General features: G+C 41.1%; 2 protein-coding genes across 2 annotated transcripts; both read left to right on the top strand.

Moving 5' to 3' along the window:
* The first annotated feature begins 37,616 nt into the window (after nt 1-37,616).
* On the top strand, nt 37,617-123,835 carry sdk2a (sidekick cell adhesion molecule 2a). The gene is made up of 46 exons (XM_062438241.1): nt 37,617-37,773; nt 39,480-39,482; nt 87,702-87,861; nt 89,447-89,553; nt 89,781-89,928; nt 92,314-92,447; nt 96,183-96,294; nt 96,726-96,916; nt 97,168-97,251; nt 97,379-97,573; nt 98,015-98,131; nt 98,410-98,577; nt 98,974-99,076; nt 99,920-100,096; nt 100,370-100,506; nt 101,216-101,363; nt 102,655-102,795; nt 103,163-103,344; nt 106,291-106,406; nt 106,668-106,863; nt 106,957-107,055; nt 107,155-107,346; nt 107,597-107,718; nt 107,880-107,989; nt 108,291-108,441; nt 110,328-110,565; nt 110,658-110,773; nt 110,988-111,177; nt 111,573-111,671; nt 111,865-112,059; nt 112,200-112,401; nt 112,510-112,613; nt 113,180-113,250; nt 113,370-113,505; nt 113,736-113,792; nt 114,238-114,339; nt 114,471-114,586; nt 114,726-114,912; nt 116,362-116,499; nt 117,135-117,317; nt 117,423-117,548; nt 117,659-117,823; nt 117,921-118,061; nt 119,280-119,424; nt 121,914-122,043; nt 123,425-123,835. Exons 1-46 carry the CDS (start codon nt 37,617-37,619, stop codon nt 123,833-123,835), a joined length of 6,702 nt encoding a protein of 2,233 aa, XP_062294225.1.
* A 5,087-nt stretch (nt 123,836-128,922) lies between these two features.
* cdc42ep4a (CDC42 effector protein (Rho GTPase binding) 4a) lies at nt 128,923-142,487 on the top strand. Its single transcript, XM_062439520.1, has 2 exons — nt 128,923-129,248; nt 139,322-142,487. Exon 2 carries the CDS (start codon nt 139,472-139,474, stop codon nt 140,525-140,527), a length of 1,056 nt encoding a protein of 351 aa, XP_062295504.1. The 5' UTR covers nt 128,923-129,248; nt 139,322-139,471; the 3' UTR covers nt 140,528-142,487.
* Nucleotides 142,488-144,179: the final 1,692 nt, after the last annotated feature.

The raw sequence follows: 144,179 nt of genomic DNA, 5'->3' as shown, positions 1-144,179 counted from the left end.
TGAATTTGTTTAATAAATGGTTTCTATCTTTGTTTAACCATATTGAGATTCAAAATTGTATTTACAACAGAGACCTGGCCAAGACAGCAGATTCAGCATCTAATTACAGAGAGACCACCACAATATGTAATGTTATCATTCAGTGATGTAAACAGCAAGCCTTATGAAATCAACAGAATAAAATTAAAGTCAATCGGCATAAAGGACTCCACTAGCAGATTAAACAAAATATGAAAATATGTCATATGCATTTTGCCCTGAGGAAGTTTTGTTTTATCTATGTGGAGTGCAGAGTGGTTTGCTTGCAAGCTAAACCATCGTGATATTATATGGCTACAGCTGGAATTATTTAGATGCTTTGATGCACCTCCACGGCCAGATAACCTAGAGTGTGTGCTCTGAGTCTGAATACTCTGAGTAAGTGACACTTGAAATACACTGTATGAATATGAATTCTGACTGTGCTCTGCATTTACAATTACATTTACAATTTGGTGCCAGAAAACTCTCCGGTGATTGCAGTGCCAATCATTCTCTGTGTTTGAACCGAGGGACCGATGTGAAAAAGGAGTAGCATGAATAAAAGCACCTGTCTGTATGCCTTTAATTTAGACATGTATCATGCCTCCCTGCCTGCTGTCAATTTATTCTTTTTATCTCAGTGCAGACCAAACATGTCATGCCAACAAATCACATTAATGCCAGTTTGAGCTTGCACCTTGAGAATGTACGGAGTTTATCCACAAAGCTCTCTTAATGCCTATTTTAGTTCACGTTCTGAGTCTTCTTAATCAAACTCAGCTATGAGTGTAATTTAGTAAAATATGTGTCTAAAATACTGTACCAACACTACTGGGGTTTAGCTCCAGCCGAGGATTCATTATGAATGTATGCAACTGTGGCAGCTTAAAGTGCTACAAAAGCAACCACAGAATGTAAATGGTCAAATGGTCATTGAACGCTTCCATGCACAGACAATGAAGTTAAACCATTAGGTGGCAGCCCAGCACTTTTATGAACAACTGAGAACCTCAGTTTCTACATTTTATAGTGGTGTCCTCTGGTTGTGCATCTGTGAAGAAGAAAATCTCAACCCATCCTTTGTGCATAACACCATCCATAAAGTAATGAACTGTGTCTTATTGATCAGATCCACTGCTATCTTGGGACTATCATTGAAAGTAGTCTTTGACAAACAAGAAGATCATTAAAAATAGAAGGTAAAAAATAGGCACCTAATAAAATAGGTATGAATAAATGAAAATGTTATACATAATAGTTGGTGAATGTTAAGATCACTGGCCAATATGGGCACTGATGTTACATGATATCAAAGATGACTTTGAAGTCAAGTAACTTAGACTGCACATTGAAACTAACAGTGGGTAGTGAAGGAATAAAGTCATATACACCTTATTGTAATGTTGTACAGAACACCAGAAACCAGCTGAATTTCAAATTGTGGATCAAATATTCCTTACGGAGGAGGTGATACTCCAACCTTGACTTCTGTGAGCAGCCATGTTTAACCTGGAGCTGACTGGCACTGCCTTGAGAATAATGTCACACCCCTCAGTTGAATTACAGAAAAGTAAAAATCGACTTTCCAATAAACCTGCTTTTTTCATAAAACCTTTCAAGATGCCTAGTGTGTAGTGTAAGAAATGTATGAGATACCTTGACACTTCCTGTGCGCAGTGGGTTACAGAGGCTATTTCTATGTAAAAAAAAAAAACCAACCACTACAGAGTCCTTGTAGTTATATAGTTGTTTCTTCTTTCTCATCATGTGCCCGAGTGTACTCAACAAGCGCTGAATTTACCTCCTGATTGACTGTCTCCATAACAATCACAAGGATGATTGGTTCATTTAAAAGTGTTTTGAAGAGACTCGTGTCCTATCTTCTGCTTCTTTTACGGCTACTTCCAAGCCATAACAGTTACTGCTCAGTGGAATGTGGATATGTGTTGTATTGGACTTTTCCTCCTTCATGGTTATTGCTTTTTTGGATTTGTGACTCAAATCCGCTTGCTCTATTTTGAGTGATTTATACATATGAATGAAGATTTATGCCTGAGAGCTCAATGTGCCGGTATTATCCAATCAAACTGGGTTGCTCAGTGGCTCCTGAGATTGCATTAAAGTGTAATATCAATGCAGCAATCCTTGGGATATTGCCACTTTGAAATGTACCCAGGGTCCCCCTGATGCTATAGCCGCATGCCATGATCAAGGAGATTTGTCTATTTTTAGGTAATGTTTCATGTAGGAGATTGCTTTGTTAAATTAATGAAAAGTTGCCCACAATGTTTAATTTATTTTATGAGTGATTGGATAGAGACAAGAATGAAATGTCACAGCAATGCAGGTGACCTAGAAATAAATAAATAAAAGAATGGGGAATAACTACAATCTGTCTCTGTCTGTACTGTAAATTAAATAGAGCAGAGTTTCTAGACATCATTCCGTAGGAGTCTCTACATTGCAAAACCAAAATTTAAACTAAGGTTCCAATGGCTTGCAAAATTGCAGTTATTATTTGTGGACATGGACAGCTATTTCCAAATTGTAACAAAATGAAAATAGTTTAGCAAGCAGTCCATGTAGGGAATCTGTGCTGACGCTGAGTTTGAACACTTATGAGCCATCTGCCTTCAGAGTATTAGAAGGCAAAACTAAACTTTCAGGAAGAGAAGAGGTAAATGCTTCAGGAGTATTACAGCACACCAAAGTGCTCTTCCTTTAGCAAAATGTCATGTGCTGATGAAAGCCAAACTGTGGTCAAATCATATCTAGACGTTTCTCTATATTGTTTTATTCAGATAAACTCATAGCAAACATTGCTTCTGTGAAATTGCCATGAGTAATCATATAACTATTTATGATTAAAAATGACAGTGCTTTGGTAATAACAATACTGATTCAATGCACTTAATATCCTCACAATTTCAAATTATGCCAAGCAAACTGATAATTGCTTAAAAAATTATAGAGGACAAACCACAAGGTGAAAGCAGGATGTATAATAAAGATATAGATATATAGATATAAGATATAATGTCTCTTCAGGAACTACATGACAAACAGATTTGAACAGTCAATTCACACAAGGCACAGACAAACAAAAATATAATTAAAAACAGAAAAACAAATAGATGAAAATGAATCAAAAGTTTTTACATTATGAGGATCTTTGGTGAATATTAAGATCACCAGCCAATATTGCCCATAAAGGTTCTACAAATGACACTGACTTTTAAAAAAATAACATCTCGACTCTTCCAAGTGTACATTGTTTAGTTCCTTAAGCCACATTTCAACAGTGGGCACAGCCTCCTCTTTCCATAACTGAAGCATGAGTTTTTTTTGCTAATGCCATAGTAAAACTGCCTGGCCTTATTCAACATGGCACCTGAAATGGATCTGGCTCTGGTCTCTGACAAAAATTCAAATATTTTCTTACGAAATGGCTGAATTTTTGGGCATTACCATAGGAAATGGAACAAAGGGCCCTAATATATATTACATTTATTATAGGTAGGACGGACCTCAGGGGCATACTTTGCGTAATCATAATGTTGTATGAATGACCTTGAATTGGATATGTCTAACACTTGTAGAGCATATATTAATATTTCCAAGACACTACTCCTAGACTTCCTCTGCTATTCCATCAGACAATATCCTTTCCCATTCCTGTATGAGCTCTTTCATGCTTACATTGTCTGTCTTTGCCATTGCAGTATAATAAAATGAGATCACTCCTTGATCCATTGAGTTGTGTTGGTTAATTCGTTAACTGGATGAGTGAATACTGATGTTCTCAAAAATGTTGAGGTGCGTCATTATGAAACCTAGATACTAGAAGAAATTCCAAGAGGTATTTCTGTTTAGTTTGGGTAAATGACCCAGAAATGTTGTCAATTTATAAATCTATTTGGTAAATAGACCTCTCTGTTTCTAGTGAATGAAAAGTGTGTATTGTTGACCAGGGATGAATGTAGGCTATTAAATAAACTACAATTTGATATTTTACAATATAAGTGTATCCAGTTTGCTTCTGTTTGCTATTCCTTAAATTGTTTATTGAAGAGTCTCAAGTTAGATTGTATGTGTCTGCTTGGCAAGAATTCAGTTTGATCCTTGTGTGTTATTGATTGCTTACTGTTTACTGAAATCTTACTCACTATTTTGCTTTTCAATTTCTTTTGGACAAGGAGACTACCTTGAACCTCTCCTACCAAGATAAAATGATTGTTCAGTGTGCAAATGCTGAGGGCCCAAATGAAATCTTTAGTGTGCAAAGCATTCAGCGTAGTCCCCTGGAGAGCTTTCCCTTCACTGACTTACCCATGTTGTCTATTCTATTCTCTTGGTTTTTCAACTCTGTGTGTGGTTAGGCATTTAAAATGAGAAACTTAGATGTTGGTTGTGTGTGAGTATAAGACAGCACCTTTTATGTTATGATTATACTCTTATTTTATACAGCTGCCCAGTGCTATAAGGGCTATTTCATGCAGTAATGATTTTTTTGAGGAGAAAAACTAAACATTGGCACATTTGTCCTTTCTTTATTCCCCTGCAGGAAAATAGCTTTCTTAGCCTGCAATTTATCCAATTACGGATTTACAGCAGTGCAAAGTCGACCATATGATACAGCCTAAGTCTATTTTTCAGCTTTTGGAGCAAATCCAATCATTCCAAATGGTTGCTGATGGTAATAATTGCAACAGCATTGTATTGATCTAGTGGGTCCATGGAGTGGAAACAAACAAAGCACACAAAAGAAAAGGAAAGGGTGCTCCTTCTGTGCAGTAATATCTGGTTTGTTTATCTGGTCTTTGTGAAGATGTAATAGTGATGCATTAAGATAAAGTATCCTACAGGATTTTAGTTTTATTGGCTGCAAGTGAAGAAAATGTCCCCACTGATGCCCCCAATTCCTTTATTCAGTCTTTGAATGTTGTAAAGGTAAAATATTATTGTACTTTCTAAAATCAAACAGGGATGCAAGAGTGATAGAAAATTTTACAGATGGCCCCAGTATAGCAGATATTTACTATCCCATAAAGTAAGTGCAACACTCTGATATCACAGAAAGTTCACTGCTTTTGTAAGCCCTGCCTATGCATCATTCACACCGCAATTATTTGCTCAACCCTGTACACTATAAGATTATGGCAATACAACAATACAAAAAGACTTGGTTTACACAATCCTGAGTAGCTGATCAATACGCAAGTAAGCATTAACAGCAAAACCGAAAATAATGGAACAAGCAGAGCTACACTCACACATGACATACTCTATTTACATGTAAATAGGCTATCTAATACACTCTTATTTTAACATTGTTTAATTCTATTAAATTATTTCATTAATTATTCATGTATGTATTATATAGCTATGTGTTATGCCAAACTGGATTCTAACATTTTTTCAGTGGCTAATTTTGCTCTAACACTGACTAATAACTTTGCTGCTCCTACTAGTAGCTTTGCATGAGCAAAGCTCACCTGTCAACAGGCTGATTATGTCACATCAAGACAGCTTTGCAGAGAAATAGGTATGTTGCACCATGCTCCCTGCTGCTGTGCTGCATCAGCTAGATCAGCCATCATATCAGCAGTTGGTCTTTCACACACTTTAAACACAAAGTGGACATAGTGTTCCTGTACTTGGCAATATCAAAACTATATGAGCTAGACTACCAAGACTTTTGGCTGTTTTATTTCTTTCCAGCAGATCTGCTTGTTGCAATGCCTTGGATTCTGCTGGTTGCTGATTTCTGCTCTTGTTTACTAGATGTATTAATTGTGAATTACTTCCTCATATTAGCTCATTTTATATTTATTTTGGTTGTTGTGCATTCATTGTTACATATGTGTGTTTTTGCCAGTTTTGGGGGGGATTGCTACAGTGTTGTTTGCAAAATTACATCTCTGTCAGAGAGTATAATATATATTATTGGCTTTAACAATTTGTCCTCTTGCACACAGCCCATTTAAATAATGATCCCTTCTAATATTTACTTCACAGTCACTATGGCTTTTGTCACTATTGGATAGGTAGTCGTGTTCACCTCTTCTCTCCACACTTAATTTCACACTCAGTTAAAGCATTAAAGAAATATTTCAATTTATGTTAGCTTGCTTTACTCCTCTTCATATCATAAATACATCTTAACCGCTGAGCTTATATTTTACGCTCAACAACACTCAATGCAAACCTTAAGCTCATAACCATGAACTGATGGTCATCTGCTACTTATCTATAACAATTCATAGGCAGAGATTATCCAAGCTCCAAGCAATGAAATCTTGTGAGTTTTAATATGCTTAAGGTAATAATAATCTGCAGCCTAGCTGATGTGTCTTAGCCTGATGCTGCATATCAAGTGGATTGCAGGGTGTAGATTTATCAATTAGAATTCATTACACATCCTATAGTTGTTAGGTAACTACTCAGGAGTTTGTGTCCCAAAATGACTTAATGCAGGAATGCTATCCTTCTTGTACCAAGACTTTAATGTGTGTGTGCGTGTTTGTGTGTGTGTGGTTCATTTTAAGAGGGTTCTGAGAAACACTTTCTGAGAGCAGCTTGTTGAGGTGTGTCGAGCACAGTGGTGTGCTAATAGAATAAAGAGTAAAATTGCCACTCAAATGAATGAAGTACAGTGAGAATGCTGGTAGGAGCTGTCCTTGTTGATGCTGACGACAAGTCTTCCTTCTAGAAGGATCAGTCAACTTCACGCAACGCTAACTTGAGACGGATGTTGCAGATAATGATATTCTCTTTTCATCAATGACACCTCGCAGCCTCAGTCATTTCATACTAATATCTTCTAAGAATAGGCAAGATCATAGAGATCCATTTGGTTGGCAACTTTTCCAATATTCACTATTGAATAACCAAGAGTGCTCATGTGTACACTTGAATACAGAACTAGACAAGGGTACAAATGAGAGCATTTCAGTGACGAATGGCTAATGCATTCCAAACAGCTGACAACCATTACACATAATGGCCCTGCTAAGGACAAGGTCTCAGATTCATTCTCATGTTAAGTGCCTTGTCTGAGTGACAGATAAGGGCACATTAAAGACTAGGCTGTGACACATGTGACAAACAATACTGGGGACCCAGTATAGAGAATGCATTGGGGAAGTGAAGGTGTGCAGGCATGAATGAGGGCTGATGCAAGATCAATGTAATGAATGGGGGGAGTGGTGGTAGTGGTGGTGATGTATCAGCACCACAAGTTGGGGGTGTGGATCTTAAGTATTCCATAGCAGATATGTACTCTCCAAACTGCTGATATACTTCATTGAGTTTAATCACTGAATTTTAAGTAGTTTTGTCAGTGTTTAAAATGCAACGTATTGTATAATTTGAATAGCTAAGAATGCAAATCAATGAAGTGTAAAGTCAGTGGGTAATTAGACAGATAGGATTCCTGGTGGAATAATGTTCAATTGTTTCTAGGATGTGGAGGGAATTTATGAGGCCGGTGAAAATTGAACAATGTATGTGGACAAGAAAGGCTACCTTATTCTTAGACAATAAACAAAAAGCTGTCATTTTAATATCCCTGCACATTCAGAAATCTGGTCAAGATATTGTCTTGATATGGGGCTTTTCTAGGCAAATCCATTAGCCTTGAACATGAAAATGTAAAGTTTACAACCTTCAAGCGCTAGGTTGTAGAATGCAGACAGGGGTGTCCAACACTGCATATTTTACATTCTGGTGCTTTTCAGTTCGCTGCAAACGGTTGTACTTTTTATTTGGCAGTGAAGGAGCTGGGGAGTGCAAGAGATTGATTTAGTATGCTTCAGCTACATGGGCTGCTTTTGTGTCTGGTGTTGCAATTTAGATTTAGAAGACAGAGGGCCTGCAATCAGGAAGAGGTGGCAATCAATTTTTCTTGTTTATGTGTGTGTGTGTGTGTGTGTGTGTGTGTGTGTGTGTGTGTGTGTGTGTGTGTGTGTGTGTGTGTGTGTGTGTGTGTGTGTGTGTGTGTGTGTGTGTGTGTGTGTGTGTGTGTGTGTGTGCCATGCTTGTGCCATGCTTGTGCCCACAGCTGCAGAGAACAGATCCACGACCAGTGGCTTGAGAGGAGCTTGAAATGATAACCATTCTGCTTTCCTTTCTGACACACAGACACTATCCACACTCCTAACCATATGGCCTCACTTTTATTACATGCTGTGAAGTTTTGCCTAAAATTGTTCTGATCAATCATATAATTTTTTTAGCTACCATAGTCATAGATCTATGCTACATAGATAAACCAATTCAGAAAAATGATAAGCCCCCATGTTCCAGGAAGACAATTTAAAATTTGCTCTAAAATCTAACTAAAAAAGACAAAACAACCTATTAACTGTTGCTGTCTAATGGATTCCCTTTGTCACAGAATAACGAGGGGTTTGTGCTGTTTGTTAGCCTGAACATTTGCCCTCACACAGCACAGATGAGGCTTATCATAAAGTTTCACTAAGTACTTTATTATAGCTTGAGGACAGCTGAGCCAGCTGGGTCTTCATTAGTTTTAAACAACACAACTAATTTTTGGCTGCCACTGTTAGCGCGGAACATGTTTTCACTGGGCGCCATGATCCTGTGAATAAGAGAAAGAAGATAGATGAGCATACAGTAAAGAGTTAGTTTTCACCTTGAACACACCATCACTCTTCTTGACTTATTCTCAGGATGGAGAAGCACATGGTATGTCTGACATACAACTTTAAAAAAATAAATCCGTAAATTATATTTTACTGTCCCACAAAGCATTAAACAGAGCATCAAGGAGAACTGTGCATTCTTGGAAGGGATTTTCATTGTGTCTGTGGCAAAATTAAAATACAAAAAAGATAATTGGAGTATTAATAGGTACTAGGAACAATTGAATAAGATGTTGACCGGGTAATGACTGCTTGCTGTGCTTCATGACTGCACAGAGGCATGTCCATCCGGCACAGGTTGGATGGACATGCCTCATGGAAGTTTCTGGAAGATGTCCTGTGAGGGTGACAGCTTCGTCCTAGGGTGCTGGCAGCCGTGCAGTACCTGTCTCTGCACTAAGGGAAGAGAGAGGTGGCAGTGTGAGCCCCCGGTCTGCGATTAATTCATGCAACTGTCTGGATGATGAGCTGTACTGTGAGTGCGAGCACAGTTCTTCCATCTTTACAGTTGTGTTTAAAACAGATGGACTGAGAGCACAGCTGGGGGATGAATACTTATTATGAAACACAGTGTACGAACACTACGTATGTATGATCTGTTTCCATAGCACTGCTACATCAGCACAATATATTTCTTTCAATCAATCTTCAATCAATCTTTATTTGTATAGCGCCAAATCACAACAAAGTTATCTCAAGGCACTTTACACATAGAGCAGGTTCTAAACCGTACTCTTCAAGTTTTAATTTATAAAGAGACCCAACATTCCCACATGAGCAAGCATTTAGCGACAATGGCAAGAAAAAACTCCCTTTTAACAGGAAGAAACCTCAGACAGAACCAGGCTCAAAGTGGGCGGCCATCTGCCTCGACCGGTTGGGGTAGAGGGGGGAGAGAGAGGAAGGATAGGAGAGAGAGAGAGAGAGTAGCACATAGAAAATAAACATTGAAGCTAGAAGGTCCGGGACTGGAATCTGTCATCCGGACGTCTACAGGCCCAGATTACCTGTGAGATGAGAAAGCACAGACAACTCCGGGGAAGAAGTGTAGGTTACTGAATGCATTAATAGTACATGAATGTTATTGGATATAGATGGATGGATAGAGAGAGAGAGAGAGGAGGAGAGAGGAGCTCAGTGCATCATGGGGGTAGGAGTCCCCCGGCAGTCTAAGCCTATAGCAGCATAAACTAGGAGCTTGCTAACTATAAGCTCTATCAAAAAGGAAAGTTTTAAGCCTACTCTTAAAAGTAGAGAGGGTGTCTGCCCTCCGGACCGAATCTGGAAGATGGTTCCACAGGAGAGGAGCCTGATAACTGAAGGCTCTGCCTCCCATTCTACTTTTAGAGATACTAGGTACCACAAGTAGGCCTGCGTTCTGGGAGCGCAGTGTTCTGGTAGGTACATAAGGTACTATGAGCTCTTTAAGGTATGATGGAGCCTGACCAGTAAGAGCTTTAAAAGTGAGGAGAAGGATTTTAAATTCTATTCTTGATTTTACAGGAAGCCAATGCAGTGAAGCTAAAATAGGAGTAATGTGATCTCTCTTTCTAGTTTTTGTCAGAACGCGTGCAGCTGCATTCTGGACCATCTTTCAGTGTTCAAAATGGTGCACATTACTGCTCATTTACACTGTAGGTCTCAGTCACCCTGCTGATGTCCAATCTAATGTGATGGGCAAAGCTAATACAGACATAAACCACTATAGGCTATATAATGCAAGGACAATAATGGGGGCTCCCGCGTGAGTCCCTGAAACCAAGGCTCCCTCTCATGCCTCTTATAGCAGATGTGTGGTATACACAGAGATAGGATAGCAAAAAAGTGACACACATTGCACATAAACTGGACCATGAAATAGGCGAGGTGCCCGCAGATTGACTAGGAACAGTAGAGCTAGTTTACTGTGTGTGAGGAGGATGAGATTGAAGGAACTGATTTTCATTTAATGACCAGCTGTGTGATGTGGACTTATACAGACCCATCTAAAAACATTGGCTTGGACACACTGCAATGGGGGAAAAGGTTCAGGACCAGTATCCCCACCTTCTGCTAGGAAGGGTAATAAGATCTGGCACTGAGGATTGGTGGGAGCTGCCTTTGAGGTGAAGAAATGATCTCACATCACTGATAGAGGTTTGAACGTTTTTGTATATTGCATAAATGAAATCCTGCAAAGCCATGGTGCACTGATAAGATATGAATATGCTTGAGTACAAAGAGTCCCTGAAATGCTGCTTCTCATATCAATCGTCAATACAAGTCGACAAACAGCCTCCGAGTCAACAGTGCAAATTGATCCCCAATGGATGTGTAGTCAAATGAATAATGAACAAAACACATGGAATTTCAATGACAACTCACATATACCATGAACTTATTATGAGCAAATGACAGTCATGGGTCAATATCTGAAGACAATTTTAGACATATTCATGGTCCACTGATAATATCTAACAACTAATTGAGGTATTTTCTACAGGAAATTGTCACCATGCATACAGGATTGCAACAATAACAATCGACCTAAAGAAACAAGTTTGAATGACTGGTTTGGCATTAAAATGTTATAAAGTGGAATAATGGTCCCATTGCATCTTTAAACCATACAGAATGTATCTTTAAACCATACAAAATAAAAATTGATATAGTTAAAACATGTGTTGTTTTCTAGCATTCAAAGCCTGTATGCTGATGAAAGCAGAGCAGACATACTGTGTATGTAAACATACACATCAAAGCTTGATGATGCATCTCTGCGTATCATTGCCTTCTTGCACAAATCGCAGCAGTAAAGTACCAGCAAACCCTCTGAAACAGATGAGACTGTAACCTTGATTGTGATTTGCTATCAATCTAACTGAAAGAGCAGAATCATCCCTTAACAAGATTACTTTACCTAATGGATCTTGAGACAAAGAGATCTGGCTGCATCCGTTCCTTTGTTTATCCCGTTGTATGCAAACATTTGGGCATATAAAAAAGAGTATTATTTAAAACTTAAAAATATGTAAACACAGTCTCTCTTGGATATTGGGCATACAAACATTTATGTCTTAAATTCAACAAAAATTAAAAAATAAATTATTTTTTAAGGTCTCAGACTTTAATCTGCTCATAAGGCCCGAGGCACGTCAACAACACGTCATTAGGAAATGTCTGCTGGTGCCAGTTTCAAACCCAACTGACACTCTGACTCTTAAATCCTTGTGCAAACATTCAGCAACCACGGGTTCCTCAAAGCAGCTGTGAGCCCACAATGCAGGTGAAGGCTACAAGAAGGTGGCAAACTGTTGTCAGCTTGCAGTTTCCAAAGTGCAGGATAATGATCCTAAGCATACCTCGAAATCCACCATGGACTACCTCAACAGACGCAAGCTGAAGGTTTTGGGATGGCCCTCACAGTTGCCTGATTTACACATAATTGAAAATCTGTGGGTGTATCTTAAAAGAGCGGTGCAGAACTAGAAGCCTTTTGCAAGGAATAATGGGAGAAAATCCCAAATACAAGAATGGAAAGACTTTTAGCTGACTACAAAAAGTGTTTGCAAGCTGTGATATCTGGCAGAGGAGGTGTTGCTAAGTACCGACTATGTAACTACCAAACTTTTGCATATGCCACAATGAACTTTTCATTTTATTTATTTTTTAAATTTTTGTTCAATTTACATAACAATAAATGAATAAATGAATAAATATACATTAAACCTGCAGTGTGGGAACTACATATAAATGAAAATGTCTGTTACCTTGAGTTTTTAAGTCTGGTTTCTCGGGTGTCATTCCCGTGCTGACCAGATGAATGTATAAAGTGCATACTATATGGGCAGTGATTCACACAAGAGACTTCTGCTTAAATAAATTCAGCTATTCTAGACTTTCCAAATGTTATCAGATCAAATTCTGATAGTGAAACAAGTCATTTCACAAGTGTTGTGTCACGCTCAAAACGGGTTATCCACCATCTTACAGCTGTAGCATTGGTGACTGAATAGGCTACAGGGGAGCCTGTGATGTATACATGTGTCCCTTACTCCAGCTTTAATTTAAAAAAAAAAGTTTTCTTTTCCATATCCTAGAGAGACTGTGTTTACTCTTCAATTAAAAAAATCTACAAAATATGTGTTTTGTCAAGAGGTACCCAGACCTTTGCATAGAAGCAAACATGAACACTTTGTCACCACCCACAAACCGTCATACCAACCTATGCATTAGTGCAAGAATCAATCGCCTTTACTCTTACTGTATTTCCTCAATTCTGTCTTGTCAGTCCAATCTGTTTTTTCTCTCTCATATACTGCTCTCTCCCTCCTCTCTCTCAGGCATGCCAACAAAGTCTGTGTGACAATCCCATAGGTGTATAGTGCAGATTGCTTCAATTTTGGGTTTAGAGGCAATTCCATTTGGCAGTCACTAAATGGAGAGCCCTCCCCTCTTCTTCCTGTGTCTGCTCTGTTCAGCAGGTTAGATTGCAGACTGTCAGGTGGAGGTACTGACTGTCATCGCGGAATGACAGTGTCCTGACCAGCTAAATTTCTTTGAAGCCGATGCCTCCGGGTCTGCCCCGGGGTTGTTGAAGCATGCTGGAGTCTGCCATAGGTGGAGGAGTCGTGCAGTACCTCAGCTCATTTTGATTAATGGACCTCTCTCAGCCCCTGAGTGAGCAATTATCAGAGGGTAGGCAAAGTCGTTCATCACTGTAACTGAACAGCAGGTCTCTTCCACTGTCGAAAGTCATACCTGCAGGGCTAAGGGTGTACGTCCACATCCTCTGCAGGGTTAAGGGTGTACGTTCACCTCTTCCTCCCCCCTCAACAAGGCTTCTGCCACGTGTTTGGGTCTGTCTACAGAAGGTCAGAGAGGTGGCAAACCATGGTACGGAGTGCAAACCATGCTGCACATGAGTAGTTTTAGATATCTCCATGGGAATTGATTAGCTGTTGCCTGGGCTCACTTGCCTTGATCAAATTCAAACCTGCATGTTGTGGGATCAAGTGCTAATCAGTCCTGTGGCACAAAGCCTAGAATTCACTTAGTCTGAACAACATGACTGGCACATGTTGTGAGTAACCATTGTCCCTAGCTGTTGGTGGATGTGTTCAGCATACCAACTTTCTTACTGAAAGAAAGCTACAATATCTCCACTAAATCAGTCTATGTGAAAGCAATACTGTACCTTTAGTTTACCATAACTCTTCATCCACTGACACGTTTGTTTCGATGTGTAGTGGCAGTCATTTTGATTTCTCTTCTTGTTAATCCTAAGGAAGGATTCAGCAGAAAAGGTGCTTAAACAACTGCACCCACAAAGAGGATTTGTTTAAAACCCACACCACTAAACCACATGTCTATATCAACAGATTAATAGACTCAGTCAGTAAATAATTAGCAAGAAGCATCTTGACCACCTCATGGTCAAGCATGTTTATCACTTCACACTTAATAGGCTGACACGACTGTGAAATGTGCAACAACAAGCCTCCCCCTCTCTCTCTCTCTCTCTCTCTCTCTCTCTCTCTCTCTCTCTCTCTCTCTCTCTCTCTCTCTCTCTCTCTCTCTCTCTCTCTCTCTCTCTCTCTCTCTCTCTCTCTCTCTCTCTCACACACACACACACATACACACACACGAACACAGAAAACACAAAACATATCTACAAAAGCAATGACCTTACTACTGTTAGTGTCCATTAGTTTGACTGTTAGCTCTTGAGATGTTGTTAGTGTCCAGTGGATTTCAGTGTATGTCTTGCTGAACAAACTCCCACCCTTCATTCATGCAGAACCCATAACCATTATTTCTAAAATTATTTACAAACTCTCTGCATTTTTATTCACAACATATTCCATGCTCTCAGGATACACTATAATGATTGTGCATTACTCTGGTGTTTGCATTTGTGTATGGAAAATGTGTTTACAGAACTGGAAGCCATACACCTGTCTGATTGCTGGGTCCATTGTGGCACTGCCATTGCTATTATACACCTGTAATCCAAAACCCCCTCACCTACTGTTAAAAATGCAATTAACAAAATTGTTGTTCCTCCCAGGGACTAACAATTTGTCTGCAATTTACCTGGATCTATTGGTCAATTAACAGTTTGTCTTCAGGCAGACCCCACCAGCTAATGGCTTTGGAGGAAGGCCAGAATCTGATTTCCTTTTAACGCTGTCTAATGGGCTGTCCACCTATACATTATGAATGCAAACCAACTGGACACAACCCGTCCCACCGTGCTATTAGAGCCTTTTACTATTTATTGATTTCTCTCTTTACTTTTAGCTAATGATTTTCCCTTTCTTTTTATGCATGGTGGTGAATTCCATTGTAGACTCCAAAAAAAGAAGACCTGGAATGCATTTGAAGTAGAGAGATTTTGTTTGACTGCCTTGTTATCAAATTACTGCGTGTAATGCATCACAAATAAGCAATGCCTCTGTCACTATTTATATTATTTGTATGAGTTTCTCTGTCTGTCCACCTGAAAGGAGAATGGGGTTGGCAGGCTTTGTTTAATTTCGCCCATGATTTCAATACTAATTAGCCAAAGAAATATCAGATGCCTGATTTTTCAAGTTATACTGTATTTCTATTTAATTTATTATAATTTTTCTTATTGTTGTCTCTGAACTGCCGGTTTGCAATGTATTCGTTTTCAGTCGTTTATATTTTCATTCAAGAAGGAAACAGTTGATAGTAAAAAATGTACTGGAGTGTGATAGCTACATAGTTTGTTTCTCCACATGAGTAAAAGCTATCACAAGAAATCTGGTCAAGACATTTGCTGCTGTGCACTGGAAATGCTGAAATCTGTGTGCTGCCACCTTGTCTGCCCTCCAACTCACTCTCTTGCCCATATCTCGCCGTCAGCATCTTTTGCCATTCCCTTGCCCTCCTTTTACCATCTCTGTCTGTCTTCTCCATCTCTAGCTCACATCTCTGTATCACTCCAATTTTCGCAAGGTGAGATGGAAATTGAGTGGGAGGACTGGGTTGCAGGATAAGATGGAGGTCTCAGAGTGGACAAAAATAAAATCCAATTTCAACCCAAAAAAAAAAAAAAACTTCATTGCCCCCCATCTCCTCACTTCATTGCCCCCCCATCTCCCCAAACTGCAGCCCTCCTTGCTGTCCCTGCTCATCTTCAGCAGGACTCACCTGCACATCTCCAGAATCTCAAAAACTGACACACAGCAGGAGGGCAAAAATAAAAAAAATAAAAAAATAGAGGGACCATGCACAAGCCCACTGTACCTCTTTCTCAACTTAGATTGGACACACACCATTGCCCTTTTTTTACTTTACTTTACTTGCTGCAACTTGCTTCATATCATAATAGATAGAGTCTACAGGTGAAGCTGTGCTACAAAGAATTTATAATGCTCAAAGTTGCAAGTTCAGACTTTTAAAAGATCTAAACAATTGTAGGACTGAAAAAGAGGAATGCACTTTGAGGGGCGTCATGCTGTCTTTTTAAAAATAACTTTGTAATGACAAGTTTAATTTGACTCTGTTGGATAGATGAGTAGCAATAAGCTATTTGTAGATCGCTTTCCATGAATTAAGCATTGTGTGGCCACAGTGCTAATGATGGAGCAAATCTCCTCACAGCCGTAATAGGTGTCTCTGAGCCATGGGAGGGCTCTTGTTGTTTCTCTTCAGGGGAAAACATTGTACACTTCACATGGCCACGTCTAACTTAGCTGACAGCTTACTGGAAGCGTTGACAGGTAAACAGAGAACTGACACATAAGATGAAGAAGGGATTCAAGATTTGAAAAACACGTCTGTTTGATTAACTTCTGCTTTTTAGATCAGATGATCTTTGCATCTACAGGGTTATAAAGCGTACAATGATTCATTGATAACAGCTTTGTTGCATCAAATTCAGATTTAGTCTAACATTCCTGTTTCTCATATTGAGTTTTTTGTACTGCAACCTCTCAAAATAGGAAAAGAAAGACATCTTCAGATATATCTGGCCGGCGAAGTTAGGAGTCATCTACTTATTTTTGGAGGGTGAGCAATAAGGATCCTCTGGAGCTGTAATCTACTTGACTGACAGCAGCACACAATGCTTTTCTCTCCACCTAACCAGAAGACATTCAGTAAAAGCAATGCAATTCATGAAAAGAGAACACAGACACGAAGCGAGGTGAGAGAAATGCACTCAGCCGCAAAGAGATAAGAAAGAGGGAAGAAGATGAAAGACAGCAAAGGTGGGAAAAAATCCTCACAAGATCTCAAATTTTGTTCTTCCAGCTACATATTTTTGAGGCAGATCCTCAGTCATTTGGGGCCTCATCCTGACTTTCTATTACTGTTACCATGGTGTAGAATTTTTTTTCCCCAGTGTTAACAAAATAGAATAAATACAGCGTGATACATTGACAAAAGACTCTATTGAGCAAGAATATTACTGGTTTTCTGCAGCACCCAATCTTTATTAATCTCAGTGTATCATTTATGAACAATATTTGAATTTACATCAGAACTCATATTGGACTTTTGATATCAGATTAAGACTTCACACTTCCAATCCCTAGATATTTCAAGCAAATAGGCAGAAAATATATATATTATCAAAGAACACACAAGAGAAAATCTCTCAAACAAGGTCAGTGAAGTATAAACAAATGGTTTTGGATTCACATGATTTACTGCAGATATAACTATGATAAATACACACCAACTGTAAGAAAGATAAGGTCAGCTTGATGACATAAGTAGGCCATACAGTCTCTACTGAGCTCTAAGTTTGAGAAGGGTACAAATTTGAGTTGGACTGAATGAACTGAGTCCAGAGGGACTGGAAGGAGGAGAAAACAGGAGCGAGATGGGTACAGTCGGGGACACAACACAGCCCAGCGTTCACTCTGTGTTAGACCTTTTTTCTAAGCTTCTTTTGATGCTGGGACATGGCTCTCTCAATCATTAACATTTCCATAAATTGGCAATTTTGTGGAGGATAATAAAAAGCTCTAATTCAGTGGAAGCAAATAGCACCTTGTGTCCTCAGGCGCCCTTATCTTGCAAAGAGATATTAGATTGTACGTGTGTGTGCACCCAAATTTATTTTTGTTTGCCTCAAAGTGCAAAACAATCTTGCAGACATATAACAAGTTCTCTGAAGTGCTTCTTGTATGCAAGGATGAGGCCATTTGTACACTTCAGTTTAATCTTTACCGATGTGAAAAATGCAGCACTTCCACTGGGTTGTTGTTAGGGAATCATATTTGTCTCTTTAAGAGTCCTGTGCTGAAAAAAGGATGAAGTAGATGAAGTCTTTTTTTCTAACATCCGGATGCATAAGAAATAAATCCATCCACATGAAATGAGGTGAAGTATACTAGTAATGCAGTGACACAACTCTTAAGGGGGGTTGATCTCTGCCATCACATGAGTGTGACCTGGGAGAAGGAAAGCCTGTTATTGTTTCAGAGAGCTTTTGTTCGGCCTCGATGGCAGTGATAAGAGCTGATTGTAACGCCCATTGTCTTGAAAATAGAAAAAAATACAATTACTACTCATAATATATCTGGCAGTCAATCAGAATATTCGGTTTGTGCATTATTTATGACCTAATTAAAAGTTCATCTATTTTACAATAAGTGGTTATAAATTATTTGTCTTCAAACACAAAAGATCTTTAACTTTAACCATGTGTGTATGTACACTCACACACAGCCACTCTGGTGTGCAGACAGCTCTCCTTTCACCAGTTGTCAAAGTCTCTGTGCTTCTCTTCTCCGTCCTAATCAGACAGCAGACTGTGGCCTGGCTCCACAGTGGCTCTGAAAGGAAGCAATGAGACTCTCTTCAATATATAGGGTCCACTTGTCAATCAATCTGATGTAAAGGAGAGATATCAACATTTCACCGACCATGCTTTTGTCTGTAGGTTATTGTTGTGGGTCAAACTAAGTCTCTGGCATTTCAGACCTCATTGTAAACTGACAATTGCCTTCATTCATGGTGTTTTTGCCAATAGAAAACATCCATTATTTTGCTTATAAAAACACAATGTGAATATTGAGAAGAAATACAGAATAAAGAATCCTTACTAAACCTTCTGCAACAAAGGAGCATAAATTGATAAACCATTCAACAGAATATTAAATTCATGACACCAGCATTTTTTATACTGAGTTACCAAATTATTAGGTACATTGTACACTTTATTGGAACCCAGTACCACAGACCTGCAAATCGTATCTTTTGTGAATGACTTTCAAACACTCTATGATCATCTTGAGGGTAAGTGTTGATGTTGGATATCTGTAGATTGCAAAATTGTTCAAAGCAAACTGGGGAGCCAGTAAAAGCATGGACAGTGGACACTACAGTCCTAGGCCTCTAGGGGGCACATTGGGTCGAACATACAGGTGGGATGGGGATGGGCTGATGGAATTTTGTTTAGCAATCTAAAACCCAGCATGCTCAAATAAATAACATATAGAATTTTTTTTAATCAAATGAATTACATTATAGTATAGATTTTTTTACTTGACATATGGGCGGCTGTGGCTCAGGAGGTAGAGCGGTCGTCCACCAATTGGAAGATTGGTGGTTCGATTCCCGGCTCCTCCAGTCCACATGTCGATGTGTCCTTGGGCAAGACACTTACACGTTGCTGTGCCAACGGTGTATGAATGTGTATGAATGATTAGCTTCCCCTGATGTGCAGGTTGGCACCCTGCGTGGTAGCTCCTGCCATCAGTGTATGAATGTGTGTGAATGGGGTGAATGAAATGTATTGTAAAGCGCTTTGAGTGGTCGAAAAGACTAGAAAGGCGCTATATAAGTACAGGCCATTTACCATTTACCATATGGGGGGCTGAGGTTTGATTCATGTCCAATGCCTTTTTGATCTCAATTATATTGACCTGCACCACCTTTCATTCTTCTAAATCTCTGCTTGTTGAATTGCCTCCAATCCATACATTCTGAACTTAATCAATCTGCCATCATTTTAAACTATGCTCATCATTTCTCAGTGACCCGTCTATGCTCAATCCAATCTGTCTGTGTAGTATTTTGCTCCTGCTTTTGTAAATATATGTGCTGTCTGCTGTGGTCATTTTTACACTAGTTCAGTTTGATTTATGTATTGTTTCACATGTATGACTTGCTGCATTACATGATTCTTTATTTCATGTTTAAATGTATAGTTACTAATGCTGCTTAATGTTGTCCTGTCTAGAATGTGTTGCTTATACAGTATAACATTGTTTTACATTAGTTTGAATCTCATTTAAACCATTGTTACGTTTTTTTTATATTGACATTGATGTCTATCATCACACATTTACCAGTTATATTTTTTTTTATTGTATGATGCATTTTAGTCTTGACAGAAAATGCTTTCACTTGTTATAAAGTCAAGCACTGGGCAAGATGTTCAGAGCAAGCAATCAAACAAACAAAGTCTCCAAAAGCTTCAATGTGCACTTTGATTATTTCTTAGACCTTAGAACACCTCTCTCTGCTTGACTGCTGAACTACATTAACAGCACTAGATTGGACTTTTTTTTTTTTTTTTTCTTCTAAGGCCTGTGTCTTCATAGGATGTCACCTCAGTCTACCTGCATTCTGTGTTACACAGATGATTCTGTGTAACCAAGAACAAGTTAAAACATAATCAGTCCCTACCACTGTCTCACAGCACCATTCCTTTTCACTTGGAAAATTGTTCTCAATTAAAGTGAACACTCCCCAGATCATTACTATTAGAAATCTGACAGACATCCATTCTGCTTCTCTAATAATTCTGGTCAAGACCGTAACCTCGGCTGAGCCCTAATTCTCCACCCTCCACACCGGCAGCTCAATTTCACAACAAACACACTTACTGCTCCCATAACACAGGCTGCTTTCTTCTCTCATGATGTTCTTTGTACATCTCTAAACTCTCTCCCTCTCCCACATTTGGTAACTCTAAGCCATTTTCCCCTAACCTGCCTACTGCCCCTGCCAATTGCTAAGCCTTCCCTTGTTTCCTAGTACCTTCACCCAACTAATCAAATGTTCACTTTCTGTATGAATGTCCTTCTGCCTCTTATAGGTTCTCTATCCAGTCCTGCAGCACAATAGCAAGCACAATGGCTCTATGTTCAAAGTGTAGGGGTTTATATGCATGTGATAAACTTGTATCATAGCCCATGAAAAAAAATGTGGGTTACATCACAGCCTCAATGTCACATGCTCAAAACACATCTAGCAAGCAGAAAATGTTTCTTTATCTTGCACTGTGGTACCATGGTAATGTATTTATCTTCCTTCAACTCCAATAATATCTCCTGCTGTTATTCAAAGTGAAACAACAATCATCCCTCTAAGACTTTCCTCATTTCATGATAAAAAAAACAACAACATACATCTTAGGTCCCACAGGGCTTTTTTTGCCACTTGTTCATATTGTATGCTGCCCAGGGTTGACCACGTCATATCACAATGTCTTCTTGAACCAAAAGCAGCATTCATTGAATAATACCAATTACAGGACATGCATATAAAATGACAAAAATTTAGTTTGCTGAAACTTACAGATTAACCACTAACAGGTCAACACAAGATAACTTAACAGGCCTGTTTTGACCCTGGCTAGAGGGTGATTATTGTTTCCAGTTAAATACATTGGGTGACTTGTGCTGTTGTCAACATGTCTTGGGATCAAAGAGCTCTTTACCACTGAAATGCACTTATACTATCACTGAAATACACTTGGAAGTGAACAATACAGATTGCTGGATGTATTCCATAGTTTGCTTGGCAAGAATTTTGGAGGTCAGTGTGGATTAAATAGCTCAAATGAAAAGTTACAGTGCAGCTAAAATAGGCATCCATCTCGTCTTTGATGAAACAAAGGACCCAGTTCCTGGAGCATGTCAAGAGTCTGCAGAAAACAACAAATGCTGTGTAACTAAATTTAACTTATCTTTTGTGGGTTCTAAAATGAAATCATTTTTTGTCAGTCAAATTCTGAGGATGCATGCTATGCTGGGAAAACAGAAACATTTTAACAACTGAAGTAAATGCACAAGTCATATGTGTAGTAGTTGCACTATGGATAATACACTCACTGTGCCTCTGATGTTTCAGTTTGCAGGGTGGTAAAAAGTGAGACACAGTTCTGTGCCAGGCTGAGGCAGAGAGTACAGAAGGTGTAGCTGCAGTCTCCTGAACACAAGCCAGAGCACACATCCACACACATCTGGCAGCAGATGTCACAGCAGTGGTCAGAGCAATACGTCCAGTTGTAGCACAAACAGGAGCAGCAGCCACCAGCCGGACTACAATCCACTTTCATTTGTGGGCAGGAGTTGCAAGGCTTGCAAGAGGGTATCCCCATGGGTCTGCCTGTTAAAAACACACAGACACTCAGAGATGAGATATTGAAGAAAATCACTGTCTGTAAAAATGATCTCCTTCGTAAGTCCAGAATTGGTATTGAGGATGTATACAAAAGGAACTCTGTGCTGAAAAAAATACTGATAATTGGCTGTCAGGCTGTCTTAAAAATGTAACAAGTTTCCTCTCATCTCAAGTCAAGTCTGAAGTTTTCACACTTGCAGTACTTGCTGATGTTCTCTGCAAACAGTTTGACCAACTTTTAGATAAAATGCTTGATGTCATCCTTTGCCCCCTGAGGCCTTACTCGAGCCAGCTCCATCGTCTCACACATTCTTTAGACAAGAAATGTGGTCAGCCTGAGCAACAATTCAGAGAAGAGCTCTGCCCTTCAAAAAAGTATGACATCAAACGTCTCGATCAACAGAGTTATTCTCTGTAAACACAAACCCAAATGCTCTAAACACCAAAAAGCATGAAATGTTCTGAGCATGAAATTAAACATAGAGGCTCTTTCTTTGGCCTACTTGTCACGGGGCCTTCAGGATAGAGATGATGGTAAGCAAGGATAATAAGCAATGTAGCAAGAGCGAGAAGACACTTTTAATTACAATACTAACCATTTAAGTTTTTGGAAAAAAAGGATAATAATGGTATACCGTATGTCTGAATCAATTTCCAGAAATGGCTTTATTTTAACTCAAAAACAAGTTTAAAATAGAAAACAATGCGCAAATGTACTGTAATTTGCGTAATTATACACATTAATAAACATTTAAAAACTAGGGGGCTGTTGTGGTGGGTAAGACCTGCATAAAAAAAGAAAGAAGGAGAGAGCACTTACTTCACAGACTGACAGTTTGTGACAAATCAGAGCTTTACCAGAGCATGCAAAGCAGATACCTGTTTGTCTCATTGACAACACCTGATCATCATTATAACAATCAGTCAGAAGCATTAACGTCCAAACACACAACCAACCAAAAAGTTTGTGTTGATAATCATATGATACAGGCCAATGTGCCACACAAACACAGAAAATACAATTAGAAAGGAAATGTAAATGTAAAAAAATATGAAAATAAGAAATGGTGCCATACAGCATGAAAAACTTTAAACCTACAAGTCGTTTGCCAGACAATTTTTATTGATTATCTTCATCATGTACAAAATCATAAAACATCTGAACACATAATTAATAATCTCCCTCTCTTTTAAAGAAACAGCCATCATTTCTTGGGATACTTGCATATTTGAACGTATTAGTCTCAATAGCCTTGTTCTGTTTGTTGCCTGCCACACCATTGTTGTCTTCATGGTTAACCAATCCTTGTGTTTTCCTCCTTTTCCAGTGCCTGCCCTAATCCAGCTGTGTCTTGTTCTGTGATTAGTTCCTTTTGTATTTATACCTGTCTGTTCTTTGTGTCCTTTGTCAATTTGTGGTCAATGTATCCCGATGGTTACAACTGTTATTTTTTGCTCCTCGTTCTACAGAACAGCCAGTTCTTTTTTTGTCTTCCAGTAACCAGAATCTAGTAAATAAATTATTATTATTTTCTTCAATTCCTGTTGCCTGCTTGTCTCTGCATTTGGATTCACTTGCCTGCATAACTGTGAAGGTTGTAATGTTGAACACACATTGATCATTTTTCATCAAATTGTTTTACCCTAATTATTATTCCTCAGCTTGAAACGTCATATTTCACTCTTCATATTGCTCATGTACTGTATATGACAAATACTTTATAATGACACCTTTGAATCCTTGAAACATATAGAACACATCCATATTACATATTATATATTACATACTGTAGTTGAATGCAAAATGTATACAGGACAGAAAGTTGACTGATAAAAGTTGCAACACAACAGGTGCAACATTTTATTTTCTTCTTTGTCTTCATCTGTCATTGAAACTGATCCCTACTCTCCCAATGATCTTGTGATTTAAATTCTCCCAAGGAAACAGATTGCCTTTATATTTTTACTTACATATTGCATTCTCATAGGAGCTATACTCATCACGGTTAATCAAGGACAGAGAACAGACTACATCTGCTCTCCTGACATTTTATTATTTCCCCTTCCTTCTCCTCTCTGTCATTCTGTCTCTTTCTCTCTTTCACCTTCTGCCTCTTTTTTAGACACACACATTCCTTCCTGCTCCCTATAACACAAATGTCAGCAGGCTGAGTGTGACAGGTGAATGACAGTGAAGCGGATTTGACCTTGGTGGCTCTGAGAGTGAAGTGACAGTAATAAAAGGCTGTAGTGAGCTATTGTTGGCCCTGGGGCATCCATTAATGAATGACATGAAACAGCCGTGAGATTCGGGGACAGGCAGGGGAGGAGGAATGATGGAGGACAGATGACAGCAGCCCGCACATGGCCCTCACCGGTGATGAGGTAAGCCAGCACCTCGCTAAGGTTCCCCCCTAAACATATATTTGCTGACATGTACATGGCTGCATCCAGACGCTGATGTTCACAAGCAAACAAGCAGCGTTTTGAGGTGTCAGAACACACAATCATCTATAAACACTCGCCATCTGAAGAAATTCCGTGAAAAGTGTGTTTACTGTAGAATAAATCACCAGCAATTTCATTACATTATTCATGTGCTAAGTAGACCCCTCTGCACCCGAGGGTGACTTACATTTTTTCACCTCCCACTCACTCTTACTCTCATACCCGGATCATGCACTGATACAAACCCCAATGACAATTCTGCTTAATCCCCTGCTTCCTCTGCTGCAGTGCATCCTGTTAGCGAATTGTTGGGAGTGTGCAAAATGAGGATATTTCGGGGATTTGAGCATCTTACAGTATTTTCAAAGCACTGAAATTATGGCACAGTTTGGGGTTCTTACAATTTAGTATAATTTGTTGGTCTTTTCAACTGATATCAGGATAATTATGGATAATGAATTGATAGAGGTGATAAGTGTCAGGCTACTAATGGAATGCGGTACTTAACCTCCTTAATCCCTCTGTGCTCTTCACTTAGTGTCAGGATAATTAGATTACTGATCTGATACCATCTTTACCCACAGACACCAATTTACACATACTGAACACACACACACACACACACACACACACACACACACACACACACACACACACACACACACACACACACACACACACACACACACAAGCATACACTGTGCCTATAAAGTGGACTGACATAATGCAGTATACTTGTACATACACATGGATGCAAGTGGACACATTCTGTTTACGTATTTGCAAATAAAAACCAAAATGGTTTCACCAGTAAACGTGTCAAAATCGGAGAGTGACTAAAAACGTTTGGTATGCCTTTATTTGGCAATTATTATCAAAATTACTGCAGAAGAATGTGAAGTGTCCTTGGTAAGTATGACTTATCATTCACTCCATTACTATGAGAATTTCATAGTGACCAAAGAGACATATCCTTTCAGAAAGACCTTCTAAATGGGTGCTGAATAGATATGACCTGAATCACAATTTCTGCACTGCAAAAGCTCTATTTCTAAAATGAGATAATCTAGTGAGCTAAACTAGATCTAAAATCTAGTCTGACTTGGTTTGAGTGATTAGCACTTTAGCTAGGTACATGTCTGTTACAGGATCTCCAATATGATTAACACTCATTTTAAGCTATGCAGTGTCAAGACAAAGACATCTTATTTCAAATTTTAGTATTTTGACTGGCATTATGGTATGTTTCTGACTTTATATTGGGGCAGAATACATAATTTTAAGGTTAAGATTTTTGTTTGCTGTGTTTTTTTGTTTTGTTTTTTTACCTGTCACATTCCATTGATAACAATAGTCAATGTTAGCATGGTTAACACACTATCATTTGTTAATAAGCACATAACACAAAGTATAGCAAATGCTGATAGAAATACCATTATTTTTGTAGGTCTTTGGTCATAAACCAAAGTATTGACATTTGAAACTGATGATGGTGCTAGGTGAGCAGACAGAGGATCACTAAAGTAATTCAGATTCATCATCTGGGAAACATGCATGTTTCTACCAAATGCTGTCCCAATCCATTCAGTAGATGCTGAGATATTTCACCAGATAAGTAAAAATTTGGCCAGCTGGTGGTGCTGTGGATAAAGTCAGGAGTTCACCAAAGCTATTGGCATTCATCCTTTGGGTGTCATAAATGTGTACCAAATTAAAATGTGTCCCAATCCATACAGTAGATTCAATTTATAAGTCAAAGTTTGTGAAAGTGGCGCTAGAGGAAAGGAGCTGGGGCAAATATCTAAAGCCTTGGCAGCATGACAGCAACAAGATAATTGGTTAATAAACCTTAAAACTGCTTCATATTAGTCAAAATCAGATCCTTCATCATCCGAATCTGTGTATTCTGAGGTATAAGAAGTATTCCTGAAATACATGCTGGACTTGTGTTTAAAGTTCCATCACTTCAGTACATGAGCCTAACAGTGCCTGGTATGACAACTACAATGTTCTTCCACAACCTGCCTTTGGAGGATGACTCTAGATAACCAATGAGTAACAGTTTAGACTGTAAAAATGGTGAGAGATTTACTGAACCTGTCTGAGAAGATATGGCCATGCTGGGTGATATATGGCAGCAAGGAGGGCACACTGTGTAACAGGTGACTCCAGCATTTCATCGCGTTTGTCAAGACTCATATTTTACCCAAGCCACCTCCCTAGGGCTCTGCTCCAGCCACCCCACATCTCTACATCACTCCTATCGACTGTGAGGGACGCAATATCTAATTGGCAGGTGTCACATTCAGGGGTGATAGAGAAAAGAAAAAGAGAGGAAGAGTGGAAAAAGATGTCACCAGGTAGGGACTTTGGTGGGTTTTAATGAAAGAACTTGTGTTTTCAAAGTGGGACACTGTAATGAAGTAAATGTTATGATAAATTAACAGGTGACTGACAACCTGCAGCTTCATGTCTTTTGCCTTATTTTTAGCCAATTGTAGCCTAGTCTAGTAGTGTGGCTGCAGACTCCAGGTAAGATGTCAGTGTCTTGTTAAATGGCATCTTGTAGAAGTAGTTGTTGGGAAAAGGAAGAGTATTCATTCACTTTCCCATCCAGACCTCCACCCTCTCTAGAGATTCAAAGCCTTTTTCAGAGGCTTGCTTCTTTAACTTTTTTGCTACAGCCACTCAAGGACAGACAGGCCATCTGGAGCTGTGGGAGATCTGTGACCCAGTGGTGACTCAAGCAGCACTGATATGAAGAACTTAAAAATAAACGGCCTATTCTGTTGGCTATCCTGATTTTCGACTGACAGACTGGGCCCACAGAGATGTGTGTGTGTGTGTGTGTGTGTGCAGAGGTCATCAATTTATACCATCTCAGGAGTCACATCTTTCCTTGCCATGACCTTTACTTGTTGTTCATCTAAAAATTCCCAGGTAACACTTACAGACCATGTTGACGATATAATTTAAAGCGAAATATCACATAGCATGTAAAATATGTCTAAGAAGGCTGTCAAAATGCCAGACATTCCTGCAACATACATCAGCGCTTTAGGTCTTTCTTAAAACCCATCTCCCCTTGCAGCTGTTGATAAATTAATGTTTTCAGTTCAAATGTTTAAGACAGTGATGTATCATTTTAGGTATACACATGTTAATGTCTCATTTATCAGTTCAGCACAGACAACAACTGCTCTCCTCTTTTGCCAGCTGGAGACTGACTATAGCATTTCCATCATCACCTGCACAGTATCAGGTGGAATTGATACTGAGAGCTGCAATGGAGAGGTGCCATGACAGGCTTTTCATAATGACTGATGTCATCTGTCGTACTTTCATATACTGTTCAAAGTGATGGACATATGCCCAGAGTGTGCCGAGGGACCGTGTCATCAAGATGTCTTTTTGAAAGAGTGTTTCTGGCACTTGACAAGCTGGCGGGGTGTTTCTGTCTCTTTCTTGCCCACGGTGATGCAAAGAGATCGATTATGATTGGTTTCTCTGCAAGTAGTCAAGCTGCAAGATTGACCTGTTAATGTGTGTTGACATGGAGATCAACTGAGCCTACTCAAGCAGCTGGTATTAATGAAGCACAAAATAACAACTGTTTGTTAGCTAGTGGCTGCGCAAATCCTCATTCCCTCTCATTAAGCACAACACCCACTCATGGCTGTGCATAAGTGGCACCAAACTAGACCCTGACTCATGTGTTGTTATGGCAATTAGCAGACCCAGTGTCATATTTAGTTAAGCTTCAGCCTTTACTCATATAGTCTGCCAATGACATTGAATACCACCCTCAAAATATTATCAAGGAATCTAATATCCAAAACATGACCATATTTTCTCCTTTTAGTAAAATTACTTGAAATTGTTGGCTTTTTCCTTATTATGTAATATGTTAATCTAGTTGATTTTTTCCTCCAAGCATTTATTAATACAGGTTTTAGAGGCTGCAATTATACCTGAACTGGCCTTCATCAAATGAAAACAAATCCCCACCATATTATTACTAAACAAAACAAAAAACTTTTACAATGCATTCCAGTGTCAACAGGGTGAATGTTGTTTTCTACATAAAAGGTATTAAGAAGCACCAAACAAATGGGAAGACAGATGCTGCTGCTTGCTTTAACACTGTTGAATCTTCACCCTCTGTGTTTGTGCGAGGACGATGCGCTCTACTGGAGCTTGGTTGGCAACCATTCCTTTCTCTAGCTCATTCATCAAAAGGACCAGTGCTCTTGTGAGTGAGAAGATTTACACACCATGGAATAGAGGTGGAGAATTAGCCCAGATTTATGAGCACAGACTGCAATGGCAAGGCACTGGTACTTGACATTTGAACAGAGAATGTGAAAGAAAATTGGAGACAGGGGAAACAGGAAATTGGAACAACAGAGAGGTGGAGAAGAACCGAGGAATGAATGAGACATGAGCTGGTCTGGGATAAATGGTTTTTGATGTGGAAGCTAATTTATGGGTAATAAGGCAAAAGAGAGAAAAAGGTTCAAATCAATAAACTACCTCATCAACATGATTCCCTTTCTTTCTCTCTTTTTTGTTTAATGATGACTATGTTAACCAGATTATTTGGATTTTGATCTGCCTAAATAGAGTTATTACAGGTGAATGGAAAATATATGTCAGGTAATATTTTTGACATAAAAATTACATCTGAGTAAGTAGGTGGGCTAAAGTGCTAGTTTTGAAGAGTCATATTGTGGTTGATAATACACTCCTATTCCTTCAGTTGTTGCACAGGGACTCCTGGCACACTACACATCAGCGTTCACAGCGTTTTTAATTCACATATAAATAAGTTAACAAAATTTTAACCGAACTAACCATGCTTAAAACGTCTAACAAAGTCCTCTTAATTTATATATTTTTTTAATTTTTTGCTCGGAGCTACATAGCGTGGATTGATGTCCTTAAATATAGAGTGGACATACATGATGAGTTTTAACAGACAAGAATGCTGCAATCTTGTCTTTCCCTGCAGGTAACAGAGGAGCCAGTGGCTAATATCCACCTTTTCTTCAGACTTTACATGATAAGAGAAAATGGCTGACCAAAGAATATTACTCACCTCTTCTGCTACAGAAATAGAAAAACGAATGCTGAGCCAACAGGGCTGCTACTGAGTCAACTCATCTTTGTTCATATACTGTAACTTCTAAAAGAGATTTTGTCATTTTGCCATTTGTCATTTTGCCTCGTGGCAGGGAACAGTGGATAGAACATGAATATCCTGGATGGTCTACACCACAATGGGAGACTGCCCTGCTCACCTGGGTTTAAAAGGCATCCTGAAATAGCTGGAAGATCTGACAGAGGTGACGAAAAGCATAGAGAAAGCTATTTAGCCATGGCATGTATGCGGTCACATCTACTCTTGGTGAAACGTGGTGAGGTGACACATTAAACCACAGAGGACAGTGGGTGATTGGCCTCGAGGTACACATCCACATCCAAATTGAGTCCAAATCTGACTCACAACGTTGGTGTTCAGCTTTCATTAGTCCTCCGGTGGCCTGCATTTTACCTACTGACTTCATCATGATTCCCCCACATCCTGTGAGAACCAACATGTAGGAGGCTACTCTCAGCTTGCCACGTACAGTCATGCTTTCCTTGGCTAGATGGAAAGAGCTCCAGGAGCATTTTAGCTGGCGACAGTCCACTGTTCATCACCACCTGAGAGTCTTTGCAGCCAGGACAGGTTGCTGGGGATGATAGGGCCGGAGTTGAAGCAGGCTGAGAGCCAGTAACGAGCCTTTATCTTTGTAGATCAGCTCCTCCTATCTGATGCTCTCCTATGCCAGATGAACAGAAGGAAAGATTAGACCAGCCTTTTTGGCCATGGTGCAGTATGTGTGAAAATATGTCCAGGGTGAATTGTTGTGATTCGACAGGAGAAACCAACACAGACAGGGTTTGGTCACAGGGCACACAGACTCACTTATGACCTACTGAATAGAGGCCAACTCTCGAGGACTTAAAATACAGAACTGTGTTCCGCCAAAAAATGCTCATATGAGTTGACAAGAGGTTCTCTGGCTGTTCTCAGTACCCTTTGTGCAGATTTAGATTAATAACATTCGTGAATTCAAATAAAATATTCAATCTTAAAGATGAAGGACTGAAAATATGTTAAATGGGTGGAGAGCTCAGTCAAACTGAAATCTCATGAGGCAGCCAGCATTGAATCAGGAACAACAGAGTTAAGTCAATAAAGACCTGAGGGCAGTATGGCTGGTCAGGATCAGAATTTATCCAGCAAAAATCCATCAGAATACATAAATCCTACAGATCACGCTATACACTCTCTTATGTTTTGCACAAAGCCCTAAATTAGCTAATAGTCAATCATTACTTGCTTTTAGCATAATTACATGTGGATGGTACTTGTGGATTGCAGAGTGAGGTACACCAGTCTCTCTTAAATCTAATTAATATTACTTCTGCATAAGTTGTTGTGTACTCTGTGTAATATATATATGTCAGTATTGTTAGAAAATGACAAATGTTTGTGTATGTCAGTGTGAGAAGACCTGTTTCTGATGTGTTGGACTTTACAGTAGTAAATCCGTAGCTGAAACATAAAGGCTTTTCGTTTGGGAATAGATAAGGGCTCGATTGTAGACTAATGACGTTGCTGAAGCCCCCAGGCATTCTTCCTGGAGGTTTGGAGCCTGACTGTATAGACTGATGGAGACTGTTGCATCAACAGGAGATAATATCTGACTCCCCTCTCTACCTGCCTGAGGGGGAAAATATATGTGAACAAGGAATGTGACCGGTCTATTCATTCCAAGACTGTCGTCAAAGAGACAACCGCAAGCCTGCTCAGTGGTTAATGTTTAATGGACTTAAAGGACATGATTGCCCGTTGGCACTGTATCAAATTTATGGAGCAGCCATATTCCATGCCAGGATAAAAGATTTGGCTCCATACGCCTAATGACAAAAATGACCTCTGCCGTAAGTGTATGTCTGCTTAAGTTACTGCAGCTGTCCAATTTCAAACGCAATGTCTTGACGTCACGAGGACACTAATTATGTTTTTGACATAATCACTTCACGAGAGCTCTCAATGATCAGCTCAAGTGGCTGCTCTAATGAAAATTATGTCTTGCTTTGTTAACCTTGTGTGGTTTAAACACTCAGGTGTTAAATAGTGGAGGACTTGGGCTGCATACTGAAAATAGGAAATTACATCAAGAATATAAACCTGTAGGCTGAACAGCTCCATCAAACCTCATCAATTGTGATGCTCTTATAACTGGGTTATGTACTTTACAGCCGACTTTATTGTTTCTTTATGAAAATCAATATGTCATTTTATGGCAAATCTTACAAATACTGTCAATAAACTGTTAACGGGTCGTCCAATCTCCTGTGGCCAATTACATTAGAAGGGAGGAAAGGAGCAGTTTTTCAAGCCTCATTTACAGGACAGAATTGTGTGGCTAATGTTTTAATCTCACTCTACTGGGAATAATTTCCTAATGACAGTCAGCAAATGCTCTTGCAAGACATCTGTGAGAATCATCTACGCCATTACTCAGTCTAGCCACTCATTGGTATGTCAAAGCTTTATGCTACATTATTTCTTTGTTGATGTCTAGATCGTGATTTATGTCAGTCACTATTAGTGTAAATTTCTCTAACAGACACTTAATGACATATGTTCTAATTTGCCTGCTGTCTGAAAAGGATGAGTCATTCCTTATTTTATAGTCATCTCATTTAGGCTGTGATTTTGTTGACAATAAAAGGGAGAGAGTGAGAATGTTTGGACTGAATCCTGATTTTTGTACTTTCTAGACAGCCCCAAACAATGCCTGACCCACATGGGAGCACTCCAGCTCTATCACATTCATTTCCATTACATCTACAGCCCAAACTCCTAAAAACTACATAAATCACTCTGTCACTGCTAAGCTACTTGGGCAATTCAATTGGCTTAAGTTTAGCGAGCTAATATGGTATAATGGCATCCGTACAGTGCAATAATTCAAACCCATTGATCTGATTACAAGCATTCTGCCCCATAATTCACTGTGCTGGAAATGCAGCTTAAGTATGCAGACAATAGTTTTATATCTGCTGTGGGATCAACACGACTGGGTCAAACATGTGTTTATGTGTTTAGGATTCTGCCCATGCATGCTGTGAATATATAAGTGTTGATTTTGGTAATCATTAGGTTTCAAAATCTTCACACTCTGTTAAGCTCAAGGGGCTGTTGTCAACCTGCCTCCTGTATTGCTTAAGGACAAACTGCAGCGGCGCAAGCCTGTAATGAACACCTGACAACAGGCACTGACTCCACAGAGAACCCGTAACATAATATTATTAAATCCTGGATATGGATTATTCCAAGGTTTTTGGTTGAATACGTATGCTGCAACAGCATCTTACATGCTGGAGATTTAGGGCAGGGTGACAACTACAGGGAAGAATTTCACGTGTTAAAAACCAGTGTGAAATCGTAAGAAACCTCTGGCTTCTATATCTCTATTCATCCCACCTAATCTTTAGTGTGCCCAGGGTATTTTATAATGCCATGATATACCATGGCGGGGTTTATAGGCTCAAGGATTTAGCAGTGCGATATGATCAGCCAAAAGGCAGACTCAAGAACTAGTAGGGAAATTATTTTCTCTGCATGTAAATAGCTGCTTTAATTACCTTCCAACAGCTGAATATGAAGATGACAAAGATGACCTTTATCAGGCAGTGATCTAAAATTATCAGGGTTACGCTCTCTAATGCTTCTCCTTTTCACATATTTTAGCTCATTTTTGTTTACAGTCATCCTACTGTCTTATGAAATCCTCATATGCAAGGGAAAGCAAGCAGTAATTATTGATTAGTTAATTCAAAATGTTTAGTAAGAAAGCTCATAACTCTGCAGCACTCTGGTTAACATTGATTATTTCAGATATGTACCACTGCGACTCAATTTCCTCACTCTCTCTGCTTCTCAAAATGACCATGTGTAATGAAAGTTCCTTATATGCTGTTGAGGGCTATTGCTGTCACACTATCAGCTGCTCAAATGGAGCCTACTAAGAGAGGAGAGAACAGAAACAAACAAATAACAAAAAAACAATTTCGACCATCAGTGCTTTCTCTTGCAAGCTATTCATTCTAAAAAAAGGACTTTGGTGAGGAAACAGAACAATAAATTGCCAAATCAGTGTGGTGAAGGTCACAGGGAGTGACACAGCAAGGATGAATAGTTATGAACATAAAATAGGACACAACAATCACTAAACAAATGTCAAAATGTCAAGTAGCACAGTGAAAAGAATTGTTTTGTAAGCAAACTGTCTGAAGCAGTGGTTTACAGCTGTATGTAGAAACAACTTTCTGACTCTGTATTTTTCCATCAAATTAAATGTGTATGCATGTGTATGTATACAATTTCATACATGCATTTCTATGAGTGTATAGCAGACAGAAATAGCCTCTGGTGAAGCACAGAACCAATCCCAATAACATTGCATCTTGCAGTTAGTGACGTCTCTCTGACAACGTGAATGAAACGTATGCTCCACATCTCTAGTTTAAGTTGTTTCTTGAGGCAGAATTTGTGTTTGTTTGGAAATTTGCTAATGTTATTTACATCAAAGTGAGACCGGAGGAGACCAATTATGCCAGTGATTCAAGGCAATATTCCTAAGTGAATTGTCCCTTGGGAAATAACACCATAATATTTTGAGATTATATTAATATTCTGACACCTACCCAGTATTGTTTTTTTTAAATAAACACAGAAACTTAGATAACATATTGATATGCTATATATATTGTTTCAAATAAATGATTTTTAATTTTGAATTGTTATGGTGAAATCCTAAAAGTATTTCAGTTTCTAAGTCCAAAGAGGAATCAAATCTTAAAGAGTCACATAGAAATTGATGCTATCCACTGACATATCTGCTGAGGAGCAGTTATGCATCTTATAGCAGCTGTTTGTTTGTATTTTTCATGTTTCAATTTGCAGTTGAAGTTTACAACTGTCTCAAGGAAAGCGCTGTGAGATGATCTGTTACTGTGGAGAAATCAGATTTTCTCTGTGAGGCGCTGTAGATGAGGTGTCAAGACTGATGCAGCCACATTGTGTAGTGTGCGTACTGTATGTGTGTACGCTGTTACTTATGAGGGAACACATTTTCTTTGTGAGGAAAGCTCATCCATATTGGAAAATCAACAATAGCAACATGTGTGTCAGATGGCAGAATCATCTAAAGAAGATCACAGAGAATGAATAACAAAGCTGAAGGGGGTGGCTGAGTTGTTTTTCTGTTGGAAAACAGATAGAACAAGGTAACTTTACTCTACTGTTTGTATCCACGAATGTGACAGGCAGGGATTGGTATTTCATGGCCATGTTGCTTCCCTTTTACAATATCATCCCTGCATAAATAAGTGAGGCAGCACAAGGCCAATCTCAAATGAAGCTCATTTCAATCAAGCTATTTCAAATCAGGAGAGCTGATGCACAGAGAACAGATTCCGAAGGGCCATAGTGCATTCCCCATCTGTGGCAGAAAGAAGATGAGGGAAAAAAAGATCAGCATAGCTCTTTACTTCCTATAAGTGAGACCTTCATGAGTATTTATTTTGTCATGATGCTACATTGAACAAAATCATATTCAACATTTTGAAAGCTTGTCAATGTCACTCAATTAAAGAAGATGTGGTCTGTGGAATGTCTAATCGTGCAGTCCATTAATGACTCCTATGATATTGCCTTGAAATGCATTAGCTTGATTTTTGTTGTTTTTGTCAATATGTGATACAATGTTATGATCTCAACACTTTCAGTTGTTATTTACTTCCCTTGACATGTAGCTTTGACTAACCCACATTATAAAACATTTCTACTGGAAAGATCTCTGTCTTTACCATCAATGGAGCAGTTGTGATGTTCATATGAGCAAATTAGTTTGATTTCTATATTTTGTGCAACGCCATAATGCACTTGGTCACATTTGTGAAGTAAAAGCAGGTAAGTAAGTGTATGTACTGTATAAATGTCAGCTACACAATACCCTACTGTTTGACACCAGCCCAGTGGTGCCCCCCTCTCTCCACCAGTGTGGCTTGTAACATCAGGCAACCTCTGTTTCCTCTGCTGCAGAACAGTTATAGAGACGGAGACAGAGCACCTGCCCTAAAGCCTGAGCACCGTTCCCGGCAGCTTGCTAATGTCAACCTGCCTGATATGCACAGCGGGGTGGGGGCTCCAAGACAGCAGCAATTTTCCACTGCATGCGAATGAGACTGGAGAGCAATCTGCTGGCCTAAGAGCCTCATAATCAGCACATCATTATCAGGAGGGGGGTTGGTGCATGGGGTGGCAGTGGGGTGAGGAGAGAGGAAATAAACGGAGGAAGCAAGATGACACCAAATGAGCCCCTGGTAACAATGAGAAGATGTAAGACATATGGGAAAAAGGCAGATGGTATTTGTAGAGTAAAGGACGGGTGAACAGATTCACAAAAAGCACAGCATAAAGTGACTGAGGTGAGGCAACATCCCTGAGGCAGATTACCACCCCTGTTTACATTTCAACCAGGCTTTTTTGAAAAGCAGCGTCAGGATGTACCTAGCTCATAGCAGCTTGCATGTTCCCTGTTATTCAATATTACTGTCTTCAAAAGTCAGAAATTCTAATGGCACACATACAGCTCTTTGAAGCTTACCTTGCCCTGCATGTATTTTTCAGTGGGTTCAAAAGGAGTAAGGACAACAAAGCTGATATCTCAACCCATATGTATCCTCTATTTTCAGAAGTCCCCACCATGTCTGTGCACTCATACTTGTGTTTTATCCTTTGTCTGGTGAAAGAGGAAACATGATGATTACCATCTGTTCACAGATGGTAATGGTACTGTATGCTCTCTGATTTGATCTCAAACTAATTTTCTGAATCATATTAAAATATTAAGGTGTAAGCTATTCCTATGTTTTTTTTAGTTTTTTTAATCTGTGTAACAGTTTGGCTGTTTTAACCCTGCCACAGAGCCGGGGTTTACTGGGACCATTGCAGAATAGTAAACCAAGTACTTTTAGTCTTTGACCCAGTAATTGCTATACCTAAGAAGTAAAACACATTTAAAAATTGCTTTTTGGAAAGACTTAGTTGTCATCAGGTAGTTTTGAAATCCCTTCTTGTGGGTTTAATGTGTCAGCAATCAATCATAGTTAGTCCAAATAGACATTTTGTTACCACTTTCTGCCGCATGGTGGCAATAGCGTACAGAGCACTTGGTCTGGCATTGCTTGTCTCAGATTGTGCGCACTGTTAGTGAGTGTGTGATGGTCAATTCATAAAAAATAAAAATATAACGATTTTAAAAACTGCTTGAATGTAGCTACGGTCAGCGGCCAGCCATATTCAGTACATTTCAGTATATTCAGGCCAGAGTACAAAATGGGTGTTTTTTATGCAAAGGGAAGTTTTTCTAACCTCAATAAAAGGTGAATTGAACCTATTTACACTTTCACACAGTACACACACTTACGACCTTACCCCTGGTCACTGGGTAATGAAAGGAGGCACCTGCACCTGGTCTTGCTGAGGAGCCCTGCTCAAGTAGAGTTTTTGAGGGAAGGTAGGCTATTTAAAACAAAACCAACAAACAAACAATAAATAAATGCACTGATCATTTTTCTTTAATCAGTGGATACATATATAACATGAACATTTGGTTTGGCGCAAAAGCTGCCGTCACCCTCTGAACTTGGAGACTGTACAGTCACCGTCCCGTTTTTTATTCGTCTTTCTGATACATTCCGTGGCACCTCGGATCCGTAAGTAGATGATGTCAATATTTCGTCTCGCACACTTGACAGCCGAGCAAATTCAATTGGACTGACTCCGCCTTGCTCATGCGGGACTTGTCCACAGGCTTTTCATACTACCGCGTGCCTGTCTGCATGCCTGGTGCTCTCTGACGGAGTGAGCTCTCCTCACACTCCCCAGTCACTCACCCTCATCACCAGTGAGGAGCAGTCTGACGCACAGGACCAGCAGCAGCCAGGACTCTTCCCGGGAGTGTGTGGCCGCCGAGCAACATGTTCCCAGCGTGGAGACGGGGAAGACGCACCGGGGGCTCAACGGTGCCGCCGGGGACCATGGTTACAGCTGGACAGACTGGACAGGTCGGACAGGTGTGGGTCTCCTGTTGGATTCTGCTTTCAGCGACGTGTATCCTCAGCGCTCAGGCTCAAGGTAAGATTTTTTTTTGTTCGCATAGTGTTGCTACTATTGTTGTTGGTTGGTGAGGGGAGCGCGCAAGAAAGTCTGTGGTCGGGATAGTAGCTATTAAATGAAATATATGGCAAAAATATAAGGCAAAACTGCTATAAACGTGTGATTTAATAGCTATGGTAATACAGCCAAACTTAGATCAGTTATAGTAAAATGTCTGTCGCACACTGAATGAAATTGTTAAATTATTTCCCATAAATAACAAGGTGTGAAAACTGTGGCTTCAACCTCTCCCATGTCCCCTGATGTAACCATAAGGCCACTTGCATGCTCCAAACGCTTTGGGAGCACAGCCTTTTGCAAATCTGAGCTCTAATATTGTACAACTTGCTGCCAAATGCGGGTTGCAATAAATGAGCCCACAATGTCACTGTGAGCAATTTCTAATTCATTAAAAAGTCGGCAATTCAGCATTTTGCTCTAAAGAGTTATGTGTCTCAATATGTGACTTTGACGAATCACATATTCATATTCATACTACTTCATTAACAATTTTACAGTATGTTTCATTTTTAAAAGGTGGATGATTAACAAGTATTGTTACATGGTCATCCTGACATAAAATAAGTGAATTATGTCAAAAGACCAGTGGTCCTTACTGAGAGACCCCAAAACAAATTGTGTCTCTGCCTGTAGACTGAGCCGCCCCTGCTGCCTATATGCCACCTGAATAGCTTAGCAGAAGCAGTCATTAACTTGTATGAATCTGACTATGAGACAATCAAGCAGGGTCTTTATTTGAAGGCTGTATTACATTTGCTTAATGTCCACTTTTACACTCTCACTTACAGGCTGTGTGAAAGCAATGTGCATGGTGCAGAATGAATAAATCACATGTAGTTTCACTCACGTCCAGCACAATCTGATATGTGGATATAGGCATGAACATGAACTACACTAATCACACAATTACTGTGAAATTGCTATGACTTGTCACTTGTCATCTGTCAGTGGATAACCTGTGCCTCTTGACTAGTGGGAAGGTAATGAAATATACAGTAGATGGTAGATAAAGACACAAAGCCAGTGAAAGACAATCATTCCTGTTCCCATATTTTATCATTGGAAAAACATAACTGCCAGTTTTCACAAGAAGTGAAGGTAAGTTGATAATGGACAGAGTACATCATGTGGGCTTACTGGGCTATGAATTTTAACAGCAGTTTTGATGTAAATTCACATTAAATGGCATTTAACCGTATGCTTAAGAATTCAACCACAGGGTTGTGATTTTATCACAGAGGGGCATGCAGAACTGCAACAGAAAATGCCCATTTGGCATACAAATCTTTGAGGCATTTAATTCAATAGGTCCCAAAGGGAAAAAAAATCTCATATTAGAAGTTGATTCATATGGGAAGTGGCTTTTCTATGCACTCCCCATCTTATAATCACAATGCTCAGTGCATCAAAGTGCTAAAAGCAGCATAATCCCTTTGCTTGTTTGTCTTTGAACAGGTCGCATTGCTCTAAAGTGCTCCCAACCTTATCTGAAAAGAGTCTCAGGCGTCTCTTGTTATGCAGGGCACAGTTCCTCTAGCTGTTATTACCATCCTTTTCCCGGGGTAACATGCCTGGAGTGTATGAGGATCTGTTGAGTGCTTCTAGGTTACTTCACAGGGTTTTACCTTACCTCCCCAAAACAGACCTCTTTCTCATCAATGCAGTTGGTATTCAAAGCCCCATGAATATTTCCGGCTGCGCATTAGCATTGGTGAGAGATTCACTTCTCTGTCTGCCTGCTCTTTCAATTGAGAAGGACCTCCTCTATGGCGCACAATTGCTGCTTTAGGTTTTTTAGCGAAGACGCAGTTGCAGTCTTTGCAGGCGGTCCTCTCAGCCGCCAGAGAGGTCTTGTTCTCCTAAAGTAGGAGGCAGATCTCATCCTCATGGGGCATCTGTGTTTGCAAATGACTGGCAGAGTGGCTGTGCCTTTGCATAAAGTTAGAGAAGGTGTAGTCACTCCCTGAGAGCAGAGGACCTCTGAGGATGTCATAAATTAGGCGACACACAGGCACATCAGGCCCCCAGGGAACCCAAGGTGGCATGTACTTGTTTTTCAGCAGGTTCCCACTGAAGATCCTGCTGTGTTTAATACTGCTGGCTGTTCCAGTGCTCAAGAGGATACCTGATAGAGTCCCCGGGGGAACCTTTCTCCTGCCACAGGCTACTCTCAGCAGGCCTTTTTAAGACTCATTTAGACCCCCTCATCGAAATACCAAGTAAATAGATGTGAGGTTTTTGTATTTATTCACCTCATAGCGCTTTCTGTATCTCCTCACCCCTCCTCAGAGTCTGTGCTGCTGAAATCCATCCCTGTGTTTCGTGTGAGTGACTGTCTTTCTATGCGCATCTTGTTGTGTGCATCTATCAAAAGTGTGTGTGTGTGTGTGTGTGTGTGTGTGTGTGTGTGTGTGTGCGCTTGGTGGCGCTTATGTTCCTGGCTATTGAGCTTTAATCTAGATAGCAGCATTGACATTCTGCCAACCGGCAGCTGCTATAATTTTCTGGACGTACGTTATTATGCAGCTTGACAGCTGTCAGCCATTTCCAAATCTTTAAATCTTATGATAATCCACCATGCTTACAAAAAAGCATTTGTTTAAAACACTCTGAATCCTTGTGTGATTAAAACTCCCTGCTCTAATGCAGGCATCAGATCATAATTCATCTACATCAGTGACACACTAACACACATGGTCGTGCAAACACATCCACGGTAAGATAGAAAAATCAATGCGTACATGATTACAACTCCATCAAGAGAAATATAATACAGTTTTAATGGAATCAAAGGCATCTCCCAGTTCCAGCAAAGACAAACCCTATTGGCTGCGCCCACACATACAGCACTCTATAACAAATAATAGAAAGCTTATCTGTTTTGCATGTAGCTCCACAAAAGTAGATCTACATACGCACATTGATGCCAGATTTGCCCCAGGCATCTGATTTTAGACATGATAATAAATCCTAAGCCCTATAGGTGATGAAATTATTGCATTTTCCTAAACTTAAAGGAGTTTAATCTCGTCACAAGTCCCACATGGGGCACAGTGACGTGAGACTGGGAGTGCTGTAACTTCTCAGTTACCATGCCATAATTACACACAGTACATATTTATAACATATGTATCTCCCTGTTTGGTGAAATGTAGTTAATTAAACATGTTTACTGCTCCAGAGAGATAACAGATGTCTGCTGAAATTTGGACTAAATACTTGTTTTCTTCACAACATGGCCTGTGCCGAGAAAGACCAGCTAGTAGCTTGCACAGCCTCAGGTGAAATGCAGTGGCAGCCTGACTTCCAAATCAGACTCCTCGTGTGTCTTCAGCGCCTGACTCCTATGTCTGGTTGGTTGGCTGCTTTTTGTCTGCCAAATGCTGTCAACACATGTTTATTCATGTTGCCACAGGATACTTTATTCACCAAGATGGAACATATCACCGCTGAATTATATATATAAGGAAATAAATGTGCTCACTGGCAGCAACATTTGAAATAAATAAATGAAAAAGCCTGATACAATTTCTTTTTTTAATGGTAATCTATCAGAAAAGAAAAAAAATGTAAGTGATTCAAACCTGTTTAAGGGTGAAAAATGATTACAATCTACTCTATTGTTGAAGAACAATAGGGCTGCCATGCTGTCAACGTTTCTTAGCTTCAGGAGGCCTTTAATTGGCTCAGTCGAGCAGCAAAACTGTGTTTATAGTTCATAATGGAAATGTAATCAAATTAACTAGTACCGCAGGGTTTTGGCATTCGCCCCTTGCCCAGTAATTGCCATTTGCCCAAAGGGCTATGGTAATGGCTATTTGCATGGAGCAAAGAGTCCTATCTCCCACCATGTTTCTGTCATGCTGCCATATTAGGGTAGCTGGCTGAAATGATGACTTACTATGCAGGAGTTTGGTTGTGCCATGCTGTGTTAAGCACTTATTACTATTATATGAATTTGTGTTAAGACTGTTATTGGGCTGAGTGGGCAAAACCTGGATTGTTTTCTTTAAATTATAAGTTTGAGAAAAGAAGGTATGATGCAACTAGTGAGGTAAGGCAAAATGTTCAGCCCAATCCTTAGCTACAGACAGCTCTTCTTTGTCTTACTGGGTGAAATATACATTTTCGGAAAGGTAAAGGCTACTCAAATTAGAATTTTTCAATAATAGCAGCATTGGCTGAGGAATCAAGCCCTTCTTTTGGGGCCAGTTTTAATCACATAGCTGAGAGTGCTTTTGTTTCCATGTCTCCTTGTTTACTGATGAGACTGAGGGGAGAAGCGCTGCAGGGGAAAACAGACAAATTCTTCTCATATTAATTCTCCTGGCTAAAAGTCTAATCAATGTGACACAGGACTGGGAGGCACCTGTTCTACTATCAAGAGCAAAACAAATAATTGTCTCAAAGAACAAGCTCTGAGCTGGTGAGCTGGGACAAAAATTGAAAGAGGGAATGACCTTGGAAAGGGAGGAGGATGCAAAGTGGCAATATATGTTTGATTTGTGTAATATCATTTTGACAAAGGAGCAAGAAGATGTTGTGCATTCTGCTTCATCAAAGCATCATTCTAAGGAGACATTTGAGAGCCCTCAAAATGGTGTCAATACTTTAATCAAGGGAAAAAAAGGGAATGTACTGATGCAGTATTCTTGGACCATACATCTGTCTTCAAGCCCCCAAGCTGTTCCATGTAAACATTTAAACAACACAAAGGCAACTCAAGGAAAACTGTGGTGAGAAACAATGCTTTTTACAGAATTATGTGAGCACTGAATCTCTGCTCTCATTCAGCTTGCCCCTCCTGGGGACTGGTGAGTGTATTCTTGTGTTGTGAATAAAATGGCAAAAGAGACAGAGAAATGGAGGAGAAACTGTGGTGGGGGTGGTGGGCCTGTGTTTTCTGTCTTTTCCGAGTAAAAACAACTGGTCGTAACAATCCATTTTCTTTGTAAGTTCACATGAATGAACTCATATCTTGACATTCTGCTCCATTCTTCTGCTGACCTCAAACCAAACCAATCACAACCCTTTGGTTATGATGCCTAACCACCACCATCAAGTTTCCCTGCAATAAGTGAGAATGTGGATATATGCCAATAATACTGTCTCACTCAATACAAATGCATGGGAAAGGAAATTTAACAGAGTCAACTGAACAACTAGCCTCACAACATATGGAAGTGAAGAGGACAGAGAATATGAGAACATGCTTGTTTTTTGCTTCCAGGGTGCTATGTCACTGCCTGCCCATTTGCTCATACTGACAACTTTTAATTTAGGTGTTTAAAGAGGTTATTTTTTGTATAAGCACCATACATGGAAGTGAGGTCAGGGTTCAGCTGGTTTGCACGACTGGGTGGATGGATGAACTATTTCAGATTGTAGCATACTTCCTGTCAACGGGCAGGGTCTTGCCTGGAAAGAAGGAGCCTCTATGCTCTCCGTCTGTAGGGCTGAGTTTACTGCTCTACTCAGGCTGTGCTTGGCAGCAGGCCTACCATTCCCGCTAGGGGGCCTGGTGAAATGTCTCTAGCTGCATCTCTATGCCTTGTGCTCAATATTGATTAGGACCAGTGCTGACTCTCATTCCCCGTGGCTCTGTTTTTGGATACATGGGTTTCTGTATCATGTTTGACATCACTTTTGTTTCCCAACACCTGCCTTCTCCCTATTCCTCAGACAGACAAAGCTCCACATTAGACTAACCTTCCCCACTGTCACATTTTGACAGTACTCTGCCTTAACTGTAAACAAATGGAAATGAAATAAATCTAATGAAATCCCTACCTACAATCTCATCTGCCAGTGCTTTTGTGTTTGATGATAAGGAATTCCTGCCCAGTGCACAACACAGAGTAGAGCTGGTTGTCGTTGTAGCATGGCATCACTTTAATGTACACATATCTTTGATCACTGTCCTTGCCTCTAACATCAGCAGAGTGTCAACTAAGAGGTGTGATGCTGATGGGAGCTGACAGTGGCACTGCAGGCCTCTGCTCTATGGTTCTTGTCACATCTGGATTCCCTCTCCTTAGCCCCTCAGCTCAAGCCATGGAAGCGCTTCAGGTGTGAGACTGAAACCATATGGAGGGATTCAACCTCAGTGTTTGTCCAACACTGTATAAAAGGCAGCATTTCTCTCTTAAGAAAAATGGTATGTAACAAGATAAACAAAACAAAGACAAACTTCCACCTGATGATTTTTGTGATAAAGGTTTATTTTTTATTGGGTGACAACATTTAACCATAATAAAGAATTGACTGGTAATATTTAACTTGAGTACTTAATCGAAACATATACAGTGAACAAAGGCTCCAGAAAAATAGGGGTGTTCGGAGAACTTGACTTCTTGAATGATACAAATTATGTAAGTGTGCAGCGCATATGAAAATCAATACAGCCTTCTATATGCTAACAGAATTAATAGCTGTGAGGCCATTGAGAGTCAGTGTTTGACAATGAAGCATGAATCCACCAATACGCAAATCGAGTCTGCCGTGTGTTTCTGCCTGGAATGATTTAGGATCAGTTTGGGAGAGCTCCTCTGAGGATAAGCAGGAAGTCTGTGGTGCATTGCACCTCTGAAAGCAACCAATACTGACAAGGATAAAAGATATCCTGTGCAGATAAATTTGCCTATTTATTTTAATTTCAAAGGCAGCTTGAAAGAGGAATCCAATAAAAGTGCCTTTATTGCTTTAATGCATGTTAGCAGATGCACAAACATGCACAGAGTAAAAGTGTGCTGAATATAATACGCAGACACATTTTCTCCCTCTAACACATGCATCTACACACACGCACAGATTGTTTCATTATCGCTAAATGGAGCTTTCTCAAAAGACCAAACCAGTATTTGAAAGCTGTTTTCAGCACAACTAATGAAAGTGGGGCACAGCCACGGTCTCTCATGTGAATAGACAAAATCAGAATCAGCTTTTTCAGTGTGAAGCGTCATGTTCTGATGGTCCTCTGTGCAAAATACTTTCCAATTGAACCTGTCTCCCTGCCATATAACATTTGCTGCCAACTGCAGTGAGGTAGCTGAGAAAAGGGGGAACAGAATGAGAAATGAATATTGCTATGGATGGTTGTGAGAAGGCATATATGGATGGAGGGGCGAAGGGGGGCAGTTGGGGGACTGGGTGGGGTATTGATGGGGGAAAGAAAAGAGAGCGCTGCATCAGTGGTGTAGAGATTGCTGTGGTGTACAGTAGCACAAATCCTAAATTCTGTGCAGATCCGACGGTAGCTAGGAAACAGCTGACAGTAAAATGGGGGGATCAAAGGGATTAGTGTGCCCAGTTTGAGCCCAAACAGTAACCCTTCCACTTCACCCACTGCCAGCCTTTTTATACATTCACCCCTGTATTTCAGTATTGTGCTTGGCCATCTGTGGTTATCGTCCCCTGAGTCTAATTGTTTAATTTGGAATCACCCTTTTACACACTATTTAGTTCTGACATCCTCTCACAGACAGGCAATATGTAGAAAAAGGTCACTGTTTCAATTGAAGGGGAAAAGGAGGCTGAGTGGAATGAGGCACCACTCCAACACACAGGCTACACAAAAATACATATGCATATACGCAAGCAATCCGGACGAAACAAAGATATTGCATTTTAGGGAAGAGGATGCACATGTCAGACACAATCAGTGCTGCCTTTTGTGATCTGAGTGAAATTTCCTGTCACTGGGGCTTGAGAAGCAGTCTGTTTAATTCTGCAGGGGACTGCCATGTCCCAAATGCCTCGGTCACTGTCTGCTCTTGTCTTAGAGCCAGAGAGACGTACCTAAACAATCGAGCCCAAGCTTCCCCTGTTGGGGACATGCACCAGGAGGACTTCTGACAATGTTGGCCCCCTGTTTTCCCATCGGAGAAGCAGCAGACATGTGAACACACTCTAGGCTGACACAGAGCTTTACCTAAGAGAGTAAAGCCAAATCGGATCTACATCACATGTGACATACATATGATGGTTCAAAACTGATTTGTGATGCCTGACTTAGACGGGAGCATTACAGCAGCAACAAAGGCAGGGATGGCGCTTGTTGTTGTCTCTTTGTGAGCAGATACTCCATGTGGACACATGATGGCTGCAGCTGCTCTGACTTGTGTTGCTGTTGCAGAGGCCTGAGGATAAATTTCAATGTCATTGTCCTCAAAGCGTGCACAAATTGCTGGTCAAGCTATTTTAATTTGGGAGTGGGGGGCTCACAAAGAATAATTTCCATGTTCTGTGAAAGGGAATGTTTGAGCACGTATCTTATTGTAGCTACGCTGGACATTCTGTGCCTGTGGGTAGAGCAGAAATGGGAGAGTCAGTAGGATTATATCAGTTTAATGAAGTTGCTCTGGCCGATGTTTAATTTCATGAAATTCAATTAAAAAGCTTTATTTCCATTTCTGTAATCATTCAAGGGGTCATGGTCATTAGAATATAGAGAAGGAGTGAGGAGAAATAGAAAAAAATATATAAAATGTGTTCTTTGAGTGCTTGTTATGCAGATCCACTTGTGTCTTTCAAAATCTTCACAGTGAGTATTGTGGAAAAAAAACTGTCATGGAAAACTGAATTGTAGGTAGGTAAAAGAAATGACTGGGTTTGTATGGTATACAAAGCTATAAAGAAGTATTCTGTTAGACCTGGACAATAGACGCAATCACTTTAGCAGAGCAACTACCTGCCTCCTTTTAGCTTTCTCTGTGGGCCCTGTTCCTGATGCTCTGATTTTATTGTTGAGGCGCCTGTTATTGCTATATATGTTAAAGTAGACCAAGCACTTCTCTTGCACTCGCTGCATTAGTGAGTATAGTGAAGAAGAGAAAAAGAGACACTGTAAATGACAGACAGAACATGCAACCCACCAGCCTTCTTACAAACACAGACTGCAGAGCTGACATATGCAAACTCAAGGGGTGGCTGTGTTTAAAAGCTTTAATCACACCACTGCTCAGAGCCCCAATGTGGCATTGCACTCTGCATCATTGAAAGCTTGTTTTATTAATGTTGTCCAGAGTGAAGTATGGTGGGATAGTGGGGTTGGGGGGGAATGCATTGTTCTGTTGATTTAAAGTGGGGTGGAGCAGAAACAATGGCCATGAAAAAAACATGGCAAGGCTGTGAGAAGCAGCCAACATCCATTACTTTAGAAGGCACGGTGCCCAAAACGGTGCATGAGAAAGTGGATGTATAGTAAAGAGAAAAAACATTTTCACATGATTGGTCTTGGTGATTCTAGTGAAAGCTATATTTATACGTCAAAGTGTACAGTCATGCCACTCTTATTTTAAGAGTTGATTTTTCCCAGATGCCAGTAATAAAGAAAGACTTGACTCCTGTGCTCCGGTTGACTCTGTAGAAATAGTTCATCATGTGGTTTATGTGACACATACAAGACAATCAAGGCAAAGTGTGCTGTTTTTGAGTGAGTGGATGAAGTTAAATCTTGCGTGAGTGCCTAATTACTCTCATTAGCAGCCAACATTCACACCAGTTATTCTGCACAATTAACTGGCTGCCACCAAGATGTTATGAGGCAGAATATTGCGGTGGGTCAATGGAGAAAAAAAAGGTTGCAATTAATTCTCACTTAAATTAATGATTTCATATTTCAAAGGCTGGTACAAGGCTGGCATTTTTGCTGAGATTCCCCAAGGGGGACCACTGATGAGTGTTTTTGTGTGTGTGTTTGTGTGTGTGTGTGTGTGTGTGTGTGTGTGTGTGTGTGTGTGTGTGTGTTTTTGTGTGTGTGTGTGTGTGTGTGTGTGTGTGTGTGTGTGTGTGTGTGTGTGTGTGTCATGAGGAAATGAGGAAGAGCGCACAGTTGATGGAAATCAGAAGGCATTGTTGTTTGACAGTAGGCACCTTTGCAGTGATTGCCTGTGTTATTAATTTGTGAGATGAGGCAGGCTCCTCCAGCCTCTGATGGTTACGCGCTGCATTAAAGAACTACTGCTATGAATGACACTAAGGACTAATGAATATGAATACATTTATAAAAATAGGCACAGGCTCCCCTCTCAGTGCAGATTGGGAGTGACAGTCACATTGGCTGGGCATGGTTGATGAGAGAGGGAACCGCTGCCCCTGGAGATGGAGAATGTTGCAGGGATCAGACAAACAATCCACACACACATAGACAGGCACACACACTCAAACACAGATGACTACCCCAGCATGACATTCAGAATGACAATCTTGTCACCTCGTGATAGTACGTACTTACTGGACACAAATGATCTCATATATGAAAGCCTTGGTCTACAGTTCTGTTATGTCCCTGAAATAATAATTATCCCAATATTCATCATCATTCATCTAAGGGCAATGATGGCCTAAAGGTTAGAAAAGCAAACTTGTGATCAGAGGGTCACCGGTTCAATCCCTCAGACCAGCAGGATGAATCTCAGTGGGGAAAAGTGAAGAAGCAGCACTTGTCCCTCCCTCACTACCAGCACTGAGGTGCCCTTGAGCAAGGCCCTTAACCCCACCTACTTCAGTGGAGCTGCTCAGTGGCCAACAGATAAGACTGTGTTTGTACTGCATTTCTAGGTGTGAATGTGAAAAGGAAAAGAGAGCATGGATCTCAGTGAATTTCCCCTGAATAAATATAGGTTAAAAATGATGATGTTCGCATCATTCTAGGCACATTAGAGTGATAGAGGGGTAAAAAAACATTCTTGTTTAACATATATTTTAAAATATTGAAAAAATTCTGAGCCAAAACTTTATTTCAATGCTGATATATTTATTTGTTTAATTTATTTAAACTTTTTTTTTAATGTAAACACCAACGGGGAAAAAGTATTTTGCATGCATATAGGCTATATTAGCAGCAGCGACATATAGGCTAATAACATTAGAAAAAGAAAAATGAGGGTGAAGAAAGATAACAGAGGGAGGATTTACACGTATTTCTCTCTGGCCCTGAAATTTCAAAGACATCAAGCCACATCAGTTACCCTGCAAGACCTTCCGCACCCACATACTTGCAACAGATGCAGTCGATTTTAGCCCCAACGTTACATTAGCAGTAGAGCAGCAGTGAGTTGTAACTTTGTCATATACCGAGGATGAATATCACACAGTGTTAGCAATTGATAATGGACTAATGACCTCTCTGGCTTTAGACATCATCGAGGACTTCACTTGATGGAAAGTCAGGGGAAAGCATCTGTAAATGTACTTTTTTTCCATTTACATACCTAAATCTGAAAAAATAAAGGCACATATTAAAATCTGACGTAAAATACATTTAATAAAATGTAAAATATAGGGCTATACTTTCCAATATAAATATATCATTAAAAATGTGTTTAAATGCCAGTAAGTATAAATAGATAAGCTAAAATATATAGTTAACTAATTAATGACTATAGTAATCATGTGGCAGTTAAAAGTCATTTTGTTTGTTTACAACATTTCAAAATGTGCAAGTTGGAGCCCATTTCATCTGGCTCTCTCCATCAAAGCTAATTTCTCCATTTATGCATGATGTCACTGTGACTAGATCATGTATTAATATGTGCAAAATAGCAGGCAGGTGTGTGGCTTGAAAGAGGATTTCTGTTACTTTTGAATATCCACAGGTGTCATATTGTTAGCAAGTGATTTATGCCACACAAACAGTGCATTTACATTCCCTGTCAACCAATTTATTAGACTGTTTCCTGAGGAAACAAAGTGGATTAATTTATTGTCATTAAGGCACAATTAATTACTTTCCAACTGACTTTGGGGACATGAAGATATGTCAATGTATCCTTCTGTGGTTGTAGTTTGGCATTTAAGCACAGTCATTACCTTACAAGGCCAAAATAATGAACACTAATGTTAACTGAAAGGCAGTTGTTCATATTGCATCCAATATACAAGGAGGAAAGCTTTTAGTGCTACACTTTTTTTTCGTTTCTTTTTTTTTTTGCTGCTGCTGTTGCTGTTTGAAACTAGTATCAGAAATATGCAGTATGGAACCTTTTTTTCCCGTCTTCTCAAAGAACCATTTTCAGTAAGTCATCTATCACATATGCTGACCATCTCACACAGGCTTGTTTTTCTAACGATGTATTTCATTTTTCTATTTGTCGACATCAAAAGCTGCGACCTAAAAAAACCCCCCAAAAAAGTCCACAGTCATTCCACCACACATCACCACAGAAACTTTACTGGGTGTGTTCTTTCTTTAACACAGATGAGAGATGTGGAAAACAAGAATATGCAAATGTGTTCATCTGTTTCCCTTTGTAGGTGACAATTTTAATTGATTAATTGAAGATTGAAGATTTGATTGGTTGCAGCTTCATAATCCAAGATGTTATTTGTCAAGCTGTGCAGTTGAGGTGCGATAGTGTGACTGTTTTCCAGCGCATATTTCCCCTGAAAGTTAATGTGCTTATTTTTTGCAAATTTGAAGCACAAGCAGGACCAATCCTTCAAAGATTTGTGAAGGACTTTGATTGAGATAAGTGATATACTCATTGGCTCTGACAGACGTAACCTTGGTGAGTATTAGCTGGCAGCCACTTGAGGAGCATGGCAGACTGTGAGAGCTGGACATTGGGTATGACTGACACTATGGTGCTAACCTTGAGCCAGGTTCCTGTAGAGCAGCGGTTCAGTATTTAAGGCCCAGAGAAAACTCATTGAGCATCTGACTTAACTGGGTTAGACTGCACCCATGGATGCAAGCCATCAAACTGAACTAATTAACAACTGAAACAACCTTGAAAGCTGCAGACAACAGTGTGTTCGTAGCGTTTGCCCCACCACCACTCTCATCCCCCCACCATTTCTGGTGTGCTATGTGCTATGCTACTCAATTCATTTGTTTTGCACTTGAACAACAGTTACTTTATAATCTTTTCTCACCAGCTGAAATTAGGTTAGAAGTACCTTTCCATCAAACCATTCTGTTGAAAATTGGAGAGGCATAAAAGACAGATAAAAGCGCTGCATGTTGCCCCTGAAAGAACATATTGGTTTGTGGGTTCTGAGGCAGAGAGAGAAAGAGAGAGAGAGAGGGAGAGAGAGCAGATGTATGCGCAATCTCAGAAAAATGCTTATCACTTTCTAGGACGCTTAATGGAATGAATCATTAAATTTACTTGTTATTTGTATGTTGGCATGTCTGTGTCTGTGTTGTTGCCCTAGAAAGTGAATGCCTGTGAACATAATACAGGTTCAGGAGGCATGCTTTTGACTTATTCTCGCATGAATCGAAAGCAGCAGAAAGATTTACTCAAAGGGGAAACTCATCAAATTCTGTCAGATTTGAACTCTCTTACCACGGAGCCCCAGGGAGTCTGTTTGATTTCCGTCTGATTCAGCAACGCTGCCATTTTCTTCTGAGGGTAGTTTGGCATGAGCTGCTGCTGGAGGTCAGGGGCCAATTCAACGTTATTGAATAATAAATAAATAGAAATGTGTTCTGGCTGTAGCTGATCCCTGTTGTTTCTTCTCCTCTCACTTCCCTGTGCAGACAGACAGCAGCTGGGGCCTTGTATTCGCTGTAATGGCCTGTATATATGCACGGTTTCATATTTCAATCACTGCCACGGCAGCAGAAATTGGTGGTTTAAGATGAAGTTGAAATTGGAAAGTGGCTATCGTGCCTGCATGAGGAAACACATTTGAATCCCAGTGGAGAAGGTGCTTGGCAGGTGCATGTGGAACGTAGACTGACAAGTCTTTAGGAGTAGAGTTAAAGTTGGAGCCACAAGTGCTTTCAAGCCATAGCCAAATGATTTTCCAGCGGAGGTCGCATCAGGGACATGAGATTTGAGGAAGTATTTCATAATAGCCCCATAATCAATGATTCATCACTGGAAATATTAATGAACCATAAATGATGTATTGGACTCTGATGAGGTAGATCTACAATCATAGCGTTAAATGTCACAGGGCTGTTCATTCATGGTAATTAGGTATTTGTAATAATTAATGTTTCGTGTTATTTGGCTATAAATTCTGTGCAGAAAATGATATGCCAGTGCATAATCATTTGGTTTTGTAGTTGTGTAGTAAGGCTATTGAAAATGAGTTTAAGAGTTTTACCTTTTATTTCTTGCTGTCACTTATTTCTGTTACTCACGCAGTCTCTCCTCTCTGCTACATTAACGGAATATTCATTATGTGGCTAATAGTAGTGCCTTTGAAGAGGAATGATCATATTTAATTTTCTCGCCTGAGAAGGAACAAGTCAGTGTGAAGAGTGTGTAGGAGAGGAGTGTATGGGAAAGATAAAGGGGAGGGAGTGAGAGAATTAGATCAATGATGAATAGAGCGGCGGAGGGGCATGGAGTTTATGGACAGGCAGGGGTGAAGGGATGGTGGGTGGAGGGGTTGAGATGAGTCTCCAGATTACAATATGATTATATCAGGCAATCTGCTTGATAACATTGATTGACCTGCACCTGTGTCTCCACAACTCCTCCATCTCTCAGTGCCAGTACAGTGTATGAGGGTGCATTGTTCTCTTCCCCACATTGTGCCTCCCCTGCTTGGAGTCTTTTTTTCCTTTACTCTTGGCAAGAGAGGATCAGATTATAAGGGAGGGAAAAAACCAGTAGCCACAGCGGTATTTCTTCGCTCCGGCAGCTGCAGTCCCTGGCTGCGTTTATCGCTTTATCGATTACCATCACAAGGCAGTAATTTGCCGGGACTTACAGGGACATGATTAAAGATCCGCAAGCGATGCATGGTGGCTCAAGTTGGTGCCAGGGTATCATGTTGATGAACACGCACTGACATACGTACACACACAGACATTAACACACTAACCCTGGTGAGCAGGGTGTGCTGAAGGGAGGGGGGGCAATGGGTGCATTCCTGTCATAGACATCAATGGCTTTAAATCTCCTGAGCTAACCTTTTAATGCTCTCAGATCCTTATGGCTGGCTGGATAATTGATTGTGTTTGGTCTAATGGGATTAAGAGGCAGTAGTGGCCTTGGGCTGGACACAGTGGCGGGGATGGCAGCAGTGGTAGTGGATTGGAAGATTGAAAGGCGGATAGAAGTGTAGAGTGAATGGTGCGTGGATTGAGTTGGGACAGAGGTGTGTGAGTGAGAAAGACGGAAAGAGTGAGACAAACAGAGACAGACAGGCAGGGCAGAGTCAGAGAAAAGCAGCAGATCTGAAAAAGACTGAGAGGATAAAAACAGGGTGGATAGATAGCTGCAGGTCTGCATCTCAGTCCATCCCTAATTAGCTGTATGAGAAAACCAGGGAGTTGATGGTATCCCCAAGTGAAAAGCTTGTTAGCGTAAGAGATGCTATCTGCCGGCTATTGGTTTTGGCTGTGTTTTGCTCACTGGGTGAGTCATTGGGTCTGCGGTGTGCAGTGAGATGAAAGCAGCGGGAAAATGAGAGCCAAGGTGGTGAGGCCCATCCCCCACGTATCACCCGGGATAAAGCCTGTCCCATCCTTACTTATCAACAGCCGCTGTGCTTTAGCTTCATCCCTTATACCAGAGCTTGTTTGAATGTGTCAGTCTGCTAGCCCCCCTTTCTTCTCTGAATTATTTTTAACTTCCCTCCACACTTGGGATGAGATAAAAGGAGAGGTTTGTGTGGGAGAGTAGGGAAGGATGAGGCTGCGGTTTGTAAATTTTTCCTGGAGTTTTCACAGACTGCGTGTTGCCCTGTATATCGCAGCCCTGTGACTGGACTCCCTAGTCTCTTTACACAGCACATGGTTCTATCATGAGTGCACACACAGCACAGAGCTGTCATCATCAGTGCCAGTTTTCTTTTTAGTTTTTAGCATCGGGCGAGTGCCCGAGGGCACCAGCCAATTTGCCGTGCTGGGGGGCTCCAACGTGAAAAAAATGAAAAATGTTCATATTTTTTGTGGTCAGAAACAGCACATGCAACATTTATAAAGCATTTATTCTTATTAATAAGAATATGACCAATAAGAATAAGAAAATAGTAGCTGCTGCTGTACATCTTTCAGCACTACAGAAGCGTGGAGAGCGGTAAGAAGAGAGAGAGAGAGGGATAGAAAAATACATTTAAAGTGCATTTTACTAATCCATCCCTTTGTAAGAAATAACTAAATGGCAAATGTACTGCATTTGTACAGCATCTATCTAGTCCTCTGACCACTCAAAGCGATTTTACACAAGAAGCCACATTCACCCATTCACACACATTCATATGTTGATGGCAGGCTGCCATTCAAGGTGACTTCTCATTAGGAGCATCTAATGCATTCACAGACAAGGCACAGCCTTCAGGGGCAATTTGGGGTTCAGTATCTTACCCAAAGTACACTTCAACATGCGGACTGGTGCAACCGGGAATTGAACCGCAGATCCTCCAATTAGTGGACAACCTGCTCTATCTAAGCACACCTCCTCACTGCTATTTTTTATTTTCATTTTTTTAAATTTTGAGATGAAAATGAAATGATCATCCCTTAACAAAAAAGGAGGTCTACAACACCACTTATCCTCCCCTTTAATGCTTCCATCTCTTCCCAGGAGATTTAACAACCATTCACATTTGGCCTTGTGTGACAACTCCAACGACTGTCATTTACACTTGGCCTCAGGTGACTCCAACGGTCTTATCGACCGTCATTACAACAGCCAGGAGCATTAACGGACCAAGTGATATCAATGACCTTGATAACAACCCCACTGAGGTTAAATACCTGGGACTCCCATCAGTCAGAACATCCAGTCACCCTCGATCCAACCTTACTTGGATAACCATGATCTGAATGACTGAGAATCTTTGCAGATGAAAATCAAATCACTATTCTGTTTTCAATTCTTTATTTCCTGTTTCTCTAAACAATAGGAAAACAAAAACAACCATAATTTCTAATAGCCAACACATTTCAATACATTTTTTCGATGTGCTACTCATGTTACATTCACATCATGTCACCTGGCTCTCTCATCCACTTTTTGAATCGGTTGCTTACAACAGTTGTTATTGCGTTACTGGCTTTGTTTTTTTGGTATACAGTATGTGTTGAATATATATTTTGTAGACGTACTCTGTAATGCTTTTGCATGTAGTCCTCATAGAGGCCATTTATGATGTAAATAATGATATTTAGCATGACGTGTTGCATTGAAATATAAGTTGCATTAATGCAGTGCATTTGTGCCCATGAGTATCTATGGTGTCAGTTTTTTGGTTGTGTCTTATATTTTTCTGTAGTAAGTGTGTCGAGCCTGTACTTCAGCAATAAGTTCATGTAAATCAATGGTCTTTATACCCATAGTAAATGTTTTTACATGTAAAGTGGGACAAAGGTGGTCACCCTAGGGTTTCCACACTGTGTTAATCTGGGCCTGCCTGACTCTCCATCTATGTTGTATACAGCCAGACAGAACCTCATATTATAGGGTTAACAGGGTCTGTCACTGCCGGATTGTTGGCTCTATTCACACGTCCAGTCAGCCAGATCATGTCACAGATCCAGGTTTTGTCTCTAGTGAATAGAGAGGCTGCTGCAACCCACCGGCCTTTTATGATGGGCCACATTTTCACTTGGGCTCAGAATATGCCAGGTCAGGATAACTGTTGCCATTTTGGTGGGCGGTGGAAGGCATTTTGCCAGCCAACTGTGGTGAGAGTAGGGTAGTGAAGCTAAATGTGTTATTGTGCGTATGTGTGTGCGTCAGTGACAGTGTGAGTGTTGCTGAATGAGAAACAAGAAGAGAGAGTGCAGCAGGAACAAATGAGGGAGGGTATGAGAAACAGTTGATAAACCCAGTGTTTATTGAGTAGGCAATGTGTGCCTGCATATGCTCTGGTGGGAATATGAGAGAGTATGGGGGACTGTGCAGCACATGAAAAATCATCCTGTTTGTTTGCGAGTTAGAGAAAATGTGTCACTCTGACCTGGCTCTCTGCCTATTCTTGTCGAGGAGACGACAGGTGAGGGGTTGCTATGGTTACCTGGAGTAGGGGTAGGGTTGGAATGAGTGGTTTTGTATAGTGGCCTCACAATTTCACTCTTCAAACTTTTTTTTACGCCTCACATCTTCTACTTTTGTTTAGGTAATGGGTGATATTGTAGCGCCATATGGGTGCAGCAGGTGTTACTAGTAGCTGAGTGCCAGTCTGTGCACATAGTGGGTGTTAGAAAGAGCTATCAGTCAGCCCCTTTCTCGCTCCATAGAGACTTCCCAGAGAGCTGTGTTGTCCCTACATGGGCCAGATGCTGCCTTGGTTTGCTCTGCTGCCCTCTTTCCTCTCTTCCCTCGTTCCCAGGCCCACATCAAACACGCGCAGCCCATTTCCCCCCACAGCTCTAAATCTCTTTAATTCCATCATCTGTTGCCCATTGAGGGCAGCAATTTAGTCTTTACGCAGCATTTTAGTGTGCCATTAAAAATTCTGTGAGGTTGGTGGCCAGGCCCTGTAGCTGAGAGGTGGCCAGTCTTCAAACTGTGTCTCTGTGTCTAACCTCTGCATTGCCATCCCTCGGGACACATCCAACTATAAAGATAGTGTTTGAACAGCTCGGCCTGAACACATAGAGAATACATTACGAATCCCCCACATGCCAAGCTCAGCCACTCCATCATGATGTCTCTACAACATTCACATATTGTGATAACGACTGGGGCCACACTATGTACGGGGCTGTTTGAGTAGTAATCAAGTAGTTAGTTTTTTTCTCTCTCTAGAAGTTAACCACTGTTCAATATCTGGCAACCATATCAGATCTGACCTTAACTAACATTTGGAAAGGAAAGTTATATGTGCTACTGGATGAATTTTATAGACACTAGTTTTATGTACTTTCCAGCAATTTTACCATTACTTTTACAGTGATTGGAAACTGGCTGTGCTCACTTAATGACTTCCCTATCTCCCAGATGGAGAGCAACACCCACACTCAAAACAATGACTGAACAATGACTTGCAAAATAATTCTGTCACACAGAATTATACCAGTATGAATTGTTTACATCATTACAGCCACAGCACTCTAGACTAACCTGAAACTGATCAAGTTTAATAAGCAGGCAGTTTTGCCCTGAATTGAGTTTGGGGCCCCTGAGGTCAGGTTTCACAGGTTCACTCCTCTCAGCCACTCTTCTCCTCTAAGGTGAAAAAGAGGCTGTGTCCTTAGCAGACCTGACATTGACACTAAGAGTTATTGGCCTGTCTTAATCAGAGGAGTGCCTTGAGACAGCAGGGAGTCCCTATGCTCGGTGTAGATCTGACCTGTCCTACTGCCCTGCTGCCCAGCTCTCCTACTGATTGCTACTAAGTTAGAGAGGAGGGCATTTGCAATTTTTTTTTCTTACCAAGGTCTTCTAGATAAACATTAAATAAATAAATAAATAGAACATTTTTTTGTTTAAGACTTTATACAACTACAGTGATCTGCACCCTAAAGTATTCTCTTCTGCTGACATCAATTTAGAAACTGTAAATCCCTCTGGTGATCTGAAAAATGAAACTATAGTATCCAGACATGGACATGCTTTTAACCAGGGTCACAATGACTAGATTAGAGATGGGTGTTAAGTGTCCCCTGAAGGAACAACACAACCCAGGAATACTCTGTGAATGAATCATAGCATATATACAGGCACCATCATCAAATAAAAAATGAATCCTTTTTTTATCTGCAGTACTATAAGAATCATTCCCTCCTGGCCTACTGAATGTATATGTTTAAGTAACTATTTTTTGTGCTCTTATCACACTGCATTTAACAGGATGGATGCAAAATGTGTTATATTACATATTATTCATACCACTCTAACACAACAGAGAAGATGTTTATTGTTGGGGAAAGAGAACCTCCATTCATCTGTTTGATGAGATTATTATCAGTAAATATTTCCTGTCTCCCTATTTGCTCTGGTATCTCATTGGCAGTGGCATGTTCCCATCTGGGAGTGTTTTTCAACCGGTATCTCACGGACAAAGATAAACACTGGTGTTGTTTGCTGGTGAGCCGATGTCAACACCAGTGATGTCACTGATACCCATTGTAACAAACAAAACCAAAAACAATGATATGGGATTAGCTGCCCGCTGGTCAGGGACAGCCCAAGGGTAGCAGTGAGATACAGGCCTGTATAGCCTTTTGGTTCAGCACATCTTGCTGACAGCTGTCTGTCCACATGTCAGCCAGTAAAACCAAACTAATCCAAGGCTGCATGACACCTCCAACATACAGAAACAGTGACAGTAAGGAGAGCAACAACATGTGCCCCCTCCCTCTCACTCTGCAAATGCTAGGTGCTGGATTATTTGTGGTGTGGCAGATCATCCGCAGCCCTCTCACCCACCCAGTCAGCCTCAGAGGTGGATTAAACTCCTGGTAATCTGAATGTGTGTGGTGACACATGTCAACCATGGGATGTCTAGAGAGAGGAGTCTGGGTGAATTAGAAATGGCTGGGTAATCCAGGCTATACAGCCCTAGAGTCTTTCAATTCAGTCTCACACTAACCTCCAATCACCTCAGAGACACACACACACACAAAGACACACACACACACACACACACACACACACACACACACACATACACACACACACACACACACACACACACACACACACACACACACACACACACACACACACACACACACACACACACACACACACACACACACTCACACATATGTAGGCACATATTACACACATACGCAGACATTCATGTACATGGGCCCGTGGGGTTCCTTGACATTACCTCCCTGACATTACCTCCACAGCACAGGCCCAGCCTGGGATTCCTGTCACATCCTTCCATGGGCAAGACTCACATTTTCATTATGGTGGAGCCAGTGGCATTGCACAACCTTTTTCTCCTCTCTTCCGCTCCTCGTTTCGTCTTCATCACCGTGTCAATCATCACAATGCTGTCACTCTGGATCTGTCTCTGAACTAAGCTGTCTCTGAGCTAAGATCCAGACACACTTGAGAGACTGAGGCAGACTCCTCACCCAGATGCTTCTTACTTTAAGTTGTACTAGTGTTTCATTCCTTTCTGCCTCTCAACACTTCCCTGCATTTTTTTTTCCTTTTCCCAGATTTTATTTTATTTTTTATTTTTTTACTGATCTAATTTAGAATATTTCCACATATTAGATGAAGCCTGTACATGCGGAACAGAGTACACATGGCCAGGGAATTGAGAAGTGCAAATAATTCCCTCATGTGGAAAGGCTGCAATTAACTGGGGATGTCAGCCTTTGTAAAATATAATTGAGTTCAGGACGAAATGAACGTCTCTAATCCGGCCGACAGAGCACTGTCAATCAGCGTTCCTCGCATCCCCAAAACCAACTGTCATGCTTGTTTATGTCTGTCTCTCTACTGAAATTTTGAACACTAATGCTCTAGCAGCTGCTTCTTTTTAATGCGTGGGTGACTGGGTGACTTTGTGCATGTCCAATGGGATCGGGATGTTGCACTATGGAAGACACTGGACATCTGTTTTCTCTGGTCAGGCTGGAGATAACATTGTGCACTCAGGCATGGTGTCAAACACCTGTGTGACTGAAGAAACATTTTCTCCATTACTGAGCATAAATCGCCTCTTGTGACGTGCAAATGATATCAACAGGGAATGTAGCTATTAGCATAGCATGGCTTCACCTCAATTCTAAGGGGTCAAATAACAGTCAGCCATTCAGCTGTCTTTCCAGTCAATAGGTGTCTTCCTCTCCCGTAGCTACTGTATATGAATTACCTTTCTCATCATTGCACTGCTGTGCAAGTCATCTTCAAGACATTCTCATGGAAATGTCAACCATTTTCAATCCTCAAATATTGCCTGTCACAGAAAAAGGATGAGTGTTGACCTTAAAGTGTCTGGATAAATGAGTCCACTTAGAGAACAATCATTTTTTTGTCCTCTTTAATTTCTTCCTACCTGTCTCTCCTGCAGCGACAGCTGCTTCAGGCTCTGATCTGTGGCCTTTCTCTAATCGACCCTCTTACTGAGAGGTTGAAAAGGTTTGGGATTACATCAGATACTACAGTGTCACTCAAAACAGGCCTCTGTGACTCTGTCAAGTGTGTGTCACACAGTTCAGCTTTTGTGTGTGTAATGGTTACTTTTCAAGGGCCTCCTCAATGATCCCCACAGACTCACAACAGGCTCCTATGGAAATAGATTAATTACAGGGCGGCCTACAAATACCTGCCCACAGCTGTGACAGCTTTGTAAACGCTCTTGTCTAATCAGCTGGAGACAGAGAATGGTCACTCAGCACGACCTCATCCCCAGCCTGTGGCTGAAGGCCCTCTAGTCAGAGATTAATTACGTTGAACTCTCAATGCTGTTCACTGCTAACGGATGCTGTCATCTCAGTGCTGTCAACAAAAAGCAGTGGTTCTTCACCTCAGACACCTGTGGACCAGTTTTGATTGAGAAAAATCTCTCTGGTCCTCTTCAAACCCTTTATCTCTTAAGATCTTTGATCTTTTACTGGACTAGATTTACAATTGATTGTCTGCTCCCTGTGCTTGTTTCACTATGAATGTATGTTGTTATGTGCACTGTGTTTTGCTTTCTCTTGTCTTGGGGGTTGCTGAGCAGGTCAATGTAGGGTTTGTTGTTTTTTTTTGTGAGTCATCAAGATAAAAATAAAGTAGATGTTGTTCTTAATTCAGCCTTCTGAAGCCTTGCACCAAATATATACTCTGTCCCCCTTTACAATAGATACTGAATTGTGAGTTATTACAAACAACAGATGCACAAATATCCAATATGATTTCACTAAAATACCTAATAACCATAATTATTTGTGTTCATTCCTGAAACTCAATCTGAAGTACTTTGCAGTCTCTAACCTGTTTTCCCAGGCTCTTACATACCATATGTTTGTTTTGAAACAAATTTCGTATCTGGTGCTTCAAAATTAGATACTCAAGTCTGAATATTCATTTAATATATTTAGTCTGCATTTTCTGAAATACGGAGAAATGCCTGCAGCATTGTTTATGAATCTGAATAACCCTAAAATTACAGAATACAGCAGGAATACAGCGTAATACCCTGGTGTACCTCTAGGAACACCTTTGTAATTATGCATGTGTGTGTGTATGTTGTACCTGCTACATTTTGTTTACATATTACATTTTGTTTACATATTGTTTGTTTGCAATGTATTTCAATTAGAAATTATACAGTGTATCTCGAAGCAAAAAGACACACTGAGACACAGACAATAGATTACACTACTGAAAGACGAGATAGTGTTACAGAAAGCTCAGATGAGACAACATGACCTTAGAGACTGAACAGGCTCCCAATCAGACTAACCTACGACTTGCTTGGGAGCCTGACATCAGTTGCAGTTAGTACACATAGTGCTACCTTAGTTAAGGTCAATGACAAGAACGATTGTTTATCCCTATCTCCTACTATAAGAGATACAAAATCCTTTTTACAAGTGGATAGGTTAAAAGGAATGTGTGTGACATCTATTTATAATAACCTGTTAAATGAAGATAATATGTTTTATGTTGTTATGTATGTCATGAGCACATGACCATTTTGGTGGGGTTTGGGGAGTCTGGGGGGTGTAATACCCTGCAACATTTCGTTTACATATTACACTTTCTTTACATATTGTTTCTTAGAGGGGTGAGGCTAGAAAGGGCAAGGAACAGTCTGAGTTGAGAGTTGGGTGAAAAAACAGAGAGACACTAAGCACCTAGTGTAAATTCAGGACAATCTGTAAATGACTGTTGCTCATCAAAGTTAAGAGCCAGGGTTTTTTCTCTTATAGTCCTAAAGCCACTGAAGTGTGTTTCAGGGGTGCATCTCATGACTTCACACTGTGTCATGTTACAATGTAACATAGAGACAAAGGTTTTGATGCAAAAAAATAAATCCTGCTTAGTGAGGTTTCTCTTGAAGTTACTGATGAGACTACTTAGAAAGTACTGAAGTGGTTAAAATATTTGGTCATTGTTAAATTAGAGGACTGTATTTAGAACACACTGATAAGAGCCAGTTAGTTTTAGTTGTAACCACGAATAACATGAGTAAGGCTAACATACCTGAACTAGTAAGTGGAGAAGTCGTTGAATCTTGTGTAATTAATGTTAATGAAACCCTAAATTGCCACGTATCTCGTGACAAAGGAGGTTTCCAGTCCAAGTTACTGTCATTAATAGCAAATAAATGGAAGACTTTAGCTGATATCACAGGCTTGCTTAGCCCTACTCCTGTGCCACCCACCGCTCCAGATTTGAAGGCAGAGCTTGTGAATGCCATCTCCTCTCTAGTTAAAAAATGACAAGCCACACCTGCGGACAGAACTTCACTTGTTCTCAGGAAGTATGAAACCAACTCCACACGGAGAAGAGGAATATGATGCCTGGATGGAACAGACCACCCACATGCTGGATTAGTGGAAGTGCTCTGATATCATCAAGAAACAGAGAATAGCTGAGAGTTCCTGTACCACTGCCAATGAGTATCTCACGGCTCTGGAAACAGCTTTTGGAGCCCCAGACAGTGCAGCTGATCTCATGGTGAGGTTCCATAACTCACTACAGTACGAAGGTGAGGAACTGTCAGCTAGACAAGCTATTGCATACAGTTAATCATAAAGGTGGAATTGAAGTGGATGACATGAACCGAGCATACATTGAACGGGTTACAAGAGGCACCCTGTCTCATGACCTCACCGCCCTTCAAATAAGAATGACTTACAAAATCAAGCCTCCTCCACTGAGCTGCATCAAGACATAAGAGAAGAGGGGATGATCCTTGAAAGGCTAAGTGTATGGAATGTTACTTCTTCAGCTATGGTTAGGTATGTGGAATGTGCAATAGCTTCAGTTTTATCAGTTCAACTACAGCCTGGACCAGTACCCATCATAGTAGAGAAGGGCTTATGAATGATGTTGCACTTCTGCTTTCTGCCTCTGTAGCTGCATCAGAAAGTGCACCACAGCATGTAGCCCAGAACCACAGCCAGAAAACTAAAATTCACATGTATGTGGAAAGGAGAAAGTTCCCAGACCCAGAGTGGTCATGCTGATATCTTTTGCTATAGGTGTGGTGAAGATGGTCATTTCCAACGAGAGTGTCAAAACCCAGAAAATCTCAGAAAAGTGAATAAGTGTCCAGTAAAGGAAAGGCCTGACGCTCTGGAGAAGATATGTTACACAAAGCTAAAAGAAAAGAAAGGTAATCTGCCAGTGGATTTAGTTGGACTCTGCTCTATTGTCTATGTACAAATTGAGGGCATTTACACCAAAGCTTTATTTGATAGCGGGTCCAAAGTTACTCCTACTGTCCTTTTATGAGAAGTATCTGAAGCACCTGCCCTGACTACTATTGAGTGCCTGAAAATTTGGGACCTCAGTGTGGAGCAGTATCCAAATGATGGGGATATGTGCTTTAAACTTGAGTTTAATGGAGATGTAGTTGAACTAGTTGAGACCATAAAAATACTTATGCTTGTGTGTCCTGTCAGTTATAAAAGAAGCTCATGAGAAGTTTCAGGAAACTCCCGATGACAGAGCGGAGACAAAAAGTCTTTCACTCTGCCACCTGGTGGAGTGTCAATAGTTGTTGACATTCCAAAGTTTCCTGGAAGTCTCCTTAGTCAAGCGCTTCTTATAGACTGTCCAGTGGGGGGTTGCTTTCCTGAAGAACTTCTGGTGATGTGTGTTGTTGAAAGAGCACCCAACACAGCATCCATGTGACAGATAAAAAAAAATAAGAGAGAGCATTCCAGACATTTACCTCAAGGTGATTTTGAAGATGTGAGAAAACATCCCATTGATCTCAAAGAGGCCGGGAGCATTTCAGAATCCAGAAGCCTCTCTGGAGGATCACGTCCAGACATTTTCCCGAGTTGCCCTTTCACACATGTAGCAGGAGATTGTCCACATCAAACGTGTTCACACCTACTGGAAATACTCGGCAAGACATGCAGCAAAAAGTATGACAGAGTTGTAATTCATTGTTTTTTAAGCTTTTCATCAAAAATAAAACAGCTTTTATTTTACAAGAAATTACAAGAAGTCATCTTTTACCATTAGTGCTAGCTTCACAGCGTAGCATTCAGGCCCAGTCAAAACAATACAGCCTGCTGCATTTATCCAGTGCCAGCAACATGTGTAAAAAAGCAGCTGTTGATGAAAAGGGAATTGACTGCTGCAAGTCAATGACATCATATTTATGTTTTTCTAGGTCAACAGTTGTTTGATAAATTGTTCATACCATCTCCCTTACTGCCAGATTTTGTTGCACTGTGAATTCTGGAGAATAAGTGAATTCTCAGCTGTATTCACACATAGGTTCAGTTGGACAGTGCACAGACTTTGCAGTTGGGAGCTTACAGGTCTACTTAATGTCCAGTCTAACTGATTTTGACATTTGCGTTTACATTGCTCCTTCGGGTAACATCTGGAAAATTTCAGGGTTGCAGTGCATGTGTGAAAGTGGCTTGAGACAAGAGAGATGGGTAGAAAACAGAGATGCTAAGTAGCCTACTGGTTGTAAATTCAGTGCATTCTGTTAATTTAGTCTTGTTCATCAAAGTTAAGAGCCAGGGAATTTATCTTAGTGTGAAACCCTGTTGAAACAGAAGAATGAGCCTTGTTTTGGAGTTGTTTTCAGTCAGTAATTCTACTTCACCGGTGCAACCGCCATAACCATGTGTGCACTGTTGCTAGTTAGCTATCACTCTTGCTAGCTGGGATGAGAAGAGACTCAGTGTGTATGGGAAACACATTTTGCACAATAATGAACGGTAATGATATGGACATTCATAGTTAGAAGATAAGAAACGTATTAGTGATTGTGAATTAATGGATAGTGTGCCTCCACACATGCTGCTGCAACAGAGGTGCTTAGGACTTAGGCTACTGCAGCATGCCAAAACAACCTGCCTTTTTCACACGGACAGAGCCTTATGATTCTCCATTGCACAGCTCACCACTGGACAGAAGGTTTGCAAAGACAGTTACCATCAGCTTTCTGAGTTTCCAAGGAGTCAGTGAGTACAAACAATATTTACCTTGAGGATTTCAAATGAGATCCAACAAGCATGCCACAAACATGGTAGGCAACTGAGTAACAAAAACCTGGGTATAATTTTCTTTTCTTTGGGTATTTGTTAATGTTTGATAGAAATGTGATTTGCGTGGACAACCAAGGGCTATAGTTTGGCTAAGTATGGTGCATGGGAGTTTTAAGCTCACAATAATAGTGTAGCTATAAAATAAGCTAACTAGGCCTCTTTGCACAATAGTCAGATTTCCAGTCAGATGCCCACATTTGTTAATAACTGTAGAAACATCATAAATGTAAATTTTAGTAGACCCTCGCCAATGTGTGTGGGTAGGGGGTTATAGCAGAAAGTGGAAGGCAGATGAGAGATTGTTTGTGGGGTGTTGGGCATGCGTGATCCCCTTGACTGGGATCCAGATCCACAGGCGGAGAGCACTGAGCCCACAGTCAGCACATCACATAAAAGCACCAGGCTTTGCAGGATTGCAAACTGGGAGTTTATTTTTTCCTCATTTGTTTTCCTTCCTCTTGGTGAGGACAGGTTTTCTACTATTGTGAGCAGTACACAAAAGAGTCTACCATTATCACAGCCTTAATCGACCATTACAGTTTCTCTCCCACTAGAGTGCTCGTTAACTGCAGGACAAAAAGCCTCCAAAACAGACAGCGTGTTCTGGTGCAAACAACAGGGTGGTTCACTGTGCCAGCTTAAACCAACAGCTTGTAAATTGAATCCTGTGGCATACAGTCAAGTTTACAGTGTTCAGTGGAGCTTTGCCACTATCAACCAGCCAGCAGAGCCCCAAACTGACCCTGGGGCTCAACAACACCTGGCTCTTCCCTAGTTAATCACAGGCAAGGATCCAATCTAAACAAAAGTGTCGGACATGAACCATGCTTATACATCATAGTATTTTTACAGTTCAAAAACAATGCTTTTGCTTCACGTCTACACTTTTATAGTCTATGTCAGCTGTGGCTAGTGTAATTCCCTGTGCACCTCACTGTGTCTGCATCCATTTGGAGGTTTCTGTTCCCTTTGTCAAAGCGTATTATTAACACTAATGGGCTTAACGTCATACATGATTTGAACTGTCAGCATTCGGAAAAAAATAAAGGCCAGCTGAAGATGGAATATGTGTTTTTAAGTGTATGTGTGTATTTGGGGCTAAACTGTTACCTATGTGTGTACGTATGCATGCAACTTCACCTACGTTTTGGGTAGCTCATTCAGGGGGCACACTTGGGAAAAATATCCAGTCGCATCAGAGAAATTATATGTGACAGCAATCAGTTTATATTCCCAGAACTGAGCAGATGGAGCGTGCTATATAGTGAAATCAACACAGTGGCATGTGTAGCACTGGTAAAAATCAAGCCAGCTCCGGGGGGGAAGGGGCTGGACAAAAAGTCACAGAGAAAACAACATTTGGCAGGGCTTTGTTCAGGATTGCCAACTGTGTTGATGGACTTAAGGTACAGAATTAATCTGTTGATTTAAGTAACATTTGTCCTTAACACCATGTTATCCGTTTATTTTTGAACGCATCTTTCCATCTCTCAATCAGCTTTTTACTCGTTAGATGTCTTCCGCTTTAAGAGTTGTGGCCAAATGTGATTATGAGGGACTGGTTCACATATGGCCTGTGCTGGTCCCCATCCCTGTTGGGAGATCTAATCCCACCCTCTGCTCCCACCTGCTCTGCCGCATTATCAGATGGCCAGTATGTGTTGTAGCATTATGCCAGATACCAGCACTGTCAGCACCCTTCCGTCACAAAGTAACATTGACTTTGTAACATGTTTTGTTAGTGAATCTCCTTTCTAAGCCCTTGTCTCACCCAAATTGGTGCTGACCAAGATGTTTGATATACTATATTTAGTGGATTGGAGGGGGGGGCAGAATGGACTTGCAAGGAGATTACAGTGATGGAAGTAGAACAAGAACAATGTACGGATTACATGCAGGATTTGTGTGAGGAACACATGATATCCTCTCTCATCCCGTTATCAGATTGGCTGTGATGGAGAGGCAGTGGTGGCTGGGACCAGAGAGTAGGTTTGGATTCATTAGGACAGAGACAGATCAGGAGAGAGACTGATGATATCGGTTCATAATTGATCGGTTCAACAGAAAATCATCTCTCAGTTAGATGAGGCAACTGCCTGCGTATGTCCAATTTAACAAGTAATAGTAGAATTTGCCTTAGCGTAAAACAAGAGAATAAATTGAACAATTGGATTGGATAATTGCAGCAATCTTTGTCTCAACTTGACTTGATTCATGAATTTCTATAATCAAGTCACATTACTCCTAAATGCAGCAATTTCACAAACAATGACACTTGTTCCTCAACCTATATAGTTGTAAGAGCAAACAACGTTTTAGGCGATTTTCCCTTTTAATCAATATTTTTTTCTTTCTTTCTTTCTTTTCCAGGCTACCATGTGTTTATTTTCAATATGTGTCACCGTTGCAGTTGCTGCATGGTAACACACCAAGAAGCACAGACTGTAATGAAACCTCTTGTGGTTGTGCATTCAAGGAACACTTGTCTTTAAGATTTGTGAATTGGCTGCTGAAAACCCATTTTAACAGAGCGATAATATAAAGTACATTTTACTTGTTAATAGACTAAAACACTCTAAACAACCAGTAAGCTACAGTGCTTGAAGAGAACACAAGATGGACATTTTTCTGAAGTGAAGTAGGCTACATAGTTAATGGGAGCCTCTTGAATCTCAGCAGTGAAGGAATTATAATTTAACCTACACAGACAGAAAATCTATTCTTTTCCTCCCATGAAGCTGTACGCAAACACAGAGAAATCAACAACATGTCCTTTACCTATAGTTATCTGTATTGACCGAAGGGGAAATGAACAAACAGTTCCCTGCCTTATTTATTGCCTATGTTCAAGTGAACCCTACTCTGACAGCATCAAGCAGACCAGGCTGGGCCCATCACTAGTCAAACTAACACACCTTCTCACACTGCTGTCCAACACCTTTCTCTCCCATCCCTCTACTTGCCTCCTCTAAATAGCCACAGTATGGTTCCCATGCATGCAGTCACTGTTAAGACAAAACTCACCAGGCTCGACTATCTGCAGTGTCTTCAGTGTAGTTCGACCACAATGCCAGACAGATGGAGTTGTGGAAAGTGATAGACAAGTGAAAGAGAAAAGAAGTGAAATAGCAAGAGAGAAGACGGAAACTAAGTAATGCAAGGAGCTGAGGGAATAATAGAATGAGAGGACTAGGGAGGGAAACAGATCGAACAAGAGGATACCATAACAATTATAGGCAACAGAGCCCCTAACGTCAAAGTGGAACCCTATTTCTGGGAGCTGTCTATTCTTCCAAATGTGAGACAGTAAATACCTTGTTTCTATCTTCCCCAGACGTCATTGTGACCGATTCCACAATGGAAACCCTGATGAGGAGCACATGCAATTGCTCTCTCTTAATAAAATCTCACAGTTCCCATTACACCCCGGCACAATGGGCCTCTCGTCTGGCCGTTGATTGAGTTCCTACACTTGGGGAGCTATAATAGCATCCAAGCCACTCCCCTCCCTCCACCCTCACTCCTTTTACCCCACTTCCCTTCTCCGCCTTCCCCAGCCCTCGCCCAACTCCTTCCCTTGCTTGGGGTTTGCTATTTGTCACAAATGACATCTTTTCACTCAATGTTCACATCCCTCCCTCCTCTCTGTGTTTCCCTTTTTTCCCCACCCTTGCTACGTAACAGAGGAAAGAGTGAGAGAGACCTGGTTCCTTTGACTGTTACTGATCTAAACGATAAGCAGCTACTTTTAGAGCGTTACCCCAGCTTATAGATGTGAGGCACACCTTTATCAGAGTGGCATTGTAGCCGTTGAGACCGAGTCTGTCAAGGAGCAGTGCAGATTATGAGGGATTTTTGAGTAGGTTTGCTGTAAGAGTCACGGGGTGGGTTGGATTCCTTTGCCGGGGAAAGGGCGAGATGGTTCTCAGAAGTGGGTTAGGTTGTGGGGAAGGGGATTTATTTGGTGTAATTGTGCTTTCTTCTCTGGCAGTACTTTAGCCTTAAGCATAAATACACTTTGAAGGAGAATTCACCCCAAAGTATAAACACAACTAAAAAAGTGAATGTAGAAACAGTAACTATTTCAGTTATATTCAGTGTTTGAATTACAGAGAAGTTCATTTGTGTAAAAAAAAAAACACACACAGAAAAAACCAATAAGGCTTCAACAATGTCTTCAAATTATTAAAACCACTTGAATGTCAATATTAATGTCTTGCATAAAAGAGGTCTATAAATATTAAGTTGGCCACGCATAATGATAGAATAGCATTAAATCTGCCATAAAATGTATTTTTAATCTACCATTGAGGAATTTAGTTAGTGGTGGCCAGACCATGACCTCATCTGACCTTTGCAACTTTTTTAAGTTATGGTTACAGCGTTAAAATGCAGCAGCGGTCAGAACAGTCGTGTGGTTACTACAAATTAAAGGATGAGCATGAGACTCCGATTTGATTCATTAAATTCTACTGACTCACACCCACTTTGAGGTCCTTCACTGCATAGCCCACATCCACTTTGTAGTGGATCAAAGAGGTAATTTTCTTTTCCTTGTTGACTAGTAATAATATAATCAAAACATTATATCAGCATATGCCCAGCAAAATTATGAGCATGCACACATATGTTCTGACCTGGTATATAAAAAAAAAACACACACAGCTGTAAACAAACACACACACACACACACACTTCCTCACATGTGGTAACCCATTAGAGACCTTTTGATTAGCTGTTTTCAAGATGTGAGTCAGGTAAGCCGAGGCACTCCCTGCTGCTGTGTGATGCCAGTAAAGGTCAGCAGCTGGTGGCTTCGCTCCTGTCTGTATCATGCATACTCCCTAAACAGAACTCAGGCACCCTGGGAGTAAGGAGATAGAAAAAAACAAAAACTTGTATTCACTGGCTGACTTCATGTGGAGGCCACACATGTATCCTCCAGAGAAGACACAGAATTGTAAGAAGGCATATTTCCCAGTAAAAAAAAATTTGCGCTTTACACCACTCCAGATAAGAGTGTAGCTTCCAGATATCACTTTTTTTTCTCACTAAGATGAGTTCAGATTGCTAAACTTGGCAGAGTGTGTGAAAGCAAGGAGGAAAGATAGAGGGAAAGAGAGATGTTGGTTCTGGCACTGTCCAGCCTACTGTTTAACTTCAGTGTTTCATGTAGGTCAGAGCTCTTGATGCAGGCTTTCTCTCACTGATACTCCCCAGGCAGGGCATCAGCTGCTTATGTCATATTAATTTCATATGGACTAGTAGATGGGCAGCCTTTGATGTATTTTGTATTGATTTATTGTGCGTTACTTATATTTGATCCAGTTGGTTGACTTGTCTATGTGTGAAGGGACTGATACCATGAAGATAAGGGTGTCAGATCAGTCGGATGCCATGCTTTATTTCTCCCTCGACAAATCCGCCGAAGTTTTCACATCTCATCCCTGCACCACGATGACAGCCCGACAGGAGCGGTCCGGCCCGACACACTGCAACGATAGACAGCTCATGCTGACAATAATGCCACCGTTGCTCATGCTGACAAGAGCGCATCCCTTCTCATTTCATTGAGAAGGGATGCAGAGAGAGAGAGAGAGAGAGATGGGGGGAAGGGAGAGTGTGGAGGTGGGAAAAAGAGCAAGGCTGACTGGCATCCAGTCAAGGAAAAAAGACCTATTTTTGAGCTCCAGACAGTCTGCCACCATGATGGTAATCCTTCAGCAACACCCTTCTTCTGCTGTGTAGGTAGACTGTCAGACTGATAAACACGTGCACACACACACCCACACACACACAAACCTGAATCGTATAAATCAGGTCTTATATGTGTAAGCAAGTTATATGCTGCTTTGTAATGTTATGATATAGAAATAATCAGATGTTTAGCAGTGGAAAAGCAGGAACCAATACAAATGAATCACTACAATTTGTTATCAAATGACTAAAATCAAGTATGATCAACTAAAGGCAAAAAGTTGACTATATTCACTTTAAAAGTTTTCCTAACCATTATCAGTGATAATATTAACATCAGCTAATACAGGTAGGAATTTATTTTGGTTAAACACTTACTCTGACCTCATACAGTAACCAATATTAACAGTTACCATTATTGTGTTTAAAATGTGCATTACACATCTCCTTTGCACTTGTATAAATCCATGGCAGTGCCGATATTGTCAGCAGCATAACCTTAGCTGTCTTCAAATGTCTTAACATTGATCAATGTTGAGATTTTCTGTGCAGTTGGTTATTTGCACCCACGTTATAACATCACATGACATGCTTTCTTTTCTTCCCTGAACAGTATGTGTAGAAAATATGTCTCCTGCTAGTGAAAATCTGCCAAAATCATGAGTGATTTCATTCTACACTGAAAAGCAACCAGTCATTTATTGTGTTAGAATGTGGGTGTGTGGTTCTTTGAGAGTAATGTGATTACGTGCCACACACATAATTTTGACTTGACTTTTCTTATTAGGGGTTGGACCTATTAATCCTATTTTAAATGTAAGCTTACATCTGTGATTTTCACTCCAGTAACTATGGCCACTTTGAGCTTTAATGTAAGCCAATATTTTGATTAATATTAGATCAAACTATCTCTAAGATAATTCTGAAAATATACTCTTTAATTCTGCTTACATTGGGCACCAGCACTGTAAATATATAAAATAAAAATTCCTTTGATGACCAACAACCTGTCCAGCCTGCCTTGTACTTCTGAGATGTAATAGCTAACATGTTAGGAGAAGATGCATTCATTAATTTTGTGGGTGAAGCAGAGAGTAAGCAAGTAGAGTATTAATATATTAGAATAAAATGTAAAATAATATGAATGACTGGTGAATAATGAGTATTATTTTTGTAAGGAAACCCAAGTGTAAAACACACATGAAGCAACACAGTGCAGTGCCAAATATTCAATATATAAACATGACATTCTCTGGCTGATATGCATTGGATTAGATCAGAGTGGATTAGAGGAATGTGGAGGCAGGTTGGTGAGAACAGATCACCTAGATTGAAGAGGGATTTCTAACACTTCTAAATGAGATATGGGGACACATTCTGAGATAAGAAGCCACATATGAAAATGGGTCAATTGTTCTGCAGGTTTAGCTTGTGATTAAGAAGATTACGTTCCACCAGTGAACAACAATGGCAAAGTCAGACAGAGCCCAGTTGTACTTAGCCACTCCGTCAGCATGGCTGATCCCCATTCTGTCCTTTCACCAGTATTCAGACTTTCATGTTTTGAGCGATGGGACTTAAGTACTGAGGCTGTGCTTGTCAGGCAGCTGATTTTCTGCTGGAACAGAACATAACAAAGCACAGTATCATTTGCCTCATTCCCCGACCAAAGGCTGTTTTGATGAAGGTTTGTGCGGGTGTGTTTCTGGTCCCACCACCTCACTCTCCATTTTTCAGAGGAGAGTGATTAGAGCAGGGGCACTTAGGCCAGAGCTACTGGACTGCTATTGATTGATCAAACCTGACCATTCAGTCCTGGAGAAGAGGGAGGGTTTCAACACAGTCTTCTATCCCTCTCTAATGAAAGGGAGGCAAAGCTTGCTGCCTCCTTTGATCCAGATGGGATTAAAACAGTGTTGCTTATGGAAATAAAAAGATCAGGGCTGGCTGTTTCTCTGTCTGTCTGATGTACTGCTGGGAAATATATACAGTCCTATGCTGTAGAGTCTGAGGGTGCGTTAGTTCATGGTGGGGACAGGAGTTCTGATTTACTGTCAACTCTTAGACCTCCTGCCATTACCATGCTTTGATTACCAGCATCATCACTTTCTCATCTATATTTATTTTCACTCTCTGTCTTTGCTCTTCTGCAGATCTATAAGATACAGGCTTTGTCTCTTGTTTCTCTGGTTGTTTCTCATTTCCTTCCAGAATCATATCTATGTTTGCCACTATTACATGTTTCCTGTGTTTCTATGAACCGTTGTCTTTGTAATGCATCACAAGCCTTGTACTGAAGGCAACAGATCTGAGGTTTTTGACAGTCTGTCTGTCTGTTTGGAACAAGACAGGTTAGAATCAATAAGATCATTTATTTATGCAGAACAGCGCCTTGGACGGCAATTTGAAGGAAGTCCTGAAAAAGACTAATAAACTTGAAGCCACGCTTTCAGTAATCAAAGCTGATTTTTTCTCTGAGAGAAAACATTTTCGCGGGAGCTGGTGAGGTGGAAGGCTTTGATACAGCCTAGAAGCCTTCATAAAATTTTTAGATGTAGGGAGAGTAATTGACATTTTTTGCAAGTTGGCAGTCAGAACCACATATGCTTTACCAAGTGGGCCCTCAAGTTTGTGCGGTCATTTTCTTTCTCTCTCTCTCTCTCTCTCTCTCTCTCTCTCTCTCTCTCTCTCTCTCTCTCTCTCTCTCTCTCTCTCTCTCTCTCTCTCTCTCTCTCTCTCTCTCTTTCTCACTCTCCCTCTCTCTCTCACAAACACACACACACACACACACACTTTTTGTCAGGTGCATTTTCAGTTTGATCTGTTTTATGGATTTCTCTCACAGCTCAGTTGAAAATTCAATTAATTGAGCCAAGCTGTGAAATATCTATCAGATCAGGATACAGTCATTTTTCAGACTGTGGACCATGCAGTATTCATATCTGCATGATGCATAGAGTGCAAAACATAAACCATGGTGTAATAGTTGATTTATGCACATATCTGCCTGATTTATCAGTAGGCTACTGCTACTCAGAGACACATTGAAGCAGGCACTTTTGGTGGTGAGGCAGTCGACCAGGTACCAAGATTTTCAGGCCTTGGGGCAGTGGAATGCACTGTGATATGTGCTGTGACATGTGGCCCTGCTGTTATCCGTACACTTGTTGTATGCCCTTGTCCAGCCACCGTTTGTTTAGCCTTCAAGCTGTTTCGAAATATGTTATGCTAAAGCTGGCCACCAGAGCATTTTTGTGTCATTATTTAACACACACACATACACAGATTCTCCCACATGTAGTATGTTACCACAGAGGGAAGGTGGGGTTGTTAAAGAGACACTGATAGCCACTGGCAGAAGCTGTAGCTCCGTCTGATCGCTCTCACTAGGAGCGTTGTACATGAGAGAGCGAAAACACAGCAAGTGGCATCAGACAGAGTGAGAGAGAGCCTATTTCTGTTGCGTTCATCCTCTCCGTCCAACTACCTGCTCATTAGGCTGGAAACCGGGAAACTGCATGAGGCCTGCTGTGCCTGCCAGAGAAAAACCTGACATTATCGCCTATTTATCAGAAGTTGCTGAACTTGTCGGTGTACTATCAAACGTCAATGCATCAATAAATCAGCAATCACTCTGGGCGGTTTTGACTTCTATAGCTTCCTGCCACCCTGACACACTTTTATATGCTCCGTTTTATTCACTTTTTATGTGCTGGGTTGATGTATTTTATTGAGCTAGTTACTACAGAACATAAACTAGGGATTACAACCTTGTGCATAAAACAAAAATCTGCCCCCAGAGAGAAATGGAAGCAATCTGTTTTTAATATACTCTACTTTTCATTCTCTGCACTGTTTCCTTGCTTCACTTTCCGTCAGTCTACCTTCCTTGTTGCCTGTGAATGTATGCAAAAACTGAACAACATTGTTTTTATATCCTATTACTTGGAGAATTTGCCTGGCCCTCTCAGCCCTCCATTTCGCTCCCTCCTTTACATTTCTATCTGTTAAGACTTCCCAAAGCAGACGCTGTTATCTCCGAGGCTTTCAACAGCCTGTCACATCCACTAGCTGCTCCCTTCTTCAGAAGCTGTCTCCCCTCACCTTGCTGGGTGCGCTCCCTGCAGTTCCCGATACCTGCTGGGAGGCGCATGTCAAACTTGGACAACTGTGGAGAAATAAAAGGAGGAACCAACACAAGGGTCTGAATGATGGAAGGAAAGAGAGAGCAAATGAGTGAAAGATTGAGGGGTGCCACTGCAATAAGGTTGTTTTTTTGTTTTTTTCCTTCTGCTTCCAAAGCTGACTTTATTGATTTTTCTAACCTGAAACACAGCCACAGTAGAACCTTCCATCGTCCTATAGATTGGAATTGATTGCCTTGAGGCTCTCTTGTCCTGTAAATATTTGCAAGGCTTTATTGATTCCATTAGTGGCTGGCTGCTATTTGTGACAGTGGTATGGATGGTTGCTGTTGGTAAGACTAAACTAATGCTGGAAGGCCAGTTTTTTGTTGTTTTTTTCACATTACATTAAGGTCTTGTTTCACACGTGTATTGTTGTATACGACCTGTCCTTGCAACCATTATGAGGCAAATAGTCACCTGCTCTGATTTGTGTGCCACTTTCTGAAAGTAAGCCATTCAGGTGGATGATATATTAGCTCGAAGCCATTTGCATTAGTCAGTTTATTCATCCTCAATGAAGGCATCGATACTCTTGTTTACTGCCAGATGGTTCTGTAAGCCATACACAAAGGGGTGGATGATGGAAAGAGTACAAGAGTATTGCATTAAAGAAAAAGTAGTTACTTTACAAGTAAAAAAAAAAATTTGATCAAATTAAAAAGTATGGTAGATCTTTTAAAATCTACTCAGAAAATATTCCTCTGTCACATTTTTAGCGGGGGTGAGATATATTCGCTCTTTTATAGTTTAAGTTAAGTAATTTGGTCTCTATCATCTTTAGAGCTTTTTCTCAGGAAACAGATGCTAGTTGTGGCCAAAAACTAGAGCGGTAAGAGTGAACCAATATGGTAAAGTTACAGCTCAGACAGCTAAACACTGAATTGAAACTCCCTAAAGATCCATAAAGCTGAAAGGAGTCGAGTAACAAATCTCTCAAAGTTTATCACTGTGAGTGATGCCTCTGACATTACACATTTTCATTTGATGCATTGCTATTATAAAAAAATATTGATTATTGCCCTTTAGTAAAAGTAAAATTCCCACTACTGCAATACTCAAAAAGTATAAGTAAAGTTAACAAAAAAAGAACAAGTGAAAGTGTAGTTCATTACTGCATACTACATATACCACCTGGTATTGGTATGATAAAGAGCTCTAAAAAAGCTGTCTCACACTTGTAAAGCCTGGACACAATGCTCTTATAGGGACCAGGGATGTACAGCGGATATAGACGGTGGGTGTTGCAACTAATCTGAGGAAGCGAGGGCCTGGGAGATGTTGCTTAAGAGCACAGAGGAGAGTGAGGTGGCCCACGCATTGCTGCTCCGTTAACCCTCATCTACTCAAACCCCCCACCCCGCCTGCATATTCTGCTGTTGTCTCAGGAACACAAAGACTATTTTCAGGCAGCCAATCCACAGAAGACTGGGAAACTGTAGCCCTGCATGCCCCTAAAAGCCTTCATGACTTTTTAATCGGTGGCTCAGGGCGGTGCGTCCGGCGGTTGGAGAGTGGACCCCACTGCTAGAGCTCCACTCCATGGAGGGATCAAATCCCCCCCTGTTTAAATCTCGTGCCTGTCAAAGCAGTCAGGCATGGAGGCAGCGGATGGGTGGCATCTGAAGGTGAGAAAAGGAGGGAGAGAGACAGAGTTGGCAGGGGAAAAGAGCAGTTTGCGGTTGAGGAGGGTGGATGGTAGAGGGGAGCCAGGATGGAATGTTTGTAAAGGGAGAAAGAATTTATGTGAAATTGCTGAGAGAAGGAATAGCCTTGCACCAAAATAGCAATTTCTGAGGTGAGGAAGAGTTTGTTCAGTGGAGTTATAAGAGAAAGGTAATGTGTGCGTGTGTGTGTGTGTATGTTTGTGTGTCCATGGCACGTACAGTAGGGGCAACACAGCATTTGGAAGTGATGGATTGTTACAGCATACCAAACAGAGTGGGAAAGGTGGGTGGTGGATTTTATTGGAGAGCTGGAAAGGTTTTGTGATGAATAATAGTCATGAGTGAATTGGTCATTGTCAGAACCCTCCAGAGCCTATTGAATCAGCAAGGCTAGGGTTTTACAATGAGCTTCAGCCATGAAGATCAGCCTGTTGGGTCGTAATAGATGGAAAGTGAGTTGATGGAGGCAGGAGGTACAATAGATGAGGCTAGCTCTCACTGCTGGAGCGGCATTTGTCTGTGGGGAAATGGGCCACAGGAGAGACCTGTGTTCCTCCCACACACTGTGCAGAGATCAGAGAGCAATATGAATGTATTTGATGATTGTGTATAGGCATGTACACACACACGCACGTAGGCACACACACACGTGCACAGGTGCATGCACACATACAGTGAGACTCAGAGCAAAGTAAACATGCTGCAAGGGTAGCATGCAGGCTAATGATGCCCTGTTGACCCAATGCTAATGATTTCCCTCAACTCAGCCCGGAACATGATGGGCTTTGATCTGTCTGTCATTAAGGGACTGTGGAGTGCATGCACATCTCTTTAATCTGATGAAGAATTCAAATATACATGCATCAACTCACCGGAGAGAAGCACACACATGTAGAAGCATGTATTCAAACATGAATTACACATGCACTGACATTCAGAGACACAAATAAACATCTGCATTTATTGAATAGAAAAGCCAACAAGTATACGGACACCTGCTGTGATGCTCATCCTACATTTTGCACACATGCAGACACACACACACGCAGGCAAGCTAAAAAAGCCCTTGAATCTATGACAGAGATTAAACATGTCATTTACTCGTAATGGTAAAAGGGCAGTAATAAATAAAACAGATGATTTATTAATATCCAGAGTTGTAATCCACTGCATTATATGTGTATTAAAGCACATTACTTACCATGGCATGGTGAGCGTTAAAGTGCTTCTAATAAAAATTTTAAGTGCCTACAGGCATTTCAAATAAGCAGCAGATCTTTGAGCAGTATCTCCTCAGTGTCTCACTAATGGGACTGATGTAAATATGTTCATTTGTGAATCTTCCCTCCAATTTAGCAGTGCTCATATTGTAGATGAAGATTATCCAGGGATTATGAGGCTTGAAAAAAACGCTATTTGATGTGTATTTATGCACGGCTTATAGATGTAGTAATATGGAATTAGGTCCCATCATGGGTGGAAAATATAAACGGGGGGAAAAAAATTGTCACTCCTTCCTCCCCCATCTGGCTCCCTGTCAGGTTGTCATTTAGTGATATTCATTTCCAAAAGTGGAAATTTAACAGACGTTTATGATGCAAATCACAGGCTATAACTCTATGTGGTGTGGAGGGCCGCATTAAGCCTTCAAATCACTCATGCTGTTGCTTGGGCGCCAGTAGCATTATGCCATATTCGCTTGATCGTTCGCATATATTTCAATACGTGATTGCAGCCAACAACAGTCAATCCCTTCGCTTTGTATGTCCTCAGATGCGGAGAAAGTTCAGAAAATTACCAACATGATTTTTTTTTTTTTTTTTTGCACTTGTGTGTTAAGAGCAGTGGTGGGAACATTTCAATAACACAGCGGGAGAAAAATGCTCTGAATACATTAACCTGATGGAAGATGGTGTTCCTATTTAAATTTATGTAATTTCTAACGATAACCTCCAGGATATACCTGACATTGTGTTAAGACTAAAATTGCTGTGGTTGTAATTCCTTTTTTCATATAAAGAGCTCTTGCATATGTATAAGACTGTGTCAAAAAATAGAGCTAACCTTGGTTTTTACTTTCACTGATTCAAAACTTGTTCACACCTTTCCCAGCTTATGCCTAATATTCTCTTGAAATGAAGGTGTTAGAGCGCACAGAGTTAAAGGCTTGAATCCAGGATGGGACTGGATAGATTTTCCCTTTAGCAATGTTATTAATCTTTGCTCCCAACTCAAATGGAAGAAAACAACCTCACCACCATCACTGCAGCAACACTGGGAGCAAAGTTAGCTTGAGTGCAAGCTTAAGAATATAATTAGAAAGACTTCATCAACTTCATATATTAGATAGCATTGTTGGCACAGTGCCACAAGCTGTAGTCTGTGCCAATGTTGTGATAACTATTGACCAAGGAGCCATGGTTTTCTTGTAAGCAGCTCACAGTTTTTAGATCAAAATGACAAAAATCTTAATAGAAGTAGAAATGGGCTGGTTACATTAATCACTTGATGAACAGATGGCAGACACTTTAGAAGGAAGAGCAGGTTGATGAGTATAAGATCAAATTTTGAGACCAGATCTCCCACTTTTATGTACACTGAACTTACATGTAATAAAGAGAAATACAACCACATCATTAATGTTCTGGTGTGATCTGCCAGAATAAGTGTTATTTTTAATAATTTTCACTCTCAAGCATGCATCATTTTATAGTATTCACATAGGATTTTATTATGCATAAATTGTAACAATTGTAACAAGTTGTGTTTCTCACACTAAACCTTCCTTAAGGATTATGTGGAAAGAGCACAACAATTAGTATCTCTGACTGAGAATTTGTCCTGTTTTGTTCAAGTTGTATGTGTCTCACTCAGCACCAGTTACTGTATCTGATAATTGAGATGAGCAATGTGGTGTGAAGTTGTGTAAAAACCAGCCAAACGCCTCCATTAGCATAATGTCAGGGCGTTTAGATCTCTGTCTGCCTGCTGGCATAGTGCTGGCTGCCTGTCTTCACACAATGCCACAGAGCTGTGTTCCTCCACTGTCTTTCTTCCTGCTGGTGCATTTTCAATTCAGAGACAGGAACAGGCAAAGAGGACTCTTCTTTCTGTGTGGATGCCTCAGAGGTCAGAGATGTGGCCCTATGGGATGTTGGGTAGGAGGCTGGCTGCTTTGAGGTTCCATCTGAAGGATGTGATTTTGAGGGTGATGGGTAGCTATCACACCATCACAGAGCAGGACTTGGTACTCCAGCATGGATGATGGGAGAAAATAGTAATGTGGTAGAGAAAGCAGTGATGTGACAAGCTCCATTCTGTCAGCTCTCACACTCCAGAGGTCTCAATTACGAACAGGGACTCCATGCTCCCGCAGGCTGCCCTGATGACAAAGGTGATGGTCCTGCTGCACATTGCTCCAGACCTCTACCAAAATTAGAAAAATGAGAAAAGCATCCATTCCATCCCCCATGTCCTCTTCAACTATATTCATCCATCATCTCAAACTCTTGCTGCCAAAGACCTGCTGTTCCTTACATGTAATCATATCTGTTCGACATATTGTCAATATTACACAATCCCTGACGGGATGATGCATCGGCACCAGAGAAGGTGTTTGTCTTCTGCAAAACAGGTAAATAAAGCATTGCCAACACTGGTTGCTGTTCACGCTCAGGCCTAAAGGAATGAAGGAGACAGACAGGCAAGCCGTGTAAATGTAATGAAGGGAGATAATAATTCTCTTCTCTGTGAGCTGCTCTCTGCCATTAGCATTTACTGCCAGCCCCTGCCACTCACTGCTTGGCGCCCATGCACTCTGCCACACTGATAAGAATCACAATCACCAGCCATTCCACACGCATATATTACAATGGCAGGCGCCCTGATACCTCGCACCTAGCAAAACACTATTAGCATGCCAGTGGTATCTCACCAATTCAGAGATTCAAAGGGGATCGGCTAGGGAGAAAAGAACGGATGGGACATGGCAGTTTGAGTCCATGCATTTTGCCTGATAATATTCACAAACACACAAGGATGAGCGTATTCACACACGTTTTCACTCACGGGCACAAACCTGCACACACACACATACAGTATGAAGGGTAAAGGAGAACAAGGAGCAGGCAGGTTTTCATAATGTCAAGAACAAACATGACACTTTTCTCCCAAAAAAGTACAACTCTATCTATATGTTAATGGTGAGAAGGAAAGATTCAGATTCTCTCTGGTGCATCAAGCAATTAAATCAGGACCTGTCTGATAGCTACATCTTATCTTCATGGAGCTAACCACAGAGGGCCCAGGATGGACAGGCAGCACAGAGTTGCAGGTGCATCTGATCATCTCCCTCTCAATGCATGTGAAATAATGTTTCCCCCACCAAACCATCTACTAATTAGGGTCTAATTATCCAAGCTAGTGTAAACAATCGCGGCAGATGGCATAGCACGCAGTATTAACTCTAATGACCCGGGGCCCTGTGGAATTCACATTTCAGCGCGTTTGTTTATTTTCCTCCATTAGTCTTTGCCCTACTTTCTAAATTCACTTAGGCCTATTTCCAACCTTCTCATGCCTTGAGAAAAAAGCTGCCCGCCTCCTATTCCCGATGCTACTCTTGTTATTTTTTTTATTTGCTATTTTTTCTGCTTATTGTAGTTTATCAGTTTTGTGTTGCTCTCTCTCTTGTAGTTTTTTTTTTTTTTTTTCAAACAATGTCAATTAGCTCTCACGAAGATCAAGTGAAAATTTGTACCTATTTTCTCCCCCACCCGCTACCATCTCCCTGCTCCCTAGTGAAATAGGGAAAAGAGGAAAGTCGGAAAGAAAAGTGTGTGTAATTTGCCGTACAAAACCTTCTACTTCTGCCTTCAAATTGTAGAAGCCGTCTGTCACACTGGGAAATAATACTGTGATGTCAGTCACACATGCACTACAGCAGGTGGTAAAGCCTGGATCAATTCCCATTGTGTTTTACCTATAAGAGCTCTCCAAACCTCACCTCAGAAAGACAAAACATTTCCTATATCTTGTCCTTAGGAAGTATGAAATTGCCATAGTGCCTGCTAAGTTGATCTATTTGCTCCAAGAATAGACTCACAGCTTGCTGATAGAAGACATGAATCTTATGTGAGTGTCACAAAGACAGGCAAGACTACCTTCTTCATCTTTTACAAAGCTCTAACTATCCCTTGGTGATTAACTTTCTTACGTCTTGCTACAGTTGTTCATCGGACGAGGCTGAGTTGACTGCAGACTTGATGCTGCAGAGGGTGTGTAATGGTGGCTGTGAGTGTGTGAGGTCTCATTAATTGATGCCAGGTCTTGTGCCTGTGCTCCTCTGCATGCCGTGTTCTCTGCCCGGAGTTGGACTTGCTAATTAGGCTCCTGGATATCACAGACACGTCCCTCGGTACGCCATACAATACACTGCTAGTGACTCAGAAACAGAGTGCTAAAGGAGAGAGCAGGGCAAGGAGATGGAGGAAGATAGAGGAAAAGGATTAAGGAATAAGAACTGATGCAGAGACACAGAAAAAGATGGAGAGATGTCTCAACAGAGATCTGGGAAGGAAGGGACACAGAGAGAAAGTGTGAGAGAGAGATGACAACTGATAAGAGGGCAGGGAGAGAAAGGATGAAAACTACTGTATTGGGATAGATCAATGCCGCCAAGAAAGAGAGACTGCCACAACACACACAGAGAAAACTGTTATTGTGGGGAAGAAAAGAGAAGAGAAACTTAAGATGGGAACAGAAAAAAGAGGGGGGAATCAAAAAGAGAAAGATAGTTTGTTTGAGACAGACAGAGCATAGCAGAGAGGTAGGGGAAAGTACTCAGAGGAGCAGCGAGGCAAACAGGGAAGAATTCCAAACAGAAATGGTGTGTGTGTGTGTGTGTTTGAGTGTGTGTGACTGTGAATTTGTCTGCGCTGCCTGCTGGACTGTGTGTCCAGATAATTCAATCTGCTGCCCATTGACTGGCCGCGCGCTCCATCTTCACTCCTAATTAAATCTCCATTTGTTGGCTGGATGATACTGCTTCTAATTGTGTTGCTGTAGCATCTGATAGGCACACCTAAACGCACACATGCACACACACAGGCCCTGCAGCGAGCAGGATCCCTGACACGTCACCGCGGTACATTACACCTCAATTAATCACATCAATTACACATCAATTAACCCGTGGCAATCCACTAAACACAGCTGGGATGCAGGCAGTATTTCGTCTGCTGCGACCTGAGGACTTTTTTTGCAGCTTCAAAGCAGACTCATGATCAAAAAGAAAAACATTTTAAACAACTTTACATGAAAATCAATATTTCTCATTCATCTCCGCCTCTAAACAGTTTGAGCATGACTGTACAAGCTTTTAAAAGCATTCCACATGGGCCATGACGTCTATATTGCCACAAAATACATACCATGGGATCTTATACAGCACATAGTCTGACTGAATTGTAGAGAAACATGATTTAGAGGCTATAAATACAGAAGGAGTTACAGAGACATCGAAGTGTGATTGACTGGCACTCACATACAGCATGCAGATGCTGATCCATGGGCCATTTCCCTCAATGAATGTAGGAGTAGATGGAGGCTCTCTATCTCCCCTCGCTGTCTTTCAGGCCTGGCCTTCTTGTTTTGCTTCTGCTGTAATGGGTCACTTCACCTTGCTGCCCAGTTGGAGGACACCCCCTCTTTCTCCTCTTCTCAGTCCCTCACCTCTCTCCGTCTCCACATCACTTCTTAATTTCTCTTTGTTTTATATCATTAAGCACTGATTTTTCTCTCACCATCTGTTTCACTGGTCATCCTCTCTTCCTTCACTCTGTCTTTTCTTGTTCACTGCCTGTCCTAATCCCTCCTTTCGTGTCCGCCTGCTGTCGGACTCACCTAAGTGATGGAGTGTAAATCAGCAGGGGTGCCTGATGTCATGGTGTCAGCAGCAAGTGACAAAGTGACAGATCAGCCTGACCTTCAGGACTGATTGTGTTTTCATGGGGGAAGGCGTGAATATGTGTGTGTGTTTGCAGGTGCAGTTATGTGTTTCTTAAAAGAGCTTCATGTTCCAAACATTCTCATCTCAACATGTACAGCAACAAATGGTTGAAGATGCCCTTTATGCATGTGTGTGGGGGTTTGCTTGTCGTGCATGTGTTTATCCATGAGGGAGGTGTTTCATCAGCTTTTAAGATGCTTTCAACCCCCCTCCCCTAACCCCTCAACCCACCCACACCCTTTCTCCAACCCATTGCTAGGCCAAGGTCACTGCCATGACTGTTGCATAACCCCCATCAGAAAGGCTAACCATGACCCATCTCGCATGTTAAAGTCCAATTGGAGCGTCTAAATGACAGCCCTAAATTTTCCTGGATGACATGATGCACCATGAGGTGGACTGGAGGTGGTAGATGGAGCAGTGAAGTCATGTGTGTATGCTTGTGTGTGTGTGTGTCTGCGAAGAAAAATAGACATGGAAGAAAATAGATAGCAAGGTAGGATGAATGACAAACAGTGAAACAGTGAGAGTGGATAACAAGAGAGTGGAGCTCCAAATGTTGCTACAGGCAGGGACTCCACTTTATTGCTGCATCTCAGCAATACAGTTGTTTCGAGTGCCAGATAGGATGTGGTTACATAGGCTCAAACACAGGTGCCTGAGGATTTAACAGAGGGCAGGAAGAGCTCCCTGCTGCTGGAGTGGAGCAGGGGTAAGGAGGTGAGCCACAAAATAAGCAAGAGAAAGAAACAAGACAAAAGCTGAATGCGAACACCGTCTGTGTGATTGCATGCCAGCATGGAGCAATGGGGAGCACAATGGGCTTTGGTTTATAAAGCTGCCCCGGTGCCTGTGGTCTTTGTCTCACAGCCATTAAAATTCTGTGTATGCTGCAGGGACCCGGCTGGAGCCATGCCACCATTCAACCTCAGCTGTCAGGTTAGAATAAGGTGTTTCTATATACAGTATGTGGTGAATGGGCTGTAGTGGTGCAGCCTGACTGTTGGGGGCAGCTGTTCTGCACAGCAGCCACTTTAAAGCCCTCGTGGTCCTCCAATGCCAGTTTCACTCTTCCCTAGATCTGCTGACCTGCTTTGGTTGGCTTTTATCTCAGAACCATAGTGCTGCAGGAATTCCTGGTCCAGAAGGAACCCTGCATTTTAAGCCAACAGTGGGCACTGCCATGAACCTGCCAAGCCCACCACTGTCCCTTCATTCATCAGTGGAATCAAGGAAGTGACAATTCTGGGATGGAGCAAGCGACAGCTCTTCCCGGTCCCTGCTCTTCTGTTTCTTTCCTCCTCCACTCCTGTCTCTTCCAGAAAAAAATGTCAGTTTTAACCTGACACACATGTCTGATGGACATGCATTATCCAGTCATTAAGTTGAGGCTTTAATTAGTGTACAGTATATACAGTACATGTTAGTGGGTTTTTATCTATAGGCATGTTTGTCTGTACAGATGTTTGAGTGTTATGTGCTGCAGGTTTATGTTCCATGAAGTGTAACTGTGTTAGACAGTGTTACTGCTCTAAAAGTGGATGACACCTGAGATCAATTTTGGATCAGATCAACAGTGATGATAATACAGTGGAGGCAAATACCTCCCCTGAAAAATTACTGACAACAGTTACTACAGTCAATTCTCATTTACAGTTTGTCATATTATACTGTACAGAGCTTGATGCTAGTGTAATGTGCTAATGTGAAAGATCACATTTGCATAAGCAAAAATAGACATAGATGTTGTTGAATGCATGTACGGACATGTTGCATACATTCACAGTGCTTATCTGCAGTGGCTGACGCACTTAAAACACCCTTAAGAACACAATCCTGCCACCTCACATGCAGCGTCTACTCCAAACAACAAACATGTATCAGCAGTGTTTCAGTGTGGTTCACTGGGAAGATCAAAAAGCACAGTGAGGAAGGAGAAAAGGAGAATGAGAGTCAGACAAGAGGTTCGTTGTTGGAAACTCATTAGATCCCTGAGCCCAGTGTGCAGAGGAATTGACCCTATCTGCCTGCAGCAGTGAGAACTGTTTGCAGTCAGCGATCATTTAAGTTCTCACCGAGTCTACAGTAGAAGAGCCAATTCAGTTGTCTGTCACATGGAGAGCAATCTTTTCTTGGGTTTAGAAGCATGTAAGTGGATGTCGATCCTGCGCTTTCTCTGATGTCAAACAATTACTTTTATGTTGTCCCCACTTACCTTTGTTTCTGAAAATATACACTTTGCGCTTAATGTGAAATTCGATCTGTGTCATAAGTGGCACAGATAGAATTAACTGAATGGTTTGTTTGAATTAGGCACATGAACATAAACACATGAATGGCACTGAAACAGGTAACCCCAGTGGTGATTACAGTGCACTCAATTTCCTGTTCCACACTTTCACAACCGTAAAGTATTATGCATATTCCTTGCCTCAGACAATCGATGTGCCAGTCTGGGTTTTGCATGTGGAGGTCTCTAATGGTGGCTTGTTGATGGATCCGCATTGCTAAGTGCACATAGCCACCAAGCCCCTCAACCAGCTGGAAGTGGTTAGATGTTGCCTGTGTGCGCCTGGCATAAGTGAATGTTTTGGGGTTGTGTATGTAGCTTACTCTATTTGTGTGTTTGTGCATTTGTGTGTCAAGTGCAAATGCATTTACTAGTGGATGGAATTACAGCAAAGCCACCACTCCAGTGGCTAGTGCAAGGGTAAAATACGGATGGCGCCTCCATTTGGGCTCAGATAGGGATCATTTTCAAGGGCTTGTTGGGTTTGACAGTGTTTGTTTTGGTGAAGTTCATGCAAGGGTGGCAAAGAGAACAGATTAGCTAGGTGCTGGATTATTGTTGTTACTGAACAGGAAAAACCGAAGGACTGGTTTTGGGAAAGAGCAAGTGATGAGATGGCTGTTGTTTGTTTGCCTCCTTTTTTGAGTTGTGTGTTTGTGGGTGATAGGGGAGTAAGCTGCAGCTTTCGAAGGGGTTGTGTGTGTGCTTCTGTGTACGCATATGTGTGCCCCGTATCTGTGTTTGCGCGTATGTACGCTGCGCGCACATGGCTGCTTGTGTGAAATACAGAGGTGCACAGTCATACTTTTATTTACAGTTTCAATCAGGTTCAATTTTCTGTATCCCCGTTTCTGCTCAGTAAGGCTGCCCTCAAATTCACCCAGTTCCACCACACCATCCTCTCCATTTACCGCCATAAATCTCGGTTGTGAACTTGCGTATGGGTGTGAAACGAGTGAGAGAAAGGGAGAGAGGCTCCAGTAATCAGCCATGAGAGTGAGTCAGCTAGTGTGGTAGAGCTAGAACCAGGCGTGCTCCAGGCCTTGGCGGCTTACTGCAACTATTAATACAGACTTTAATTAGCCCGCCACAAACACTGGCACAATCGGCTCAGTGTCGCCCGTGGCTGGTGAGGCAGACAGATCAATAAGTCTGATCATGCCTTTTTCATCAGCTCCAATGAAAGCTCTTTGTCTCCAAGCTCAGCCCTGGACCTTGCGTATCACCTTAAAGGCTTTCTGTGGCTGCACTGGCTGTGTGCAGTGTTGCGGATGGGGTCTGTATAATCTGGCTGCATTAGGGAACTATAAAGATAAATGAAGGGAGGCATAGAGCATAACTCATCCTGTCAGAGAAAGGGGTTTAAGGCTGGGAAACTTTGTGTTTTCTAAAGCAGCCCCTACCACCCTTACCCACATGGCTTCCTATTTCTCACTCTCTCTTCCTCCTACTTGTCTATGTTCTTTTTTTTGTGTTCAATCTCTGCTTTTCCTCCATCTGCTTTCTGTCTACCCCCCCATCCTCCTCTCACCATCTCCCTCTCCCTCTGTGTCTCTCTTCCCATCCTCTTTTACTGATCTAGAGGTATGGGAGTGTTCATTTACACTTCTTCTGCTGCACAAATTGCTCTTCTACCTCTTTGCCAGCACATTTCAATTTGAAATAAAAGAGTAAGCTGCTTTTGCAGTAACAACTTATTCCATGTGCTTTTTTGGCAGGCTTTTTCTGTTGACCTTCAAGTTCCCAATCAGTGCAGAAGAAAAATGGAAATAGCTTGTTCTGAGTCCTCATTTCCTGTGAATTGCTGGAATTGTGTTGCGTGTCTGTTCAGAGGGGTTACTGAATCACTGAATCACTGCCTTCTTACCAACTATCCCTTCTCACTGCTTCACATTCTTTGGTTGTCTTCTTTCCCTTGTCTTTCCGTGTGGTTTCACATCTCTCTCTCTCTCTCTTTCCCTTGTTTTTCTCTTTCCATTAGATGATGTCCCACCTTATTTTAAGATGGAGCCTCCTCAGACCCAGGTTCATCTGGAGGGGAACCGCCTCGTGCTTACCTGCATGGCTGAGGGCAGCTGGCCCCTGGAATTCAAATGGATCTACAATGGTACTGAACTCACACGTTTCTCCTTGGAATACAGGTGAGGAATGTAACCTTGCCTGATAGAACCGATTCTATTGTTACTTGTTTTCATTTTTATTCATCAACTATAATTAGCTTAGTACACAAGGATATTTTAGCAGCATTTAATTGTATCTAATAGCTCAATTGCTCATTTTTATTCATATTCCAGACTCATTTCTATGGATTTATTCAGGACTGATTTGGCTGCATGTTTCCCTTGAGACATAACATCTTGTGTTCAGGGGATTGTCAAATTTATTCAGATTTGTATCTCGCACTGAATTCAACATGCAGAGATGGTGTGAGCAGATCTCTCTTCTTTTCTATTTGGCTTTTTGTTGAGACTATCATTGCTGCAACAAAATCACACAATGCATATTTTTTCATCAGATTGTACAGTGTGGGTGGGCTTCTTTGCTCTGTCAGCAGTAAGATGTTGTTTCACTGACTACGGAGTTTTTCTGGATACTTCTTATTATGTACTTCAGCCTCTAAACACAACGCTGAAGAATTCTATCAACAGCACAGACTGGCAAGAGAAACCTCAGCCTCTGCTAACAAGGCTTCTGTGTGTGTCTGAGTGTATGCATCAGTGTGCCTATTTGTACATGCACTGTATGCTTGTGTGCCGGAGTGCCTGCCTGCGTGTGTGTTCACAGGTCACAGTTGCAGTCCACAGTGAAAGTCAGTTTCCTTCTAATTCTAGCACTGTTTTATGTTCTCTACTCACAGTCTGAGTAGTCCCTTAGACATGGACAGACACTCTAGTGGCACCCTCTGATTGCTATCACTGGCTACCTCCCCATACACACTTTCTTTTCCTTGTCCGTCCGTCTCCCCCCCCACTTTTTCCCCATCCACCTCGTTTTCTTCTTTCCCTGTCTTTCCTCAGCATTTGGCTGTGCTCTCACGTGGCTTAGTCTTTGGGTCTGCCTCGCAGGCCAGCCCTCTGCTTGTTATTCTTCACCAGCCCTGATCAAAGAGGAGAACTGGAATCCATTTAATCAGACCCCCCACCCCTCCCACTCCCACCCGAATTGCAGTGCAGGGGGAACATAGCAGGGGTGGACTCTGCACTCCTAAGTGGCTATAGCAAACTAATTAAAGGGGACACAGTTCTGGGGTTATCTAGCTAGCATTTCACACACACCATTTAACATGAATGCACATCAGGGGAGTGATGTACACTATGGCTACCCAAGACTAACATGTGAGAGGTGCTTGTAAAATGTGATTCCACTGACTGAAGATGCAGGATAACAGTGGGGGTTTGTGAGTCCCGCCAGTCAGAAACTCAGCTGCTCTTCCGCTCCACAGCCAACCTCAAAATTGCATTCTACCATCTTAAGTTTGTATCCTCTGTCCAGTGCTACGCCAGCACCAACTCACACTTCAAGGCTACTCTTTTATATTCTTACTTTACAACATTTATGTCTCATTCTAAGTGGAATGCCATTTAAGATGTGTTTCAGATACCCAGTGAAACATCTTGATTAATTTAGCACACTGAGTGTGGGGGATAAAAGCTCCAAGATGACAAATGTCGCTGTCTGTCATGCTGATGATGACTAATGGCACTTTGTGTTGTGTGTGCTCATTAGGTACCTGATGCCTTCGCTGGACCAATCACATGCTGGACACTACCGCTGCATTGTGAGAAACCGAGTGGGTGCTATAATGCAGTGCAGTACTGAAGTGCAGGTTGCCTGTAAGTACAGATTTCTTTCCATACATCCCATATCTCCAGTTCAGACAGACTAAGGGTAGTTTTTTTAATAAGATACATAATATGGTAATAATGGCAATTCCTGTTTTTCATCTTCTTTGTTGCTGGCATGCATTTCCTACATTTTCTCTTTTAGTATTATTTTTTTCTTTTTTACTTGGTTCTTTTGTCACTTCCATTTACACTCTGTTTTTCTTTATGCCCCATAGATATGGGTGCTTTTGTGGAAGGTGAGAGGTCTCAAACTGTATCCCAGGGTGAAGGTGCTCTCATCCAGGCACCACGGATACACAGCTTCCCTAGGCCACAGATCACCTGGTTCAGAGATGGGCGTAAGATTCCCTCCAGTAGCCGTATGTAAGTCTTGCTTCACCTTAGCTTGGTTTGTTTGGTTTGAGCAGAGCGTGTGTGCATATGACTTGTGTGTTACTGTGTGTGTTTGAGCAAGTGTTCTCATATATGAGTTGTTGGTTAATGCTGAGCTGCTGAAGCAGAATATCTTTCACTTCAGAGAACTCTAAGAAGTTCAGTACTGCTTACAGATTTTCTCCAATCCCCCCACACACCATGACTGAAGTTGAGCAGAATAGTTGATGAATGAATGTTGGTGCAGGCCTTGTGTTCATCATTGAATAACCTCTCAGTGATAAAGCGGGTTATTACTGTATATCGCCCCTATTGACTTTGCAGGCGGAGTGATTGAAGGGTAGAGATAGAGCAGGAAGCAAGGGAACCAATTAGACAAAATTGGACAAAAGGCCTCAATTGATGATATGTTTGACTGACAACGCTCACCCCTTGGCGGATTTGTGTGGGGGAGGGTGTGTGAGCATTTGTGCATGTGGTATGACTCTGTGTGAGGCAGAGTGTGCACTGCAGGAGGTCTGTGGTTAACTGACGACTATGGTGCAAGTGTGTATGTGGCAGCTTTTTTGTTTGTATGCTGGGTGTGTGCCTGTTCAGATATGCAATTTTCCTGAATAGACACTATGAAGGTAATCACCTGAGATTAATCATCCAGATTGTATATATATGTATATGTATACATATATATATATATATATATATATATATATATACCTATCGCCATCCAGATAAATAGAGAAAGGCAGTCCACTGTTCCTCAGAAACCACTTCCTCGTCTATTATTCAGCAGCATTCTCTACCATGTCGTAGCTGACATGAAGACTTTTACCCTAAGTTGCAAGCTTTCGCATGAAGAATGGACTGCTGTGTGCATCTTCTCCCTGCAGGGCTCCAAAATTGCAGTTCAAGCACTGAGCGAAATTGTAAGAAAAATATCAACCCCTTCCAAGAATGTTCAACCAATTCCAGAGCTGGTTACTATGCAGCTGACTCTTATCAGAAGTGAAGCAGTGAAGCTTTGCCTGTGACAATGAGAGGCACTGACAGGACACTCTGCATTTACCGCTTGTTTGCTTGCTTTGTGTCAGACCACATTGATATTCACAGAGGTGTGTGTATATTGGTGTTTGTGTGCCCGTATAAGTGTTTGTTGACTTGGAAAGAGCCACGGCTCCTAATTGTCCAGGAATGTGTCTGTTTATCCTGCACCGATCAGGCAGATCCTGGCAGATACAGAGAGCCTAATCTGGCCGCGTGCTTACCGTCAGCTCTCATTTAATAGGCCCTTCTCACACGTTTGAGACCATCAGCCTAACCAACGTTCAGCTGTTCTTGTGGCTGTTGGGTGCAATTGTGACAAAAATAATTTTAAAGGGATAGCTGGGATGTAGTTTTTGAATTTATCCATCCTTTTTGCTGTATTCAATGTTGCTCATCATAGTGCATCAAATGCATTTAATGTAGGACAAATGAAAAATCAATTTTCAGTGCAAAAGACACTACACAGATCAATCAAGCTAACATGGTTATATAGGAAGTATTGCTTGATTAGGGACTGTATGTGCTGCAGTTATTCATCCCTATATATTCAGCAGGTTGCACAAAATAAACTATAAACTAAACTAACAAAAATGTACTTAAAATATGTAAGTACTGTATCTCAGTTGGACAAAGGTGTTGGACCATTTAATTTGTCTGGACATATTACGATCAGTTTCCAACTATAAAACATGGCCAACTGAACAACTGCTTCCTACGAGAAAAACTAAGACTGACCTACAGTATCTCACAAGACCAGCCTAACTTATCTTTGTGCAGCACAGAGATAAAACTGATAGTAAACTACCACAGGAGCACTGCAGGAACAGTGTGTATGAAATACTGGAAGAATTTCTGAACTATTCCTTTAAGACACTGTGTTACCTTGTAGATGGAAGTGCTCATAAAAAATGTTTTTGTGTGCTTCTTTCCAGACATAATTTATGTGTGCGTGTATGTGTGTGTGCGCTTGTGTGTCAGTTTACCCTGAGGATTTATTGACTGTGAGAAGCAACTACTCACTGGTTTAATGATATGAGTGTGTCTGTGTGCTTGTAGATGTATGTATACGTGTATGTGTGCATGGTTTGCTGCGTGTTTAGGGACACATTTTGGAGTGTGTACCAGTTGACTGGGGATGTCTGTTTAATTGGGAGCCAAATTGGTGGACCCAATTTGACTTAACAAAATTCAACACTGCCTAAAGCTGTCTTTGTCTTTATTAGGGTGAGGTTAAGGTTACGTGAGTGTCGTGGGAATGAATGTAAGTCAATTCAGTGTCCTTAAAAGTCGGCTAAGCTAAAATGTGGGTGTGTTTTTGCATGAATATTTATTCAGTGCCATCACCTTGGATAACACGCTGGTCATCCTGTCCACGGTGGCCCCTGATGCGGGACGCTACTACACCCAGGCAGTCAATGACAAGAACGGGGAGAATAAAACCAGCCAGCCCGTCACACTCACAGTGGAGAGTAAGTACACATGAAAAATCTAATGTACACAGGTGCACATGCATACACACACATTTAAGCAACAGATTTCTTCATCCACTCAGCAAGAGACACAACTCACTAACAGATTGTTTATGTCATCAGCAGATTGCATTAACAAGTTGTTGCAGATGACAGTGTAGTTTTAAAAAAAAAAAGGTTTAATTTGTCATATTCTTTCTCAGTTCAACACTTGAACACACACATTCAATCACCATAGCAGCTACACAACAGGTGCCTCAGCTAAGACAATAGAAGCAGAGATAGCGCCCTCTACTGGGGTGCCCTGCCATCATGTCAGTCCTCCTCTCTCTGTCCAGCAAACGTAATTATACCCATTAACTGCACCACAATAGTCACCCTCACCTTCCACAGTCTTCCTGTAACCCCTGGCTCGAGCAGTGAATTACAGTCATACTGTGTGTTTTAGGTAGAGCTCCAGCAGCACTTCTCTGACTGACTCGATCTAGAGACCCATAAACTAAACCTTCAGTTTAATTGCTCCTTGCAAAAAGCAGATTTATGAAAATGACACTGGGCAAAACAGGGACTGATTAAAGACACACACCCACACAAATACACAAAATAGAAGGTCGGCCTTGCTCATCAACAGATATGCTTACAACTTCAAATAAAGTTTGTCTCAAGCATGGTTACATTACAAATGATCAGCTTTTGGCTGACCCTGACTTTTTCCTCTTCTTCCAGTTTCAAAGTAAGTGAGTGATCATTTGCCCTGAAGATGCTATTTTATACCAACATATTTTTATACAATACTTAATAAAAGGCATCACCAGATTCATTATGATTTGTATTATCAGTCTGATTGGGGTCTTGACTCTTGTATAAGGACTTTTTAACCGGTTCACATGTGGAGCTTCACATTTTTAATATCAACTTTCTGCCCTCTTTGAGCATCTGCTTGTCAAATTAATACAGTGTTTGTAATTCGGTGCTCAATACGCATGACACAGCAATCTGTTGGGACCAGATACCACTGAATATCGCTGGATCTGACCTTGCAGATCACACAACCGTATTTTGCATCTGAAAGTCAATAAGGTTTTTACAGCTGCATTTGTTCATTTTAGCAATTCTGTGGAGGAAAGAAATAAAAATATGCAGCAGAGGGAGCGTCTTGTTCCAATGGGAGCATACAAATGAGACAGGGCTGAGTCTAATAGTCGAGAGCAAACTGACAATGGTTAATACTCCAGATGGGCAGACATATTGCTTTTTGTTTTATTCTTTAGAGTGTGAAATACTCTACAGTTTACAATTGTCTTTGGGCAAAGACAGATGTAAACATTATGGTGACATTAATAGAAAGAATTTGCAATGCAGGTCACCGCATTGTTTACTTTTCCCATTTAATTAGAAGATTACACACTTGAGGTATTCTCAACACAGAGTTTTTAAACTGCAATACATTAATTAATGTTTGCTACAGAACCAATCATGTCTTCTAGAAAATGAAATGAGTTCTAGTCAAGTCAAATACATTCCCAGTTTTTGGTGTATCGGTGGGAAACATAGACAACATTGACAGCCAAACCTAATGGAATTTACCAAAAATGTTTAATTTGTATATTTACAAAAATGTGTAGCACAGTTTATATAGATAATAACGTGTAAAATCAGCACAAGCCACTCTAAATGAAGGGAACAACTTCATACAAGAGTTGCAGCATTTTTAACTGGTTCAAAATGAATATACTGTATCAACACTCATGATCAATAAATAATTCATTGATTATTTATTTCTTATGTGCTCTTTCAAAACCACCACTATCACTTAGTCACTTTGGTAACCTTTGTTTACTCTTCAGCTCTTACTCTACTCAGTAGAAGATGAATATCAGTGGTTTAGATTCTTCACCTTCCCTCTCCATCAATTACTTCTTCTTCTCCTCCCTCCTGCTCCCTCTATGTCTCCATCTCCACTCAGTGTATCACGGGCTCAGAGACCCACACCATTCAAATTTTCCATATAACTTTATCCGTTAATTAGGCAACAAAATTTCACAGATCAGCCAAAAGCTGTAATCTTAGGTTTTAGCTTTAATTTCTGACCCAAGTGATTTAGATTCCCCTCGGACCATAAGCAAATCATTGCAACCTCTTTAATTTATTTCTATTTTTCTTGACTCCTCAGATGAGTTGACAGCAATCTGGTCCACATTGATTAATTGGTCTTAACTATGCTAATTGATAATAACATCAATAATACCCTCAAGATAATGCCTGAACCACCATGATGATATGTATTAATGGGGAGGTTGATTAAAATTCTAAAACCTATCAGTATTGCAAAATATATCTATTCACGTAAATGAGCCCCCAGATATTTTTAAATGAAATAAGTCAAACTTCTTTAAAAGAAGGATACCACACTGTTCTTTATCTATCTCTATCCATCCCAAAGCCTAATGTTTTGGATCTTCTGTAACAAAGTCTACAAAGGCTTCAAAATCCACTTTAAAATTCAGTGTCTCTTGCCTGTTATGATTACCTTTTTAATCAATGCTGTTAGACTGTTAGATTGAAATGTATTAATTTCAAAATGTTCAATGGATTCTTTAAATGTGCTGGCAGATAATTTTTTATTTTGTGCTTCTCTTCCTTCATTGCTCTTTGTGTTTGAAGCTGTTCGAATTAGGCAACATCATTACTTTTACAGTTGGCATCTTATTGTCTTTGACTTGTCAAAACAAAGCCTACTGTGAACATACTCAAGGCCATGCTTCACACTTAAATTTAAACCTCAGCCTCTTGTATCTTATTACATAACAAGAATTTATGCCATGGGAGAGAGCATGAAACATCTAATTCCACATATTATATTGTTAGGAAAGTGTTTTTATTGTAACTTATTCAGTGTGATTTTTATCATATTGAACTTTTTTTATTTAAACATTTTCAAAACTGGAAAGCTGGGAACTTAAGATAAAACAATCAAATCACAACAGCAATAACCTTTCAGGAGACCTGCATCTACATTCAGGCAGTGTTTGTAACGGAAGCTTTGTCATTACATAACCGAGATTCCACAAAAATGGCCCTTGAAAGGGTGTGATTTGCAAAAAGGAGGCACAAAATAACAATAATAACAATAAAAATTTGATTAGGCACCCTATTAACCGGGGATAGCCCTGCACTTAACTTCCCAAATGAATGCGGACACACACAGGCACGCACAAACACAACACACACACACGCAACGCATCATAAACACGCAATCACTCAAACACATATAAGTGCACAGGCCCGTACCCGTACTCCAGGGAGGTGGGGGAAAATGAGATCAGATTCAGAGAGAGATCACTGATTGAGGGCAGTGAATCGATGGTTGGCTGGAGGCTCCGTGAAACCCGTGAGTGATGGTGCTGCATTTAATCGCCTTTTGTGTTTGTCTCAATTATGCTACATAATGGCTTCTAACACCTGGGCTAACACCGTGCCCAGGAAATGCTGTGTGCTCTAGAAAAGGGATCTAAAGTAAAGACAGGGGTGTTAATAGTTGGGTGATTGCATGCTGGCTAGCCAGTGGTGATAATGACAGATTGTCAGTCTCTGTGTAAGGATCTAGTCATGCACAATTGGCTATACCAGGCAGATGCACAGGCTTTATCTAAGGTCTGCATATAGTTTATATATTTTTCACTTTTTTCTATCTGTGTACTCATGTGTGTGTGTATGTGTGTTTGTGTGTGATAGATGTGGGAGGACCTGCAGACCCCATCGCTCCCTCTATCATCGTCTCCCCGAAGAACACCAGTGTAACCGTGGGGAGAAACGAAGCTATTATGGAGTGCGTTGCGAATGCGAGGTATCTCCTTCTAAATTTTCCACACAGACACACGTGGAAACTGAAGAAAAATCACATGCAAATACAGACTCAGACATGCACACATTATCAAAACATCTCCACTTTCTCTCACTTCGACATCTGATGTTTTGTGATTTGAATGAAAATCTTTTGTTTGAACATGATAGAAAAGTGTTTTGTACATCTCTCATTTTGTAGCTCCTTTCCATTCTTCCCTTTGATTCAATGCTTCACTCTGTTCTCCCTATCTCACGCAGTCCCAGTACTGAATTCTGACTATTATCTCCAATTCAAAGACTTAATCAGAATGACATGTATCCCACTGCTCCCTCAATGCTCTGTAACCTTGAAACAGAATATGAATCTGTATTAAAAACCACGTTCCCGATCTCTTGCTCTCTTTTTCTCCTTTTTATCTTTTTCTCCTCCAGACCCCTTGTCAAAATGAGTATTACTTGGAGGAAAGATGGGGTAGTGGTCAACACAGGGATCCGAGATTTTGGCCGTAGATTGGTCATCAGTTTGCCTGCAGTCAGTGATAGTGGCTACTACGAGTGTGAGGCTTCACTCCGTAGTAGCAGCGTGCCGTCAGTCACTGCTGGGGCCTTCCTGCATGTTCTCGGTAAATAACCCACAGCTTACATTTTAACCTTGTGCAAAGCAATTGAGTCTAAATTATCCAAATATTACATCAGCATGCTAACTCCCACGTTGAGAGAACATTCTGTTGCCATTTATATTTCAGTAATTGAGTCTCTGCTAGTTCAACAGAGATGGGTTGAGATAAAAAAATAATTGACAATGTGTGAGTTGTTTTTTAAAGGCTTTAATGGAGCAATGTTTTATGCATTTGCTTTTTCCTCTCTGAAACAGAGTATCCTCTGTTTGTAAAAGAACCTCCAAGTCACATTAGTGCAGAGATGGAAAAGGTGGTGGATATCCCCTGTCAGGCACGAGGTTAGTGGTGTTTGTTTTTCCTGTCTGCCACTGCATTTGCGAAAGCGCAAGAAAGCATGAAAAAAAAAAAAGAACAAAAGGGTCATGGTGACATGGAAAAAAAATAAATCCTCTCCTTCCTCTGCAGGCACACCACAGCCAGACATAGTATGGTATAAAGATGCAGTGCCCATCAGCCCGGTGAAGATCCCCAGGTACAGGGTTTTGGTAGGAGGCAGTCTACAGATCAACGGTCTTCTGCCAGATGACACAGGGATGTTTCAGTGCTTTGCCCGCAATCTCGCAGGAGAGATCCAGACAAACACCTACCTAGCTGTTACTAGTATGTCTCCTTGAACATTTTCAAAGCTATCTACACGTCTGCTGCTTAATTCTGTTCATCCCACCCTTTCTTATTCTCAAATCCGCTCCTCTGTTCTCGTTTATAATCCTCTTTTCTCTCACTCTCTGTCTTGCCTCCTACACCCATCTATCTATATATCTCTTGCATGACAGGTTTGTCACCTTGAATGCTCGGGCAATTATTGGCTATTTTTGAATCAGAGAATGCGCAGGAGAAGCAGACAGACGGAGGTGCCTTGTCAGTTTCTCAAAGCTGTCCCAGAGAATGGGACCTGACAGCCGCCCCTTTTGTCAAGTCTATTAAGCTCTCAGCAGCCGTCGGCTTTATTAGGGAGAAATCTGTTTATGTCTCTCATTATCACTTCTGTTTCACCTGATTTTGTTTTTTTTGTGCGTGTGTGGCTGACCCCTTCTGTCGCAGGTATCGCTCCCAACATCACCGCTGGCCCCGCTGACAGCGCAGTGATTGACAGCATGTCAGTCATTCTGCACTGTGAGACCTCAGGAGCCCCAAGGCCAGCCATCACATGGCAGAAAGGTGCGTGGGCTAACAGCGTGAAGTTCTGAGGGGGGCTTCATCATGGTGCATTTAGACTTGTCAAACTAAGACAGTATGGAAAGGATTGAGAATATGCGTTTTCAACAAACAAGCTCTACTTCTATACTTTTGCTGTGGTGCTTTTCCTCCTGTTTGTTTTCCCTGACATTTCTCCAATACACTAATCTCTCTTGCTCCCTGTTCCCTGTCGCCCCCCCTTTTCCCCTCTGCTCTCATTCCTATACCATCAATCACTTCTGTCCCTCCCCTCCCTGCAGGGGAACGTGTCTTGGCCAGTGGGTCAGTCCAGCTGCCCAGGTTCACCCTGCTGGAGTCAGGCAGCCTGCTAATCAGCCCCTCCCACCTGTCTGATGCTGGTACTTATACCTGTATGGCCAGTAACTCCAGAGGCATTGATGAAGCTTCAGCCGACCTACTGGTCTGGGGTAAGCAAACAGAAACATTCAAATTCATTGCATCCACTTCAAACAGTTCTGTGTTCATTTTCTACCTTGACTAGCATTTGTGAAAAATGTTGCCAACTATGAGTCTTCTTTTTTTATTATTATCCATGACTTGTTTATTTCTAGATACAATAAGCAGCAGGTTCATGCATGTCATTGTCAAGACATTCCGACTATATTGCCGAATGATTCATGCATGTACTCATTTTCTGTGTGTAAATTCACATTACCCTTCCTTGAAAGCCCTGCAACATACCCCACCCATTTGAAATACTGTGTGATTCACTGACAGACATTAAGTGAAAGCAGCTCCAGTAAGCTCAGTTCAATCCGCTGTTCAAACACTCTCTGAATAACAACCTCTGTGTGTGTTCACAGCACGTACTCGCATCACTAAGCCACCACAAGACCAGAGTGTCATCAAAGGGACCAAGGCTGTCATGACATGTGGTGTCACCCACGACCCCAGCGTCACTATCAGGTGATGGTGAATTTTGTGGAAATTTGATACATTTTTGTTTTTCTAGCCCCAATGAATCTATCAGATACAGTTACAGATGTGTTTTGTAACAATGTGTTGATGCAACCCCAGTCTAGGGTATCAATGCTGTGCTTAATTACTTTATGAAATCTGTAAGAGATCTTGTAATGCTTATCCCTTAGATGACCTCCTATGGGAAGATTTTGAAACTCATAGTCAGATTGAGGAATTAGCCCACCACTTTTCCTCTCTCTTCAGACAGTCATGAGTGTGATAGAGTGTGTGTACACGCATCTGTCTCAGAGGGGTTGAAATGATGTCTGTGGAGCCCAGTGATTAGAGTGCTTGTCACCTGTGGGCCCACGGCATTGATCAGATCATGGGGTAAACAGATGAATATGTAAACAGAGTAATAACTTCAGACAGCGCCTTTAATTAAACGCAACACAGAGGAGATTAGCTGGAGAGCCCAAACAGTCACAATTAATCACAGGAGCTCCTAGTGCGTGCATTTGTGTACATGTATATGCAGGTTGTGGGAGGTGGAGTCCATGAGTGCAGTTGGATATGTGACAGAGAGAGAAATGCATGAAGGAGAGGTTTAATACTGTATGTGTGACAGAGAGAAATGGTTTTCAGATTCAAATCACTTTGCCATCAGCCTCACAAGGCTTTTCATTGGTGTCAGCGCCTTCTGTGTTTTTGCTGTATGAACTGACACAAGCAAACAGATTTACTGTCACAACACTCAGAGATACAGAGTGTAAAAGCGTGAGTGTGTGTGTATGTCCCCCTGCCGTACGTGTGTACTACATCCTTACATATCCATGTACATACCTCCAGGTATGTGTGGGAGAAGAGTGGCTCGGTGATTGATGTGAACACTTCGCCTCGCCTCCGGCTGGATCCCGACGGGACCCTGCACATCTCCCAGACGTGGTCGGGTGACATCGGAACATACATCTGCAGGGTGACCTCAGTGGGTGGGAATGACTCCCGCAGTGCCCACCTCCGAGTCAGGTCTGCATATTTGCCTCATGTCTTCCCTGTTTTATCTAGCTGTCTGTACATTTTTTCTCTCTTATTTATGCCTGACCGGCACATGATGGATGGGTGTTTTTGTCTTCTGTTGTGGTTTATCAGTGCTTTCCTCTCTAATCCATCAAGCACTTTAATATTTGCAATGCAAGACTCTCAGTTTGGCTGTTTAATTTTCTTATTTGCCGCCTCTCTTGTCTGATAATATTTCTCTTTATCATTTTTCCCTCCTCTCACGGACATATGCACATATAGGCAACTTCCCCATGCTCCAGAAAATCCAATAGCAGTTCTGAGTACCTCAGAGAAAAGGGCCATCAACCTCACATGGGCACAGGCTTTTGATGGCAACAGCCCTCTTATCCGGTACATCTTGGAAGTCTCAGAAAACAGTGAGTGGTTCAGTGTGACTCTCTATTACCCAGACACCAGTCACTGTTCACAATGCACATTGCTCCAAAACTGATGCATTCATTATTTCTTGTTTTTCTTGTCATTTTAAAGGCATTTTATATGCCCTGGAACTCATTTGCTACACCTCTTATTATAGTAATTTCCATTGTGCCCCTAAAATTGGTAGTGGCATCCTTTTTTACCTTCTGCACCCAGTATAATTCAATTGCCTCACCTATGTGCTTCCTTGCAAATGATTAGGGGAACCAAATTGTGTTGATGGCCAATGTTCTTATCCTCCATTTGCTTGATAAAATCAAAGAAGTGGGGATGCTTTCACCCATAGAGAGTAAATTGTTCAGCCATCTCTCATCGGAGCTCAGGCTAACTGAGAAGATGACAACTCATTAAGAAGAAAATGAATCCGAGGATGCAAATAGGATCTGGTTGTTGGATAATTGAATTTCAAGCTGATATTTAGAGAATGTATACAAAATAATATACTTGTTTTTTTCAGTAGCAGCAATATTATTACTGAAAATGAAACAACGGTATGCAGTAATAGTCAGGAAGAAAATTTAATTTAAATTTGAGTTTTGAGTCCTGAAGAGATTTGTAGAAGAGAATATAAATGCTATTACCAGGTCATTTATTGTTCACTCCCTGTTGCTCACAGCTCTGTCTGCATGTGTGTCATCTCCATTTCAGATGCCCCTTGGACAGTGCTGCTGGCCAACATTGAACCAGAGTCTACTGGGGTTACTGTTGGTGGCCTTATCCCCGCCCGTTCCTACCAGTTCCGCCTGTGTGCTGTCAACGACGTGGGCAGAGGCCAGTTCAGCAAAGAGACTGACCGGTGGGTACTGCACTGAGCTGTTCTAAATATTCAAAAAAGTTAATAATAGTCTGTGTAACTTAGTACATTTCAGCCGTGAGAACAGTGTTGCACTTTGAGGGCTTTCACAGTTCTGGAACAACCCGTTCTTCCCCCTTGTCTTGACAGTTAAATAGAAAATCCCGTGATTATTTTCCTGTAAGTCCACTTTTCGGTCTTCACTCCTGTGGGAGCGAGTGAGAGATGAGCCGGCTTCGGCACGGGCCTTTTCAAGATAAAACTGTGAATGAGCTGAAATTGCGCTTTGTGAAGACTTGATGGGAGCGCTGACCCAGCTTCATCTCTCTCCCTCCTATTCACTGTCTTTGTCGTACTTCCTGGGTAAAATACAGAGAGGCTTGAAAGAGGCAGAGCTTCACACAGACTCAAATCTCAAGTGAATTCCCTTGACTAGGAAGACGAAACAGTCTCAATCATGCAGGCACACCCACCACACACACACACATATACACACACAAACACGCACGCACTCTCTCTCTCTCTCTCTCTCTCTCTCTCTCTCTCTCTCTCTCTCTCTCTCTCTCTCTCTCTCTCTCTCTCTCTCTATCTATCTATCTCTCTCTGTCTCTGTCTGTCTTTGCTCATCACAATTCACCAATGCACACATCTGTCTGACCTTATTCACATCAACACAACCCATTTGCTGCTTTTATACCTGCAGCAAGGAACTCCCTCAAACTGAAAGCCTTCACCACCCATCACAGACTTTTGTCCAAACATTCACATTCACTCCTATGTGAATGTGCCCAGAGAAGAGCGCACCACAGGAGGGTGACTGAGCGTCAATGAGAGAGCAGGGCTTTTCTGAGGCATCTCTCTGGCACACCTCTTTGATCCTAAACACTCTGCTTTATCTCCTCCAGAGCAGTGCTCCGGTGCACTGAGAAGAAATCAAGATGTCATCTTAAATTGACTTAAGGGAAAAGTCTGCCTGGATCTCTCTTTCTTGTTCTTTTATATCTTTCTCTCACTTGCTCTGTCTCTCTATTGTGCTGCTCCATTCTCACCAAGGCCTCTTTGATCCTTATCTTGCCACAGCAAGATGTCCCTCTGCGGACAGTATTGTACAGAATATGTTCGGGACAAAGACACAGCCACACTTTCCCCAACTTTACTTTATGGTGTTCTAAAAAATACAAAAAATGGTCTTTATTATGACGACTATGATGAAATGGGATAGAAATATGCAGAAACTCTTGCTAATTAAATTCTTTCACCTCTCTTTTCATTTAAAAAAAAAAATCTGTGGCAGGCTAACTCTCCCTGAAGAGCCTCCCAGTGCTCCCCCTCAGACTGTCATTGCAAGTGGCCGCACCAATCAGTCTATTATGATCCAGTGGCAACCACCACCGGAGAGCCATCAGAATGGTCCACTCCAGGGTTACATCATCAGGTAAGAAGACCATGACAACCTGCCTAATTTCTTCCCAGGGACAGGACCAGTGTCATTCAGATGTGATAATAACTGGTATGTCAGCTCCTTTTTTTCCTCTCCATTTCGCTTCATTTTGCTCACTGCAGCAATAGAATAATTGGTACCAATTAAATACCTTCCTCTCCATTCATCTGTTGTCACCTCTCTTTTTCTAACCATTTTATAGCTGTTCTGCATGTCCTCTCTTCCATTACTACTCTCTCACCCTTTCTTTTTTCGAAGAATGTGTATTCTAATACATCTATATTTGTGTCTGTCTGTGTGGTCTGTGTCTGTCTGTCTTTCTCTCCCTCCCTCATCCACTGATTACTTCCATTGCTGCCAGGTACTGTCTGTCAGGGCTTCCAGTAGATTGCCAGATGAAAAACATCACCAACCCAGACCAGACCAGCCTGCTCCTTGAGGACCTCATCATCTGGACCAACTATGAAATTGAGGTGGCAGCCTATAATGGAGCAGGCAGGGGCACCTATAGCCACAAAGTTACTGAATGGACACTGCAAGGAGGTGAGGGGAACACACACAGGTTTTTTATCATTCCATAACTGCATATGGGCAGCACGCATATATCATGTTAAATGATTCCATACACACAACAGCAACCTGCCAAGTGCAACTTAAAGACTGGGCCCAGCTTAGTTGCTGTCAGTGTGAGATGACTTTATTTGGTTCCACAAATTCTATTCATTACCTGCATCCTCATCATGGTGGTCCCTTAACTAATGTAAAGCCTGCGGCACAAAACTTGTTACTGATAGTTACTCCAATCAAGTCGTTGTACAGCTGTGCTTTCTCCACATACACACTCTTTGTAATCCTTTGCTGAATTTCATTCAGAAGTCAGGGGTTAGTACAGACTGCAGCAGCAAGGTTTAAAAGGAATGCCAAAGACATGACCATGTAAACGATAATTGCATCCAAGCACTCCTCATCTCTTTTTGTCAGGTTTTGTGAAGGTAATTTCTCAGTAAGTGTTGCTGTAATGTGGAATAAATTGTGTGCAGACATGAGCTGATGTCTTCACCAGAGCCTTTTTAACAAAAAACATCAATACATTTTTTCATTTTTTTGTTTATATATTTAAATTGATCACTTTCCTCTTTTCATTACACTTTTTATCGTTTTGCATAGCTTAATGTTTTTATTCACTGATTTTGAATAGTGTGCCTTTCTTAATAAGGACTCTATGAATAAGCCAAATTGTCATCAAGGATTTTTCTGCAACACTTCATGAAGAAAAAAGCAAGACGCTCATATTTACCACCTGGAGACCTTGGTCGGCCTCTCTGATTACATATTTGATTGATTTTGGCACATGAATTATCAGGTGATGATGTGCATCAGACGTGTGACAAACCTTACGATGCTTCCTAAGGAAGCCGCCTCAGTTGATTTCGTTTCTTATTGTACACACAGAGTAATATAATTAGAACACATATTGTGAACTTTCCCTGGTGTCATCCAGCTGCATATTTCCGTCACGACCTGGGATTCCAGCAGCTTATGTTCCTTGCCTCCCTGTCTATTCAAAATATTCAGAGGATGAAAGACCCATTTGTTACTGTAAAATTAAACTGAGTCAAATCTAAGATTATTTTTGCCATAAAATCTGGCTCCTTTGAACAATCTGCAGAGATAAGCCACGGTGTGATTTCACAATGTGCCTACACCTTTTAAACTTTGCATTAACATCCTGACTTTTTATCAAGAAATATAGCCAAAGTAGACTATACCTGATGCATCAGCATGTTGAAAGGTTAATGTTAATGTCTTTATTACATGGAGATTGAATAATGTTTTTCACTGGCGTTCCTGAAAAGTCAATTCATAGATTACAGCTGCTAGACTTCAGCAAACACAAGAAAGAGGATATTGCTCCTGCTTTTATATATGCTTTTCAGGCTTCCAGTTTGCTTTTACTTTCCTTTAACTTGTATATAAAGCTTTGAAAGGCTTTACACACTCACATATCTCAGAATCCCTGTCATGTTAAATACACTCCATGAACAGAGATCCTCTACACTAGACTCACTAAATATTCTGAAGAGCACTCATAAGAAAATTGGGAGTGTTTCCTTCCTCTAGTCTGTTTCACTGCCTGCTCAGATACAGTTATTAGAAAGGTAGACATTTTGATTATATTAGATTTTACAAGATGTTATGCACACCTTGTGCTGCATATTTGTCTATAACAGGGATTTCATGGATTTCATATTCAAGCTGATTTATTCATAAAACTATGTGTGGTATGGAGTTGAAATACAGATCAGATATGAAAATACAAGCATACATCATGTATTATTTTAACCCAAGCCAGGCTTCTCTTGTAATCCAATGGGTCTGTAGCTGACCCCATCTCTTGCTCCACACCACTCACACAAATAAACTCATGCACATTCATCTGTTCCTCTCTCTCTATAATGAGTGAATGCTGTCCATGTAAGCCTCAGCAATGATATAAAGCAGTGTCTCATTATAGTCTCTTAGTGGTTTGTTGTCTCCTTTGATAATAATTTCTTTTAAATGGTTTATCTGGTGTTTTCTCTTTATGTTTAATCATCAAATTCCTTTACATTTCTCTCTGTTTCGTAGAAAGGCGTGTGTGTGTTTGTGTCTATTTTTGTCAGTTTATTTTGGCTGGATGATCACAAAATACTTCAAATGCTTCAGAAACGATAGATTCTATTTGGCAAATAGATCAGCATACTTTGTTTGATGCCCGATCAATCAGTCAATCAATTAATGAGCAAGCCCAAAAAAGTGTGTTGCATTTGCAAAAAAACAAATGGACTGTAGCACATTTGATTGTTGTGTTTAATTAAAAAACTTGAAAACCAGTAAGGTATGGTAAATATTTATTTTCAACTCACTTCACTTGCCAAGAAATAAATAATAATTTCATCATCCAAGTCACTGTCAGTGAATACGACAGTGAACAAGCAGCTCATGTTCTTTAGCTCTCATTAATTGGATGTTTCCGTCACTCACTCCACTGAAAACACAAGAGTAGATCATAATGTGCATTTAAATGTACTCAAAGGGATTCAAGGATAGTACAGAAATATGAGGACCAATACTGGCCAATCAGCTTCATTAATGTGTGAGTCCCTGGCTGTTTTCCGATGTTACATCAGAATGGCATGCTCACATCAAACAAACTGCCGCAGGGTTCACCTGGAAGCCGCCTGAGGCATTCGCTCTCACACCCAGTGTGATTGGCATGTTCTTACCTCCACAAATGAGCCAAAATAAAAAATGCTACAGCCTGATTCTCACGCTCTAAACGAGGCTGATCTGAAAGTGTCTGTTGTACATATTAAAGTTTCTGCTTTCTTTGACTCATCACTATTCTCTCCCTCTCTTTTTATCTGCGTCTCTGTCCCTCCTCTCTCCCTCTTTCTGATTTGCTCTTCCTCTCTGTCTCTCTCTGTTTTTCTCTTTCCTCTGGATCAGTGCCCACTGTGCCACCAGGAAATGTACAGACAGAGGCTGTCAACTCCACCACAGTGCGTTTTACCTGGAGTGCCCCAAGCCCTCAGTTTATCAATGGAATCAACCAGGGATACAAGGTGAGCAGCCCCTTTCTGTCAACTGGTGCACTCTAGTGGTCAGAGGTAGACGAGCATCTGCGGGCAAAATCTCATTACGGGCAGTTGAGAGATGGATTGTCCAGAAAACACATAATTTTCTATGTAAATCATAAGCTTAGCAGATGCCCAAAGCTTTTATGTGAGCAGTTTTTAATTGAGTTTTTACTTTATTGAAATACAAAAATGTGTCTGACTAAAATGTACACATTAACATTCTGTGCCTTATCACATCATTTCCAGCTGTTGGCATGGGAAGCCAATCGTGAAAATGAGGTCACCGTGGTTACTGTGCGCCCCAACTTTCAGGACAGTGTTCACATTGGTTACATCACCAGCCTTAAAAGGTTCACAGAATACTACTCATCAGTATTGTGCTTCACTACCCCGGGAGATGGCCCACGGAGCCAGCCTCAGCGGTTACGCACCCATGAGGATAGTAAGTGTCACCATTCAGGATACTATAGAGTATTTGTTGGTAATTACAAGTCAGGCTGTACATGTACTACCCATTATATATCATTTTTTATAGCCCCTGGTGCTGTGGGACACCTTAGTTTCACTGACATATTGGACACCTCTCTAAAAGTCAGCTGGAAGGAGCCACAAGAGAAAAACGGTCTTCTCACAGGTAATTGCATTGCAAACATGCAACGTTAACATGTCTTCTGGGCTTCTCCCACCAAGCTGTATTTACTATGAACACTGTACTATTTGTAACATCTTTCAGGCTATCGTATCTCGTGGGAGGAGTTCAACAGGACCAATACTCGGGTAACCCATTATTTGCCTAACCTGACTCAGGAGTACAAGGTGACAGGGCTCACTGCGCTCACCACCTACACCATCCAGGTTGCAGCTATGACTTCCAAAGGCCAGGGTCAGCTCTCTTCCTCCACTATCTCCTCCGGTGTACCACCAGGTCAGTGGTTAATCAACTCTAACATAACAATGGGTCATCTATTTGACTCTAAGTTGAGCATTCCCAGGTATTTGAAAAATGTTTTCTCCTTGCTTAGTTATGGTTGGGTACAGTGCTCACTGAAAGGGTTATGACCAGTTATTTGACTGACTAAAACTCAATAAATTTATCCTCAGCTATTTCTAAAAGCAGTGACGAACTGAATGTTATTCACTTCCTTTAAATCCGTCTCCTCCATCATCTTTCACAGAGTTGCCCGGTCCTCCAACCAATTTAGCCATCTCCAATATTGGTCCTCGCTCTGTCACGCTGCAGTTCAAACCAGGTTATGATGGCAAGACATCCATTTCCCGTTGGCAGGTTGAAGCCCAGGTGAGACGCTTCATATCTATTTTAACATAATGAGAACAGTCAGAGTTTCTTTTTGCAAGCTGTTTGATGTTTTAATATTGTTGCACAGCTTTTGCAATACCAGCTTAATTGTTTAATTTGTTTAGCTGCTGATATCACAGCATTCTCTTTATGCATTTCAGATTGGTATAATCGGAGAGAATGAAGAGTGGCTGATGGTTCATCAGCTGGCTAACGAGCCAGATGCTAGATCACTAGAAGTCCTGGACCTGAACCCCTATACTTTCTACAGGTGAGCACACACATAAACGCGCACAGTTGCCATACATGTAATAAAGCATTTTGCAAGCCTACCTGTGATTTTGCTGATTAGCCTAAAAGCTTTGTTGTTATTTTCTTCAGATCTCTACTCATAAAAATAATCTATTTTCTGCTTGTACAATGACCCAGTTTCTTTATGGACATCATTAAAGTTTCATCTAATCCAATCTAAAGTAATTTAATGTACTCAATTCATGTATCACTAGCATTTCATGATTAAACACCCTCCTTAAGATAATCTATCCACTGTCATCTGGTTTCCTTCACCCCAGGTTCCGAATGCGTCAAGTTAACATTGTGGGTACCAGTCCTCCCAGTCAGCCTTCTAGGAAGATCCAAACCCTGCAGGCCCCCCCAGACATCTTCCCTGCCAATGTCACTCTGCGCACAGCAAGTGAGACCAGCCTGTGGCTTCGCTGGGTGGTACGTTTTCATGGCTCATTGCACATTGGGTCTGAATCAGACTGTATAAAGTTGGTGGATTAGATTATTATTAGATTTAGATATGCCTGTCTGGGTTGTTCCTATTCAGACTTGAACTATTGAAAATTTATGTTGTACATTTTGGAATGCTTTTGCATGCTTATAAGCTATTTGAAATTGCTGTCTTTTTTTCTTTTTGTGCTTCTGGCTGTTATGGTAAAAAAAATCATCTTGGGACAGGACTGAATTGGAAAAATGTCCTTGGGATATTAAATGGATGCATCATTTGTAAGATAAGCTTTGTACAATCTGATTCAAGCAATTAACTTTTTCTTATAAAAATGACTAAAATCCAATTCTTCAATATTTAAAAAAGTATAACTTAAAATGGTGTATGATAGTTGCTTTCAACTCAGCTGACTCACAAGTATACCTCTGTTCACAAAACTTCAATTTAGAATTCAGCACACTTTTTAACGTCTTCATTGTGTGCCATATTTTCTTCATGAAAGGTTGCCTTTTCCTTCTGTAAATCTATTGTTGTATTATTGGGGCCGTTATAATGAATGCAGGTGATGACAAGGATGATTTGTTGGTAAATCAGTTTGTGTGCTGTCCTTGATGATTGCCTCTTTCTGCGTCAACATTTGGCCAATGAATTCTTTGTCATATCGCTCCACTATCATCTCTGTGCACCGAAGCTTGAGATACTCCTGCAGCTCCTGTAGGATTAAAAAAGATGCAGATTATCTGGAGTTAACAGCAGAGGGATGTCAGCTGTTTGATGTTGATGTGGCTCTACACAGTTCAAGGATCTTGGTCCTTTTCAAAAGCTGGGTGTTAAACTGTAGAACAATTTTGTGATCTGCTTTGTGGGCATGGAAAGTCCTAATTTCAGAAAAACTAGGACTTTTGTAACATAAGCGCAGTAAATGTATTCATGCCAAATTGAGTAGAGTAGAGTAAAGTGATTTTATTGTCCCCAAGGGGAAAGTTGTCTTGGGCACAGTGCTACAGTCTGCTTCTTTACATAAAAAACACCACAACATGAGAACCGTTTGACACAATGCTAGACAGTTGGCTCACATAAAAACATCTTAAAAACATAAAAGAGACTTTTGACTACATGACGGCTTAAAAAGAAACTAAGAATTAAAGTGCAAAAGTTCTCAGTGCTAAAGTACTTGTGTACTATATTTATGGCACATTGCTCTATTGCACTAAGATTTAGCTATAGAGTTCAGCGGCTTGATGGAGGCTGGAACAAACCAACCTTCAAGCGGTTTGATTTGCACTTTGGCACGAGGAGTCTTTGCTCATTTATCATGCTCACTTACACGCTGGTGTCAGTATTAAATACTGTATGAAGAATGCATAAAACAAGTATGTCTAGTTTTCAGTTCAGACTGGCTGAGTGACTCTTTAAGTGGCTGCAAACTCCCTCAAATCACACTTGTGATGACACAGCAGTTTAAACATTAATGTCATAAAAAATCACTGAAAACTACACCTGTGCTTTGCATAGCAACCATGTTTTTGTATGATATTCAAGAGCTACATTGCCTACTTAAATACAAATATATAAATATCAGGTTTATATCACTATTTATTTAACAGATATAGTGAATGGGCTTTTCTTTTTATACAATTGCGTATTACCACATTTTAGAATAGCCACTTGATGCAGTGCTAAGTGTTGAGAGGGTTTAGCCTCTCTTCCCCTACTGTTTCTCACCGTTCCCGGCAATGCCTCTTAGCTGTTCTGAAATCACTGTAAAGTACAGCCTCTCATGGCTTATTGTTTCATTATGCACTCGGTTATGATGTCATTTAAATTGATCTTGCTTGAACTGGGGATATAAAAACAAACAAAAAAATCCTCTTAGCCTCTTCCAGAGTGGGAATACAATGGGAATCCAGATCTCGTTGGCTACCGGGTCCAGTACTCTAAAGCAGGGTCTAAAGGTGGAGTGCTGTCACATGTCATCATGGACCGGCTGGAGAGGGAGTTCACTATCGAGGACCTGGAGGAGTGGATGGAGTATGAGGTCAGAGTTCAGGCCATCAACGGTATTGGCTCAGGGCCTTGGAGCCAGCCGGTCCATGGCAGGACCAGGGAGTCTGGTGAGTAAAGAAGTGCATACACATGTCAGTACGTGCTTAGCTAAACAAGTAGGCTTTGTATTTTAAACTGCAGCCTTTACCTCTTGCTTTAGTGCCCTCCAGCGGTCCCACCAACGTCTCAGCCTTCGCCACCACTTCCAGCAGCATCTTGGTGCGCTGGGGGGAAGTCTCAGAGACCGATCGCAATGGACTCATCCTGGGGTACAAGGTCAGCAGTCAACAGTCACTCCGCAAGAGTCATTTGTATTTCAGAATCAAATGAGTATAAAGCAACATTGTCCACATTTAGCAGGTTATGGAGCTGTATGACTGGGAGTGAGATAATTAGCATAAAAATATCTCCTACTTCCTAATTTTCAGCATCACCTCAGAAGTTATAGAACTGTTAAACCTTAGTGCACTCTGTTCTTTGTGTATATCAGGTGGTGTATAAAGAAAAGGATTCAGACACAGCTCCCAATTTCTGGACAGTGGAGGGCAACACCAGCCACAATGTTCAGCTGAGTGGTCTGGGCAAGTACGTCCTGTATGAGATCCAGGTCCTGGCCTTCACACGTATAGGAGATGGAAGAAGCAGCTCACCACCGATTCTCGAGAGGACCTTGGATGATGGTAAACAGCATAATATTGCAAACTCTCACTGTTAAAGCTTCCATCTCCAAGCTGTTTAATCCAGTTATTGTATTTGAAATTACATTTTTCTCTAAACAAATAAAAATATGTCACTGTGCTGAAATAATTTCACATGTCGCTAATCAATTTGTTTTGAGATGTTGTTGCCTGACATTTTTTTTCAGAAAATTATTATCTTATTGCTCTAATGAAGAAACATGTGGTAGAGAAGATATGTTTATCTTGTTCTGATATTCTAATTATTCGATCATATTCAATTATTTGATCATAATTAAACAGTGCACCTTATTTTTTAGATGGATATAGATATATGGATTTTCTTATCACTTGCTGCATTGCTGCATTTCGAATGTTGTTGATTGTATGTGTGATAGTCCCAGGCCCTCCAGTTGGAATTCTGTTCCCCGAAGTCAGAACCACCTCAGTCCGGCTCATCTGGCAACCTCCTGCACAACCAAATGGCATTATCCTGGGTGAGTTTACAATCCATAGACAATGACCTCAGATATTATTATGAGACGTAGTTTGCTGTGTGTGTGCTGGTCTAACAAAAGAAAAAAAATTCTCCAAATACTATTGTTTGATTTTAGAGTCCTGCTTTATTGTTCTGCTTGGCTCCATCATTTTTATACATGACTTTATCCTTATATGAGTTTGTGCTCTCAGCCTATCAGATCACATACAGAAGAAACTCCTCAAACAGTAATGCCGCCACCGTAGACGTGCTTAGCCCCAGTGCAAGACAATACACAGCAGCCAGCCTGAAACCTGAAATGGTTTATGTATTCCGACTCACTGCTCAAACAAGAAAGGGTTGGGGTGAAGCTGCGGAAGCCTTGGTAGTCACAACTGAAAAGAGAGGTGAGAGTAAAATACTGCAGCTAAATCTATTATTGAAATTATTCACCTCTAACTAGTAAGTTTGAGAGTTACTGTGTGTGTGTGTGTGTGTGTGTGTGTGTGTGTGTGTGTGTGTGTGTGTGTGTGTGTTTGCCTCTCAGCCCGACCCCAACCAACGAGCCGTCCCCGAGTGCCTCAAGAGGAAGTCCAGGCTCGCAGGGTGCTGTTGTCATGGGAACCAGGCAGTGATGGCTTGTCCCCAGTCCGTTACTACACAGTCCAATACAGAGAGCTTCCAGACAGCAACTGGACGGTCCACTCTGCATCGGTCAGTCATGAGACTCACTCTTACATAGTGGACAGGTAAATATTAAAGCCCACTTCTATTCCATGTAGTGTTAGCATTATTTATTAGTGAGAAGTCGGAAAATAGGAACTGGGTTGCATTCTACTTTTTTTGTCTCTTTAAAGGTTAAAGCCCTTCACTTCTTACCAGTTTCGTATTAAAGCCACCAATGATATTGGAGACAGCGAATACAGTCAAGAGAGTGAGGCCATCACTACATTACAGGATGGTAAGAACTTTTGTTCACTGTAATTAGACATTGACCAAACAGGAGCTGTAATGATTAGTCAATAAAAGAAAATTAATTAGTAACTATGTTGGTTATTGATTAATCATAATTTTTCAAGCAAAAATGCCAAACATTCGATGGTTCCAGGTATTCATACGTTAGAATTTGCTGGGGTTTTAAAACAATTGGTCAGACAGAAAAAAACGTCCGATGATGTCACCATGTGCTTTCAAATATTTTTCTGATGATTTATAGACCAAACAATTAATCAATATATCAAGATAGAAGATAATTGGCATCCCCAGACCAAACATCTGGCCATGCAGGAGTCATTTTGTGCCGATTTTACTGTGGAGTTGTACTGTACACAGAGACTTTTGTAATTGTATGAACATGCCTTTATACCCGTATTTTGACTTTGGATTTTCACAGTGAATATTTTATGTCAACAGGCCTTGTGTTTACTCTCAAGCTGTTCCCCGCCAGACTGTTTGAATTATATATCACTCTCCTCTGCTGTGTTGGTTTGCAAACATCATTTTTTTTCTTATCTTCTTATCTTCTAGCCCCAGACAAAGCCCCAACAATTCTGTCTGTTACACCTCACACCACCACATCCGTACTAGTCCGCTGGCAGGTAGACTGTTGAACTACTTGGCATTGTGTTTGTGATGGGAATAATAATTCATAAAAGTGACATAAGTGAGATCGGTGTTGTTAAATATTGGGCATTAACCAAACTTCTCTTCCTCCTAGCCTCCATCTGAGGATCACATAAATGGAGTCCTCTTAGGGTTCAGGGTCAGGTACCGGGAATTACATTACGACCGGATACGCAGTTTCACTGTCCGCACAGTTAATAGTCCATCTGCCAACTGGGCTGATCTCACTGGTGAGTTTTTAGTCTTTACCTATCCACTATTTATGGTTATGTTCAGAGAGTAATGCTACCCTGAGTCTTAAATCGATCAATCCTTGTTTGTTTTTGCATCCAAGGTTTATTTTGATGATATCATCATAGGTCTGCAGTGTGTTTTGAAAAATAATAAGTCTGCTAATATTCCCACTCTTTCCTGAACTTGTGAACTTCACTTATTTTTCTGACTCTGCTTCAAACTCCAGCGCCTTACAGCGTCAGGAACTTGAGTGAATCCTCTCTCACCCAATATGAACTGGATAGTAAGTTTTAAATGTCTCTTTATGATTCTCTTCCATCCCTCTCCATCTGTTGACATACCATCTGATATATTTCATTCTCACAAAATATGCCATTTGTATGATAATTTACAACATGTGCACGTCAAGGCATCCTCCCACCCAGCTACATCTGCTGAGGGACCTCTGCAGATTCTTATGATGTATATATGACTTTAATCTCTCAAAGCCGCCCTGTCATTATTTCAGTGCGTTTTCTTTCTTTTTAATCACTGACAGATCTTCTTGGTGTCCTCACAACAACCCCATCTTTTCTCCAGTTTGCCATATAATTCCACCTCTCTGTCTTTTTGTTCATTTTGTGATGTCTTGCCACAAGCATCACTATGACAGTGTGTCTCTCTGGAGTAACTTATTTTTGCTCTTTTATCTTAACCGTTCTATTATAATGCTGCTATGCTCCTTGCAGATTTGAGTAAACACAAACGCTACGAGATCCGTCTCAGTGTGTACAACGCAGTGGGGGAGGGCCCTAGCAGTGCACCACAGGAGGTTTTTGTTGGAGAGGCCGGTATGTTTTTTTTTCACTTTGCAGCATGTGCTTTAGTCAACTTAGCTTTCATCTTTATATCTGAAATATTTATCAAGTTATGTGTAACATCAGAAAATGTGACTATTTTGATTTACATTTTGCCCCTTTAGTCCCAACAGCTCCACCCCAAAATGTGGTGATCCAGTCCTCAACAGCTACACAGTTGGATGTCACATGGGACCCTCCTCCTCTGGATGCTCAGAATGGGGACATACAGGGTTACAAGGTATCAATAACGTGTCTTTCTGTGTGTTACTACAAATAAGGCAAACTTACATCATACCTGTCTTAGTTTTATATTTTTATTGTGGGGGGGGAAAAAAGCTATGAATCCTGCATTCTGAACACTTTTATTCTGTTTATAGATCTATTTCTGGGAGTTTCAGCTCCAGAATGAGACGGAACGCTTGCGTACTCTGTTCCTGCCAGAGCTTGGGGTGAAGCTTAAAAACCTGACTGGTTATACCACCTACATGATCAGTCTAGCAGCCTTCAATGCTGCAGGGGATGGACCCCGCTCCCTGGCCACCAGAGGGCGCACTCAGCAAGCAGGTGAGTTACAGTAAATCCAGATGTGCATAGAGAGATTTTAGGGATTGTTAAAAAGGCAGGCGGCAGTAGACTTGAAACAAGGACCTCTGTCTGCTGTGTTATTCGAGGTTAACACCATGAAGCATTTCACAGCCGCAGTGTCTTTTTCTCATTATGCCTCCCTGCCTTTCTTCTGTCTCTATCTGTCACCTGCACGTTGATGCTCTTTCTCATTATTTAACCACATTGTTTGTGGTTTTTAAGTGCTTTCATTGAGTACTATCTCAAGGTTAGCCACACTCTTGATTTATAAAGGGTGCCTACAAAGGAACAGATGATGAGCGCTTTCATTTTGAGTCAGTCTTACACAAAACACTGCAAAGTCCAACTGAAGTACTACAGCTTTAAGACAAATATTGTAAAAACCCACTCTTCCTATTCACCAAGAAATAGATAACGTTCACTAAAGAGTTTAGTTTCCTCCTGTGAGATATAGCAAAAGAGATCTTAGTCTTCTTGGCACCTCCTCCAGGACAAGCCATGGGGGTGGAAGCCTAATGACAACAGAGGAGCAATGAATACAGAGTGCGGGGGACACATGTAGATTAGTTTTTTGGCCACAACTGCACAAAGACGTCTGTGTTTACCAGCTAGTGAGAGTCCCTCCTCTGCGGTTTCAGCACAAAAATGGTTTACAGTATACATTTCTTTTGTCTGTTCCGCCCCCTTGAAGGCTGTGACATTGGTGAGGGGTACAAAGTGCTGAGAACCTAAAAACACAGGCAGGAATTTTGGCTCTCTGCACCACAGGGTACTGGGAAGAGAGCCAACACAAGCTTTTGTGAATTTTATGCAGAATTGTGGCTAAATCCCAACACTTAGCTGGATCTGGGTTGGGTCAGCAGGCAGAGTTCTCACAGCTCTTGTTCAAGGTCACAGAAAGATTTTGTGCACTCTTCTACTTCCAGTTTCCTTTTTAGAGATGCATTTGCTTAAACAGTCATACTGGGGTTTTTTTTCTTTTCTTTTTTTTATTGATTGGAGCTGTATACCATGGTCTTACAGATTTCATTTGAGCCTGGATAAAAACATTGTATTCTTCCTACTCTGATAATGAACAATGAAACCTCTGGGATTTTTAATCTCCCAGTATGCCTGTTTCATGTCATCTATAATAAGGTGATTTTACATGAATATATCAAACTGCTTGCTTTAGCTATGAGCACTACCTTTGTATGTCTCTCTGCTACAATGCTATTTTAGTTGTAACACTTTGACAATGTGCTAAATTAGTACAACATTTTACAAAGTTAGATGTCAAGAAATAAATATTGTGTGTGTGTGTGTGTGTGTGTGTGTGTGTGTGTGTGTGTGTGTGTGTGTGTGTGTGTGTGTGTGTGTGTGTGTGTGTGTACTTTAGAATGGTTTAACACTTTATTTATCCCTCTTTTACCCTTTCTCCAACAAAAGCGCCCAGTGCTCCCACCTTCATCCACTTCAGTGAGCTGACCACCACTTCGGTCAACGTGTCCTGGGGAGAGCCCAAGCAGGCCAATGGCATCATTGAGGGCTACCGCCTGGTTTATGAGCCCTGCACTCCCGTCGATGGTGAGAAACTCTGCCTTGAGCCTAATAACTCTGCCGTGTCTTGACATTCCTCAGCTGGCTTTCTCAGACAGCAATTTACAACCTCTTGCCTAGTTACCATATTCTTTTTAACTCATGCTGCTTAAGCTTATACTACTAATATTTTACAGATGTGAATAGAACCTGCAGCAACATATATCGTATAGCTGATAAAATATGCTGGAATGCTTTAGTAAAACTTTGCACAGCTCCCGCTCTCACTGAGAGAAGAATGGCTAATAGCGGGCTAAGTGTGGTTGACTGGACCTGATTGTCAAGTAATTGGGAACAGAGGTGGAATGCTGAGCTGAGACTGCTGTGGTCCCTCAGCTATCCACTAATGGATTCAGAGTAAAGCCAAACAGAGCAGCAAAGACAGGGAATATCAGTTGGTCTATTATAAAACATGACCTGGTGTCTTTCCCTATCTGGATATCTAGTAATATGCTGGAATAATAGACCTTTTCTGTTATAGATGCAAAGTTTTGTCTGTCTCGTTATCTAACTCTGGTTGTGAATCTGTGTATGTGCCTCTATGTTTCTGTTCATTTGTACAAAGCTTGGCTATGTGTCGCTTGTAGAAAACAGCATCTAGAGTCTTAGTATTTCCTGTACAGACTCCTCTCCTCGCACTCCAGGTGTCAGTAAGATAGTGACAGTAGATGTGAAGGGCAGCGCTCCCCTATGGATGAAGATTAAAGACCTGGCTGACGGTGTCACCTATAACTACCGCATTCGGGCCAAAACACTCACTTATGGCCCTGAGGTGGAGGCCAATATTACCACTGGACCTGGGGAAGGTGGGCCTCTCCTTTAAAGTTGTTCATTTCAATGATATAACACTTGGACTGAGAGAACTTCTCTGACAGAAGTTTCTTACTATCAACTTTTATTGTCTTCCAAAGGAGCCCCAGGTCCTCCTGGAGAACCCTTTATTTCTCGCTATGGCGCTGCCCTCACGCTGCACTGGACCAATGGTGATCAAGGCCGTGCACCCATCACACGATACGTCATTGAGGCCAGACCCTCTGGTGAGCTAAAGACATGAACCATTCTTGGGTTCCAATAACTTAACCGACAGCTTCCTATATGATAACAGCTGTGAATAATATATTTACAATTTTTATTATATTGCCTTAAGATGAAGGATTGTGGGATATCCTGATCAAAGACATTCCTAAAGAAGTGACATCTTACACACTTAACCTGGACATGCTACGAGAAGGGGTCACCTACGACTTTCGAGTAATTGCAGTCAACGACTATGGATACGGGTCTCCCAGTGCCCCCTCCCCTTCAATATCAGGTTGACTATACTTTAAAATGAAAAGTTAATGCATCATTGTGTTAACTCTACTATACATGTTTTGTTCAGGTATTAACATGTTATCTGCTGTGTTCAGCCCAGAAAGTGTCACCGTTCTATGAAGAGTGGTGGTTCCTGGTGGTGATCGCTCTAGTGGGCCTCATCTTCATCCTTCTCCTCGTTTTCATCCTCATCATCCGAGGCCAGAGTAAAAAATACACCAAAAAAGCAGATTCAGGTAGGAGAGAGGACCATCTTCGAAACCCACTGCTAATGTCTCAGTTTTTCCGTTTGTTTCTGCAACTTTGGCTATCGACTAGAATTTGTCTTCCTCTGGGACAGCTCTGCTGAGAATTGCATTTTAATGATTGCACATTCAAAGTCTATTTTGTAAAAGAAAGTGTGTAAAGGCTCGGACAATTAGGCAGATTTACTACATTTCCTTACATTGTTTGTCTTACAGGGGAAAGATGAGAGTAAAGGTTGCCGAAAAAGCTGAAACAGGAAGATGAATAAACATTATTGTTCATGTTAAACTGCAGTGAGGATCAATAATGGGATTAATGACTTGGCAGTGGTTTAATGCTCAGATCATTAGTCAAGCTGAGAGTAATTATATAACTACACCACAAGTGGCTCTCTTACCACTGTATCAAGATGCCAATTTGGGATAAATGTGAATTATCCCAGGTGACACTACTACTCCTAGAAATTCTTTGTCACGTTTGTGTCTTCAGAAGCAAAAACATGAGGCTGGGGAAGTTAATCAATATTAGTTAGCTTACTGTTAAATGCCTCACATTGTGGTTGGTTGGCAAGTAATCACAATGGTGACATTTACTGTATTGATAATTATTTAGACATGGTATTGTCACCCAGTAGTAGCTATTAGTAAAAATTAACACAGTTGTGAGAAGGGAAGGAGATTGGAGGAAAGTGAAGGGTCAAGTGAAGCACTCTTGAAGTCTTGTACTTAGTCAGCATTCAAAGCATCATGCTAGGGTTGCCAGGTTCAGAATAGACCAATACAGATGAGGCCTGTGGTTGTGTGGGGACACAAAGAGAGCTTCTTAGCCCCTCTCAACCCCCCTTCACTTTTCCCAGCCACAAGGTTGAACTGTCCTTCTGCTGGCTGTTTGTTTTACCAGGGGCCAGTGCTCGACTGTGGGCCTGCCTGACTGATTCATGATGATGATCTACAGATGTAGTCAAAAAGCAGACAGATGTACATTTTGGAGGATGTAATTAATAAGATCCCTGTATATAAACCTTTTAAACAAGCACCCTCAGGGGATGTAATCTTTAACATAAATTCAAGCCTTTCACTTGAGGTTTATTGTGTTTACTGTGTGTAACTAATCCTAACTCTGACATTAATTGTAGATTTGATTGAGGATTATAAATCACTTATTTCATTCCACAACCCACACAGTGTCGTCCTCATACCCCTGTCCAGGCAACCACTCCAACTGCACAGCGCTGCCTCTGACCCACGGAGAGATGGTGCGCCTGGACGAGGGACGCTTCCCAGCCCTGGAGCTTAACAACAGACGCCTCTCCGTGAAAAACTCCTTTTGCCGCAAGAACGGCATCTACACACGGTCAGTCACCATTATTGGAAAGTCATACAGCGACCGCCAGCCATGATGTCCAACCGATCACTGCGTTCATTTCCTGCACGCAGTACTGAAGATCGCCACACCAACTCTCAAATGAATTGTTGTCTCAGTTTTGTCTGAGTTTCCTTTTCCAATTCAGTGTCTTACTTATGATACTGACAGGAATTAATTATGTGGTGTTATGTGTACCCCTCTTCCCTCACAATAGTCTGTCAGTCTTGATAGAGCAAACCGAGCCTTGAGGAACCTAGCTGATGATTTGAACCTCCTTCCGTTTCCCTCGTTGATATTCAGTGTTTGTATGTAGCAACAATTTATATAAGGGGACATCACAATGACAGCTTATTAACATTCATGAGCTTTTGTATGTGCTCTTTGTCTGTCCATCACAGCTACAGACAAAGGGTGCTTTTCGGTCAGAGCAGGCTATTTTCCTTTGGCCTTCAGCCCAGAATTTCTCTCGAATGCAGTGCTGATAGAACAATCTCAACATCAACTACAACGTCGTCAGTATTAGAACATGTCATTCTAGCCTTCAGCAGGACTTTGGCAGACAGGCTCTTTGGTCATGTTTAGGTAAACATTAGATTAGAGGAGTTTCGCAATCTCTTTGGCATGAGATGCACAGGAAATACCTTGTGTAAAGACATGGGTCACACATGGCGTCTAGAATGATGGTCACATGGATGTGTTGGGGGATGGGTGTTCAGAGTCTCATTCGTGTCACAGCAAAAGGAAGAAAACAAAAGAAAGAAAAGATATTGATTTTGCATATTGGTGCCACATTATGGCGGAATATGCAAGAAAGGGTGCATTGAGGGCAGGGAAATGTGGGCTGTTTTCTCCTTGACCAAGGAAGCCAAGAAAGGGATCAAAGTGTCTTGAGTTGCTCCCTTTCTTTGAAGCGCTCCAATCTGGTACAGTACACTTTGCTAATGATCTGTGGACTAAGGAGGAAGAGTGGGAGGCCCCCCTATGGGATATTTGAAAGGGCAAGGGAAGAGGGATGAATTAGACAGATAAGGCAAGGGGAATATATAGTCCTCCTAAATAATTCAGAGCTCACTGGCAGTATTTGGGAGTGTGATCGGTAGCAGAATCCACTGCCCCTCCCCTACGCTCACGTGGTCTCATCTGTTTAATGTCTGACTCAACCTTGTCTGAATTCTAAGTAGATCTTTTTTTTTTGTTCACAGTCCGCCCCCTCACGTCATCCCCTTTAACCCAGATGAGATGTCCCTTTGTTGTGTCAACTTTTTCACGGCCGTTGACATGTTGTGTCTTCTAAGCTTCCTGGCATTCCCAGTGACTTAGCTCCCGCATATTATCTCAGTACATATTATTTTTTATTTGAGAGGTCGTCAAGGTTTTCTGCTTCATGCGTTAATATTACACTTGACATCACAGCATTTTATGCTTGTCTTCTCTGCCCCCGCATACACCATTTTCCATTTCAGATCACTTAGACATTTACTTTAATGCCATTCCTACTTTATGCAATTCTTTAGTATTTTTTTTCCGAAACTAACTGAGTAAACTCTTTCCTTAATACCGTGTTAGCCTGAGTTCCATACTGAGCCCACCGATGTAGCTCAGTGATGCCCATCCGATTCAATCTCAGCAGACCTTGAACGCAGCAGCAGTCATTACTGCGAAAGAAGGAAAATAATTGTCTGCACAGATATTTCTCTTTGCTTCATTTTATGAACGTAATGACTGGAACAAAAAGAAGGGAAGGGTCTTTTTACTTGACCTGCACTCATAAAAGAACTTTACAGTACTTTGCTGAGCTCATGGCCATGCTTAGTTACACGGCTTTTCCGCAGGAGGTCTAAATCTCTAATTGACTCAGTCTGGACAGTCATTCAGCTCTAATCAGTACAAAGAATCTTTTCATGAACATGCTCATATGTTCTTTGTACAGGATCCTGTTTGCGCATCTTGTGACATTTGAGGTGAGAGCTGAATTCATGCAGAACTCAGCCCCTGCCGATGTTCCAGCAGTCACTTTGCAAAGATCAGAAGGAAATACTTAAAAAATAAGTCAATTTACAGACTATATTCTGCTATTTGCATCATTGGCTTTCAGAAATGCACAAATAATACATTCAGTACTGTTCAGTCTAAAGTAAATTATTTCATTTTCATAACCAGTGAATCTGTGTATGCTGATCCTACTGTGGAATATGAAGCTTTTTCATTTTTAGAACTATTTTGGAGCCTTTCATCACTCATCTGAGCGGTGTCAGTCATAGGTATGAAAGGGCTTTTTATGTTTACTCAAACATGTTCTCAAAGAAGTGAGCGCTCTAGAAAATGTGTTTGAGTCTCCCAAAGGGAAAGATGATGACGATGATGAAATAAAACTCTTTTCTTACATTACCATGAACTGTCTCTGTCTCTTGCTCTCTGTTGTCCATTCTCACTCACACATTTTCTCGTTCTTTCTCCTCTTTTCTCCATCTGCCCAGGTCACCGCCAAGACCCAGTCCTGGAAGTCTCCACTACTCAGATGAGGATGTCAGCACTAAGTATAATGACCTGATACCTGCAGAGAGCAGCAGTCTGACTGAAAAACCCTCTGAGATATCAGACTCTCAGGTAAGCAGTGACCCTGGCTTGCAGCCTATGTCCACTTTGTGTCTGGAATAGGCAATGAATTTAGATTAAAAAGTAAATTCAACTGTTTGAGTTTCTCCAAGTGACAAAATCTTCTAAGTAAAGTCATAACCTTTCCAAACTTCAAAGTACTTTTCATCTTTCACTTTATTTGACTCTTGTCACATTTACAACATATCCTCTTGATAACCTCTATGTTTTGCCTCATAGTCAATGTTTTGCTACATGCAAAGACTAAATAACTATCTAATTATGATTTTCTGAGAATACATTTAATGACAGTCAGTGAGACAAGCTGTCTCAAGTGGACCAACTTGAATTAAAATATCCTGTGTTTGGAGGTTTAATACTGATGTATCCCATGGGAAGGAAGTTTAGGAATGATTCTCATGTCTTGAGTGTCTCGGAATATTTTCACTACTAATTCATTTCCCTCAGACAGGAAATGTTGTGTTAATATGGGCTGCCGGGTTCTATAGCTATTTGTGTTATTATCAGAGCAGCTTGCTGTATGTGTGATTGTTTGTGTGCAGAATAGGGAGGTCCAGCGAAGAGACAGGGAGGTTAAAAGTGATGAAGGATGATGGTTGCAAAAAGCATAAAAACTGTTTGTAGCAGACGATGAACATCTGTCCTCCCACACCACAGCAGGTCTTCCTGGCCAATTTATCTGGTACCTGCACAGTCAAAACATTGTTCAACCCAATTTGAACAAACGGTTCTCTCCCGGGAGACACAAACTGGTGTTATTCTTTTCCTCTGCAGAGCCTCCCGCTGTTTACCTGCCACTTGTACAAATAAATGTTGCTTCGACATCTGTTAAGCTGTAGTGCCTCAACAGGGTAGTAGATGGGCAGGCACTTGTCGGCCACACAAATGTGCAAAGAGCATAATGTTTTCTTTGAGAGTAATTAACTGTTTGTGTTTCTCGGCCAGAACAGTGTGCTGGGACACAATGAGTTGACAAGATTAAACATTTATAACTTACAAGACTGATGGCTTACCACAAGCAATTCAATCCTGTAAACACTGCCTTTGTCCAATTCTAGGACACTCTTGTGTACAATTATCACATCTGTGCTCCACTGAGCTATGGGTGAGCTCCTATGTGTGAAAAATGCCAAATAGAAGTGATTTTTTCCCCCGTAGAATTGCACATGGTTTAGTAGATTTCCAGTTGTCTCTCAGTACATATTTCCTGCTGTGTTATAACTCAGTATCGTTCAATTAGAATTAGTCTTTGAGATTTGAGAGCATAAAAATGTAGCTGTTATTATTCTCTGTAGTAAATGTCTTAAATGTATGTGTTTGCTTTTCACTGCACTCACTACTTTTATAACTATAAGTGTCTTCTTACTCACAGGGCAGCGACAGCGAATATGAGATGGATCAAAGCAGGCAGAAGACCCACTCTTTTGTCAACCACTACATCAGCGATCCCACCTACTACAACTCCTGGCGGCGGCAGCAGAAGGGCGTCTCTCGTCCACCAGCATACGGCTACTCCCAGCCCGAGCCCCTTGTGGAACAGGAGTCACGGCAGCACCCACCACCCGTGCCCCCTCTGCCCCCTCTCCTCCCTCAGAGTGCCCCATCCCCACAGCCCCAGTGCCAGGGCCAGAGCACTCTGTTCAGGCCTAAGGGAAGCCGGACTCCCACGCCCTCCCTGCTGTCCTCCGAACCCCCGAGCCAGCACAGCACCCTCTACCGGCCCCCCAGCAGCCTGGGCTGTGCCGCTCAGGCACCTACCGCGGGCTTCTCCTCTTTCGTTTGACACACAGCTCTCCTTCCAATAACAACAGGACCCTGAGGACGAGTCTTTGAGTTTGTTGTTGTTGGTTTATTTGTATTTTGCTCTTCTTTTTTTTCTTTTCTTTTTTTTTCTGTCTTACTGACAGAGTTGTTGCTCAATATTAAGCATTGAAGGCATCGTGAATAGCGCTTTCTCCTCTGTGAAGAGTGTGTGTGTATGACTGTGTGTGCTGCGAGTATGGTTGATTAATCCATGTGATATGTACTCTATGAAAAAGACAATCATTTGAAAGTTTTTATGCGTTGCTTGAGTAAATTTATTTGACGGAACGACCATATAAACAAGGGAGAACAGAACCTGAGGTTCTGAAAAAAGAAATCCTTGTTTTAAAAAAAACCACTGTATTATTGTTTAATATGAGAGCTTTATGGGAAAACAACCACCTTAGAACCATATAGAGTATGGACCACTTGGCTTGCTGATATTGGACAGTGGAAAAAGCAACTCTAATGGAGAAATGTGATGTTTGAAAAAAGGACAAACTGATAAGAAATGGACTCTTGACCTAGAGGGAGGCACTAGTGGTCACCGTGGCCCGAGCTGCCTTTGACTTTCTCACTCTGCCTAATCATTGTTGGAACTGCATTATGTGTTTACTATATGTGCTTGTCTCATATTGTTTACCAGATATTTATATCAATCAGCTTAAAGCTCAACATTTTCCGAACATCACTAGTGACAATGTTATGAATCACATTAAAGCATTGTGGCACCTTTATAGTAGTCTGGGGAATGTGTTGATTGTGTGCTGGTACAGTAGATATACAAGCTAAGACAGCTTTTTATAATGTGCATCCATTTGCTTTTATGTTATCCACAGAACACAATTTAGGACCAAAAGCACAAATCTTATTGGTTCAACTAATACCCTCACAGCTGTATCAAACATAATGCTTGCATTGGCTGTCAAAGAACTTCAAGATTAACTCACTTTGATTAGCTTGATTAGTCATTAAGGACATTAGTAAAATGCTGATTACAAACAACACGAAAGCTATCTTTTTCAAGAATGCTAAATATTTTTTAAGAATGTGACAACATTACTGGAAAGATTACATGTAATTGTTCACTTATTTTTTAATAACAAAGCTGATATGTATTTTACAAACTGAAGTAGAAGTCAGCTTAACTGTGAATATTTGCTTATTTCACAAGCTTTATTTAATGATGGACATCAACAGGACGCAGGAGTTGTGCGTGAAGTGCATCACCAAGGACTGTCATGTAAGATTATATGTGTTCAACATGATATAGTGCAGTAAAACTGTTGTGTTACAGTGTAACATGGCACTGATATGATGACTGGAAACATGTTTCATGCTCACAATGCATACGTAAACATATGTTATGAGATGTTTTCTACAACACTTTTGGACATGTTGTTTCTTTACAAAAGTTGAATGGGGCATTGCTGTGCTGGATTTGGATCCATAGTGTATAAACTTAGACAGTCTGTCATTGAGCTCCAAAATAACATTTGTCAAATTTCCAATGTGAACATCACTGTATACATCATGAAGGAAACATTATGGACCTATTCATGATAGCTCTCTAAAATAAATTATTCTATTTTGTAATGTTTTTTCTCCATGCCTCATCTGAATATACTGGGGTATTATACAGAACAATACATAAAGGGAAGTAAGGCAGTGGATATATACTGTAATTTGAACATAACATGAGATCTTTATCAAGCTTTGAAACAGTGCCATACGTGTACATTTTTTAAAGAAACCATGTCAGAGAGAGCGTGCAGACAACTATTTTACATAGACAAACCTAAATAGACCTTTTAGCATGGTCTGGAAGACAAAGTGATTATAGATGACACTTGATCCTTCGGTGTAAAAAATGACCTGATTCTCTCAGCCACAACAGAGACATAATTGGGATGCATAAGAGCATGAGTTACAGGCTAGAAAATGAAGAAGAACCTGATCTGGTGCAAGCATGCTGAAAAGCTGGGGGAGGATGGGGGAATGTGCCTAGCTAATCTCCTTATTTCAGGCCAGAAAACATTGATCTTAAGAAAAGCAAAATGGGGGAGGAACAGAGGGATCACGCTGGAAGGTTTTAAGGAAAAAGGAGAAAGTCAAGTCAAGGGTATAGTTTTTACTGGAACGTCTTTATTTGTCTTCAATAAAATCTCAAAGAAATATTTTTAACTTGGCAGAATAAATCACAGGGATAGAGTATGAAATATACTTGGTGCTTCAACCAAAAAACTAAACTAAATTAATGTTCAGTTTTAAAATCTTAATATCTCATATTGCTTTATACATTTCAAAATTGTATTTCACACTAAACTTTACCATAACTATTGTTCATATTCTGCCTTTTGATGGCAAAAAAAAAACATGCTGGGCATCTGTTCACTCGAATCCACTCTCACATATAAAGACGGAAAGACATAGCTTCACATCAACAAATCTGTTACATTTCAGTTCAGTATCTTCTTATGGGACTGACTTACACAGAGCGTGTCCTCATTCTGACTGCGTGTTGGAGTTTATCAGAGCACGTTTGCGAAACAGCTAACTCATATTGACTGATGTCTCTAAAATTAGGACAAAATCACAATGTGTGATACAGTAAGGAAAACTGGAAGTTACAGCTTTTAAAAGGTTTTAATGAACACAGAATTTTGTCACAACGTAGAAGTCTAGTGGTTTATCATATTATTATATGTTTATCTTCACAGATACAGCAAAATCACATGGCAATCGCCATTAGTTAGTTAATCTATCCTGGCTTGAGTTCTACAAATGAAAAGGAGTTCACCAAAATCTGAAATATTCAATGAAATGAACATTATATATTGTAACCCCAGCTCTGCAAAGCACCATGCTGAAATGTGCACGTACTTGCTCAGCCATTTTGGACTCTTTGAACATCCCATTGACACTGCACTGCATGTCTGCACAACCCAGCCAAGCATCGACAAGTGAAGGATTTGTGGACCAGCATGGCTAAAAGGTTAAAGGGTACTTATGTGCAAAACAAGTGAATGAATGAGAACCAGTACTAGTCACACAGGAGTGGACCTTCATTTCATGCAGGACCCCTCTGCACTATCAATGAAAGTCTGAAACTGTTTATTCACACAGTTTCGTCCTTGATCTGCCGGCCTCACAGCAACAGCCAAGCTGCAGGGATACACAACACCTGACTGCTAACTCTGTAAAGTTAAAGCATTGGCAAATCCTCCAGTGTGACAGTTCTGGAAGGTTAAATGGGCCCCAATCTGCCCAATCTGAGAGTAACGTCAGCATCTGAGCCCCTGAGCACAACGTAGGTAGTGAAACAAGGAGAAGTCAGACAGCTTTTCCTACAGGTCCAAAGTGCCAGAACTAAGATTTGAGAACAAAAACACATGAAGTAATTCTAGGATCAAGACACTGTCACAAAAATATCTTCTACTGATGTACCACTGAACAGAGCTGTCAAAGATGCCAAGACAGATACACAGATACAAACCTGCAGCACTCTCTCACTCAGTGGAAGAAAAAATACCATCTGATTGTATATAAAATGTATTGCATCTGAAACATTATACATTTAAAGGAAGTCATATTTTCACACCAGTGAGTATGTACATTCTTTCATTACAGAACTGAGCACTCAGTGCAGGAAATATGTGCCGATTGAGCACAACAGGAAAAAAAGAATCTGATAAATGACCAGCTGCATTTAAATGCTAGTTAATTCATTTTAAGTGAATGCCAGCAATTTTAGAGAGTAGTAGTTGAAATGATGAGGTAGTTCCTCTATGACAAAAAACTCCTAAACTCTCTAATGCAGCTTTTCTGGACAAAAGGCCACTGCAGTCAAATTCTCATCATAAAGAGCCCTGCTCTTCCATCAGCTGGGACAGACCGTACTGGGAACATAGCCAACGGCAGGAAATAGCTCTTGAATGTGTGTGGTGGACATTCACTCCATGTAGCTCACTACATCACTACAAAGAACAGAGATTTTACAGAATAGCTTGGATAGATATTCTTGTGGGACTGGTTCTACAATAGGGGAAGTAAAAAGAGAAAAGTGAATAGTCATTCTATCAAGGAACTGGAGGCAATTGACATTTGTCCTTTGATAATTATCAACCATTCACACATTCCGTTCTCTTGAGCTCAAGGTGAGCATGCACAGCCTTGGGGGAGTATCCCAGCTTCCTCCCACTCATTTCCGCTCCAAAACTTCCTCCTTTCAAAAAGGCACTAATGGTCAGTTGGCAGAGGGCATGTGAGCAACCTGGAATACACAAGGTCAAACAAATGGGTCAGTTACTCAATAAAGTCTTCAGTTAATAATGCCAGACAGTGAGAATTCCATGAAAGCTTTATCTTTCAAAGTGGAATAAATTTGACTGAAGTTTGTAGGTTGTGTGACTTTCAAAGAAAAAAGAAGCCAGAAGGAGATGACTCACCTTGAAGCTATTTTTAAACTTCATAGTTTACTTACTTACTTTAAATAAATGAAATTCATACTGTATTTATATGATATCTTGCTTTGCTTTGATCAAATTGTCCAAGGCTTAACTCCCACCCAGGTACAGCAAGTAATGTGTTTATAACAGTCTTCAAAAATGACACATTAGCCTTGTGGCTTTGGTGTTGTCTTTTGATATGCAGTGTTGATGCACCTCCCCCCCAAAAATGTAATGTAGGACACTGCAGGAGGTATTATTGGTCTGCTTATATTCATTGCTGTCAGAGAGGATGACCATGCACATTTTCCCTCTTAAAGTTACAGCTACCTTATTGAATACACAACCTTGGCTAAGGACAAAACTGCTATTTCCAAGTTTCAACAATTCCTTGCAAATGCAGCCCTAAATGATTGATTGATATTTACATTACTGGTAGCAAGTATGGGTTGGATCAAAGACAATAACTATTTCGTATTGTGCACACTAAATCCTATCATGAAATATATTTAATGACGTTTTTATTTATTGATAATCATTTCCATACTGTGTCATTGGAGTACATCATGACACAGATCCCGTCTATCACAGTGGAGGAAATGAGACAGGGCCTGTCTGAGCGGCCCCATGCTGGCAGCCTGTGTCTTTAAGGGGCCATGTAAAGAAGGCGTGTTCAAACGCACTACTGAGGCAGCAGGAGGAGGCATTGTAGTGAGTTATTGCACTTCAGAGCAGCAGCACCGCTTCTGAGGATGCGGTGACAGCAACAGTAACATTTCTCCGAAAAAAACACAGCCTGTCTGTCTAACAGTGTTTGGTGGATTCCCGTGAACTGCTGATCTGAGCGTTTTACATTTCCTTTCATTTGATAAATGCACCTCCATTGTAAGCCTGCTGGGGGCCTTAAAGTGGAGCTGCACCCGGCTTTTATGAATGGGATGCTCGGTAAGTGTGCGCTTCAATATTTATACCTACACTTAAACTTCACTATATAAAACGTACCTTTGCACTTGTTTATTATGTTGAAATATGCATTTTAAATAGTGCTGATGTATACAGCGATTCAGTAGTGCGCATCGTGCGCAAGGCAGCTGATGCTGTTGTAGTATGGCTACTTATTGTTCTCCTGCCATTGACCCACCCAGAATCATAGCATTATTGTAATGTGATCGAAACACTAGATAATAGTGAAGGCAGGAGTGGATCAAGTGCTATTAGATGGAAAGCTGGGAAATAATGTTTATTTCATACTGGAGAATTTATTTGTGGAGACAGTTACTATGGCGAGAATTGAGCCTATTTGTCTGCAGTCCTTCAGCCACTATATTAATTTAGTAATACGAATATTAATATCAGTATTATTTGTTTGTGTTGGACGGTTTTGAAGCCAAAATAAATTCACAATGTTCATATTTTTCTCATATCACTTTTCCACAAAGGAAAACTGCAGAGGCCTTACATGAAAACAGAAATTGAGATTCAGTATATTCAGTGGGTATAATGTGTTTGCTAGCTTAGTTATATTTACCTACCTACTTACCAATGACAGTAAATATTAATCAACATTTCTAGTTTCCACATCAATGTAAATGTGCTGGAATTAGCTAATCAGCTAACTTTCATCCATAATCCTAGGTCAGGTTATTAAAAATGTGTGACCCAATGTCATCAGTTTAATGTACTTTAGAGATTCTTTCATTTTGATTTGCAGATGCACTGTTCGTCACTGTGATGTAAGTGTACAGCATGCTTGTTTTGGCAATATTGGAGAGTTAGGGAAATGTGTTTTTGGGCAGTAGGGGAACTTGAATTAGGACACATCCACTTTTACATGATTTCTAAAACAATCACACATTATACACTTTCTGGCCCAAAATGCTGTGTAGGCCTGTCCTGGTTGTGCAGTTCATTACCCACAGTGACTTGGCAGGGGTGTCATGACAACATTTGATGAGCTCATTGGCTGGGATAAGGTAAAGGACTTCAGGTCTGTAGGACGTCACTCCATCACTGCTATACAGATAAGAACTTCTTAGTAATTGTTTGTGGTGATAATGTTATCACTGGTCTGCTTATGAGGTAAATTGGGTGGCTTTCTTTGTTTTTGCAGGTTTAAATTTGACATTTGACTGGTGTTATCCAAAACACACATAGGGCTTTGTAAGAGGTCAGATTGCTCTGTCAAATGCTGTGATGGACTTAGGTTGATGTCACAGCAAACAAACAAGCCACATCTCCAGGATGTATGTGCCGTAGGCTCAGCCTGTTTACTTTTTCATAAAAGTGCCTCTGAAATGCCTTTTAAGGTGTAGCACATTTTAAACCAGTCTGCACAGGTTCTGCTCCCATTACTATCTACTGTTTCTTAAATTACAAAGTATCTAATTGCCTGCAGGAGACATGTATTTAGTGCCTGAATGTGAAAGTTGTGGTGTTGGACACTGAGCCAAGCACTCTGTTATTGGGCACTGCTCAGTGTAGACCGCATTTGCTGGCTCATAGCCCAGGAAATACAACCTGCTCTGAATTTTGTTTACAAAAGAGAGTGGGTTAGCGTACTTTCTATTCGACAATTATCAGCACCTCAAGTTCCCTCTTTGGTTGTGCTTGAGTGCAACTTTACTATGTTATTTGTGGCCAGTGAGTGTATAGTCCTGCATCCATGTTTGAACATGTCTGCAGTTTGTGTGCACATTTGAGGCAATGTGTGTGTCCTGTCCAGCCCATTCACATTCCAGGAAATACCAACATAAACTGTTATTTTTTCCCTGAGGAATGCCTCTGAGGATGTGATAGTGAATTGTTGGATCATTATAGAGGACATGACAAGTCTTTTGAAGGATGTGCAGCACAAATAGCATTGGGTGGTTGACATTACTGTTAATTACTGCCACAGGTCTGCAAATGATACACATAAATCCCAGCTCATGGAAAATTTAGTAGTTGTAGAAAACATACTTTCTGTCAGTACATAATTTATGGACACAGTTAGCTTGTTTGCAACAGTTCATTAGTTCACTTCCATTACCTTTTTTATAACCTTGTTGTCCCAACATTAAATCCTAAGGGCGTCTCATGTGTCAGTGTGTGAATGCTGTGTTTGTTCCTGTGCCTTTTGTTTGGGGGCATTGTTTTCTGGTCTGCATTGTTACCCGGTATGCTGGGGTTGGTACTATAAGCTGGAGGAAATGTTTATTCTGTTGTGCCATCCTGTTTTCTTGTCACTAGTTGTAAATACTGAATGGAGTTGATATCAGTGCAAAGTTAGACAATGACAGGGGCTCATAATCTTAAATCTCTCATAATGTTATTAAGTCTATCCAGAAGAATTTGGTAGATTTCTTTTTTTTGGCACAAAGTCAATTTTCATTTCAGTCTGAACCACTCTCTTCTATTTGATTTGATTTGCATAAATCCAATAATTGAATATTAAATTCTAGGAGAACCCATGCACTCCCACTCAAGAGTGAAATCGTTGAATACTCATCTGCTGGCACAGTTTCCCATACACAAGTCAAGTGGTTTCATGTCTACTTTTTGAATATATAATTTTTGACAAAAGACCCCTCAGCTGTTTGATAGCTGTTTTTTTGGCTTCCCTCCAGCCAGAGCATTTTGTTGCGTTTCTGCTGCTCTGACCCTATAATTATGGCACTCTTTCACTTTAAAGCGGGATGCTCTGGATCCCATAATTTCCCCACATTCTTTCCATGAAGGAGCCCAGGTTTCCACCTGAGTTTTTCAAAATGTAAGCATTCTCCTCTTCTGCACCTCTTAAGAGACACCTGGCCAGTCTTTGTCTGCTCTGCTCTGGGTGACAATATGGACACCTGGGCCTGAGGCCAGGGCTGTCATCAGCGTGGCTGGACTACCTGCTGAGAAGTAGCTTCTAAAATAATTAATGTCACTGAACCTTAGGCTCTTCATGTACTCATATGTTGCATTTAGGGCCACTGTTGAGCACGCAGCCCCAGCAGTGGCCCACAGCCCTGTAGGTTATTACTGTGTGTTGATGGAGATATGAGCTGTGTTTGTTTACTTAGCCCACCAGTAATACAGTATGATGGAGTTCAGCCTTGTTGATATTGTGAGTGGTCAGGAAGGGCAGGCTGAGTAGATTTCCGGAGAGATGGGAGGCTTTATTAGCTCATTTTCTCCCTGCCCTTCCTGTGGACATACCCCTTAACACGCCAGCACGTCTCTGTGTCACTTACATTGCATATGGCCATGCAGTCTGTGGTTTTGGGAAGAAATAGATATAGCAATAGACTAAAGCCATTTTGTCATATGATGTCTGATGCAGTTTGAAACATGTATCACACAACAGGAGATTGCCTGTGTCAGATGGTTTTCACCTACTGGAAATACTTTGTATGGTTTAGGCGAGGTTTGGCAGCTGGGTAGACTGTGCGGGAGGCAAGACATTACACAAAAAGTATACTGCAGTCACAACCAAGTCTCTTCCTATACCTTGAATTGGTCCGACGATTTTGGTGTTGGCCCTTAATGACAGACATTCCTAAATTTCATCATCTCTTCAGTTAGACATTTTCATTGGCATCTTCATGTAAATTCTTCTTCTTCTTCTTGTGAATTCTTCTTCACCCTTGGATGTTTGTATTTTCAGTTTCGAGCCTGATTGAAACATCAACACGCCCACTCACTGGCTGTGAATTCTACGGAAAATGACCTGCTCTATTCACACATGGGCTCATTCAGACATTATACAGACTTTGTACTAGAGAGCTGGAAGAGTAAAGTCCGTTAAATGTCAGATCCAAACTATTCAGACAGCTCCTCCGGATAATGTCTAGATAAGTTCATGGTTTCAGTGCATGTGTAAAAGGGACTTATTACTGTGTTGAGGTGACCAATGTCAGTCAATTATCTGAGCACATACACAGTTTGAGATTTCTCTGACATTTTGAAGATGGAGTTATTAACGCCCTGCTGCCGGTTGTTGATCTTGCAGGTCCAGTTGGCTCAGAGGATTTTAGCCACGTCTCATTGCCGAAAACATTCAAAATAATGTTAAGTGGTTATTTCTGGCATGCTCTCTTGTTGATATCGCCAATGTCAAACTCTTTCTGCTCATTCTCTCTCATGATGTTGAGACACTCCGAAGACCGTGTGTGTGTGTGTGTGTGTGTGTGTGTGTGTGTGTGTGTGTGTGTGTGTGTGTGTGTGTGTGTGTGTGTGTGTGTGTGTGTGTGTGTGTGTGTGTGTGTGTGTGTGTGTGTGTGTGTGTGTGTGTGTGTGTGTGTGTGTGTGTGTGTGTGTGTGTGTGTGTGTGTGTGGTAAAGGCATTGTCTTGCTTACATTCTTTAATGTATTGAACTGGATAGAGTACAACATCCTTATCTGCCATCCGCTGTTTGTGTCTCTAATAAAAGCAGTTTCATCAAAGAGCAGGGGGCCCAGAGTAAGAGATGGAGTGCCTGGGGTCTGGTGACTATGTTGGCTGTAAATGTAAAAGAAGTCATCTCCTCTGGGGTGTCAGAGGTCAGCTGATACATGTTGAGCTGAACCATCGTCAGGACTCTTCTTTTGAAAGCTATTTTAGTGTCCTTGTCATTATCTGGTCATTCCTTTTCTCTCTGGCTTGTCTGATCTATATGTGCAACAAATAGTGACTCTTATAGTTGGTCTATTGATGATTATGATGAGGCTTTCAAGTTTGAAGGGTTTTCCCATTAATGCAGCCATGATTACACACTGGGTATGTGGAAATAACAGTTGTTGTATAATCATTTATCAGCACTTACGGCTATTTTTGAAAACTTCTGTATTCTTGTCAATTTGCTTTTCCCTTACAAGCTGCTTACTGTTAATATTCCACTCACTGATAGACAAATAGCAATATAGTACTCAGAGATATGAATGCCAATTGGAAAACCTGCAGGCACTTTTTTTTTTAGCAGGGAAGCTCTAAAAATCTGTTGTGCTTTGATCTAAACCAAGCAGAATGTCCTGCTGTGAGGTATGACATTAGCATACCAAACCTGCCTCACACCAGTGTGCCAGGTAGTAGTGGGGAAGGTAAAAACACGTTCATGTGATTTTTAAAAAAAAATTTTTTTCATTGCCTCTGCACCAGCCTCAGGCTTTTTGTATATTCCATTCTCTTGAACCCAGAATCTCAGGAGAATTTTCTTCAAATTTGACACAACCATTTGGTTGGACTAAAAGATGAGTTGAATAGATCTTGGACCTCATGTCCATCCTATTCTCGTGAATGCCATATCTCGGGATCGCTTGGAGGGAATTTCATAACACCCAGCATGAAAATGACCACTTGGACTCAAAGATGAACTAATTCTGTGACAAACATGTTTAACACAAATGTTTAATAGGATAATAGGATGATGAAGTGATGACACTTTATATTCTATATTATATGCCTGGGCAAACATGGATGTAAACTGCAACTTGACTGGAAGCAGTTTTTCTAGTTTCTTCTTTGCCATCTATGTTTTAGATAAAGGTATTTTTTCTTCTTCTTTTTCTCCTTCTTCCTGTACTCTGAGGTGTTAATTTTGGAGATATAGTATTAATATTGAGGTGTATATCAGCTTTGTTGGGAAATATCTGTCATTTTTTGCCTTTTTAATAATTTGGTTAGGCTTAGGGTTATATTTCTGTCAGAGTTTAATATGATAGTTGGCTCACTAAAAACTAACACACACACAGACCAAGGCTTATGTGAACAGTGGACGGTCAGCAAGCGCAGGCAAAGTCTCTGACCGTGCTCAGCGTGTCCCCCACATTTCACAGCTACAGATTTTGGATTTGCTGTGCTCTTTAGACCACAGAGGATTTACACTTTGATCAAAAAGAGCCCTTGGCTTTCTTGGCATATTGGAACTGCATGTTGAAGAGAAGCATGGCAAATGGGTGGTGGGGTGCAGGAGGGCACTGAAGAGATACCCTGTAGGTCAACAACTAGAGCAGAATTCACAACATGACAAGCAAAAGGCACGCCTCTCAGAGTGCCCCAAATGGGCCATTTAAGCAACCGTTAAGATCTGTTTTTAATGTAGGTAGGAGGGCTTTATTTGTAAATTCTTATTAAATCAGTGTGTTTATCTAAGAGGGCGTCAAGTCAGTTTTATTTATATAATGCCAAATCACAACAGAAGCATCGGCTTGATGTCTGTTGTTCCCTGCCTGTGTGATTGAGAGATAATGTGATTTCCACTGTGTGACCTAGGGCTGCTCCTTCCTAAATGAGATATTCAGGCTCACTAACTGAGTTGTGCGCAGATACCTATCTACTAAAGGCCATTTGTCTGCGTAATTACTGGAACGTGTGTGTGTGTGTGTATGTGTGTGTATGTGTGTGTATGTGTGTGTACGTGTGTGTACGTGTGTGTACGTGTGTGAGTGTGAGTGCGTACCAGCCTATTCCTGACAGGTATACCTTTTCCCGGTGTAGATGAGTTTTCTCTAACAAATTGGTTTGCAAATGGTATGACTGTGACTGTGATGTTTCAGACCAAGTAGTTTGAAATGTCAGTAGGTCAGAAGAAACCAGCTGTTTTAGTCCCTGTTTTTTCGTGAAGATTTGAGCGTATGTGGCCCCCCACCCCTAATATAATTTCACCCCCAGGTCATTCAGTTGTCCGTCCAGGTCAGTGGCTTCAAATGAAGCAGACATAGAGCCCCCACCACTGCAGCAGACAGCCTCTCCCAGACAGCAGAATACACACTGAACGAATGAGGTACAAAAGAGATGCATCAATACTCAATTAGGGAAATGGCCCATTAGTCATGTTTGAGAGTGAGCATGTGTGTGTGCATGTGTCTGTGCGTTATCTCTTGTGTATTAGCCTTGACTGGCCTACGGTCAGAGTATTGACAAGAAGTGAAATGTTATGTTGGTCTTAAACACAAATTATCCAGATGGCCAACATCCCTTCTTCCTGTCTTCTGTTGTTTTTTTTGTGTGTTGTCCATTTTAATCAATGTATGTTAATTATGAGTGATTTGAGTCATAGCTTAAGCATTCGGTGAGTGTGTGTGTGTTCACTTCCTCCTAAAGCATTTGTCTACTTTCTTAAGAATTGACTACAGTATATCCTTTGAGGTAAATTTATCCCAGGTGAACAAACTGAGATTGCACTCTGATTTATTGCTCCCTTTTTTTCACAGTGAAAGAATCCACTTCTATTTTTTTCTCTATGTGTTATTTCTGTGCTTTCCCTCAGAAGATTCGGGGGTGTATTTTCCTGCCACAAAGTAGTGGTTATAACATGTATCATATTTAAGCAGATTTAGAACCACCTATTAACCCAGGGTAGATATTTATATTGATAATATGTGATCTATAAACAGAGCTAACATTACATTCCCATGGAATAAATACATTTGAGGATACAGGCTGAAATATCATTTACCCAAGCAGATGTGAAGCAGCTTCGGCGGTGGTTTGGAAACATTCCTAGTGTGTTCAAGTTTATCCACAGTGTGTTTGTACATGCATGCATGCTCTGATGCTTTTTCCTCAGCCGTTGAGAAATACCACATCCACATCATGACTTCTTCAACAATTTTGAAAATTCTTCAAAAACTCTACAAATCATTTAGTCATTTAGAGGGCTTAAGGTCTGTGGGTCAGAGAAGTGTGCAGCTTATAAACCGTTTCCGATTTCACCGTCACAATGAAATGACGCAGACATGTTTCATCTGCTCATCCTGCCTGTTTCTGTCCCACATTTTGTGTCTCTAGTGGGCTCTGTTGCAGCCAGAGTGTTGTGAAAGTCAGTTTATAAAGTCAATCCCCCTGCTGTGACCCCCTGGTTCCCACGCTAACTGCAGCCTTCTCAGGCCCTTTTCCACTTTTTCATTCACGTGTACACCCACATGTGCGTGCACACATACTTACACAACGATACACAAAGCTATAAATATAGCAGGGCTGTGAATCAGGTTTGATGTAGCTGTGAAAGGCCTGTGCGGCTGCAGGGCTGCCTGGATTTGATTAAGATTCAGCTGATGAAGAACAGTCTGCCTGCTGGTCTGTAATATATTTCTGGACCCATGTCATTGCAATGGGCACTATGGAGCTTTTCGACTTGATCCTGGATAAGGGACAGGGGGATTGAGATGTATGGACCTTCTCCTCTTCTTTCATCTGCTGGTTGTTTTTTCTCTATCTGTTTATGCCACCCAGAAGCAACTAGTCAGACACAAAGCTTTTTTTCTTTTGGCTGGGTGTGAATTATCTCCCTCTCCATTATTATCCCCCCTAAAAAACGGGAAAAAAACAGAACATGTATCTGCAATAATAAACATGTTTTATAAAAAAAAAAACATTAAGCCTCAGTCAAAAGTTCTGCAATCTTACATGTACAGTATATGTACAGACAGCTCTAATGTCTTGTAAACAGCACTGAAAGATTTTTATATTTTCATTTATTCATTTCTATGAATCGGTTTCCATTTTGTCATTTAAAAACTACACAAAACATGGATGGCGTGAATGAGAGAAAAAGTAGCAGACATCACAATCAAAGGATGTAATGTCTGAGCTGTATGGTTGACACAGAAGGAGGCCATGTGTTGCACGCTTCTGTGAAGCCTGAAGCCGTGCGCAGCCCCTGACAGGAAATGCTGTCACTTGCTTGCAGGAGAGTGTTTCCATGGTAACCATAGCAGGTGAGGGCATTAACAGGAAGAGGAGTAGAGGCTCAGCCGGCAAAGACGGGGGGAGGGGGGAAGAGCTGCATTAAACAGCCCAACTCTCCCCAACGGCACTTCTACCAAAAACAGCTCTGACTTCAATATATTTTAAAAGCTTGCTTGTAGAAATCCAAAGTCAAGGTTAAGTCACTGACTGTTTTGATGATCTTCCTGTGTCAGCGTGAGTAAACAAAGAGAGAGGCAAGCTAGAGTGAAGTGCAGAGTTAACATAGCAAGGTAAGCGTTTTCTGTGGGCCCGCTTACGTGAAACTGTAGAGATTTTCCACTCGCATCCAGAGGTGCATGTGTTTTTCATGCATGCCTGTAGAAACTGCTTGCACTTCATTTTGCAGACCACCATGGCTGTGTTCTTTTCATGTGCATTTTATATGTTGGGATGGATCACTAACGAGACATCCCGCTCCTGTCCTCCAGTGCATCACCTGTGGAAGCGACAGTCTGGCTTGTGGTTTCCTCTCTTTTGACTACACATTTCAATAATGCACAACACATTTTCTATCGGCTGTCAGTCACAAACCTTTAGGGGCTTAAACACTGTTATCTAAAAGAGGAAGATGGTTGGTGAATCTTTTCTGTCACTCCCCATCCCTCCAAATGCAATTCCATATACATTTGTCAAAACAATGTCAATTGCATACCCAATTGACAGGGGATTATTGTTCTCTGGTGTTCATATAATTGACGCTTTTTTTTTTGCACAGAGAAAGATTAGTTTTTGGTTGTGTATGCTGTGCAGTCAAAGTTGAGCTTTGCATCAGAAAATCCCCAGCAGCTCTTGACTATCCCTCTCAAATTTCTGTTGGTCTGTGGTTGGTGTTTTGGTCTCAGTTATAATGCAGTTTGGAAGTGGAATCCTGTGGTATCTTTTTTTTCTGGTGCATTTTAGAGGTCATTTCACATTGATGTTAAAGAAGTGCTGCTTATCATTATGGAGTTGCATAATTAATAGCTTTGACTCTTATATTTAGTAGAACATTTAAAATTCCTAGAAATGTTTTTATTAACTTGATGGGATTTAACAGCCAGACGTGAATATTTTACACAACATAATATGGAAGCTGTGCAGTAAATAGATGAGATAATTTGAGCTTGAGGACTTTAGGTTCATGTTTCAGTTGATTCGAGCCTCTGTATTTTTGACACCAGTAATTTTTTTTGGCATGACACTATAGAGTGGTGGGTCTTAGTGAGTGGCTTAAACTGTCTTTTTTAAATTGTGCATTAGGTTTTGACTAATGTATCACTTCAAATGTGTTTTTTTTTAATTGAGTTTTTGAGGTTTCGTGTAATATATTTGCTTTATTTTCATTTTTCAGATTCCCATGCTGACTGGAATTGAGGAGCATCAATATTCATTCCAAGGTCTCCAACAAGGATTGTACTGAAGATTTGGGATCTCTTTTTGTAGACTGACTGCATCGCTCTACTACCTCTTTGTGCAAATAACAAACTCCTAATCAGCCACCATGCCAATCCTAAAACAACTAGTGTCGGGCTCCTCACAGACCAAGCGCCGCTCACGCATGGACTTGACCAGGGAGATGATCAGTGCTCCACTGGGCGACTTCCGTCACACCATGCATGTAGGCCGCAGTGGCGATGCCTTCGGTGACACCTCCTTTCTCAGTTCCCGTTCAGGAGAACCTCCATCTGAGACCACATCCTTCCCCCGCTCTCCCCGACCTGGCCTCCTGTCTCGTACTTTCAGGAGCAGCAAACGCTCCCAGTCTGTGAGCAGAGTGGACCAGCAGAGAGACAACTCCCTGATGGTCCCTGGAGAGTCACCTACCTACGTGAAGAATGCCATGTCCTTGCCCTTCCTCAATGATGAAGACAGAGTGGACAGTATGGTGGCAAAGAGTCTGTCCTCAAGTCCTTTAAAGCAGCATGATGAGATGGATGAGAGAGGTGCAACAGCAGCCAATCACTTCCTGGAGCTGGAAGAACGGAGCTTTGGTGAGTTGACTGAGCTTCCAGAAAGCTCTCGCCACTTTGGAGGTGGAATGAAGCATGCCGAGTCAGTTATGTCTTTTCATGTCGACCTGGGACCCTCAATGCTGGGTGAAATCCTGGGAGTGATGGAGAAGGAGGAGGATGATCTTGGCTACGAGGAAGGCAAGAGCAGTGAGGGCCGCGCCTCACCACCTCTCAGCACTCACGGAGAAGAAGAGGAAGACATGGAGAGAGGACACGATGAAAGTACAAAGGAGCAGGTGGTAGGAGAGGAAGAAGAAGAAGAATTGCAGCAGCAGACCTCTTTGCATCCAGCCAGCTCTATAGATCTGGAGCCTGAGCATGGTCGATCCTACACTCCAGAGTACACTCCAGAGACACGGCCAAAACACTTGCAGCATCTAGACAGCTGTTCCATGTCCAGCTCTGGCTCTGCTGCCCTGGATGAGAAACCAAACAGCCAGACATATGCAGGAGATACAGACAGCGCCACCTTCAGTGCCCCACCCGAGGAGGAGAGCCACTTCTCCTCTTTCTTGGAAGATGAAGATGATGAGATCCGTGTATGAGATTCTAAAGCCTGTGAAAAAAAAATAGGACAGAGCTCTGGAAGGGGTTTATTTGAAACTCGCAAGTCCTTTGACAGTGTGGATTTGCACTTGAACCAAAATAAGACACTCTAGTTGGATACTGTGGGAATGGGATTGTGAATAACACAGAGGACTCTAACTTCTGTAGGTCTGCAAAAAAAAAAAAAAAAGAGACTGACTGCTCCTTTAGGATGAGCCCAGACTCCATCTGTCAGAGAGCCTTACCCTCCACTATGTGTTTGTCTGTCAATCCGTCTCTCCCTTTGAACATTGGGAACTGACATGGAAGAGCAGCCACTTTTTGAATAATGGAACATTCTAGAAGTGAGCGGGGAGGTAGCAAGGACGGGTTAGAAAGGAACTTTTGTAGGAAAAACACTTTCCATAACTAAAGCTCAGTTCCAGCTTTCTCTCTCTCCTCTCTCACTTGACGTGTCACATGTGCTTTTTTAATCTGGTTCACTTTTTCTTCTCTCTGCGCTTTCTCTCTCTCTGGCTGTGGGACATTATGAGGCCTGAGTTGAACAGAAGGCCCCTGTCACCACAGGATCACTCGTGGGTATCTTGTCACAATAAAGGGGGCTATGTTAGTCACTGGAGTGTGAAACCCTGCCTTGAGCTTCTTTAATCTGAAAATATTATAGTAAAGTGCCATAGATCTGTCAGCGTTCCCCTCCTTATGTAACTCAGGGTCCTTGTGACACTGCTCAAAAGCTGTCGTTTCCTGTTGTAAAGCTGGACCACAAAGCCAAACCAAAAGTCTCCTCTGTATTTTAATTCACAGTGAGTGCCACAGAGGCTTAGACTCAGGCTTAGTGTAAATTAGAGAAACAATGGAGACACATTGGCCTGCATTAACTATAAAGCATGGTGTTACTACAGGAAACCAATGGTACAAAAAGAAAAGAAATGTGTGGCACACTGGAGAGGGATTGCATGCTTGCTGTTGCCCTCTTAATTCTTTTTTTTCCCCGTCCTGAAGCCATATTGTTCATGATTTTACAGATTTGCATGAACTGACATAAACTGGCTACTTCCTTTCACTAAGCATTTCAAGTCAAAACTGAAATCAGTTTGTTAACCACTTCCTTCCTCCCTTGTTTTTTTTTGCACATCCGAGCAACTGCAGTGGTGCAACTGAAGTGTGTAAAAGATGATGATCCTCAAAAGTCCAGGGGCAAGCCTTATGTACAAAACAGTTTCCACCACTACATGTTGAGAGTCAGTGCACCAGCAGGCCCAATTAAACCAGACACTATTAGTATTTGGTGTTTAATACCTGTTGTTTTATTCTCTTGGAAAAATCTTTTCTGTTTGTGTTATGTCTGTTTTGAAGAGTGGATGGAAAAAGAAAACATGGGCAGCAATAGATGCAAGAGTATTAAAAAAAATATTGTTATTTTTATGCAAGTTGCATAGTCATTGCAGCTTGACTGTATCTCTTGCATCATTAAAAACTGTGGACAGAAAGTATTGACGCTCAGTTGTGCTGATTGATTTCACTGCCTTAACTGAAGCTGACAGATGTGCCAAATCATAATTATCTAGCCAAAAAATAATTTAGTTGTGAAACTCACTCTTGGGAGAGTCTGTCAAATCTGTCTGTCACTTCCTTCTTTGTATGGGTAATCACTGTTGAACTGTTTCAGCTTGCAGGTTTAAAAAACTAAATAGATAAATAGGGTTCTAAGACCTAATATCATGCAGGAAAAATAATGAATTTGCATAACTGGATATTTATGTTTCCAATAACTCAAACACTACATAATATATTCAGGTATTTCCACAGATTTGTGCGAATGGAAACTTGTTTTTTGTTTTTGTTTTTTTGCCCTTTTTGTACAATGTTGTATATTATGCCTTATTGTTGTCTTCTTTACAGCTTCTTTCTGTACTATCCAAAATAACCTATATTTTTCAATAAAAGAAATCCTGAACATCTTTACTGCAGTGTATTGTTATTTCTCCTTTGTCTCAGTGCATCAGAAGATAATTCAGTATGTATGCATGAAGTGCTTCTCAATCATCAGCATTAACAAAGGAATTCCTTGAGTGCCGTCTCTGTTTCCTGTCACTATTGTCTGGCTCTCCCAGAAGAGGAAGGAAGGAAGCAATTGAGACCTAGTTGGACTTGTCTCTTATGTATTAGCTATACAAGCAGAGAGTGACATGATGACTAATGTGCATGTGTGTCTGTAAAAAAATTTAAGGCTTACTTTAAAAGCTTGGATACCCCCACAGAGCAGCTTTACGCTTCATAACCTACCCATGCAGATGTGGGAGGATGGGAAGATGGATGGGGGACGAAAGGTTTATCATTATGTATATCTGCTTTCATAAACAGTGATGACAGGTCGTTTTTCTCACTGTGCTGATTAGGTGATGGATGACTCTGGCAGTCATGTAAGACCAAGATCCTGTTCATCATCATGGACTCCTAACTGTTGTCAGTTTTGAGTGCACAGACCTGGCTTTTTACACACTAGTGAAGCCCTGATCACTTGGGCAAAGTTCAGTACACTCTGTGTTGTTAACACTGGCTGTAGACAGTTCAAGGTCTCACCCTTCATCCATCCACATTAAAACTGCACACTGCTCTATTCCTCTTTGGTATCTTTTTCCGATTCAATCTTTCATCTCCACTTTAGGAGAAGTTTAATCTCCTTCCACTTTCAGGTTTTCACAGTCACATTATGCCAGCGTCCAATCTGCCAGAGGGCTGCAAAATATCATTCTTACACTTGTGGGAAAAACAGGCCATTTATATTGATTGTTGTGGTCAATACGAACCAGTACTGCTATTGATCCTGTTTTTCTCTCTGTTTAAAGTCATTATTCTTTTTAGGCATTTTATTTTGTTTGTTTCTCTAAAAAGGAAAGACTAAATCTTCATTCTCACTACTTTTGTATTAGCTTTTACAAGTCTAGCTTTTAATCACTTCTTTTAGATAAATTATTTGTATTCATGTGTGCTACTGGTCTGGACATGGAGCAAGTTGCTTTGTCCAAGTCTGGTTATGTACTGCCATCTAGTGTTTGCATGATGACACTTACCTCGGGTGATGGGTGTGTCAGTGTAATGGCTGATTTGACTTTGGGGTTGTAAATTGAGCTCTTAAATACCTCTGTATCATCTTGTACCCAAACACATCACATTGATTGATTAGTTGTATTTTTATTCAATTTAATTTACAGTGTTACAGCAAACTATTCACACTCATTACCGAGCCTGTCAAGTTAGGTTATTTGGATGATTTGTTGTAAGAGGGAGGATGAGAACACAACTGTTCTAGTTGAACTTGACACCAGAGACGTATGATTTGTTCAGGAGTCTCAACTCATCCCCTCCCCCATAGAACCCATTGTAATTTGAGTCTGCCTTGCAGCTGTTTCTCCCTCTCAAACACCCTGGATGTAGTTTCTCATCTGCTTCAGCAGTGGCTGTCAAATGTCATTTCCCTTTGGTTTCCAACTCGCTTTGAGAATTGTATTTTCTTACTTGAGCCACCAATGGGAGGCGCTCATTGCCTTTAGGTTTATTATGTCAGGAGCCCCTGCCTGGACCCACAACCTTTTTCCGCCAAATTCCATCAGCAGACTTTCAAGTCTTCCAGGAGGCCGGCGGCATGCT

Source organism: Scomber scombrus, chromosome 18 (genome assembly GCF_963691925.1).
Source record: "Scomber scombrus chromosome 18, fScoSco1.1, whole genome shotgun sequence".
Lineage (NCBI taxonomy): Eukaryota > Metazoa > Chordata > Actinopteri > Scombriformes > Scombridae > Scomber > Scomber scombrus.
Note: the sequence above shows the minus strand (reverse complement) of the source record. Positions and strands in the feature narration are given on the sequence as shown.

Excerpts from the sequence above, each read along its gene's own strand:
- sdk2a (XM_062438241.1), top strand. The coding sequence starts at position 37,617 with ATGTTCCCAGCGTGGAGACGGGGAAGACGCACCGGGGGCTCAACGGTG. Across the intron at positions 100,097-100,369 it reads AGTGCCCACCTCCGAGTCAG|GCAACTTCCCCATGCTCCAG; the intron begins GTCTGCATATTT and ends ATGCACATATAG. Across the intron at positions 122,044-123,424 it reads CTGAGATATCAGACTCTCAG|GGCAGCGACAGCGAATATGA; the intron begins GTAAGCAGTGAC and ends TCTTACTCACAG.
- cdc42ep4a (XM_062439520.1), top strand. The coding sequence starts at position 139,472 with ATGCCAATCCTAAAACAACTAGTGTCGGGCTCCTCACAGACCAAGCGC.